Genomic DNA, 142,989 nt, shown 5'->3' on the forward strand with positions numbered 1-142,989 from the left:
CCACCAAAATGCTTGGGTTTTAAGTATCTTCCTATTTTTTCACATCTTGTATGTGTGTGAATACCCTGTATTACTTTTATTCACAGGAATAACAAAGCATATTAAAAAAACTAGTATGAATTTGGTTGAATGCAATGGCCAATGGAAGCGTGCAAACTCTGTAAGAACATGAGCACTCTATTTAGATTTCTATAAACTTTCAGAGGACAAAACTCCAATTGAAAAATAGGAAGTCACAACACATACCCTGAAAGACACCACGGCCACGGCTCGCCTGCCCGAAGCGCGGCACCGCTGCGCACACCCTCCACACGCCGGCCCCGCATCCGGCTCTCCCTGCCCCGCCTGCCCGGATCCGCCTCTTCCTGCACCTGCCGGCCCCGCATCCCTCTGTTCCTGAACTTGCCGGCCCCGCATCCTCCTCTTCCCTCACCTGCCGGCCCCGCATCCCTCCGTTCCGCAGGCTCCGGATGGCGCAGGAGGAGCGGGGCCCGCGTGTGTGCGGTGTCCATGCCGGGCGGCCCCTGGAGCTGTTCTGCGAGGACTGCGGGAGCTGCGTGTGCGCTCTGTGCCCGGCGCTGGGCGCGCACCGCGGGCACCGCGCCGCCCTGCTGCCGCACGCCGTGCGCCGCTCGCAGGTGAGTGCCCGGCGCCGCGGGAAACCAGCCGCCATCTCCCTGACCTGCTGTCTTCCCCGTTATCCCCTCGGTCCTGAAACTTGTGCCGCCGGGTTTCCTTCGGCTAGGGTGTGGTAGTGGCATCTGTGGGTATTAGTGCAGTGCCACAGTGCTAAGCCGATCTCCAGCCTTGCTTTGCTTGCCTTGTAAACGCTTTGTGGAATTCAAGGTTGGTAGGCTGTGTTGAGTAGCAGAACAAAGTTTCTGTTCTTTCTGTACTTCAACAAGTGCTTTGTAGAGCCCATACAGACAGGGTCAGCCTGACGCCACTGCACAAGGATATGGTTTGATTTGCGTATGAAAGGGAAAGAGTTAATCAGTCACACCCAAGCGTTCACAGAACAGGTGCATAAATCAAGGAACAAGGAGGAAATGGTGTTGACTGTGAGGTCATGTGCAGCAGCATTTTATCCTCAGACTTTGTATCAGACCTGGAATCAGAGGAGTGTGGCTGCCCCAGGGAATTTGTTTTCATTGCCAGGCTGAAAAAACCTTTGACCGAAACACAGATGCCCCAGGGGAAGGTGAAAGGTAATTTCTATTTACCCCCTGGCCCCATCATTGCAGCTGGCTAGACCACAGTGACTGCCCATGCACAGTTCTCAGATAACTCCTCTGGGGTGTTGTGGGTTAACCCCAGTAGGCAGCTAAGCACAACACAGCTGCCTGCTTATTCCCCTTCCCAGTGGGACACGGAAAGAGGAACATTAAAACCAAGAAAATTAATGGGTTGAGATAAAAATAAGTTTAATAAAAGAAGAAGTGGAGGAAAGAGAAAAAAAAATCAAAAGTGATGCAAAGGCAGACACTCACCAGACAGCTCAGTTCCTGAGCAGAAGACAGCTAACCTACCTAAATCCCCACTTCCAGTTTGCTGGACAAGATGTTATATGGTACAGATTACCTTCTTGATTAGTAGAGGTCATCTCCTGCTTGCATGCCCTCCTAGTTTTTCGTGCATGCATAGTATAGCCACACCTGAAACCCAGCACCACACAGGCTGCTATGAGGAAAATTAACTCCATCCCAGCCATGGCCAGCCCAGGAGTTCTTCCCTAAGATTTTTTTCTTCATCCCAGTGTAGTTGTCCACCAAATACCCTCAGGAAGCTTTGCAAGCTTGCCAACACTCCTGCCTGTGCTTTGTTTTACTTAGAGAACCTGCCAGGAGGCTTGCTGAGGCCTGCATACTCTGATGCTAAGCTTGGAAGACTTAAAATACTGTAACATAGAGGTTTGATGCCCAGAAGCTTCTTTTCTTTTTTTCTTTGTCTTTTTTTTTTCCCCCTCTACAATTTCAGGTTCTTCCACAGTCCTTGTATGATATTTTGGAGCAGTGTTACTAGGAGGTTTCCTACAGAAAACACTAGGAAGAAACAGTTCCTACGGAACTTCCTACTTGGAAGTTGACACAGATTGTGAGCTGGTACACAAGTAATGATAAACCTTTGGAGCATTTTGTTGCACTTTGTGTTAGAGAGCATTACAAGGGCAGAAGCCCATGCATTTAGGTTGCCACAAACAGCAGCACAGAGGTAAAACCATTTAAGACATCTAAGCAATGCACAGTACTGCACCTGCCTGCTGGTGTGCTTTCATCCCTCTTGCAGGTGGGAACTCACTATTGTGTTTGTGTTCCCTTCCTGGCAGGGCGGCAATGTGTGGATGATGCACGTACTGTGCAGTGTCAGCCTGATCTGAGGCAAAGTGCACAAATCTACAGACTGCTGCTTCCCTGGGGCTCTGATGGACAGAGGGAAGCGCATGTTGTTGATAAAGACTTGTCTCTGTGCCAAATCAGGAAGTGAGCGGGGTAGAAACTTGTACTCCATGTGACCCATCCCTAGGAGGTGTCTGCTGACATCTACTGGCTTAAGGCTGCAGAGATTTTAGGCACAAACCATCAGTAGTTTTAGCCTAAGAGATGGTATTTTGGCCAGTGATTTTGTTTGCTGTGAGCAGTTATTCCGTACAGCCCTTGTGGTGTGGCATCATCCAGGCAGCACATCTTGCACTGAGAATCTTCCACAGCTCTTTCAGCAAATCCTAGCTGTGAATGCTAAGAAGAGATGAGAACCAAGCAGCAAGGTCATCAGCAGCTTCATCCCTGGATCAGAGATTGTTTAAAATAATCAAAAAAGTTGTTCCCTGTGCTCCTGAATGCAGCACATGGGATCAGCATTCTTTGCACTTGATATGTGTCCTGTGAGCCTGACTGGAGCTCAGAGTGTCATCTCAGAAATCATTGCTTTCACAGTGTTTTCACTTGAATGAGTTAAAGCACCCAGGCAATCCCTTAAGGAAGGTTTTTGGAGTTGATTCCTCAGGGTGAGTGACACGGGTTGCTGACATGGTCTTCAATCTGTAGGGAGCAGCTCTTTCATGTACCTCCATAAAGAAAGTAATGCTTAACCAGAAATGCTTAGTATTTGCATATGGTCACTGCTGTGAATACACAAAGTGATGGGTGTTACTAGCAAAGAGGGAAGACTGAGTTTTGCTCAGTGGTTTTTGTCAGTCTCTGAGGAAGGGAATGAGGTCTGGCTGCAAAACAAACTGAGGAAGGCTGGTATCTGGTAGAGGTCATGAATCCTCTAGTGGTGTAGAACTCTTTCAGTTCTTCAGGGACAAGACTGGAAAATTGTGGCTGGAGTAAATAGCATGAGTGTCTTTCCCTACGCAAGAACACTTAGCTGGTTGCTTGAATGTACTTGTGCCAACGGCCTTCCACATGCAGAGTCTCTGGCTTTTGCTGGGAGCCCATTTTCTTCTGACTCTGTCAAAATCAAATGACGAACGCATGTGTTTTCTAAGGAGGCATGTCAGAAATAGAAACCATTGCTCATGAGGCAACACTTCATGCTCTTTTTGTCCATGCTGCAGAGTTTAAATGCTGTGCTGCCCTGGGGCTGTTGCAGTGAGCTGGTACATGTGCATGCAGGTGTTCTCAGCTGCAGAAGAGGATACTGATAGCAGCTACAGCTGGTGCTAGCTTTCCTGGTATTTACTGAGGGCCTGTTTTAGCACCAGTGCACTGAGGACATGGGGCAGCATTAACTGTATCCTGCACTTACTAATGAAAAAATGCATTATCAGGCACACCAAGACTGTTCATCCTGCTGGGCAGAGGGCAGACAATTTCAGAGGGCTGCAGGTGAGAAACTGGAGCAAGACATTACTTATGGACATTGATTATGCTGTGCTGGGCACACCCCAAGTGTCACAGAGACTGCAATTACCAACCATCCTGACACTATTAGCTGTTGCAGACATTCAGACTACAGCATCACTGTGGTGATGGGGGGGTATCTGATTGGTGATTTTTACAACAGCAAGCATCCTGATCATTCACTGGATTTTGATTCTAAATGGAGCCTTCCACTTATCCTCTAAATAATTAAAGTACTTAGCTGCCCTTCAGCTGCTAAATGCATTAGTCTTTAAATATGTAGCGCCAAAGATTTAAAGATGAAAATGATTTTTGCACTGTGGGTTTCCCTGTGCCTTAAGAAGGTGATGCTAATTTGCACAGCTGTCCAAACCTTACGAGTATAACCACTGGGTGAAATGCTGAAATCCTTATGGTTCATCACTATACTGGCCTTAATAAGCCTCATAAAAGGCCATTCATTTAAGAGTTGTACCTTCCAATTCAGAATACTCTATGGTTCTGTAACTGAGTATTTCAGTACCCCCCTATATGGAAATCAAGCTGGATAGTTGTCTCTGGTTTTTACAGATGTTGTTATGAAACAGTGCTTTATTTTGTTTCATTGTTGTATAGGAAGTCATGGAACTGCACTTGAAGAATCTAGAAGAGAGAAAAGAGCAAGAAGCTGGTAACAAAAGAAACATACAGCAGGCTGTAAATGATGTGAAGGTAAAGTGTGGTTTCGTTCTCCACTGGATGGTCATTTTCCAAGGGGAGACAGTTTGTTTTCTCTGTAGCTATTCAAAGACCCCGCCACCTACCGCTTCTCAGGAGAAAAGTGTATTCCCTGTATCCATCACAATATATTACACTATCCAAGAAAGGAAAGAGAAAAGACCTGGTCTTCATTCCTTGATGAGCTGAACATCTCTGGAAGACCAAGGGTGAAATTTTTGTGCAGAGGAATAGTAGGTAGCTGCCTATGTTATTCTTGCTTCACTTATATATCTTGCATTACACTGAACTGCATTATTGAATTTTCTGTATTCAGAGCTGAGTAAACACAAGAACAGTTCTGTTGATTCTGTCTTAAGAATGGGAATGTGTGCTAAGCTGCACTTCAGTTATAGAGTGTGAAATGGCTTCTGCTCTAAGGAGCATCTCTAAGAAGCTCTGTTACAGAAATATCAGTAAGAGCTTGAGGGGGCTTTAGAGACTTGGTCTGATGTCACCTTGTTTTGGAGGCTTTCTCTTCCTACCAGCTACTCATCTCTAGCTTGCTTTAAAAGCAGACTTGCTATTGAAGGACAAGGTCTGCTCCTTATTGTACTTGATACCCTGGTAATTCCAGCTGAAAACAGATTTTTCTACATAAATAGACATCTTGGAATCTTCCCTCAATCTTTTCCATCCAGACATCAGCAGGTAGATCATGTCTGCCTTCCCTTAAGGGGTAGAGACATGTTTGTGAAGAAATGGAGCAAATCAGTAAAATTCAACCAAAACTTAGCACTGGAAGTCTGAAAGAGAAGTGTCTGAAATGTTTATGGTCTGTTGAGCAGGGAGAAGATATTCTTCTGCTTCATCCATAGGCACATGCTGATATGATCAAACGGCAGCTGTCAGAAAAAATGACTGAGCTTCAGTTACTTCTTCGGGAAGAAGAGAGTTTGGCAAAAAACTTTGTTGATGAAAAGACTCAGCAAGCCCTGGGAGCACATGATCAGCATTTGAGGTCCTGCCAAGAACAGCTTGAAGTCCTAGACACCCTCACACATCAAATCAGACAAATACAACATGACAGTGATCCTATTCGTTTGCTGGAGGTGGTATTGTATGGTCTCTTTCTCTCTTACCCTGACAGTCCTTGGTAAATTTCTGTAGTTATGTCTTCTATAGATCCTTCAGTATGTAAGCAACATCCTTCTAACTGCTTTTTAATCTGCTTTGTGTTGGTGTTTTGGTGAATGAATTAGGTTCCTGATTTTTGAGCTATTAGGTATTTTTGCTATGACATTGATTTCAGGTCTGTATGAAATTCATGTTAATTTTAAGCATAGATGGAAAAGACAGATACATCTCTTTTAATCTGAAAAACCAATGCTGTATCAATTCTTTCCTTGTCCAGTGTAATAAGAAGATCTGATAAAAGGCAGCCCTCAGGAAATCTCAGGAGGGAAGTTAAAATGTGTAATTTCCTTAACTGCAAGAAATTCTAATCACCATAAGCAATAGCCATAACTTCACCGGAGGGGGCAATGCTTTTCTTTTTGCCTACAGATAAACATCAGTTTCTCTCTTCTAATGATTTTCACCTTCCTTGGGAAGAGTATGTTGCCATATGCTTATGCCCTGACACAAGCCAAAAGATGCCATTTCTTACAGGATGATGCCTCTGGTGCATTTTTGCATCCTTGCAATGTGTCAGACTTGAGTTTCCACTGCTGTGATATAGTCCTGCATTCTGCTGAGTGTGCTAGCAACACACCTCCACACAGGAGCTGCTCTTTGTGGTTTTGTGGAGATTTTCTTGTGGGGAGGTTGGATTTTATTCTTCAGATTGCTTTTAAAACTTAATGGTTTGATTTTGCCATTGCTGGAATTTCCCACAAAGGATCCTGGCCAGGCTAAACTAATTTCCATTCTGAAGGAATCTCTTTTAACCATGGCTGTTGGGTTCTGGCCTTGCCTGGCCACTGGCTCCACTGGCAGGAGGAGGTAATGGGCAGGCTAATGAGCTAAAAGGCAGGCTGAGCTCAACAAAGCTTGACTGTTATGGCCCATGGGTTTACCCAGGGATGGAGCTGTCCTTGCTCTGTGGTGTGTCGTTTCATGTCAGTGTCTGCTAATTGTAGCATTTGGTTTTCTGCCCTCAGAAGTACACAGAAATTGAGAAGGAAATTAAGGAATCCAGGCACCTGTTAGAAGAGTGGCACCCAATACCTCTCTCTTTTGACCACTTAATTAACCATTACAAACACTTCATCAGAGTTCTTCAGTCCATTCTAGACAAACCATTGGAAGCCCGGCTTAAAGAAGGTAACTGGGAGAGTACTCTGAGTACTGAGAGTACTCTTTTGCTTTCTTCTGCTCTCTTTGCAAATAGACTATACCTTTTAAGTAAGAACAGAACTTTTTACCAAATCATCTGGGGAAAAAACAGTGTTTCAGGCATAGGTACTCTTTTCTGACAGCTTGGGTGTAATGCTGCTGTAGCAGTGGTTGATTTAGGAATGTAAGAAGTTTCTCTTCCAACTCTGAAAATGATCTTTGGTTTGTCTGCTGCTTCCCCTGCCCCCTGCCCTCCCAGTTCTATCAGGTATTTCATGTAGTCCCTCACACCTAAAGAATGTATCTATTCTCTCAGCTACTTCCAATTGTGTATAAGTGCTCAGGTATTGGGGTCCCTCTAAAAATTGAAAGCTTCTAATTGATCTATCTGGTGATCTACCTCAGTCTGAAAAAAAAAAAATTGATGACTTTTGGTACTGTAGATCTGAGCTGACATGCTCAGTTTAGAAATTCTTCTGTCCTTGAGCTTTTATTTCATCCTTGAATGACCTTTGGCATTATTAAGGCAAGGAGTTTTTCCTAATGGGACTCAGAACCACAAAGCCTAAATAACTACGGGAAAATCCTGCTGCTCTTTGAGTGAGCAGGCAACGCTGGCCATCACATTTCACCCAGCTGCCTTTTAATCCATTATCAGAGGATTGCCACAGAAAAGACAGTAGCAGGTTGCTGGGGCACAAGGTCAGACCTGAACTGAAAGGCCACTGCAGTGGCAGGATGTGTGCAGGATTGCTAGAAAGCATCGTAGAGGTGCATTGCAACAAGCACCTGCAGCTATCTTCAGCTGCCTATTTTCTCTGATAAGGGCTACTTTTTAAGGAATCAGGTGTGATTACTTAGTGGTGTGCTCAATAGTGAATTTCCTTGGGAACACTAATCCAGCATCTCCATGCTACCCAAAGAGCATAATGCTGGAAGCATACAGAGTGAGTAGCTCCTCCCCAGAAAAAGTAACATAGTTTGTTCATGAAGTTGGAAAATGATAGTTGAAAAACTGGCAGGCTCCCTAAACTGTCCCTTTTCATCTTTGCCCAGATGTTTTCAGTAGCCTTAATCCCACTGCAAAGAAGGAGCCTGGGACAATGCTGAAAACCATGACTCCTATTGATCGGTTGCTTTTCTTAAAACGTAAGTATGAGTATACTAGAGTCCTAGAATCTCCTGAGCTGGAACGGACCCACAAAAATCACGAGAGTCCAACTCCTGGGCCTGCACAGGACCATGTGTCTGAGAGCGTTGTCCAAGTGCTTCTTGAGCTCTGTCAGGGCTGGTGCTGTGACCACTTCCCTGGGGAGCCTGGGGGCACTGGAAAGTAAACAAAACAAACACCCTCTGGGGAACCTTTTCCTAATATCCAACCTAAACTTTGCATGACAGAAATACAGGCCATTCCCTTGGTCCTGTCACTGTCACCACAGAGAAGAGATAAGCGCCTGCTCTTCCTGCTCCCCTCACAAGGAAATTGTAAACTGCAATGAGGTCTCCCCTCAGTCTCCTCCAGGCAGAACAGACCAAGGGATCGTAACTCTCTGTGCATGGCTTCTCCTTATCCCATCACTATCAGTGATCCAGATTAGAAACAAGCGGAGTCAGTGTTGGTGCCCTGCTGTGATTCCCTCAGCACACCTTTTGCAGTCCCAGTGTCCCCAGAGCTGTAGGCTCTGTGCCTCTGAATCCTGACTTTAACCCAAATGGCAGCTTGGTGCTGCGGCGGAGGTGCCCATCACACTGGTGGCCTAGGTTAGAAAGGTGCGGGAGCAGCAATGTTGGTTCACTGCTTTATGCACTTGGCATACATTTTCCAGCCCCAGTGTCCCTGCATCTGTAGGCTCTGTGGCTAGCTGAACCCCATCCCCACCTAACGCAGAGTCAGTAATGTTGGGGCCTTGCCTTGCTCAGACTGGAATGCCTTTTCCAGGCCCAGTGTCCATGGACCTGTGGGCTTTCTGGCTGAGCCCTAACCCTAAGCATAAAGCAACTCTGGTGCTGTGCCTGAGGTCCCTATCACCATGGTTGGCCCAGATGAAAGGTGTGGAGGCAGCAAATGTTAGTACCCTGCTGTGATCCCCTTGGCATGTCTTTTCCAGCCTGTGTTCCTGGGACTGCAGGCTTGCTGACTGTCCCAAGACACTGACAACTGTGGGCTCCATTGCAGGTATTTTGTAACTTGGACTTCTTCCAAGGGCCAAGAGAAATGTACTAAGTATGTTTATGGCTTTGACTGCAGATGCAAGGTCACCAACCTGGGAATATGACAGCATTCACCCGCGACTGAAATTGTCTGATGACCGTCTTGAAGTAAGCTGCAGCTGGAGGAAAATATTTTACCCCTGTGGTCCCCAGAGATTTGATAAATTATGGCAAGTGCTAAGCAGAGACGCATTCCTTTCTGGGAGCCATTACTGGGAAGTTGATTTACTTCATGCTGGAGCAGGATGGTGGATTGGCGCAGCCTACCCTACCATTGGCAGGAAAGGAGACTCTGAAGCCTGTCGACTGGGCTGGAATAGAGCATCTTGGTGCCTTAAGAAGTTTGACTTGGAATACTGGGCATTTCACAAGGGAGAGAGAATCCCCATTGTGATAGAAGATGATCCTGATTGCATTGGCATTTTTCTAGATTATGAAGCAGGCATCCTTTCATTCTACAACGTTAGCAATGGCATGGCTCATTTGCACACCTTCCGCTGCAAGTTCACAGAACCAGTTTATCCAGCTCTGAGACTCTGGGAAGGGTCCATTAGAACACGCAAACTAACGTAAGAAACAAAGCAAAATAGAGCCTGCTATTTCATGCTTTTTCTATTAATGTCACCTCAGCAATTATCCACATTAATTCATCTCTGTTGTATCAAAGTTGTAATTATGATGCTTTTAGAAGGTAATGTAAGTTCAGGAAAACCAACTGTGATTTTTAATGCTTTTTTTCCTTTTTTTAATGAAGGAAGGTGATCTGGCTTTTATAAATGATGTCGATGGACCATTCAAAGAGCCAATGTACTATTGTTGTATTTTTTTCAACTTGTAACAGTAAATTCAATAAAACCAACTGTATTTTTTAATGTATATATGTTTTTCAATGGTGGAAGATGATTTGACTTATAAATGGTGTTGCTGTACCACCTGAAGTGCTGTATATGGTATTTTTCAACTTGAAAAATGGAAGTCAGGTTGAAAGAAACACATTACAACTCAGACTGGAACCCGGACACTGACTTTTCGAAATTTTTTTAAATGAACTCCCTCCCTTCAGTGCAGCCTGGAGAAGCTGCAGTTATGTATGCCAACAGGTCTGGTTTGGTTCAAGCTTCAAGGTAATATACTGCATATTGTTATCACTGACAAGGTCAGATTTGGATATAAATGCACTAATTGAATTAGCTCATGTTTAAGTGTCATCTTGGAAAAATCAAAGACTGGCATTGACTCTTGGAAAGGTCTCTGTGGAAGTTGGAGCTTCTGTGGACACATTTAATAGTCATTGTCTGGTCTCACACATGACAGAAACTGAGCTGGACTTCTGGGTGGCCCTGTTCTTCCCAGTGAGTGGAAGCATGGGAAAAAGCTGTGTACAGCCCCTAAGAGAGGATGAAATGCCTGCAGGGCTCACATGTGCAATAAAAACACCAGGACAGAGGTGCATTTGTAGCTCATTTATCTTTGTGCCCAATTTGCAAGGTTCACATAAAACTAGGAGACACAGCTTGCAAGTTTCTGTATAAGGACATTTGTGCATACAACAATACATTAATTAAAGTCCTGGGAATTTCTGTAGCCTTTGCTTACAGCAGTTTCCAGGACCAGCCCAGTTAAGAGTGAAAAACCACTGCTACTTGAAACTGGTCAGGTAATGTTACAGTGTTCAAATACTAAAGGCCCTGTATCACCAAAGCTGGCAAAGGCAAGGTCTGACCATAGGCTGAAATGCAGAAACAAGTAATTGTTTTATAAACTAAATTTATTTTTCAAATTTCAAATAAAAGAAAAATCTTTCAACAGTTGAGTAATTTTTAAATGTAAGGCAAGCATATTGCATCAGTCACAGCTCACATATGGTCAAGTATATGACTCAACCCCTGCTTCCCCATTTAAAGATATGAATACAGTTTCCTCAGAATAGCACAAGGGTAAACATTTTGAAAGTAAACAATTTATGGGTAGAAAACCATTCACCAACAAATTCAAGACACTTCACCAACTCATGACCAAAAAGTAGCAAGTTCCAAGTAACCATCAGTAGTACATGATTCCACCACAGAAAAAACGCAGATGAATTATTGCAAATAAGTTCTGTGCTAAGCAAGGTAATTGAAGAATGATGGTTTGCAGCTCCTGCTATATGGCTCCCTTCTGGTCAAATCGAAAAGCAGCAGATGATAGGAGTGGGATTGCATTTCTCACTTGAAAAGTGAGAAGTTGGGATGCAAAAGCAGAGCACACAAAAGGTGTATTGACATTCATGCTGAAGCACAATGGTGTGATGTAGTCAGGCAGTCAGCCTCAGCCATCAAACACCAGTGTTGAGAGAAAAACCCCAATGTGATTTGCTGGTTAGTTCAGGGGAAAAAAAAGCTGGCTCGAGCTTCACCAGCAGCATTTGGCTTCCTATCTGAGAAGTTGCCCCCTAGGTCCAGAGGCATCCAAATGCTCTGCAGAATGGACTTAATATTCCAGACTTCACTCAACTTGCAATCGATGCTTTTCACAATTTCTGAAGCATAGGTTAAGCTTCTTTTCACTGATTCATCTCAGATATGCTTTTCTTCCCTGCTCAATTTCTCTGGCTTGCCTTTTAACCTTTCAGTTCACAAGACTCTCTTGCTCCTTAAATGGAGCTTCCTTTTCTGATACTGTCTCTTGAAAACTCAGCTTTCTCAAGAAGCCCATTTTCCCACAGAATACAGATTCCTGCAACCCACTGCTTTATCATGACACTTTTAAGACCTTCATCTTAAAAAAAAATCCATCCAGGCTGCGTTTGTAGTTTTCTATTCAGTGTATGTAAACTTTCATTTATCTGTATTCAACTCCAACCAGAGTACCACTGTCATAAGGGTAAGGCAAATGGCAGAAAAGAAGAGGAATATCAAAAGATACAGGGCTAGAACAATTCAAAATGCAGACAAAATTCTCATGATTTACTGTATTCTAAACAGAAAAGGGAAGTTGGAAAGCAGCAGACTGTGGTCTTTTATTTGGCAAAACTCCAAATTAATCTAGGTTAGAGTGGAATGGAGAAGAAAGGATTATGGCATTTCCTAGGCATAATGCTATACAGTTTCTAATAAAATCTTCATAATTTATATCCCCTTGTTTCTGAAACTTCCTGCTAATGAGAACCTGAAAATTTTAATATGTTTGCACCCTCATAATTACACCCATTTCTTCTAATCTATCTAGCTGATATTCCCAAATATGTTGTGTGGTAGTACATTGAGAAATACGGAATGGAGTGCTTTGGTTTAGCACTTCACTTTTTTTACATGATTTTCTACTACTTGCTCAGTGATGGTTTCATCTTCTTCAATATTTTTTTTAACCTTCTGGCCCACCAGATCAAAGATGGATTCTGGGGGAAATCCCTTCGGCTCTCCCACCTTCACCGTCAGCATGTCAAGTGTCAATATCGCACCTTCAGGAATTGCCACCTTCGCCACTACTGACTTTCCCAGCTACAGGGGAAGGAGAAAAACACATTTATGTTAAATACATTACTAGCTTAGTATTACAAAAAAAGGATAAAAAATATTCTACAGTTATTTGAGAACAGGTTGTGCAGAACTGCCTTCTCCATTACTTATCCCAAATGAAGACTGATTAACAATGGTTACTTTCACTGTAACCAGGGTGCCAGGAACATCCAGATGTTTTTTGAAACTGGACAGTAACTCACTGGAATTTTTCAAAATCGCTATGGATGGAATCTGATTAGAATGACTGGTATTTTAGCTTAGTGTAAAAGCAGCTCATTTACAATCATAAGAAATATTACTCTTATTACTACTGCCAAGCATCTGGCATTGGTGAGGCCACACCTCAAGTCCTGTGTCCAGTTCTGGGCCCGTGACTACAAGGACACTGAAGTGCTGGAGAAGGGCCGGAGAAGGGCCACAAAGCTGGTGGAGGGCGTGGAGCACAAGTCCTGTGAGGAGTGCTGAGGGAGCTGGGGTTGTTTAGCCTGGAGAAAAGGAGGCTCAGATGTGACCTTATCACCCTCTACAACAGCCTGAAAGGAGTCTCTAGCCAGGTGGGGACCGGTTTCTTCTTCCAGGCAGCAAGTGACAGAATGAGAGGAAATGGCCTCAAGCAGTGCCAGGGAGGGGTTAGACTGGATATCAGGAAGAATTTCTTCTCTAAAAGGGTTATCAAGCACTCAAACAGCCTAGAACATGGAAGCAGTTGAGGCATGATCCCCAGAGTTGTTTAAAATGTGTAGACATGGCACTTAGCAACATACACTGGACTTGGCAATGTTAGGTTGGACTGAATGGCCACATGGGTCTTTTCCAATCTAAATGATTCCATGCTGCTACTCAACTTAGTTAACCACTGGATGATACATGAAGAACTCAATTATAATCAAAACTGCATTATGCAGTGTGAAATTTTTAAAGGACAGAGTAAGAAACACTATTGCAATAAACAATTTGCAAGCTATTTTTCCTGAATACAGAGTTATTAGCTGTAGGTCTAAATTAGCTGCAGTTTTACACAGACCAAAATCAAAACTTACCTTTTCATTGCAAGCCATTTCACAGGGCAAGAGTTGTTTGACTGGAGAACCCATTGCTTTTTCCACAGTACGGATGGCTTTCACTAACTCCGCCAGTTCATTTGGCTCCAGAGATGCTTGGTGGTCGCTTCCTTTCCATGTTTTGTCCAGAGTCACGTGGCGTTCCAGTACTTTAGCACCCATAGCAACAGCTGCCACTGAAATGGCTATGCCAGTTTCATGCCCCGAATAGCCAATGGGGATATCAGGAAAAGCTGACTGATATGCCTTGAATCACAACAGAGTTGGTCTGAATTACCAAGGTAGCAGTTTCAAAGACAAAGCAAATTAAACACTGATAACTGCAGTGGACAAATACTGTGCCATAAAACAAGCAGTTGGTTATGCAGAGAACGAAACTTTTTAAATTCAACAAGTCACACTGCATTACCAATCACCATGTTCCAAATTTCACTAATATTATCAATACTGACAAGAAAAAGGAAGCATGTTCTCTTCCACAACTTATATTTCACCTGTTAATGCATTTCCACTATTTAAGGTCTTCAAAGCAGGTATCAGTGTAACTGTAACTGTATCCAATTTTCATCCAAGAACCTAGTGGACTGGTTAAACTTAATCTGTATCCAAAACAGGTTTCTTCAACATTGTATTTAAAATCTGAAGCAATCTTTTAATCCATGCATAGAGAAGAGTGTCCTTGTTTGGAGGACAGGTGCCTGCCAAGAAAGGCAGGAGCCTCTCTTTGAAATGGAGAATGTAAACTCCCTCCTTCCAAATTATTACAATTTTGAAATCAAGCGGCTCTCAAGGAAAAATATGGGAATTAGGAATAACAGCTCTTTACTAGGGAAAGTAAAATAGAAATACAGTACTACAAAGAAAAAAACCCCAAACCCTGAAGAGTATAATGTGACACCCCACCAGGCAGGGTGTTGGTAGCAGTCCCATTAAATGGTGGCTTCAGTCCTCTTGCAGTGACAGATGTGGTTCAGTTGAAGCAGTGCTCCTGTACAAGGTGCAGTCTCCCTCTAAAGGTCCAGTGGTGATGTGGAGAAATCCGGTTTCCCTCTGGAGTCCAGTGGAGAAAGGGTTACCTTAGCGTCCCAAAACCTCTGTTTTTATCTTGGTAAGAAATGTTAGGCTCTTTTCTCTGGCTGGAGCAACTTCCAATGGGATGAAGTAATTTTATCAGTCCCACAGTGGGACTCAATGGGCCATTAGCAGAAAATAACTCCATGGAGGAAGGACGGGCTGTGAAAAGATAAAGAACAATGCTCCACCTGGTTTTAATGAATGGCCCATTAGCAGAATATCTGCCGTTGAGATAAGGATCACAGTTGGTGGATGGTAAGGGATATGATATATTCATTCAATGCCATGTTCTTTGGCCCAGGTATTGATAAGGCCGCTTTTGAAATGAGTCTCGTTGTCTGACTCAATTTTCTCACGGGTACTATGCCTCCAAAGGACCTGCTTCTCAAGGCCAGGATGGTGTTCCGGGCAGTGGAGTGAGGCACAGGGCAGGCCCCCAGCCATCTGGTGGTGGCTTCCACCACGGTCAGTACGTAGCGCTTGCCTTGGCGGGTTTGAGGCAGTGTGATGTAGTCAACCTGCCAGGTCTCCCCATACTCATATTTAGACCAACGTCCCCCATATCAGAGAGGCTTTACCTTCTTTAGCTTCGCTTGCTTGATGGCAGTGCATGTATCACAGTCATAGATAACTTGAGAGATACTGTCCATGGTTAGATTCACCTCTCGGTCTCCTGCCCACTTATATGTGGCGTCTCTGCTCTGATGACCTGAGGCATCATGGGCCCATCGAGCCAAGAACAACTCTCCCCTGTGTTGCCAATCTAAGTCTATTTGTGACACCTCTATCTTTGAGACCTGATCTACCTGCTTGTTGTGTTGGTGCTCCTCGTTAGCCTGACTGTTTAGAACATGGGCATTTACATGGCGAACTTTCACAGGTAGCTTCTCTACCCGGGTGGCAATGTCTTTCTATTCATCAGCAGCCCAGATTGCTTTTCCCCATGTTGCCAGTTTGTTTTATTTCACCTTTCCAGCCAACCCCACAGAGCATTGGCTACCATCCATTAATTAGTACAAAGGCTGAGCTTTGGCCACTTCTCTCTTTCAACAATGTCCAGGGCCAGCTGAACAGCTTTGAGTTCAGCAAGTTGACTTGATCCACCTTCTCCTTTGGTAGCTTGTGCAACTTGTGTGGGGCTCCATAAAGCTGCTTTCCACTTCCGGTTATCCCCACAATGCAGCAGGAGCCGTCCGTGAAAAGAGCGTAGCATGTTTCATCTGCTGGCAGTTGGTTATATGGTGGGGCTTCCTCAGCCTGGGTCACTTGTTCCTGCTCCTCTTCATCAGTGAGACCAAAATTTTCACATTCTGGCAAGCTCGTAATTATCTCCATAATCCCAGGGCAATTCAGGTTTCCAATATGGGCGCATTGTGTGATGAGGGCAATCCACTTGCTCCATGTGGCATCGGTGGCGTGGTGGATAGAGAGAACCTTTCCTTTTGAACATCTACCCCAGCACTGGTAGTCGGGTGCCAGGAGGAGTTGTGCTTCTGTGTCAATCACTTCTGAGGCAGCTTGGACTCCTTCACAGGCAGCCAAGATCTCCTTTTCTGTGGAAGTGTAATTGGTTTCGGACCCTTTATAGCTTCGCCTCCAAAATCCCAGAGGTCGCCCTTGAGTCTCCCCAGGCACCTTCTGCCCTTGTCCTGACTGGGCCAAGGGCTACTGCACGAGCAATCTCCTGCCTGATCTGGGCAAAGGTTTGCTGCTGCTCAGCACCCCAGTGGAAATCGTTCTTCTTGCGGTTGACTAGGTCGAGAGGGCTCACAATCTGACTGTACTCAGAAATGTGCATTCTCCAAAAGGCTATGGCACCTAGGAAAGCTTGTGTTTCCTTCTTGCTGGTTGGTGGAGACATCGTGGTGATGTTACTGATGACCTCAGTGGGGATTTGGCGCTGTCTATCTTGCCACTTCACTCCCAGGAACTGGATCTCTCGGCCTGGTCCTTTGACTTTGCTCTCTTTAATGGCAAAGCCGGCTCTCAGCAGAATCTGAACGATCTTCTCTCCTTTCTCAAATACCTCCATTATCGGGTTCCCCCACACAATGATGTCATCTATGTATTGTAAGTGTTCTGGAGGTTTACCCTTTTCCAGTGCAGCCTGGATTAGTCCATGGCAGATGGTGGGGCTGTGTTTCCACCCCTGGGGCAGACGATTCCAGGTGTACTGCACGCTCCTCCAGGTGAAAGCAAACTGAGGCCTGCACTCTGCTGCCAGGGGAATGGAGAAAAATGCGTTAGCAATGTCAATGGTGGCATACCACCTTGCTGCCTTGGACTCCAGCTCATACTGGAGTTCCAGCATGTCCGGTACAGCAGCGCTCGGCGGTGGAGTCACTTTGTTCAATGCATGATAGTCCACAGTCAATCCCCATTCTTCATCAGACTTGCGCATGGTCCAGATGGGGCTGTTGAAGGGTAAGTGGGTTTTACTGACACCCCTTGGCTCTCCAGCTAGCGGATCATCTTGTGGATGGGGATCACGGCTTCTCGATTTGTCCGGTACTGCCGGCGGTGAACTGTCGAGGTGGCAACTGGCACTTGTTGCTCTTCCACCTTCAGAAGTCCCACTGTAGATGGGTTTTCTGACAGTCCAGGCAAGGTGTTTAACTGCTTAATGCCCTCTACCACTACAGCAGCTATTCCAAAAGCCCACCTGAGTCTCTTTGTGTCTTTGTAATAGCCGTTCCTGAAAAGTCTATGCCTAAAATGCGTGGTGCCTCTGGACCAGTCACAATCGGATGTTTCTGCCACCCCTTCCCAGTCAGGCTCACCTCAGCCTCCAGCAAAGTCAATTCCTGTGATCCCCTCGTCACCCCAACAATGGAAACACGTTCTTCCCCCACATGTCCTGATGGTATCAGAGTATACTGTGAACCAGTATCAACTAATGCCCTATGGTTTTGTGGCTCTGATGTGCCAGGCCATCAGATCCACATCGTCCAATAGACCCTGTTACCCCATGCCTCTCCCTGGCTAGAGGCAGGGCCCCTCTAGCCCTGGGTATTATTTCTTTGCTGGGTGTACATAGTAGAGGTTCCTTCAAGGGGGTCTGACAGATTAGCCTCCCTTCTGTAATACCTTGCACCGTGATTATGGGAGGTTGAGGCTACCTTCCCTTTAGTAGAACTCCCTTGGTTAGTGTTTCCCTCCCTGAGTTGATGCACCCATGCTGCCAGGACAGAAGTGGCTCTCCCATCCCATTTTCCCATGTCTTCCCCACTGTCACACAAAAAGAACCACAGGTCAGCACGTGGGGTGTACCCTCTCTCCCTAGCTGGCGGGCGTTGGGCTCCAATTTTGGGGCCTGTTACTCGCACTGATCTTCCTCACCTCTTCCCTTATCTCCCTCATCTCCTCCTTAAACTCCTCTTTGAGTTCCTTAACCACAGCAGAGACATGAGCCTGCATTGGGCCATTGATCATGCTCTCAAAATTTCTGAGCTTGTTAGCAACAGAGCTCACTGTTTCTCGGTTGTTATCAGCATTAATCGTTGCAATGAAGGTGGCGTATTGAGATGGCCCCAGGTTTGCCAGATTCCACACAGCATCTGCCCTGTGCACTTGACCTTGTCAGGGTCATTGTCATGCTGTCCATCCCTCCCAAAGAGTACCTCCAGTACTGCCACTTCTCTCAGCTGTTGGATCCCTTCCTCAAGGGTCTTCCAGCGCATTCTGTGGTGGTGCTCCTGTATTCTCTGTCTGTGGACGAACCTCTCTCTCACACTCATTAAAAGCCGCTCCCAGAGGGAAATGGGGCCTGTCTCTCTTACAAATACCTCATCTACACCTGAGCTGGGTCAAAGGTCCCAAATTCCTTGCCTCAGTACCATCCAGTTGCACACCTGTACCCATAAGGTCCCAGACCCAAAGTAGCCAAGTTGTAAAGCCTCACGGCCCCATTGTACAATGCTTTTTTGTAGATTACGGAGACTTTCAAATGACAGGGACTTGGTGACTATCTCAACCTCTGGTTCCCCTGGTGGTTGTGAGGGCCCTCCTTGATTATCCTTACTGTCTAGGTGCTTTGTTTTCGATTTAGACTTTCTAGTTTCCACAACAGCGACTGCCACTAGCTGTGAGTGCATCTGTGGTTTACAGTAATTTCTCGACCATAAGGCGCACTGGACTATAAGGCGCACCCCCCAGGAGTTGGTAAATTTCACAACTTTGTAGATCATATAAGGCGCACCGCACTATAAGGTGCACTTTTTTTTTGCAGCAAAGATCCGCGCCGCACACAACAAAGTAACTAATTAGTAACGGAATTCCGCAATCGTGGAGTTTACTGGCATGTGCTCAAATTGGAAACATTTTAACAGATTGGTGTAGCCTTTAAATGCAGCCCCAACGCCCGCTCTGTGCGTGGGCCCTGGCACTCCCGCCCACCTCCGGCTGGCGAGGTGGGGCTTGGGGCGGCCGTGGCTGCCGCAGTTCAGGGTGGCCACAGTTCACACCTCGGGGTCACTGCAGTTCAGAGTGGCTCGGGGCTGCCCGTGGCTTGGGGCGGTGCAGCGCTGCCTGCTCCCTCTCTCCCTGTGCAGCTCCTGCTGGCCAGGGGCTACCCGCTCCCGCCCACCCTCGCGGCCGTAGCGCCACCCCCACCTCGCGGCTCGGCTCACTGCTCGTACTTCTTTTTTGCAGTGAGGAGCTGCGCCGCGTGCAACAAAGTAACAAATTACTGGCAGGTACACAGTTTACAAACATTTTTCACAGATTGGCATAGCGTTTAACTGCAGCCCCAGGTGCCCGCCCCGTGCTGCAGGCCCCAGCACTCCCGCCCGCCCCCGGCACCAGCTGGCGTGGTTCACAGCTCCTGGCTACCACCGCGCGGCCACGGGTCCCGGCTTCCCCTGCCCAGCAGCCGCAGTTGCCGCAGGCCCAGGCACTTCTGCCTGGCGCTGGCTGGTGCAGCTCGGCTTGCGGCTTGGCTGCCACGGCCGCTGGTAGCTCCTTTCCCCCACCCCCGGGCTGCGGCCGCCGGCGGCTCCTCGTTTTCCCCATGCCCAGGCCAGCGCCGCTGACGCCCGGTGGCTCCTCGTTCTCCCCGGGTCTGGGCCTCTGGGGACCCTCTGGCCACGGACCCTGGGATGGACATTGAGGATCCGCTGTGCTGGAGGTTGGAGAGGAAAAAAGAGACTCTGGGCCTGCCCAGGAACAGTGCCAGTGAATCTCTCAAAAGCAGGTTACTCCCAGTGCTGCTCTCCTCCCCCGCCTGCCCAACTGCTTCCTTCCCCTCACACACAGGCAGGTTGAAGGGACCGGGCACATGCCCGGTGTGCCCACCCCTCCCCTCTCCGAGTCCTCGGTACCACTCCCGGCCAGCCCCGGGCAATGTGCCGCAGTCCTGCCCTCCAGGGACAGGCAGCTCGCACCTCACAGGAGCTCATGGACATGCAGGTTCCTCCCATAGTGGGAGAGGCACCTGGAGAGACACTTTGCCCTCTCAGGAACGGGGTCCGCCCGCCCCGGGTCGTGTCACTTCCCCCGGTTCCTGCAAGGGCGGAGGCTTCTCCACGCAGTCCCTAGGGCCTGTAACCTCGCCGCCCTTGGGAATCCCCACAGACACGCACGGAGCTGGCGGAGGATGTCAGCCAGCATGTACTTACTGGCCACCTGGATCTCTCTAACAGTCCTACAAGTCTCCCCTAAAGCGGGGAGACATTAGGGTGAGATTTAGTGGCACTTGCACCAGAAGAAGAGTGGGAGTGATGTGTAGGGGAGATATATTCTCCCACAGTCACCTCTCCCCCTCCATCCCTGGCTGTCCTGTGTCTCCCCTTTCCCCCGCGCGTCTGGTCTGGCTGGGTTCAGCAGAGCAGGCTGTGGGCAGCCCGTCGGCGGAGGTTGTGTGAATGGAGGATCGGCCTGGTTGACTCCTCCTCCCCTGCAAGCGCCTCTATTTGAGCTTTACAAAGTTGAGGGCGAGCAGGCATCCGAGGTGAAGCGTGCACGTCGGCTGTGCCCCCCCCACCCAGCTCGGACAGGCGGACATTCGTACAGACAGACACACACACACTGCGTCCTGCCCTGTGCTGCGAGCAGGGGCAAGCCCGGAGGCGATCCTGGAGAACAACCTTTCCCTGTCGCTGCTGCCAGCTCCCGCAGGGCTGGATCCGGGGAGCTGCGCTGCGGAGCAAACTTCTCCCAAAGGACTGACCTCACCGGCCTGGTGCCTGCAGCTGGAGCTGGCCTCCGGCTTGGCAGGCAGGGGCCAGGTGTCTTGGAAAAAGTGCAGCCTGGGGGAAGACTGGCTGGACTGGGAGACCGGCCACTGGCCTTGCCCACCCCTGCCGGCTGCAGCCTCGTTGGCCTTGCCGGCCTCGCCTGCCCGTGCCGGCCATGCCCACTTGCTCTGCCTACCCTATCAGCCGTGGTCAGCCAGCCCCACCTGCCCCTATCAGCTATTGCCCCACCGGCCCCGGCACCGCAGCCCCGTGGGACCGCCCTCGGCTTCAGGGCGGTGCAGGGCGGGGCTGCCCTCAGCTCGGGGGCGGTGCGGTGCAGGGCCGCCTTCAGCTCGGGCCGCCCACAGCTCGGGGCAGGGCCGGCCTCGGCTCGTGGCTGCCCGTGGCTCGGGGCCGGCCTCGGCTCGTGGCCGCCTGTAGCTCAAGGCCGCCCTCGGCTCGGGGGTGGCTCAGGGCCACCTGCTCCCTCCCTCCCCACGCGGCTCCTGTTGGCTGGGGGCTGCCCGGTCCCGCTCCCCCTCGCGTCTCGCCTCATGGCTCGCACTTCCGGGTTGGCAAATTTCGCAACTTTGTACATTATATAAGGCGCACCGGACTATAAGGCGCACTTCCGGGCTCGGGGGAAAATTTTAGTCAAAAGGGTGCGCCTCATAGTCGTGAAATTACTGTAGTTGGAACCTGGACAGACGTAAAGTTTGTAGGTACCACTGCAACATCATTGGATTCTCCCTTTTTAGAGCAGAGGGAAGGTTTCTCACCAGCTGGGGAAAGGTACTCCTTCAGCATCTGGCCCATCTCACCTATGTCCTTCACTAGAACTCCTACCCACTCCAGGTGGTTCCTTTCTGAGGTGGGTTGTGGGGCAGGGTCAGGCTCTGGGGCAGCACTCCTATTTTCTGGGGCAGGGTCAATGTCTGCAGAACCATCCCTATTTCCTGGAGCAGGTATCAGGGTTGTTATCCAGCTCAATCCCCCCTTATCTCTAAATGTTACATAGAACACGCATATCAGTAACACCAGCCACTGTATGATATCACTAGCATTTAGAGGACATTCGAATCCTTCAAAACCTGGTGGGGTAAACCAAAAAATCTGGGTGAAGGGTTGGAAGAAAATTTCCCCTGGTGTCATTCCCTCACAGTAGGTACCATTATTAAAGTAACCCCAAAAACATACAGTGAGTGTGTGATAGCCCTGAATCCATGTACCTGCCTTCCAAAGGAAGTTAAAAATCCATGAATTCCTCACCTTATTAACCCATAGAGCAAACTGGGTAACAGCCACAGTAACCTTAGTTATAGGGCCCATGTTTAGATAAGGGCTTGCAAATGGGAGAAATACAACCACAACCATGTGCTACCCAAACCAGGGTAAACTAGACAACATATTGCCACCTAATGAGGTTACTTTATCAGCACACAAAAAATTAGGTTACTCAAGAACTGTTATTCCTTTTGTCTCTTGATGCCCTCGAGCCTCACATTGGGTGCCAAAATCTGTCCTAGTTTGGGGGATAGGTGTCTGCTAAGAAAGACAGGAGCCTTTCTTTGAAATGGAGAATGTAAAGCCCCTCCCTCCGAATTATTATAATTTTGAAATTAGGCAGCTCTCGGGCAAAGATATGGGAATTAGGAATAACAGCTCTTTACTAGGGAAAGTAAAATAGAAATACAGTACTACAAAGAAAATATCCCAAACCCTGACAAAGTCAGAGTACAACCTGACACCCCGTCAGGCAGGGTGTTGGCAGCAGTCCCATTAAATGGTGGCTGCAGTCCTCCTGGAGTGACAGATGTGGTTCAGTTGAAGCAGCGGTCCTGGGGAGGGGTGCAGTTTCCCTCTGGAGGTCCAGTGGAGAAAGGGTTACCTTAGTGTCCCCAAAACCTCTGTTTTTATCTTGGTAAGAAATGTTGGGCTCTTCCCCCTGGCTGGAGCAACTTCCAATGGGATAAAGTACAATAATTTCACGAGAATAAGGTGCACCAGAGTATAACGTGCACCTCCGGGTGTCGGCAATTTCCCGCACTTTGTCAATATATAAGGCGCACCGGTGTATAAGGCGCACTTATTTTTTTCTGCAGCGAGGAACTGCCATCAGCTCCCCCCCCGTGGTTGCTGGCTGTGGTGCCACCGCCCCACTGGCCCCAGCCCCCACCGGCTCCTGCTCCCGCCAGCCCTGGCCCCTGCCGGCCGCGGTCCCCGCTGGGACCGGTCGCCATCCCTGCCGGCTGTGGCCTCACCATCTCCCTCCGCGGTTCTCGCTTCCAGGTTGGCAAACTTCTGAAGTTTGTCCATATATAAGGTGCACCAGCATATAAGGCGCACTTCCAGTTTTGGATCAAAACTTCAGTCAAAAAGGTGCACCTTGTACGCATGAAATTATGGTAATTTTATTGGTCACACAGTGGGACTCAATGGGCCATTAGCAGAAAATAACTCCCTGGAGGAAGGATGGGTTGTGAAAAGATAAAGAACAATGCCCCGCCTCAAAATGCCCTGCAGAACATCTCCCATGGAGATAAGGATCACTGCCCCTACCCTCAAAAGATGGTGATAGAATAGATACCTTTTATCACACCCTGTATTGTAAGCCAAGACAAAGAGTCACCAAATCCTCAAGGCACTTAAATGCAGCCATGTATCATTGTATAAAAAATAATATACTATGTGTGCATAGGTCTGAGGTAGTTCTTGAACACTGGTCAGTTTGGGAAAACTTTCTTACATCAATATTTGGCATATCCAAGTAATATTTTAAATGAAGGAAACTATAGTAGGGTCTAATAAATTTTCTTCATTGCTCTGATAGTCACATGAAGCTTTGTAAACAAAGTTTCTGGTCTAGTTCCCTATTTAGAATTACATTCTCACTTCAAGCACCTTCTTAACGGTAACAGTCTACATGATTTTTCTCAGCACTATAAACCACAGGATTAACCTGTTAACCATGTTTTCCTCTGTTGAACTGAGAATACTCCAGCAATATCTTTTATCATATTCCTCAACGGTGAGTTCTGCTAAAAGAAGATCCCTGGATCCTTTTACTTCAGTGCCTGCATTGTGAATTAGAGGAACATGGCGCATCCTGTAACTTCTCAGAAGCGAATTCCAGCGCACCTTAAGACCTGGAAGTGTATCTCAGTAAAAGGAGACAGACCACCTGTGCTCCCACAGCCACAGCATGCTCTGGGTTACTCACTGACCGATATGACACGGAGATTGACATCCTCTGGCTGAAGTGGGTATGCACTGGTGCACTGCAGGAAGCAGAAGTTTGGATTGATGGGCTTCACAATCTGATATACCTGATGCATTGTGTTCATTGACTGCATCCCGCTGGAAATCACCATTGGGCGACCTAGCCATTAGAAAGCATGCACAAGTTTTGTCCTAGGTCTACAAGACAGCTACACAAGATTAAATTAAATTCTTTACGTAAATTAATTCTGTAAAACTAGAAAAGAATGCTGGGTAAAACTTTTTTTTTCAAAGTCTGAAGGTGAGTTTCTTTTAAGGAAACTTCAGAATTTTTCCCAAAAATCAACTGGAGGAAAAATCTAATAACTGAGCTACTGAGAAACTGCGATGTTCACCAAAATGGCTCAAAGAAAATGCTTACCTTTCTTAGCAGTCTTTTCCAAATATGGAAAATTATTTGTATCTCCTGATCCTACTTTGAAAAATGGAACATCCAGTTCATGTAGAAATTCCACAGCCATCTACAAGGCAAAGAAATGACTGTGTTTTAACACTGCACTTCAGCTGGACCAAGGGATAAAGAACTGTTGTGCTTGGAAATAAACAACCCTTTAACACAGCAAACTCAAAGCTTAACCACTGCTCCTGAAGCAACATTTGCTATCCTGACAATATCAGTTTCTGATTTCCTTTCAGATGGACTATAATTATGATGCCTTCTTTCATACTTCTATTTTATTTTGACTTTGATAGCTGTCTCAAGGCATTCTCTCATCTCCCACTAGTCTCCCTCTGGTCACACCAGCTGTACATTCTGCTGCTCAGTACAAGTGAGCTCCACCTCAGCTTAAAGACAAACTGGTATTCCTGTTTTTTTCTCTCTTTTTTAAAACACTGCCAGAGAGAGCAACTACCTGCAGATGGAAGCCTGCCCGTTGAAGAACAAATGTGCTACAAGCATGCACACAGTTGTCCTGCCACATATGTCTTGCAGGTCAGAAATATTAAGCCAGAGTGTTTAAAACTTGTATGAGCATATTAAATAAGCACCAGGAAAAAAAACCCCCAAGAGTGCCCAAAAAGGGAAATCCAAAATGAGTTTGATTTAGGAGAGATACTAGACAATAAAATATGCCAAAGCATAGACTGCAAAACTATTTATTTAAATGCCAATTATACTCTGTCTAACATTATGAATTAAAGAATTATTAGAGGCTTTCTGAAAATTGGGATTACATCAATAAGTAGCCTTTTAAAAATTAGTACTTTATTGGAAGAAAATTTAAATTCTGAATCTATCACAGGCAACAGGTATTTAAAACCTCCATCCATATCTGGGGAAAATAATGAAATAGTTACCTTTGTCCCCTGTCAACCTCCCACAAACACTTTTAATTTCTTCAGCTCTTTCCTTGCTGCAGTTAAATTTACTCAGTCCCAGAGAAAGAATGCTAATGTCCACAAAGATAATCACATCTTATTTGGTCTCATTTTTCTATCATCAGTATGATGGAGATTCAATTTCTTGTACCTGCAATTATTACATCTCTCTATTCACTATTTAATATAGTTTATTCAGAAGCATTGTGCATAAAGACAATAAGTGTTCTATATTAAAACAGATCTTATCTCAGGAGATGGCAAAAAATTAAATATGATAGGTAGACTCTGTATCTAAGGCCACTCTTCATTAGGTAAGTATCTCTAGAAAATTAGTGGCTCTTCTTTAAGAGATTCAAGAACCAGGAAGCAATTTCAAATAACAGAAATTACACTAAAGGGAGTGGTTCAATGAGATCCTGCTTTGTCTCCAGTACACACAGGAACAGAATAGATAAAGAAGTTATTCATAGCCTTTGTATTTATTTCACACACCATTTCAATAATTTCCTCCTACAGTTAAACACACAGTTTAACCTCTTTGACACAACTGGATTTCTGGAGATTATGTTGAATTTACAGAAGTTAATGTATTCTCAAAGAGTTTTTTCTCAACTGATGCAATATTTTCCTTGAGTTCCAAACCTGTGTCTTGCAGACATGCCGCCAGAAATCTTAGGAGCTGTGTAATGTAATTACTGCTCAAACAGAAGGCACCAACATGTATCAGTTCTGTTAATTAGCTGATAAAGCCACATACAAAAGAGCATAGCAGAGAAAAAGAGGGAACTCAACAGCAGAAAGTGATCTTAGCTGCTGCCTATAAAAGATATTGTGTGTTGCATTACAGCCATTAGAAACCAGAGGTTTTAACATTAAAGAAGGAAGGGGGGTTTCTTCCTCTTCCCAAAGGCACGTGGGTCTTTACGATCCCAGATATAGAAGTCCAAGACTCCATTCTTAAAGGAGCGCATGTTTTTCAGCAGGTCTTCTAGATGTGAAGACAGCAATAGAAGAAACATCACTACACTCCTTTCACAGATCTATTCCTAAACTCTTGGCACTGAGCTATTGCTATATACACAAAATATTTTTGTCTATCATTAGATGAAGAACAAATTTTAACATATAAGAATAATACTGACATATCAGCAATTGTCTCTGCAAGAGTGAGACACTGAATAGATTGCCTTAAAACATTAAGTGAACCACAACCTTTCCTATCCTGGATATGTCTACTTGCAGAAAGCCAAGGACATTGCTCTGCTGGCCATATGCAAGAATGGCTGGCTTACTTCTGGTAGGGTCTCTTTTAGTTTGGTTCTGTTTATTTTCTATGCCACAAGGAAAATCTCAACAGTATAGATCTCTCATCTATACTGAAGTTCAAGTGTTACCTGACCTTTACAGCTTACACATTTCAACTGTATGTTGCATTTGTTAATACTGTCACTACCAACATTCTAAGGCAAGCAACGTGCAACAGCTACACGTATACATGTCTTAAGGGGGAACAGCAGCAGCAGTTTTGTGGAGTTGTGAGGTTGGTGACTGACTGTTGAAGAGCCCACTGGCAAAATCAGTAAATGATTCAGCAGCAACAGGCCAAGGTGCTGAGTCCCTCCATGAGATTAGTAAAAGAAATAGGGGCATAAACACTTCTGCTGCTTAGAAACACCACAGGGGGCTAGTAAACAACAAGGAGGGAGGAAAAAAGAGGGAAATAACAGGGATTAGATCAAGAGAAGAATCTGGTTTAACTACAGAAGAAAGTTTGATATGCTTGAAACCAACACACCAGACAACACCAGAGAGCAGACTGACTGCTATCTTCATCTATACTCTCAAAGCCTCAATTGTTTAGGAAGGTAAAAATGAAGCCTTGTCCCTAATACTACTAACTGTGTATAAGCATCTCAACACATGTGGCGAATCTTCCAAAATATTCCGCCAACCACTGGAAAGACACAGGTGAACTGGCAAATTACTCTAGGGCTCTCCGTTAGAAACTGACTGTCCACATATTCTTTTTATGTAAGAACTGTCACACCTAAGTAATACCCAACAGACACAACAACCAGACTCCCCTTGTTATTCCAGTATGGTTTACATACCTCATCCATGCCAGAAGCTGTGAAGAAAATGCCAATCTCCTCTGCATACTTCTTTAGCTCTCTATATTGGTCATGACTGAACTCCAAGTGGCGCTTGTGTTCCCCGTAGGTCTTTCCCCAGGAGTGTTTAGAAGTGTAGGGTCTTTCTAATGCTTTCTTGTTGAATTTGTACTCCAGTTCACTCTTTTGGAACTTAGCGCAGTCTGCTCCGCAGTCCTGCAAAACACGTTTGTGCACACTGAGTGGAAGTGCAAGTGGAACTGCACTCAACCTAACTCTGAATGCAAGGAGTGAATAACTGATGTGCTCATCTATTGTGGAGTTTTCACATTATCATCACAGCAATCACAGAAATGGTAGCAAACACAGTGACTGTGGACCTACACACAAACAAACCATTCTATTTCAATGTCTTGATACACTTAGAAGAGCAGCAGCTGAGAGAAGTCATATTAAACCTACAAAACGACTTAGCTATGCATGCTGCTTATTCAAAGAGTTGACTTCTGTGGTGTTTTTCCCAGATTAGCTGTCACTGGTAATTTTACATTAAAAAATGACACGGGATTCTGTGTAACAAGAAGTATGAATCTGAAATTCATAGAATCATCAAAGTTGGAAGAAACTTTTAAGATTATGCATCCAACTATCCACCCAGCATCACTGGATATCCCTAGATCACATCACCAACACCAGACACCTCTTGAACACCTCAAGGAATTTGAAGTCACACAGTGAAGACATATCCTCATTAGAGGAGCCTCCACTTACCCCCAAACACAGAACTGAATACACCATGCTCCACGCTGATGTGCCATTTTCTATCCAATGGATATAGCATCAAATTTGAAAGCAGCCTGGCTGTCTTGCTAGATGACACAAGCTCTACGGCAACAAAGCCCTAATGCCAATTAAGTAAAACTGGAGGTTCATTAGAGATGGTTCAGCAGCTGTCTCATAGTTCCTAAATTCCCTGTGAGCTCATGCCTCACCTGCGGGGCTGCAGCCATGACACAAGGTCACAGGAATGAATTAGTTGGAAAAGACCTCTGAGATCACGGAAGGCTTGAGCTGACTGAACATCACCAAGTGCCACGTCCAGTCTTCCCTTGAACACACCTCCAGGGACAGCGACTCCACCACCTCCCTGGGTAGCCCATTCCGATGCGAGGAAATTCTGCCTAAAGTCCAGCCTTACCCACTCCTGGCACAGCCTGAGGCCATGCCCTCTCATCCTGTCACCAGTCGCCTCACAGAACAGGCCGATCCCCACCTGGCTACAAGCTCCTCTCAGGCAGCTGTAGACAGTGGTAAGGTTACTCCTGAGCCTCCTCTTCTCCAGGCTGAACAACCCCAGCTTCCTCAGCTGCTCCTTAAAGGACAAGCGCTCCAGACCCTTCATCAAAGTCAAACGCTACGGTCTCCCTGCAAACAATCTGTGTTTGGAATAAACCTTCCCGCGCGTCCCCCGGCCGCACCCCGGCGCTCTCGCTCCCCGGCCTCCCCCCGCGCGCACCTTGGCCATACGGATCATACGCTTGGCGATGTCCAGGTCGCCCTGGTGATTCTGCCCGATCTCGGCGATGATGAAGCAGGGCTGGTCGCCACCGATGCGCCGCCCGGGACACAGCTCGAACTCGCGAGCCATGGTGAGATGGCGCCACGACCACGACCCGCCCGCGACTGCGCCGCCGCTCCCAGCTCCGCCCGCCCCCTCCCAGCCGAAGCCAATCGGCAGCGCCGCTCCCGGCCCCGCCCCCTCCCAGCCGCAGGGACACCCGCCGGCCGGCAGGGGGCGCTGCGGCATCGAGCTCTCAGGGAGCGGGGCGGTGCGGAGGGACAAGGGCGGTACCGCTACGGCAGCGCCTGCCCGGGAAACACGCGCCAGCTGGGTGCTCCACCCAGGAGACCCTGAAAAATTTCCAGGGATGGTGACTCCACAACCTCCCAGGGAAACGTATTCCAACGCCTAACCACCATGAGAGTGACATTTTTTTTCCCCTGATATCTAATCTGAATCTTCCCCGCTTCAAGGCCATCCCTCTTGGCCTCTCATTGCAGGCACGGCAGGAGACACCGACCCCCACCACACTGCGTTCTCCTTTCAGGATTTGTAGAGACTTGGTTCAGACAAAACTCTCCACGATACATGGAAATAAAGGATAAAATGTGAAACAATTGCTGAGGCCACTTCTGAGATAATTTTACTCCAAAATCCTTCTCTGACTGATGTGCAGATACACTTGGGATATTCTGGGCCTATCTGTGAAGGGTTTAATGGACCTGAAAATCAGTAATTTCAATTGATAGTTGCCTGAGGCTGTTTCACAGACAAAGTTTTCTGATAACAGAACTCACACGAACCATTTCTGGTCAATTACTTTGACTAAAGCCACAGGTGGATACAAATGCAGGCATAGCTTTTTTAGGGGTGCTGAACAAATCTTACAGAAAGAGATATGACTAAAATACAACCCCTATAACAAAGGTTTCATTTATGCAATGGGTAGTATACATAGTTAATGTTTTTACGAAAATTTTCCCAAGAAAAACCAGAAGGTTGAAACCATAGTGCGGGTATTACTGATATACTCCATTTGGGCTGTAACAGTATAATTTCAGGAATTACATAGCATTCAAAGCCATGCTGTAGTCTGTTGAACTTTAGGATACTAAAAATTAACTAACAATGTGTGAAAATGCATGCAATATTGGCTATGCAGAACAATTTGTGAATGTAATCTTAATACTGCATGCATACAAACTCTGAGAATAATTATAATGACGTTTACCCCAAAAGCTCGCTGATTGAAAAAGCAGCTCATTAAGCATTTCTTAATTGTAGTATTTGAAGCAAGCATCTAATGTGCTACATCTCACTGAATTTTAGTTTATATTTCACTATACCACCAACCCCATGAGACATTGCTCCAACTAAACTACATGGCATGAGGCCAAAAACCCAGCTTATTCTTGTAGTTCCTTAGGTGCTCTAGGTACTTCCTGCACAAACATTTACCACCAGCTCCACAGAACAGACACACCCTTCTTTCCTGGTGCAAGTTCCTTGTTCAATCATCAGGTAAAGAAGCAGGAAAAAAATGCCTCCAGAACTCAAGCTATTAACTTCTGGAATAATTTTGCAATGACACTTTGCAAATTATAGCCTAAAAATGACAGAAGATTGAGTCCCCTTGCTTTAATTATTCAGTATTAAAGCAGCAGAATTGAAGGTAAGATGATATGCAGTGATATATATATATATATATATATATATATGCATATATTTCTAATGTAAGCCATGAAAGTAAGAAACAAATAATAATAGTACAGAAACTGTGAACTATTCCAACCCATGCAGTTTTACACTCCCTAACACTTCCTAATGAAGATCTGGCCACAGCAATTCCAACTTTATATTCTGTGAAACTCTGTGTTCCTGTGTGGTATCTAAAACCCCAGTTCTGTTGCAGGTTTGTCTTCTATTTCAGTGGAGAGCCACCTCACACTGGGGATTTAATGGATGTATTTATGGACAATAATGAGAAGCATACATAGAATACAATGGGATGCTTCCAGCTGGAAGGGATCTACCATGATTGTTTAGTGCAATTGCTTGACCATTTCAGGCTGGTTGGTGTGATGGTTGTCACACTGATAGTTACCACACTAGGCAAAACTGAATTTATGTGCAGTAATGCTTTATTCAGGAATTACAGAGCTTGAGACAAACAAGTGCATGTAGTTCTTACACTCAGACACAGACTTCTATATGGCCCTAAAACTTGACTGGCATGATAAAAGACATTTGAAGATTCTTGTTCTTTGAAACAATTTATGTGCTTGCAGGTTTGACATAGTTTTAAGGAAGAAAATTCCATTATGATCCAGTGATGACAACTATTTGTCAGCAGCAATTCTTTTCAAATACCAATATTTAGTACATTTCAAAAATGCTTGAGTTTATCAGTGAATTTTAATTCTCTGGTCTCCTTTCCTGGGTGATATACTCTGTAATTCTGGGGGTGTTAACTTCCCATGGCCACATAATTTATTTGTCTTATTCATAAATAGTGCATAAAGTACATGCACTTGTTGTTTGATTGCTTCCTTGTCCTCTATGCTATGTCTAAAGCAGTGTTCTCATCACTGAAGGTTATAATTCCTCAAGAACCAGGAGCTGACTGCCAGTGAGATGTTTATAGATGTTTTTAGCCTGTGCACATATTTTTAAGGTCTCTGGTATTATCCCACACTTAAACTCTACATCATAACAAAAGACACCTGGTACCCAGCTTCAGTTTGCACTTCAGTAAATTCATTCTAATAACTAATAACAAACCTAACAGCCCACCAGTTCTTGTGGCCTTTCAATGCTAGCATTAGTTTTCTTACTAGAAATGACAGTATAGTTTTTCTGTTGGACCATCCAGACAACAGGGATCAGCAGTACATCTCCTTGTGGTGACAGCAAGAACTTGATTTCTGCAGATTTTCTTTATTTTAGCCCAACATCTGAATTTTGGTTTCCACACAAGTTCTGACAAACTAAGAAGACCAGTATATTTCCCTTTTGCTCAGACAAACTCTCTCATCCAACTTTGAGAGCAAGCCTGTGTGCTGTGAATGAGTCCAGATGTGCTAACAGTTCAGTAAATTACAGTAATGGACTGACTTGTCCTTTCACCACATCTTGTGGAGTTTAAGTAACTGTTTAAACAACTTCCACAGGAAGAAGACAGAGATGGAGATTTCATACAATATTTGGGAGGGGTGGCTGGAGTGATGTGAATGAGACAACTCTTACTGACAAGCACTGAGGGTTGCAGAGGCAGGAAGGGATTCAGAAGGTAAAAGATACAAGAAGCTAGGGAAGACTGACAGAATTAAATGGTACTGGCTGATACTGGCCAGTGGATTGCTGAGAATGCTGTGAAACCCAACAATCTGAGGAGCATAAGAAGCTGGACTGAAAGTTGGGCAACAAGGGAACTTGAAGGATACTGGTTTGATGAGAAATGCTGCTGGAAATAGCAGCTGAGGGGACTGAGTCATGAAACTCAGCCTTTTCCTAGTGCTATGAGTAATATGAGACAAATGGGGCTATAAATAAGGGGTCTGCATGAGAAGAATGCAGATGATGTTAAACATCATCCTTTTTCCTCTAAAAATCACTATTGAAGGACTGTGATCCGTTAGAACACATTCAAAATTGGTAAAGATTTAGAATTTAACTGGAGGCCTCCAATCAGTAAATTTTCTCCCTCCTGCACAAATGTCTTCTCTCTTCTAGTTATTTCCTGAGCTGAAGGAACAGAGATCTCTATGTTCCAACCCTGTGTGTATCACTGGAGTACAATGGCTTGCAATTTTTGACTTGACAACACACATGATTAGGGCTATGACACAAAGCACATGTTTAGGGCTGTACAACCCTCAAATGATAGCAGCTGCTACTTTTAAGATTTCTCAGTCATAATTTTCACCTCTTTCAGCATAGCATCCCCTTCAAGTGCTGTCTTGCTCCAGACTGTACCAGATACAGTGGAGGTGACTGTCCTAGTCTATATATCCTGTGTTTTTCCAGACACCAGGGAGCTTTAGGGAAAAGAAAGCTGGTCCCTAAATCAGCCAGTTCTGATTCACTGTTTTTTGCTGGATGATACTGCTCTAATCACTAAAATAAGCTTTTCACATCTAATTGGCAAACTGAATTCCTATAGCTGGTTTATTCAAGGCCTTATTGTTTAGTTTACAGATCTGTTGAATTCTTGCAGCTACAAATCAGTACGAGAAATGTGCTGAACTAACACAATACCTATATAAAATATCTGGTCTTCAGCATCTTTGAATTGGCATCTGGAATAAGTAGACACCATCCACTCTAATCTGGTTGTACTTCAGTTCTACTCTGTAGGAACAGAGGAGGGAGAAAAATGCACTCTGTAAATTGAGGGCAGATAGGGAGAGGACTAATACTCTCACTTTTCTGAAGGGTGTGTAAATGTAAATTATTACTTTAAGAAGCCTCCACACAATTGTAAAAGGCATGAGGGAAAGCTACAGGACAGAAATAATGCGTCTGTTGTCAGAGGAACAGTTGAAAAGTGTGTGATGCAGAAACCCGTGACACACAAACCAGTGAGAATAAACAGCATGTTTGTTTGTCAGCTTAACTCGGGGTTGTCAGCCCTATTTCAGTGGGGCTGTAGGAGTGCCAGTCTACATCTCAGCCTCCTGGCCTGTCTGGCTGACATTGCTCATCATTGACCTGCTCACCAATACAATCTGTGGGCTGAGGTCATAGCCAAACCCATTCCCAGCTGGTTTGTACATGCCAGTCACAAGTTCCTACTGCAAGAGGCACATCTTTCATCTGGATCAGTTTCCTCCAGCAGATCAGAGTCTAGGTGTGCTCTTGCAAGGAAATAGATCTCTAACACTTGCAAGCATCAGAAAGAAAACTGAACTCTAGAAAAATAAGATTCACATAGATACTACTACTGCCTTGATTACCCAGGAAAAAAAAAGTCAAGGTAATAGATTTTTTGATAAGGCAGCTGAGTACTCTCTATGTGTTCAGAATGTAGATTACTGTGACACTTTTTCCACCTTTGACAGGGGAAAGTGGTCCAATACCTCACCTTCTGGATGGAATTCAGTCATAAACCTGTTGCTGGTTTAGGAGGGAAATGAGAAAATCTTGGCAGATCCAAGAGCTTCAAAAGAGCTTCAAAAGCTCTTGACTACCCAGATTTCCATATAGTCAAAATACCTTTCCAAGTTCTCGTAAAAATGGCAATTAATTAAAAAGGTAAAAAAAAAAAAGCCTGTCAATAAAGAATGGCTTTTCTCTTCTACTAGAGCCTTCTTAAGTCAACTTCCTTACCCTGCAATAGTCTGCAGTAAATTGTGATTTCTGCTCAGTATATGCTTCAATAATCCCTGTGTTTGAAGTGGCTGTCATTTATTTCAGGTTCAATTAAACCTTAAAAAAAATATCGCACTTTGAAAAGCAATTTACAGCAGAAATAGAATTAAAACATTTATTTTTATTTATACTTCCTTGCATGAGTTTTTTCTATGCAGTTGTTTCTCAGCTTTTTGTGATCTGTGTTGGGTTTGTGCACGTTGAAATACTCATTCTGCACCTCATGGAATGCTTTTGTGTCTGTAAATCAAATCCAGAAAAGGGCATTGCTTCATTGTTTCTAAGGAAGCCAACAGGACTGTAATACATTAAAGAAATGGTAGATTATTTGCTAATATTTCAATTAGTTTTACTACCTTAGGAGTTGCAGAAGTTCCACATTCAGAAGTGATATTAAAATACTAAGACAATGTATGTACAATCAAGTAGCCTTGGGAATCAAAACTGTAGAACAAAGATGTAATACAGATGTAATTCCAGAAAACTTGATTGAAAACTAATTTACTGAATACATTTTCAAATATACTACCAAAGAAAAATTTTTCACTGAATACTTCTGATGGTGTTGGGGGAATTTACAATTTCTGCTGCTAATTAAATAGGCCACTTCAATTATGTCTGAGAAGATGAGGGTGAGATTATGAGACAGAAAGATGCTTATTACCTACACAGTTGCAATCACTTTGGTCAGGCAGGCTCATAAGTATTCCTTTGGATGTAAGAATCTCACATTTAGTACATTCTACAACAAGAAACTGTGAAGTCAAGCATACATGTCATTGCTTTGTGGAATCAAAGATTCTGTTTAATCTTTCTCTAGTGAGGAATTCAAAATGTTTTTCTGTGAACTTGTTCTTGAAGATGTGAATGATAATTGCCTCAGGCTTAAGGAACCCTCCCAATTGGCATTTCAAAGATGATTAGGTAGCTCTCAATGACATCATTCATCTTCCTTGTTGGCATGGATGCCAGACAAGAGTAGATTAAGCAAATTTAATAAGGCAGGAATTTGAGGCTTGTTGCAGACTTCAGCAGTTCTACATGGTAATGTTTTTTGTTTTGTTGTTGTTGTTGTTTTTTTGTTTTGTTTTGTTTTGGTTTTGGTTTTTGTTTTTGTAATAAGCCTTTTTCCTGAAAATGGGCTTGCAAATTACCTGGCTTGCAAATATGTTCCAGAAATACCTGAAAATAGGTAACCTTTTCTTCTAGCCCTACATAGGACTTTTTCTTCCTGTTAATGAATGAGTTGTGTACCAAGAACTAAAAGGGACCCTTCAAGCACATTCTCCCATATTATTTCATACACCTCTTAGAACACAAGTATGTTGACTTCACCGTCTTTATGGAAGTGAAACATGCTATAAGAGCTTTCTCTGTGCATTTCCTCTGCTTTCTTTTAGCAAAGCAGATGCTCTTAAGAAAACAAATGGTAAGGCATCAAAAACCTAGTTCTAATTTTTCTTTTGTTTCTGAGGAAGTAATCATCTATGGGGAGCCACATACTACTGTTTCAACTATCAGAAAGACACCTGTCTCTACACTGGATTTGTATGCACTTGAATCAAACTCTCCACCTTGGATTAGGAGTAAATTTGGAGCACCTTATTAGGTCTGTTGCAATAAAACAATCCTAATCCTCGAGAATCTCGAGGCTTTGCAAACAGAGGAATAGGCTGAACCAGGGAAATTGTCTGGAGCTAAGAAACTTTACGTGGGTGGAGAAGGACCAGTTTAAGGAGTACATAAACTAATAGGCTTTACATACTCCACCAATGTCAAAACTGACTGATGTCTTTGGGAGTCCACCCTGACAAAGTATGGGATAAATAAATGGATAGTGAGGTGAATTGAAAATTATATGAACAATCAGGTTCAGAGGTTGTGATATGTGGCACAAAATCAAGCTAGAAGGAAGTTCACTAGCATTATACTTCAGGGAATGACAGTGGGACCAGTACTACTGAAGTTCTTCATTAATGACCTGGATGGTGGAGCAGAGTGCTGCTACAGGAAATTCACATATTACACAAAACCAGAGGAGTGACTGTTACATCAGAGGGTTGTGCTGCCACTGAGAGGGACTTCAGTAGGCTGGAAAATTGGGCAGACGGAAATCTCACAGAGCTCAACAATGGGAAATGCAAAGTCTTACACTGGGATAAGAATAATTCCAGCCATCAGTACATTCTGGGGGCTGGAGAACAGCTTGGCAAGGAAGGGCCTTTGGGGTCTTTGGGAGCAACCAGCAATATGCCCTTATGATGAAAAATGTGAAAGCATGTGAAAGAAAGTGATCCTTCCTCTGCTTTCAGCACATCTGGAATGCTGAATCCAGTTTTGGGCCCAAAGAACAAGAAAGACATGGTCATACTGGAGTGAATCCAGGGCAAGACAACAAAGATTATTACAGGTCTGTGGTACTTTCATGTTAAGGAGAGGCCCACTCTATCCATACAAAATGTTGGCAAGACTTTACCTTCATGGTATTGCTTACTCTATAATTCATAAAATTTCAAGTATTTTCACCCTGTGTTTGTAAACCTGGCTCTTGTCATATTACTTACGATTGTTCTGCTCTGACAGTCTAACCCTCCAGTCTGTCCATCTTTGTGCAGCTCTCTCCTTCCCTTAGGTAGGGAACAATGTCTATTCTCTGCTTACTCAGATTCTGTTTGAATAACATGCACAGCTGTGATGATTAAATACAGCTGTCAGAGCAACAAAAAAGCAGCATAGAACAACATGTTTATTAGTTGTAGGTATGTTCCTTATTTTACTGACTACTGGGTTTTCTTGGAAAGGAGCTGGGCTTCTTATCTTGGGATTTGTGTGTTTAATAATGTGGACATTACCAGCAGTGTCTCTTCATTCTTACATATAATTAAATTCTCATGGCAGCAAATCATCTTGATAAACTGAAAGCAGTGTGTCTTTCTGTGGTGCTGAATGCAGGTCTTGTAGCAGAAGACATGTGTGTCTACATTCATGTGAAGTAAGGATGAGCCACTTAAAACTCTTTCCTAGCAGGTGACTTGATGCACCCAATGAGTTTTTCTCAGGAAAAAAAAGCCTTTCTTCTGAGGATGAGAACTACATATATTTAAAGACTGGCTTCTTTTGCATGTTGTAGTAATAAACATGTTTGATTGTATGAATAGGAGAATTGCTCTTTGGTCTTCTGAGGTAGTCAGAGTGGGCAGAAGGCTTATTTAAGCTGCTACTGTCAATATGAGTTATAGACCTTGGCTTGGCTTTAAATCCATCCCCATTAAAACAAGGTGAACAGCTGCAGTATGAGTCTAGTGCAGATGAGCTTGACCTGAATGGCAGTGACATATACAAATGTTTTCTTTGTGGGCTTTAGTCTTTATAAACTCATTTAGCAGAGCTGTTAATTGTAGCTCTAAGTCCCCAAGTCACTGTATGGGCAGTGACCTTTACAAATCTGCTTTGAGGGAGCTTCCAGATTGATGTGAAGTGATGTGTAGGGTAGCTGTTGTGCAGCAGACTGATGCTGGTAGCTTTATGTGCCTCTCAAACCAGTTCCTTTTGGCTCTTGTACCTTGCAAAGGAGTGGCAATCTGACCCCACGTAGTCTTTCTTTCTTTCTGATCTTTCTGATATGGCTCATAGGTGGAAAGCTGGGAGGTTTTTCTAACTTCTGTCTACAGCTTGAAAGTTGCTAGCCATCAGCAGTTTGAGGGAATCTCTTAATTAATTTCAGTGGAACTAGACCAAGTCCTAGTCATTGTGTGCTCTCACCTTCGACTTGCTGCCAGCTATGGGATCTTGTGCAGGGAGCTTCTAGTTAGAGAGATTTCCTGAGAAGTGATTCATTTCCAGATGTCATCTGTGCAATGTCTTTCTCATTTGCATCCTTACAGAGTGTTGTAAGGACTTACATTTCAATTTTTTTTTCTTTAGAAACATCTGTTCTACTAATTATTTAATTTCTTAAATCAAAACCATTGTGAAAGAGTCAGAGAAATCCCACTACCCTGTTGTAATGACTTTCTTAATGTCGAAAGTGCAGAGTTGTGAATCCATGTTTTCATAAATGCTCAAAACCCTATTTTTAAACTACTTCTAAACCAAATCTCAGTACATACAGAAACTGTAATTAAATGTCATAATCTTTCAAAGAATGGAGAGAAAGAGAACAATCCTGACACTCCTTTGCAGTCTGTTTGCCTTTTCATATTTCCATGAGGGTTTATTCATCTAATGTTTCTGTAATAAACTCTTCTCTCCAGTGGGACATATCAACAAACCACTATGGATGAATAACAAAGGGCATGCTACTCCTTTGTTTTGTATTTTGTACTTCTCTCTAAGGAGTAACACCTGCCTTTAGAAAAGGAGGTATCTTGAATTCTTTTACAGGGTAAGAAAGCAGGAAAGTAATAATAGCTTTGCCAGGGCAAGAACAGTTCATAGTGCATCTGAATTATAGATTACATAACAATTTTGGATTTATCATCATCAAAGAGATCTAATGGCTCACTGCATTTTCGTTTGCATCTAAAGCAGTAACATTCAGTCACTCATTCTGATGGAACACAGAAAATAATTTTCTTGGGTCATTTGAAAATTGCAATTCTGCTTATATTTCATATTCCTTAATCCCTATTCTGCAATTTTTAGACAAGCAAATAACCGGATTTGCTTTTCATTTTAAATCACAATGTCCTACTTGTGCCATCAGAAATCCCCTAGAGTGCTAAGAGACAGTGCTAAAGCAAAAGAGGAAATAGCTAGACAGTCACCCAAAATCCACTAGTCATAGTTAAAGGGAAGCAGTGCAATATTACTTTCATTTACATATAAGGAAGGAAGAGTGATGAAAATGAACATGGAAGTATGTTTTTTAGAACTTGTGGAACAAAGTCAACAAGTTTCTGTGAGAGCATGGCATACACTTCATGATGGTATTTAATTTTTATCGTCTCCTGTTTTGAGTTATGGGCCTGCTTACTGCTGTTGGTTTTAATTCTTTAGCTTTCCCATGGCAGCTGTAGATTATTTAAAATGAATAACCTTACTGTGTTTCTATGAGAGACAAAATTCAGGGGAGTCTATCTTCCACCATACCAGACTGAGTTTTCATAGGAGAAACAAGGCACATGTTTAATGTGATTAAATGAGGTGAAGAAAGCTCTCTGTCATACTACAGGAATTTATTTGTGCTTTTTTTTCTCTAGCAAATGATATTGACAGGGGAAAATGTGTAACAGCATGTGGTTTATCTCACCCATTAATTTCACATGGGAAACAACTGTCTTTCAGAGTTAAATTTTTCTCTGAATTTGGCCTCCTTCTGGAGTATGTCTGAATCCTTGTTCGGGACTATAATAAAAGCCTGGAAGGCATTACCTCTAATATTTCATGAAACATACACACAGATTTATAAGCTACATGTAAGTGGAATTAAACAAGTACCTCTTGCAGCAACTGCATCAACTTGAGGGCTGCCAGCATAATTTTCTCCTTCCTACAGCAATATTTTCCTCTGCCTTCTCTGCTGTGCCAATAAACTACATGCATGGCCAGCATAATTTTCTTCTTTCTACAGCAATATTTTCCTCTGCCCTCTCTGCTGTGCCAATAAACTACATGCATGGCCAGCAGGTCAAAGGAGGTGATTGTCCCCCTCTCTGCTAACGTGAGACCCCTCTTGGAGTACCGCACACAGCTCCAATTCCCTCAGCATAAGAAAGACATGGAACTGTTGGAGCAAGTCCAGAGGACATCATGATGTTGGTAAGAGGACGGGGCACCTCCCTACACAGACAGACTGAGGAAGTTGGGTCTGTTCATTCTGGAGAAGATTGTGCAACCTCCCAGTATCTGAAGGGTACTACAGGGAAACTGGAGAGGGAATCAATGTCAGGAACTGTAGTGACAGGGCAAGGGGTAATGGTACAAACCGAAAGGAGGGAAATCTAGTTAGATATTAGGAAGATATTCTTTAGTCTTCTGGTGGGGAGGCATTGGAACATGTTGCCCAGGGATGTTGTGGATGTCCTAACCCTGTCAGTTGTAGGCGAGGTTGGATAAGACCTGGAACAATCTGCTCTATGGAAGGTGTCCCTGCCCAAGGCAGCAGGGGTTGGGACTAGATGATCTTTTAGTCCATTCTAATTCCTTAACATTCTACAGTTGCATGATTTTATCTGTGTTATGAGCCAGATAAAGGAACTGATCAAAGTAACTGTCAAAAAAATAGTATCAGAAACCACTGCCCTTCCAATGAACATTTTGTGAACACATGGTCATGGAACACATGCTTCCCAAATTCACACTGGTTTGACTGGTTACACATTAATGTGCGTAATTATCAAAAGGCAGAGGTGTCAAGAATATGGAGCCAAGCTCTTCTTGGTGGTGCCAACCACTAGGACATGAGACAACTGGCAAAATATGATGCACAGTAAATTCCACTTGAATACGAGAAAGAACTTAACTGTGTGGGTGACTGAGCATTGGAACAGATTGTCCAGAGATATTCAAGAACCATATAGACACAATCCTGTGCCAAATGATCTGGGATGACCCTGCTTAAGCAGGGAGGTTGAACCAGGTGACCCACTGTGGACCCTACCAACTTGACACTTTCTGTGTTTCTGTGACTTAAGCTTCCCTGTGTCAGACAGAAGACAGACAAAATCACGAGAGAAAGATGTTTTGACAGAACCGATGTTTTGGACGGATTCTGCGGGTTCGAGTTTGTCTCCGAGCTGCGGACGTACTCATGTCTTGTCCCAGCGGAGCACCTGTGCTTTGGCAGCCTGGCAGAGGCGACCCCGATCCCGCCGCAGCCCGACGGAGCGGATTCCCATGGAGCAGATCCCTACGGAGCGCAGCCCGCCGCTGCCGCCCGGCTCCTCCGGGCACCGGGGCCGCGCTCCGCCCCGCCCCGCCCACCCGCTGCTCTCTGGGCGCTGATTGGCTCGCGTTCCGCAGACCCCGCCACGACCGCTCGCTGATTGGGCGGAGCCGGCGGTGCTCGTCGCTCATTGGCGCAGGCGCGGCGCCCCCGCCCCTTCCGCGCTGCTGCCCGGCGTAGGCGCGGTGCGGAGCCGTAGCTGCCTGCCCGTCTTCACCCATGGCCGACATGGAGCTCTTCGGTGCTCAGCAGCCGCAGCAGTCGCCGGCCGGGAACGGGATGGCCGATGGTGGCGAGGAGGATCCCGCTGCCGCTTTCCTGGCGCAGCAGGAGAACGAGATCGCGGGCATCGAGAACGACGAGGGCTACGGCATCCTGGAGAACGGCGAGGTGCCCGAGGCACTGCAGCCTCCCGAGGGCCTGGACGCGGGTACGCCCTGCGGGGGCGGCGGGTGGGGCTGGGGTGTGGGGTCCCGGCTCCCCTTGGCCCTCGGGCGCGCTGCCTCGAGCGGGGCCCCGCTGCACGGGGCTGGTTCCGGCGGTGGCTCGGAGCCGTTCTGGGTGCGCTGTGCCACAGGGCGAGCTACTTCCCTGCTCCCTCGGTTATAGTTTATGTGCCCTGAAAATGCCTAAGACGTGCCCTTATCCTAATGCGAACGGTGCTGATCTCGTCTAATCCAGCAGCCTACCTGAAGGAAGGCTTCTGAAAGCGGGATAAATCCGCCGGTTGAGTTTCTGTCTGCAGCGGGGATGATCTTAGCCTTAAAGTAGAGGGCAGTTAAGCTAATGTTTAATTTTACTAAACCTTTAGCCCTTGTTCCTTGGTAACCTTTGTACTGAACGTAGCAAACCCGACGCTGCAGAATCTGCATTTGGAGAAGGGTGGGAACTGTGTGTTAAGAAGTGTAGGTTAGTGTATTTCCAGTTAGTCTGATGGTAGCTAGGGCAGCCCTAAATAAACGCTTCTTCTTATGAAAGATTTTAACTGAAGCCTGAGTGGAAAGGGATTGATGTTGCAACACTCTCAGAAGACTTTGCTTCTACTTGTCACCAGGGCCACAGGGATGTATTTGCTCTCATATGACATCCCTTTGTCACTGCAGTAGGATACCACTCTCCTTCAGACTAAGTTGAATAACTGCTCCCCAGTTCATTGTCAGAACGTCTTTAGAATTAAGTCTTCATTTTGCAACCTGATACCAGAAATTACTGATGTATCTTATGTATGAGGGGGCAGGTTTGTAGTATCTCTGCTCGTCCAGATAAACTGGGTAATGGAGACCTTCCAGTGATTATTTAGTGGTAGCACTGCCTTTAACATTGCTCATAAGGTCCAAAACATACGGATTACATACTCCTATTTTGCTCCAGCTCAAGACCTTGAGTAGAATTGTTATCAGAACACTATCCGGTTTTGGCATCATACATTTGGCTTCCGTATTCTATGTTTAGTGCACAAACAGACACAATAGACACTTCCCTTCTTACTTTCAGAAACCTTAGGCAAACATCATGCCTTACGTGGGCTTTATGTTCAAAAAGACTCTGGAACATTAAAGTAGCTGCTTGAAAACTAATTTAGTTGAAAAAAATCAAACTATCATTGACCTGTCTCACAATGTACTAGAACAACTAGAGTATCTTTACATTCGTGTAGTGGTGACTGTTGTAAAGTATTTCCTTATCAAAAAGTTGATTTGTTCAATGCTTCTAGATTGGTTTGATATTTAAAAGTAGTTCTTAAACTGCCTTTCAAGTGCTTTTTCTCAAGTCATGGAAGTTGACTTGTCATGAAGTGCAGTGGGGTTATTGGACAACTTTAGAAAGAAGTTCCTAAAATAATAAATGTGATCCAAGATCTGGGAAGTCTAGGCAGGATGTGTGTATCATCTGGTTTTCTTTTATGCCGTGGCCTGTTAAATAGGTGTGGGAGACAATTATTGTGGACTTTGGTGGTCCTGTTTCTTAACAGAACGTTGATCTCTGTTGGCTGTACTCTCTTCCTCCATGTTAAAAGGTACAGACTTCAGCTGTGCAAAATGTACTGGTTCAGTCACGGTGACAAATGATCTAATGACTTCTGTTGCCATTTGTGTTAGATATTTCTTATCATCTGATTGATACCTTAAATATCAGACAGTTGTAGTCTCTGGCATATTAGCTCATTAAACTCTTCTATAATTGAATAGGTGAATGCAAATGTCTTCTTGAAACAATGCAAGCTCTTATGTAAATCCTTAAGCATTGTGACCAGGGATTTGTGGATTTACTTTTTTTAACTGTAATCTTTTTGAACTCCTTATTTACAGGTCTGTTGGATAAGTTCTTTCTAAATACTGGGCCAAAAATACTAACTTGGGCAGATCTCAACTGAAGTTTGAAGATCTTAACTTCAGATATAGTGACAAGCAGTCATCAGCTTCTTGAAATACACTTTTAAGAATCATAGTGTCTCATCAACAAGCAGTCTTTCAGTCTCTTGGTAAATGATTAGAGATACATGGACAGAAGTGAGCTTCGTGAATTGAAAATACCGTTATTGGGAATTCTGTTAATTGTTGTAATGGTGGATACTGGGTGAGTATGGGAGGAATGGTAGAATCTTGCCAAGTTTGTGTGTCTCACACAGCATAACTTCGTATTGCCATGATCAGGGTTGGAATACTGATCCAGGCCTGATCCAATAGGCTATTCATTATGTAAATAGCTATGCCATTCAAGCTGCCTGAGCATGCAAAAACCTAATCTTATTTCCCTTGGAAGGTGAAGCATAATCCCTGCTCCAGGAAGCAGGGAGTACTATGTAAATCAAATAATACAGTGCTGTTGCCTAGGTATTATTAACATGATGTCCTATGAGATTTCTTTCTCAGTGATTCAGTGAATCAATGTCCATGTATTTGCAGTGAGGTTCTGACAGTAGTATGTCTTGAGGGTGTATCAGTTCGCTTGCTGTGTTCTCTGAGCAAGAGAGAGAGAGTTCAAGGGGAAATGTGTGGTTTCTAGACAGCCAGTGCAAAATCCTCATGGTAGTTTGTCAAGTAGCTTCTTATGGAAATTTCATTCACAGGCACGCAGTTATATATGTTAACAATTATGCACATACACAACTTTAATGTAGGCTGACTAATCTCAAACATTGCTTTCACATTTTCACGCTCTGTAAGTTTCATATGAACTTGACTGAATTATCTTTCTCAATCTTTGAAAGTCATTCATGGCCCTCTAGCAATTAAGAAGATTAATTGTGTCTGGTGGTTTGTCCTAGGTATTTAATTTAATAGCCTTTCAGGAACTTAGTATCAATTTGCTTCAAAATTGTTTAGGAAAGAATTGATCCCTGTAGTTAGCAGCAGACAGAAAGAGTTCTTGTCTGTGACTGTTGATTTTTTTCTTAATTGTTTGAACAGCCATTGATCTGAAACCCATTGATCTGGGTTTTGCTATGCAATCAGCATCTGAGGCTTCAGAGCCCCCTAAGACAGCACTGAGAATGGCATCTGTCTAGCTTGTGTTAGCAATGCTGCATTATTATGAAGTTAGAACAGAAAAATCTATTTTTTTTTTGTTTTCAAGAGAATACTAGTAGAAGTTTTCAGAAGGTGGAAATTACAGAAGCTGTTACATTGGAAAGTTAGGGAAGTTGTTATGACACAGTATTACTGCAGTTGTTGTGTTTTAGTTCCAGCCTATTGATTATATTGAAAATGAGGGAACTAATGGGTTTTGATAGGACAGCAGATTAGAACTAAAACACTGAAAAGAAGCACTCTTCCTGGGCTGTTTGCCTTTATTTTGCACACAGGCATAAGAATGAGTTATGGCAAGAAAAAGTATTTCCTCTCCAGGTTCTTGCATAACTATGTAAACAAAAATTTTGTAAAAGATTATATTTTCTTATCATCTTATGTGTGTGAGAGAGAGGTAAAAGGAAAGCATGACTGTGCCTAAAAGAAAAAAGGATGGGAAACTAGGCCTTACTTAACCTTATGTCAGACTATATTAAACTTTATGTTCTTCTATTGCTTTAACTAGAGCTGCTAGCTCTCTGAAAGAAGCAGTACTTAGAGTACAGTAATGTCACGACTATAAGGTGCACTGGATTATAAGGCGCACTTCCAGGAGTTGGCAAATTTCACAACTTTGTACGTTATAAGGCACAACGGACTATAAGGCGCACTTTTTTTTTGCAGCGAGGATCCATGCTGTGTGCAAAAAAGTAATGAAATAGTAATGGAATTGTACAATCGCGGGGTTTACTGGCTTGGCTGGGGGCCGGGCAGACTCAGCACCGCTCGGGGCTGCCCCACGGTGCCGGGTGCCCGTGCCGCCCCGCAGTGCCGGGAGCCCAAGCCATGCTATGGTGCCGGAAGCTCGAGCTGCGTTGGGACACCGGAAGCCCATGCCGCCCCACGTTGCCAGGCAACTCCGCTGCGTGGCGCTGCCAGGAGCCCGAGCCCCGCTGGGATGCCAGAAGCCCATGCTGCCCTGCGGTGCTGGGAGCCCGAACCGCTTGGCGGCGCCACGGGGCCGCTGGCTCCCCCCACAGCTCTCCTGGTCACTCTTCTGGGTTGGCAAATTTCCCAACTTTGTCCATATATAAGGCACACCGGATTATAAGTGCACTTATGGGTTCGGACAAAAAATTTAGTCAAACAAAATTTTCAGACAAAATTTTAGTCAAAGGTGCGCCTCATAGTCGTGAAATTACTGTACTTCTTGTTTAAAAGAGATGCTGAAGGTAACTCATAAAAAATACTTGTATTTTAAAGGAGTATAAGAAAAATGTTTCAATGTACTGCAAAGCCCTGCCTCTGATGTTTTGGACAACAATCCTCTTTTGCTTTTAGGATGAGACTAGAGAGGCTGGTGAACAAGGGCTAAGCTAACTTCCTTTTAGGCCAAGTGGTATTGAGTGGTAATAATACCAGCAGTAACCTTCAGAATAGTTGACCATCATTGTGATAAACCTTTGAGGCCATATATTGACTTCTAGGACTGAAGTGACAAATGGTTTTTGTATTTATCTTCAAACTAACCAGTCTTTTCTTTTGTAAGCTGTAGTAAATGTGGAGGGCATTGTTGCTAGCTTTCTATTTATGGCAAGCTTGGGTGTTGTATCTCCTGTGAATGCAAGGCAACTGAGATGACTTATCCTCTTCAGACTCTTCCACACTCTAAAAAGTATGTGTTGCTGTATGAAAATTCATTATTACCACATTGTCAGCATATGTTGCAGAACTGTAGGTGTTTGGGCATGTTCATTGCAACAGTGCCCTTAAAAATAAGAGTTTACCCCAAGTTGAAAAGCAAACAACAAGGAGTATGGATCATTACTAACAGAGAGCTAACTGGTTCTAAATATGTTGATTTTAACGTCAGGAGATACAATACTCTGATAAAATTGGATGGACTCTGAAGCCAGTGGAGGGATTTCACTGTTCATGGCTGCTGAAAATGTTACGATGGCACCACCAGTATTTAGCTTTTTCTGTGGGAAGCTTATGAAATAGCATGTTTCTGTGAACAGAAAAATCTTATACCCAACTAGCATTAATTACTGATATGAAGGCTGACAGACAGTTTTTCTATACTTCATACTTAATTATGCAAGCACGGAGACTCGAGAGCTAAAATGAAGGAATGTTTGTCTATTGGTCTTGTTCCAGTTAGCACACTTGTATTGGCATATGACAGCATGCTGGTACAGTTCTGTTTCCTCTTCTGCTTGTGATATGCTCAGTCAGCATGCTGACTCTGCAGCTTAATTGCAAGTTCTAGGGAGCTCAGAACAGATGGGAAATTTGTTCTAATATTGCTAATGCTTCTGACCTGGGTGCCCTCTGGAAACACTTAGTTCAGTGTCTGTTAGTGACTGATGCTGTGCAGAACAAAAATGGCACTCAGACAAACCTACGTGTTTCATCTCAGGCACAGCCTTAAGCAATTGATATTGTTCCTTCTAGCTGAGCAGACTACCAGCCTGAGTAGTGAAGACCATCATGAATTTTTTTTGGTGTGACAAGCAAACTTAAACATATTGGCACTGTTCTTGGAAGCATCCTCAAGATTTATGAGCCTTCTTGTCCCGCTGATGACTTTGTCTTTGTAAAGGCCTCCTACACCTTGCAGAGAAGTAGGAATCCCACAAAGTTATGGGAGTCTAGTTGTAAAATATCAGTTTCTCATAATTGAAAAGCTATTTTTTCTTAATTTAAGTCTTCCTCTGCATAGGTTAGTAACTATGTTCTTGGGGACTAGTATCCTCCAACTTAACTGCCATTCTTGAACTAATGAATTTACAGTCCTCTACATAACACAGCTAATGATTGCTCTTCAGGGTTCAGAGATAAAACACTTGCCTAGTTCCTCGATGAAGGAGTATGAAGAACTTCCTGTGTACCATTCACTAGTACTATGAAACTGGTGCGTACTAGCCACAAACAAGATGTTACAGCAGCATAACTTGCTTAGTTTTAGGTCAATCAGCTATATATTTTTAAGAAGGTGACGCAAAATAACTTGATTTTTCTGCTTACTGTTTGGTACAATCACTTCTTTCACTGATGGGTATATTGTGGTGGAAACAATCTTGTGTGATAGATTTATCCATGGTGGCATGAGTAACATGACTGCTAGGTATAACACACAGGCAGATGTTATGTGGCGCTGCTTCAGAGAGATGCCCTGCTGAGATTTAGCAGTTCTTGAAAATCTTGGTGTATTTTGTGCAGTCCAGAGATTTAAATAGTTTCAAAAACTTTTAAAGTTTGACTTACAACTGGCACGTGTTCCCTACGGCTGTGTTTTAAAATATGAAATTTTAGGGTTGAGTGGCAAAGATTTGTACCTGAGCCTGTTCCTGAGGCTCTCTTGCCACTGTCATTTCGGAGATAATGATGCTGCAGCTGAAGCAGGAATCTATCAAGCATGTCATCACAGATAGTAACAGAAAGGTGACTTTGCTAGGAATGTTAGCTGTATCTTTTGAGCTAATTAGAAGGTAACAATACTAGGCTAAGAATTACCAGTTGTTGACTGCAGAATTGTTAATGTTCCAGACACTAAAAAAGTGGTATTCATCCTTCTTATCTTCAGAACAGTTGTATAGTAGTCGGCTTCTAAGAGAGGGAGGACAAAGTGGGAGTAGCTTTAGAATGCAGTCTGTAGCAGCCTCTTAGCAGTATCAGCTCTGCTGTTTATGTTCTTAGAAGCAAGAGCTCATGATGCAGAAATAACCTTGTATTTCTGGTTCTGCAGAATGGTGGCTCATTTGGTTTTTCATGCCTGTCGAGAAAAGTGCCGGGAGAAGGAAGTGTCCCTGCAGAGTATCAAGTAACATTCACAACTCCCACATTACATACTCTAGTAAAGCTTTCCATACAAGTTACAGAAATCAGTAAATCTGTTTGTTCTGTCTCTTCTCAAATGACTAAACAAGTCACCTCTTTACAGATGGCGTTGATGGAGTGGTTAACGGGGATGTCTATCAGGTAAGACAGAAGTATTCTGTACTTAGAATGTGCTGTTCTATTCTGAGAACTTTACCCTAATGTAGACTAATACTTCCTATTTTTTGTGTTTAAAGTGATTTTGTCTCATGTCTGAGGAGGGTCTTCTGTTCTGGTAGCTTATCTCATAAAGTTGACAGTGTTCTTGATTATGCCCATCCTCTGAACTTAGAGGCAACTTAAAGCAACAGTACATTTTGAAATGTGGCTTAGCAGTACATAAGTGCTGTAAAGCAGACTGATAGGCTTTGTGATATGACTTTACATGTACTTTCTCTGGCCGCTAAACTGAAAGTGTGCTCTGATTACGTAGTTTAAAGCAGGGTTTTCAGATTTGCTTGCTCTTTTAGGATAATTCATGTGTCCTGGTTGTTTTATCAAGATGGTCTTACGAGGAAAAGACTGAAAACACTATACATTTCTTAGTGACATGAAGTTGCATGACATTAAACTCTTGGCTAAAAAGCTGAATTGCAGTATGAATGCATGTTAGACAGCCATGGTAATGACAAAAGGAGGAGATACCTGCTTTATTGGTGTCAGGGAGGAATGAGGAATGCCTAAGGCAATCACTTTGTTGTAAGTGAATTTCACACCAGTGTGTCCAAGGCATGGTCATTGCCTGGTGTCACAGTTGGCTCGTTAGCCCTGATTAAATGGGAAGGAAGCAACATACAAGCCATTTACTTCTCTTCAGAGTTTTAAGTGAATGCTGAGCTTTGTGGAGAAACAAACAGCTTTGTCTGCTGCTGACATTCTTATATCCTTAGCATTACTGTGAGATTGATGGGACAATTTGTATTTTACAGGCCCTTTGCACTTCCTTGTACAACAGAAGGTAGATTGCCCTCTTTAGATACCTTGATTTTGAGTTTGGAATTCTAAGAGACCAGTTGCTTTGGTTGACAGAGCTTCCTCTTGGTGAGAAAGAAGAGACTGAATGGGCTATGCATAGCTTCTGTTTCAGCTGCCTGTAACTAGCTGGCCCTGCAGCTGGCCAGTTTATTTTGCTTAAGATTAAATGTGAAGCCTGGTGGTGTTGCACCAGCCTACGGTTTTCTCTTTGCAGTATTCATTCATTGAGGGCTACAGGAGGTCCAGAGAGGGACAAGGCACAGCCAAATGTATGGTCAGCTGCAGTCGACCTGGTACTCTTAGGAGTGGTATTTCTTTACTCTGTTAGGGGTAGGATGAAGCAATAAAAGTTACTAAGCTTAGAGTATCTTCCATAGCAAGTACCACAATATTCATTAGCTGTGTAAATCTGGGGTATTAATTAATTTCAAGTTTTTTTATATGTTACACTGTGAAAAGGATGCTAGTACTCTCACTGTTCTGATGGTTAAATATTGAAATGCCTCATGTTATAAAGCTGCATGCGGCAATCCAAATTTTGTAATGTGGTACGCAAATGTCTCTTGAAGTAGACAGATAAACTGCAAAGAATGTTTTATATTCCTGTGCACAAATCCATAAAGAACATGACTTTCACAGCAAGTATTTAAGGTGGGATGAACTCACAGAATATCTGGCCTACAACTGTGTAGTGAGGTGCTTGGCATTGTCTGTTGCATTCTGCAGCCTTAGTCCTCTGGCACTAAGTGTTTCTGGCACTTGTATTTCCAGTTGTCTTGAATTTTTGTTTGATCGCTGATTTCTGGAGAAAGTCCTGTATTAATTTCCATCAGTTCCACTGCAGTTTGTAGCAAGATGTTTTTAATGGTGGAAATATGTTATAACACCAAATGAATGTGTTATTGGTTCAGTTAAAATAGTGTCTAATTTTATATAGCTGTCAAGCAGTTATCTGAAATATTCTCTTGTTATGCACAAATGACTTTACTATTTCTTTCCTCCAAGGAGAGTAATGGTCCCACACATTGCTATGCTGCCATCTCCCAAGTAGACAGACTTCAATCAGAACCAGAAAGTATTCGTAAGTGGAGAGAGGAGCAAAAGGAGCGCCTGGAGCAACTTGGTAAGCATGGTATTTCTTGAGCAACTTAATGTCAGCCTCTCTCAGGCTGAGAGAGTTGGGGTTGTTCTACCTGCAGAACAGAAGGCTCTAGAGTAACCTTAGAGCAACCTTCCAGTACCTACAGGGGACCTACAGAAGAACTGGAGAGGGAATTTTTACAAGGGTGTGTAGTTTACAAGGGGTAGTGGCTTTAAATGGAAGGAGGGTAGGTTTGGATTAGCCATTAGGAAAAATTCTTTATGCTTAGGGTGGTGAGGCACTGGTGCAGCATGCCCAGAGATGATGTGGATGCTCCACCCCAGGCTGAATGGGGCTTTGAGCAGTCTGGTCTAATGAAAGGTGTCCCTGCCCATGGCAGAGGAGGTGGAACTAAGTGATGTTTAAGTCCTCTTCCAACTCAAGCCATTCTATGATTCTTAAGCAGTAGAATTCTGAACCATGGCACTGCCTCTCTGGAGCCTTGACATGCTTCCTGAGTTCAAGGAGCAAGCCTGGATGAGTCTTCTAGTAAGTAGACTTAATACTGGTGTGAGAGTCAGCAAGCAACTGGCTCTCTGAACCTTTACTTACAGATGAGCTGGCAGAAAATGAACAGCTTTTGTAATCTTAAAAGATGATAATAAATAAAAGATGATGATAAATACTGCAGGCATTAGTAGTTTATTTCAGAGGATAAAGATTACTCATTTTGTAATTGCTGAGGCCATCTGTTGTCACATGGATCTTAATCTAATAACTAAATTAAGAAAGTAATGGATTGTTAACTAAACTAAATACAGCTATCAAATGCAGTGGTACTTATCCATGGACAGTGTCTAAGAGACTACAAACTGGTGTGCGTCCCACTTACAGGGTGGAGGAGCCTTTGCTTGAAATTGTTAGGAGAGAACCTTCTGTAAAATGTAATTCTGGATAAAGCTGACCCTTTTGCTCCCTTTTGGGCTAGTTACAGCAGATGAGGTTGACCTGAACTGTAGGCTGTGTGTAAAAGTATGTGGAGTGCCAGATTCCTTTACTTTGTCTTCGCATAGAGGCTTTACTAAACTTTGTTCCAGCATTGGCATAGCAAGGTGACTGTTTCTGGTTTGAGCAGTTTGCAGACCAACATATTTACTGAATCTGAACTACTCTGCAAAATGCCTATCCTAAACTGGACTGCCCCAGTTATGCAGCACAGGAATTCTGTTTAGCTAATCCTTTGAATGTTTGTATTATTTAGAGTTCTTGTAGCCTAAATCAGGAAATCTCCTAATGCTTACCTGAGAAGCAACTATCTGCACTAGAGTGCACCCTGAACTATCAGTTGAAATGTTTGCAAGATGCATTTGGATACAAACATGACAAAGCAATTCTTAAATCTTCAGATGCAAACTCACGGAAGCAGGAAGCAGAATGGAAAGAGAAAGCAATAAAGGAGCTGGAAGAGTGGTATGCAAGGCAAGATGAAAAGCTTGAGAAAACAAAAGCCAGTAACAGGTAAAATTTCTCCAGCCATCAGAAGAATTATGGTTCTAATTATGAAAATAATTGGGGAGGGAGGTTAGAATACTTCTTGTATGTCTTAAGGCAATAGTCCCTCAGATCATTAAAGTAAATGCTCCTAACTACCTGTCCTTTTAAGTTTTCTTAAATAATATAGATTTAAGATCCAGAAAGCATTAAGATGATGATCAAGTTTTCCTAAAGGTTCCTTAGGACATAAAGTTTGAACATGGCCAGAAAATATTTTACTCTACCCATTTGCAGTCATGCTCCCAGCTGCACAGGTCTTCAGTGTCTGCAACTGCCTACCCTGAGATTAGCATTCTTACTTGCTTACTTTAGATCATATCGAAGTGGCATTCTAGTTAATCTTTCTACAGGTCATTGCATTAAATATCTTAAAACATTTTGCTGCTCTTTTTGGAAGCAGTTCAGAAATAACATGACTCAGTTCTACTAGTGAAAAACTAAAGACTGACTGTGTCTGTAGTGGTTCGAATTGTCTAATTATGGGTCCTGTGGCAGAAAGTGACTACTTGGTTGGTGGAATAGTAAGCTCTTACACTTTCTTAGAAGTTCCCTGTGGAATTGTGACTTCAAGCTGCATGAAGGTAAACGTGATAGAACTGATTTAATGCCTCTTAAATCTCTACATCATTCTGTCCAGGTAATCATCAAGACTGCTTTATATTTTGGAAACTCACAGGGTTCAAGATGAACTGCTGTTTTCTTAATTTTGTTCGGTTTTTAAAAATTATTTTATATTGTTTTGAAATACCACTTTTCTTACCAAAATGGCCATCAGATTTGTCTTTATTAAGTAAAGTCCTAGGCAGACTACTCTTCTTTGTAAAGGAAGAAAGGAGGCCTGCACTGCCTTCAAAATTATGGATTAGCCATTCACTGAGCAATTCACTACCTTTTGTTGTGCCAAGGGAAACTGGATTAGTACTGTTCTAGTTGGTGGCCAGAGCTCATGATACCTTGGACCTTTATTATGGCCAGTGTTACAGTGCAGGATGTAGAGTCTGGAGCAGGGCTCGTCAAACAAGTGTTGCACAGAAGTGTTTGGCATTCTCATCACCCTGGTGAGATCTCTTGCCTGATGGTAGTTTCTATCCTCTGGGAGTGGTCTAATACTAACACTGAGGCTCCTCTAGTCCTCAACTAGCTGGTCTGAACTTCTATGATGTGGCAGGATTTCTGTGTTGCCTCTCTGACCAATGGCTTAATTGATACATTCCATGTGGTAATTGCTTTCCTGTTATAGTAAGTCTAGGTGATGCAAGGTTAACGTGCTTTTAAAAACTGCTTCCAGCTGTGTTCCGTACTACTCATCCTTATCTCTTTTCTCCTGCCTGCTTGCCTGCCTGTTGGACTACTTGCTACCTAGGGTGGCAGATGAAGCTTTCTACAAACAACCCTTCGCTGACGTGATTGGTTATGTGTATGTTGCTTAACTACTAATTCTGTTTGCTAGTCAACATGGTAATAAGCAGGATCAGAAACAGTGCTGAATGTTTGAGGGCACCTTCTGAATATTTACTTATTGGACTGCTTCTGGTCTGCAATATGAAGTGCAGTTCTCCTGTGTGCACTGCACAAAGCCTAACACTTTCAGATTAAGTCATGTAGTGTATATACCACTGGAATTTTGGTAAAGACTCCAGTAGTCTTTAGACCTAAGGGTTTATAGTTGTTTCCAGGCCAGTGAACATTGCTTAGCAAGATGCTTTGCTGGGGGTGTGGGCTAGTGCTGTATTTAGTCCTTCCAGAGAGAAGCAATGTTTAACTCTACAATAGGCAGTGACCACCTGCTTTGCCTACATATCAGAAACATTTTCAAGCAATGCTTGTACGTAGAGGGTCACAAGCCAAGGAAGCCTGACATAAATCAGTGTAGAAAGTGTGTGTGCATACAGAAATAGAAGGCTGTTAGAGAGCAGATGGAAATTACAAGAAGGTGGTATTAGAAAATCAGTGTAAACTGCTGGGAAGACATTTAGGAGCAGCGTAGATGTTTTGCCAGCCTAATAGGTTAGTGAAATCAGAGCTGTGACTTTCATGCTGCAGTGAGGCTAGTTTCTGAGGGGTTGCAATGTTCATTGGCTTGTTCATGTATTTTAATTTCTTCCCTTAATTTGTAGACTTGAATTCAAAGATGGACATGTCACAGATTCTAAGGTGACACCTTTAGAAGGTGTACTGATGAGCCGTGTTGTGGCTTTGAGTGCATTAATATTGAAGGTTTGGTGTGAAATTCACAGCTAACTATAGGTGGATGTAAACCAAGACTTGTGAAATGATGGATTTACAGGTGGTGTTTAACTTTTCTTAAATCTCCTGGAGTTGGTTTTGTTAATTTTTTTTCAATAAAATCCTTATTTTCATATGTCCAATGCAAATACGCAGTTTAAGAGCTGCAAAATAAAACTGGCTGCCTGTTTCCGAATGTAGGCTAAGCTACTAGTGCATGTTCAGCCAGCTAATCATCTGCATTAAACTCATTCTCATTTTCTATATCTGACTTAAACTTTCTCTCCTTGTTTCTCTTCTTCTCTTCACCTTTAAGCACAAACATAAATCATCCTTGCTACAGCCTAGAACAGTTAAGTAAAAAAATCTTCACTGCCCCCTAAAAGTGTCATGTCACATAAAGTAGCAGTGTTGTAGTGATCCTTGTCTTCAGTGGTGTCTGTAACCTTATCATCCCCGTGAATAGTGCTGAACCCTCATGGGAGAGTCATTTTCACTGCTTTCTCTGTACTGCTTGTTGGAGTAGATGGATTTGGTTTGATCTCTTGATGCTTACTGCTTCTGCACTTAGGCAGCTACCAGGGCCCCACAGTTCATGTAAACTAGATGCTGGAGTGTTGTCCCTGCATTGAAGCAATGCTATTGGCAGCATAGAAAAAGGCCAAAATAATACAGCTGTGAAGCCACTGGCACTATCCAGTACATAATGTACAAAGCCTCCTTAGAGTCTCCTTAGGGTGAGAGCAGGGAAAAGACATTTGTTCTGTGATGTAACCTCAAACAAGTCATCTCCTCTGCCAAGATATGCTGTAGTCTATTGCACTCACAAGCATGGGATTCATGACTTAAATTCCTTATGATTCATGCTGCTTCACTACAGCATTGGGAATCATCAGCAGATAGTTTTATGATGGCCTGTAGGCCTTGGGGCTGATTTAAATCCTCAAATGGAATTTGTTTAAGACATGTTTGCAGGCAGCTGTAAATTTCCAGTTGGCAAATGTCCAGTGTAAGCCATCAAGTGGCAGAGGCTTAATTAGTTAAGACCTGGGCATTTCTCCATAAATAAAACGCTTACATAGAAGTACCTTACTTCTTGAAGCTTATGTGGTGACTTCTTAGGCCAAGACTCAATAACTATTCTTAAAACCAAACACCTGTATTCCAACATTTTACACAATCCTCTGCAATCCTCTGCACTGCTTGTGCATAGCATACTACTGCAATCTACTTTCATCTCTGGGATTGGGGCAGTGGGAGCTTATGTGCCCATAATGTCCACAAGCAGCTGTCAGGTCACATTTCTTATGAAACATGCTGAAAGAAACTGCATCCTGTCAGAGGGAAGGAGTGCAGTATATGCTGGGCATTAACACAAGGTGCATTGCATTGCTTTTAGGGCAGCTGAAGAAGCCTTTGTGAACGAAGCAGAAGAAGTTTTTCCAGGCACTGAGTGGGAACGTGTGGCTCAGCTCTGTGACTTTAATCCCAAGTCTAGTAAGCAGGCAAAAGATGTGTCCCGCATGCGTTCAGTCCTCATTTCGCTCAAGCAGGCTCCGCTGGTTCGCTGAAGCAAAGCTTGATGGAAACACTACAAATGCAATATCTTAACCTTACTCAGAGAAGTTATGTTTGATTAATTGTTTCAATGTGTTTTTTTGGACCACATCATGATGTATCTAGAACTGATCATTGTTTGATTGCATGTTCTTCCTGATGTTTCCTTTCTGTGTCTGAAATGGGAGAACCTCCAAATCTGTAGTCTCCGTGCTGCTGTGCACTGAGGTGTCACTTCCCACATTACTTATAATAAAGATTTATTAAACAGCAAAATATGTTGACTTTGGATGAATTGAGAAGGTCTCCTGCTTCCTTTTGACAGAGGGTGTTTCAATTAAGTGTGAGTAAACATTTTTCTTGATTGCTAATGATTTCACCTTTGTGGTGAATGTCCAACCAGCAGTGCTTCTGGTCTCTGCAAGTCTGTCCTGCTTGTTTTTTTAAGCTTTCTTAAAACTCCTGAGTGCTTTAGTTTTAAAAACTTCTCCCCTATCCAATTTGTCACACTGACAACAGCTCAAGAAAACTAAAACAGCAGGCTGGTTAAGGGGCTTATCTTGCTTCCAGTGGGACTGAGGACTACCTTCTGCATGTAGGTAGTTCTGTATAGTTTTCTGCTGTCACAGGCTGTGTCTGAGGCTGAACACACAGGAGAGGGCACTGAGCAGCTAAGACCTTTGGTATTCTGCTACTTGTCCTGTTCCACTAGGTTTTCAATGCTGTCTTCATATGCAAAGATCTGTGGTGTAGAGGCTGTTAGGATGTTTTTGAACTGTGTCCTTGTCCTCACTAACCTTTTCAGACACTTCCTCCCACTAGGGTGGTGAACTGGAGCGGTGGAGAGCAAGAGAAAAGAAGACTTGCTTTTACTGATGCTTGTCTCTGTTGGGAAGGATAAGGAATTGACAGGAAGGTCTCACAGATATATATGTATAACAGAAAAATCTTTGAATATAGAATCTGAAGAAGGAATAGAAATGAAAGCAAGTTTTGCTGCTCGTCTCAAGGTTGAAGCTCTGACCACCAAGGTGGTTGAATCTGAAACAAACTGATCTAGGAAAAATCTCTATTCTGCTTCCTTGGGTCACCCAGCAGTCACAGGAGCTGTATTCTAGCCTTGGTCTGTTAAACCTTATCTTGGTTGTCTATCCTCTAATCTGTTCATTCTCCTACATTATTTCACCATGTTTATCAAAGACACAGTATCTTAACTTCTGTGTAGCATAATTACTTCAATACCTTTTATGTACAAACTGGAAGGTTGGCCCAGGCAGCTTGAAAAAGGTTGCAGATGCAGACTACAGTGTACCAAGGCTCAGACTGTTATTGTACAGCAGCTGTCTCACTGGCAGCTGTGTCCCTTCGGTGGGTAAGGTAGTAAATAAATGGTTTCCAGGTGGGCTGCAGTAGTTAAACTGTACCTTACTGTTGTCTCTAATGACTGGAGCTACTCTCATGTTTGCAAGTGTATGCATACACTACTGATTGGTGGTGATGAGAATGATGGATTACAGGTCTGAAAGCTTGGTTCCATGGAAGATTAAGGCAAGAAGATATCTTCTGAACTGCACAAAGGTATGGCAAATGACTCCAACAAGACTGAAGCACCTGGAGCAAGTCCACAGAATACTGATACTCATTGCTAGCCTTGACTAGTTATGCATTCAGCTTGACTGAAAATATCCTTTTTGCTGTACACTCAAAAGCTCTGAAAAGAAAGGTGTTCAAAATGAGCTGATAATTTAATAAAGAAAGGTCCACTGCATTATATAGTCTTTAAAGTATTAAGATGAATTTAGGAGAATTTGAAAGATAAATTCTAGACTAGGGGGGTTCCTGCTCACTGAATTATGGTATTTATTGATCACCACATTTTCCTACCTTACAGAATATTTTATTTGGCTACGGATGTGGCTTAGAGCTGCAATCCAAGAAAATAGGCAAAGGCTTGAATTCAAGGCCAAAGAAATGTTACAGAAGTTAAAGCAGTATTTTATATGCTGGGTTTGCAGAGTGTAAGAATGTGTTTGCATATTTTCTACATATTTCATCCTGCTGGAACACTTAAAATGCAGCACTGTGGGTTCTGATTACCTCCACTAACTCTTCTGCAGAGATTTTGCAGATTACCTCTTCTGCCTTAATTTTACATTTAAGTATACTTAGCTCACTGTCTCATTTATCAGTGCTGTCACAAAAATCATGGACTGGCTGTGGTTGGAAAGGACTTCTAGAGTGGTTCAACTCCTGCTCAAGCAGAACCACATCAAGCCTGTCGCCCATGACCATATCCAGACAGCTTCTGAAGATCTACAAGAAGTGAAATTCCACTACCTCTCTGGGCAACCTCTGCCAATGCTTGGATACCTGTACAGTAAAGAAGTGTTTCCTGATGTTCAGATGGAGCCTCCTGTTTTGCAGTCTGTGCTCAGTGTCTCCTGTCATGGCATGAATGAAAAGAGCCTGGCTCCCATCTTCTTTGCACTCTCACTTCAGATATTTATATACACTGATAAGATTCCCCTAAGCCGTCTTGTTTCCTGGTTGAATACTTCCAGCTCTCACCTCTTCCTCACAGGAGAAACGCTGTAGTTCGTTTGTAGTCTTTGTGGCTTTGTTGAGCTCTCTCTGGTATGCTTATATCTCTTGTGTACTGGGGAGCTCAGAACCAAATGCAGCACTCCTGGAGTCAGATTTTCTGTGTCTAAGAATTACTTCAGATACTCAGACCTTGTGATAGAGCAAAACAATTCTCAGGTTTATTTGGGCAAATAATTTCTCATCTGTGTTTCTAAACATTGACTTGTTTTCTTCAGAGGTCAGTATCAGTCACTTTGTTTTGTAACTTCATGTGACAGTGTTGTACTACCTCTGGCTTGCTGTGTGTGCTCAATCCTGTTTACTGGCTTTAACTTCCCGCTGTTGCTTCTTATCTCCATAGCATTAGTCAGTAGAATCTGGAAAAAACCCATGACACTCCTATCCTTCAAACATAATCCCAGCTGCATGTGTGTGAAGATCTCATGCAGTATTGAGAGAGAAGCTGTGGATCCTTGCCGAATACATCCTGGTATAAAACTTGCTTTGTTTAGCTTCTGATCAGGTGGCAGCCAGCAGCCAGGCAGTCTGAAATTACAATGAGCATTTGTAAAGAAGAAGGGGGATGGAGAGGTCATGGGTTCATGAAAGCAGGGAGCCTGGAAACAACAGCACTGTGCATTCATCCTCTTAGCCTGTGGAACATGGTTAAGTTTTAGGCAGCCATAAAACAACATGGTGTAGCTTATCTGTTTCTTTCTGATGTTATTCTTTCCTGAGCAACCAGTAAAGAGGGAAATATATAGATTACTGGTTTGTATTTCGGAAGGGACAACATGGGTGTCTGTAGTCTTTGCCAACAGGATTCCTCCAGCAGTACTTCTCAGGCAGGCAAGCATGTTCCTCTGCAGAACCGTGTGCTGTGGCAGTAGTTCTAATCAAAATATAATTATCTGTAATGGTCCAAGGGGTGCACAACCCAGGTGTTTTATACTTGCTAATGCCTGTGATGTCTCTATGGCATTTGACATGGACATGGTGATCAGATTTCACTGAATCCAGGTATAAATTCTGTCTGGCCTTACTCTGTGTTGTGTTTTTTCTAATATAAAATTGCCATTGCCTCCATTGGTAATATGTGCAAGTTTTTGACAAATTTGTTACAATTAACTGGAGGAAGGATAGCTTCAAGACTACAGCTTCAAGACCACCAGAAAACCAATGAATTTGTTATTTTCAAGTGTCTGGGTTGCAGATCAAAGATTCAAAATACTGAATAAGGAAATTTGATGGTCAGGAGACCAAAAAGAAATTCAAAACCTTGATTTGGTATGGATTAGCTATGTGGTTTGCAAAGCACCAGCAATGATCTGTAAAAAGAGAGCTATCAAAACTCAGCTGGTCTCCTTGTGATCCCAAGTCCTGACTCTTTGGGATTCTGTGGTAACAGAGAACTGTTGTAGACAAAGCAGTCTTTTTCCACCAGCTATATGAAGCAATAAGGTATAGGAACTTGTAGAGGTCTTGTATTGGTTAGATGAATTACATTACAGAACTAAGAATTCCAGTTTTAGTTTGCTTTCCAACCTTTTGGCACTCTGCTGCTGCCGTTTGCTTATGTAATGCTGATTATAGACATCCAAGTTCATGAGGGGACTTGTGCCCAAGCTGTTTATGTCCCATGCAGTTGTGCTGGAGGGCTGGAGGGTGGCATTCCTGCCAAGGCTTCCGCAGTCAGGATACCACATTGCACTTACCAGGATGCCGCAAAACCAACCAACACTCAACAGGCAATATGAGCAGTGCTGCCAGTGCAGGTAATGAGAATGCCCTGCTGCTTTAGGCTCTGAAATACTGGTAACAGCTGGGGAAAGGGATTTTGTTTCTGCATGTTTTTCCCAATATTGGTTATAAAGGTTGGTTTGCCTTCACTGAGTCCGTGATCTTCATAGTATGGGCTACTCTAAAGGATACTGGGCCAGCATCTGTTTGCTCCTTCTGGGATACAACTGGGGGCTAATGTCCATAAAATCTCTGATCCAAAGTAACTTCATGTTTAAAGTACCTGAAGTTCAAAGGATGCTTCTGAACAGGGAGAGACAAACAAAACCACTATTGCGCTGTTAAATATGATTTTTTATTCTTTCTGATTTTATAAATCACTTGTACATAAGCAGCAAGTTCTTGGCCAATTGATGGAAAAAAGCATTTTCAAAATCATTTGAAGAATAATTTTCTTAACATGACTCGATGTTAAAGCTGTAGTGTTAGTCTGTCGTGTTTTTTCTGTGCCTGCACCCTCCCTTGAGCTACTGGAGAAACATTTTGAGTCTGAGATACCAGAATTTCAGAGCTTCAGAGAGTCTGGAAAGCAAAAGCCTGGTCCCACTTCTAGCCAGGCATTCCAGCCAGGCATTCTTTGTGATGGTAGAGGATGGAAAGATCAAAGGGCACGCCTGCTCACTGTTAGAACCTCGGTACTCCTGATCTAAGCTACTGTCACTGCAGAGAAATGCCCGTTTCTCCTTGACCTGCTCAGAGAGCTCAATCTCTGGTATTGAAGGTAATGGGAATCATCAAGTAAATCAAGAGGTGTAGGAAAAGGAACTAAAACTTCTTGGTTACATAAAGCCTAGTATAACTTGGCAAACAGTCAAGAACCAGTTATTTGTCAAGTCTGAGAAAACTGTGGTATAGAGGCTGTGTGGTTGTTCCTGGAGACATCAGGAGGGAGATCTGGTGGTGTTCCTGGAATCTGCTCTGAAGATGTGAGTTCCCAGTAAGCATTCCTTGTGGAAGAGAGGGTGAAGTAAAGACAGTCTGTATAGATTATATCACAGAGTTAGCGAGTGTACTAGGAGCTATTCAGTCCAAGTTCACTGTATATCAGAGAGCAATGGTTGCAGAAGATGGTTTCAAATTGGAGAAGTTGTTCAAGTGTGGAAATAGCCCTTGTACTAACACATTACTGGACTTCTACGAATATCAGTGGTTGAGTCAGATGTCAAAATAGGTCATTAAATTCAGGACAAGATAGTCTTGTGATTGTTCCTGCAGAGCTATCTTTCTGAATTAGTTGATAGATGGGTTGGTTTTTTGATTTCTCCAGCATCTTGAAAAGATGCTAAAAAAGCAGCTGGATAAAGACAGCACTATATATCAAGGACTCATTAAAGAAATAGAAACCACAGCTTACTTAGGCAAGCCTTCACTGGTATTTGACATACTTTTCTCCTAGGCTATGAATGCTCTGAGGGCGAGGGTAAGGATCAGATTTGACTTTCCATCCTAAAAGCTGATGGTGAAAGCAGGACAAGAACAGTGCACCTGCAGCCACCCAAATGGCTGAGGGGATGCACCATGTCACTCTGCAGTGAAAGGCAGATTCTTTATGATCAGCTGTGCCATGTGGCTGAATTCCAGCTAATTGGCTACCAAAGAATAAGCAACCTCCCTCCCTGAAAGTAGTAGATTAAGTCTCTTGAGAAATCCCCCAAGACTAAAACTCAAACAATTTGCTATTGGCCATAACCAGAAGACAAAGATGTTCACTGCTATACTTATCAGTTTTTTGGACTCCTCTTCAGGCTGTAAACTCAGTAACTGTAGGTTTTTTTCTTTCATATGCAAAGCTTCTAAAATGGGACTCTGCCCTTTAGAGATGATGTAATAAATAAACTTGGTTGCCTCTACCAAATCCTTAATAAAAATGAAATTCTAGGTGTAGCCTTTTTTTATTGTAGAGGCCCTCATTTCCACCCACTAAAATTACTACTTGCTACTGGTGATTACATCATCTTTACTTTGTGGGTAGAATCCTGGAAACTGAAAAGCTGGTAAACTTCTCATTTCACATAAGTGGGAAATGAGACAGGGATCCCCAAGAGTTATAATAATTTTACATACCATACACATTATCCCCATACAGCAAGAGATGCTCATAAATAATTCAGCCACACTCAAGAGTAATGTATAGGCTTACCAACATAAGTGCTTAAAAAACCAGAATTGTACATTACTTCCAATGAAGTCAGCTGAAATTTAGGAAAAATACAAAAAGATAATATGTCAATTAGGAAATGCTAAAGTAGTCACTAACTGCTTGGTGCTACTCTGATTCATTAGCTGCTCTCATCAAAGAAAAATCTGGGAGAAAGTATTCCCTCCACCCATTAGGAATTTGAATAGTCCAATTCTGTAATTTTTCTGTAATTCTTCTAGTATATTCTACGTGTAGTATAATCCAGTACCAGGCTAGCAGCTCCAAGAAGAGCAGGATCTGCTAGATTTGAGACCACTACATCCACTGTTTTAACAGAGGACAGCGCCTGTCGATTTATCACATCTTTGACAGCATTAACATAATGGTTAGCTAGAACTCCAGAAAGGATCACAAGAGATGGGTTCACGGTGTGTAGAATATTCACAACGCCAAGGCCCAGGGCAGTCCCAGCTGAAAAGATCAAGTAAAAAGAAACTGAGTAGAATACTCACAGCAGTTCTGGCATCAGTAATTAAAACAGTTCTATTTGCAGCAAGTAACACTGGAAAGTCAGTAAAGTGTTTTGTTCCACAGAGTGTTGTGTTATCAGGAAATACATGTCTGTTAACTTTTCTTTCGAAAGTAAAACAGAAAAGGCAATTTTTTTTGCACAATAATGTGTTATTCAACATTATGGATGTGAACAGACAAAACAAGGCATTAAGCATGCATGTCAACAAACCACCTTCGTGTTAACCACTATGTGTGAAGGAGGACTATGCTAAAACTAGTAAACCAGTAAAATACCCCATGTAAAGTAACACATAATATAAATTGCCTTTGCTGCTTCAGACCAGCCATTCACTTGCCTACAGTGAAATGTCCCAGAATTTTCCAATATAACAATGCTGAGACTTCACTTTTTTTTTTAAATTGGAACTGATACTTTTAACACTTCTGCTGACATTTCCTCCAACATTTATATTTAAAATCTCATTACCATTAGTAATTTCTATATTGAGAGGGTCTCAATGTGTACAGGCTGATTGTAGTGTTACAGTGCACTACTATTTCTGTACCCCCTAAAATACAATAATGGAAGTGATTCACCCTCTGGGCTATGTTCTCTCACCTGTTCTGAGAATGCTCTCTGCTTTTGCATTTCCAAGTTTAGCTGCTTGAATAAGATGTGCAGCGCTAACAATCTCGTCCTCCTTCATTGACATTCCTTCTACTAAAAGCAGATCATCTGAAAATGAGAGAAAGCTAATGTGGCAAGTCAGAGAGTGAAAAAATAGGCAATTAATATATTTTCATCTCTTTTACTTGTATACTGAATCCCAAACAATCTGTCAACCCTGAGTTTAGCTGAAGTAATCATATCCATATTATTCAGGAAACTACTTGCAGAAGCAGGGAATCAAACTCAAACAGTTGGAGTGCGGTAATTCACTAGTCTTGTTGGACCCAAAAATAAACAAATTATAAATATTCTAAAATTTATTTAGACTGATAAGATTTTGATGAAAGACAATCACTGTGAATGAAACCAAATGTCACAGAATGCCTGTCAGAGTAGTTTACACCAAGCTTAAAAAGAAAAGACCAGCTGTACTCTGTGCTTCTGGGAATTCTGAGATAAGTGGTTTCAAATGCTCCTTGCCAGTGGAAAAGATCTGAATATGCAGGCTGCCTGTACACCTGTTCTTGTCTCCTACTACTTAAAGAAGGCAGATTTATTTTTTCTTAATACCTTCTTTGAAAATTTCTTCCAATACTGAAGTTTAGTAAATGTGTGTCTTAATTTGGAGGACAGGTGTCTGCCAGGAAAGGCAGGAGCCTCTCTTTGAAATGGAGAATGTAAACCCCTTCCCTCCAAATTATTATAAATTTGAAATTTAGGGGCTCTCAGGCAAAGATATGGGAATTGGGAATAATAGTTCTGTACTAGGGAAGTGAAAATAGAAATACAATACTACAAAGAAACAAACCCCAAACCCTGACAAAGTCAGAGTACAACCTGACACCCCGTCAGGCAGGGTGTTGGTAGCAGTCCCATTAAATGGTGGCTGCATCCTCCTGCAGTGACAGATGTGGTTCAGTTGAAGCAGTGGTCTTGTAGAAGGTGCAGTTTCCCTCTGGGGGTTCAGGGGTGATGTAGAGAAATCTGGTTTTCCTCTGGAGTCCAGTGGAGAAAGGGGCTACCTTAGTGTCCCAAAACCTCTGTTTTTATCTTGGTAAGAAATATTGGGCTCTTTTCTCTGGCTGGAGCAACTTCCAATGGCATGAAGTAATTTTATCAGTCACACAGTGGGACTCAGTGGGACATTAGCAGAAGATAACTCCCTGGAGGAAGGATGGGTTGTGAAAAGATAAAGAACAATGCCCCACCTGGTTTAAAGGGATGGCTTATTAGCAGAATATCTCCCATGGAGATAAGGATCACTGCTTCCACTCTCAACAGATGGTGACAGAAGAGATAGTTTTTATCACATCCTGTATTGTAACCCAAGACATTATCCTCCCCTTATTATATTACTATCTGCATAATGATACCTTACACACAGTTTTCACTTAAGATTAGGTTTCCCTGCGGTACACAATGGGTTTCTCCATCTTTCTGCATTACCCACCAAGTGTAACCAGGTGCTTGAGCAAAGACAATTCCACAGATGGGTTTGTCTTTGCCTGAGGTGGGACTAATCCAAACAGTCTTTCCTAAAATACTTTTCATGCGTACTGCATGGACTTCATCTCCATCCACGGTGTGCAAGGGTTCAGACGGGGTAGGACCAGCTTGAATGATGGATCCTAGATGTTGACCATCTAGGTGGCGTTTGCTAAATTAATTTTCCAGTTTTTGAAGGTTCTTCCGCCAAGTGCTTTCAGCGTGGTTTTAAGTAGCCTGTTGCACCATTCAACTTTCCTGGCAGCTGGTGGATGGTAAGGGATATGATATATTCATTCAATGCCATGTTCTTTGGCCCAGGTATTGATAAGGCCGTTTTTGAAATGTGTGTTGTTGTCTGACTCAATTCTCTCAGAGGTACCATGCCTCTAAAGGACTTGTTTCTCAGGGCTCAGGATGGTGTTCCGGGCCATGGCGTGAGGCACAGGGTAGGTCTCCAACCATCCAGTGGTGGCTTCCACCATGGTCAGCATGTAGCGCTTGCTTTGGCGGGTTTGAGGCAGTGTGATGTAGTCAATCTGCCAGGCCTCCCCATACTTATAATTAGTCCAACGCCCACTATACTAGAGAGGGTTTACCCGCTTGGCTTGCTTGATGGCAGAGCATGCCTCACCGTCATGGATAAACTGAGAAATACTGCCCATGGTTAGATCCACTTTCTGGTCTCGTGCCCACTAATATGTGGCGTCTCTGCCCTGATAACCTGAGGCATCATGGGCCTATTGAGCCAGGAACAATTTTCCCTTGTGTTGCCAATCTAAGTCTATCCAGGACACCTTTATCTTTGAGGCCTGATCTACCTGCTTGTTGTATCAGTGCTCCATATTAGCCTGACTCTTTGGAACATGGGCATTTACATGACGAACTTTCACAGGTAGCTTCTTTACCCGTTTGTTTTATTTCACCTTTTCACCTAACTCCACAGAGCATTGGCTACTATCTACGAGTCAGTATAAAGGTAGAGGTTTGACCACCTCTCTATTTCAGCAATGTCCAGAGCCAGCTGAACAGCTTAAAGTTCAGCAAGTTGACTTGATCCACTTTCTTCTTCGGGAGCTTGTGCAGCTTGTCGTGTGGGGCTCCATACAGCTGTTTTCCACTTCCGGTTATCCCCACAATGCGGCAGGAACTGTCAGTGAAAAGAGCATAGCGTGTTTCATCTGCTGGCAGTTGGTTATACAGTGGAGCTTCCTCAGCCCGGGTCACCTCTTCTGCTCCTCTTCATCAGTGAGACCAAAATTTTCATCTGGCCAGTTACTTCTAAAATTCTAGGGCGATTCGGGTTACCAATACAGGCGTGTTGTGTGATGAGGGCAATCCACTTGCTCCATGTGATGTCAGTGGTGTGGTGGATAGGGGGAACCTTTCCTTTGACCATCCACCTCAGCACTCATAGTTGGGGTGCCAGGAGGAGTTGTGCTTCCATGCCGATCACTTCTGATGCAGCTTGGACTCTTTCATAGGCAACTAAGATCTCTTTTTCTCTCTTTCTCAGAGGTTTCAGACCCTCTGTCGCTTTGGCTCCAGAATCCCAGAGGTCGGCCTTGAGTCTCCGCAGGCACCTTCTGCCAAAGGCTCCAGGACAGGCCATGGTTCCCAGCTGCAGAATAAAGCACATTCTTCACCTCTGGTCCTGTCCTGACTGGGCCAAGGGCTACTGCATGAGCGATTTCCTGCTTGATCTGGGCAAAGGCTTGCTGCTGCTCAGCACCCCAGTGGAAATCGTTCTTCTTGCTGGTGACCAGATCGAGAGGGCTCACAATCTGACTGTACTCAGGAATGTGCATTCTCCAAAAGGCTATGGCACCTAGGAAAGCTTGTGTTTCCTTCTTGTTAGTTAGTGGAGACATCGCGGTGATTTTATTGATGACCTCACTGGGGATTTGGCGCCGTCCATCTTGCCACTTTACTCCCAGGAACTGGATCTTTCAGGCAGGTCCTTTGACTTTGCTCTTTTTAATGGCAAATCTGGCTCCCAGCAGAAGCTGGATGATCATGTCTCCTTTCTCAAATACCTCCACTGTCATGTTGCCCCACACAATGATGTCATCAATGTATTGCAGGTGTTCTGGAGCTTCACTCTTTTCCAGTGCAGCCTGGATTAGTCCATGGCAGATGGTGGGGCTGTGTTTCCACCCCTGGGGCAGACAATTCCAGGTGTACTGCACACCCCTCCAGGTGAAAGCAAACTGAGGCCTGCACTCTGCTGCTAGGGGAATGGAGAAAAATGCATTAGCAATGTCAATGGTGGCATACCACCTTGCTGCCTTGGACTCCAACTCATACTGGAGTTCCAGCATGTCCGGCACGGCAGTGCTCAGCGTTGGAGTCACTTCATTCACTTCACTCAGTTCACAGTCAATCTCCATTCTCTGTCAGAGTTGTGCACGGTCCAGATGGGGCTGTTGAAGGGTGAGTGGGCTTTGCTGACCACCCCTTGGCTCTCCAGCTAGCGGATCATCTTGTGGATGGGCATCACGGCATCTCGATTCATCCGGTACTGCCGGCGGCGAACTGTTGAGGTGGCAATTGGCTGTTGTTGCTCTTCCACCTTCAGGAGTCTCACTGTAGATGGGTTTTCTGACAGTCCAGGCAAGGTGTTTAACTGCTTAATGGCCTCTAGCACTACAGCAGCTATTCCAAAAGCCCACCTGAATCCCTTTGGGTCTTTGTAATAGCTGCTCCAGAGGAAGTCTATGCCTAGAATAGATGGAACCTCTGGGCCAGTCACAATCGAATGTTTCTGCCACTCTTTCCCAGTCAGGCTCACCTCAGCCTTTAGCAAAGTAGATTCCTGTGATCCCCCCGTCACCCCAACAATGGAAACACGTTCTTCCCCAACATGTCCTGATGGTATCAGGGTACACTGTGAGCCAGTATCAACTAATGCGCTATGTTTTTTGTGGCTCTGATGTGCCAGGCCATCAGATCCACATCATCCAATAGACCCTGTTATCCCATGCCTCTCCCTGGCTAGAGGCAGGGCCCCTCTAGCCCTGGGTATTATTTCTTTGCTGGGTGTACATAGTTGAGGTTCCTTCAAGGGGGTCTGACAGATTAGCCTCCCTTCTGTAATGCCCAGCACCTTGATTATGGGAGGTTGAGGCTACCTTCCCTTTAGTAGAACTCCCTTGGTTAGTGTTTCCCTCCCTGAATTGACGCACCTGTGCTGCCAGGACAGAAGTGGGTTTCCCATCCCATTTTCCCATGTCTTCCCTATGGTCACGCAAAAAGCACCACAGATCAGGTCGTGGAGTGTATCCTTTCTCTCTAGCTGCGGGGTGTTGGTCTCTGACTTTGGGGCCTGTGACTCACACTGGTGCTGCCCTGATTTTCCTCATCTCCTCTCTCATCCTTCTCATTTCCTCTTTAAACTCCTCTTTGAGTTCCTTCACAACAGCAGAGACATGAGCCTGCATTGGGCCATTTCATGCTCTCAAAATTTCTGAGTTTGTTAGCAACAGAAGCCACTGTCTTTTGGTTGTTTTCGGCATTAATTGTTGCAATGAAAGTGGTATATTGAGATGGCCCCAGGTTTGCCAGATTCCACAGCATCTGCCCTGTGCACCTGACCTTGTTGGGGTTATTACCATGCTGTCCACCTCTCCCAAAAAGTACCTCCAGTACGGCCACTTCCCTCAGCTGTTGGATCCCTTCCTCAAAGGTCTTCCAGCGCATTTTATGGTGATTCTCCTGCATTCTCTCTCTGTGGACGAACCTCTCTCTCACACTCATTAAAAGCCGCTCCCAGAGGGAAAGGGGGCCTGTCTCTCTTACAAATACCTCATCCACACCTGAGTCCTGGGTCAAAGGTCCCAAATTCCTTGCCTCAGTACCATCCAGTTGCACACCTGTACCCATAAGGTTCCAGACCCAAAGTAACGAAGTTGTAAAACCACAGTGTTTTCAAAAACAGAGTGAATACATACCATCATGCAGTTTCTTAGCTTCTCTCTGTAATGCTATTCCTGAGGCATATGCTTCTATGCATCCTTGGCTGCCACACAGGCACTCTGGTCCATCTAAGGATACGACAATATGCCCAAGCTCAGCAGCACAGAAAGAACTGCCATGGATCAATTCATGCTGATGAACGATTCCACCTCCAATTCCTGCAAATATATTAAGATTTCTATTTTTAAAAAAGACAAAAACACCCCTTGCTCCCCAACAGTTTTTAAAGACTTCATTTCTGCATGGCACTGGTATTTGCTTATTCTGATATAGACAAGATAAAATAATTTGCATCAGTGATCATCTACAATAGAACCCAAGAATTACTAGTTGTTAAAGAACTCTTGTCTATTTGACACACCTAATACACAAGCTTATAGTTCTCTCCTATTAATAAATAGATCAAAATGGTATATAATTCTTGGGGTTTTTTTTAAGCCTGTGGATGGTACTGAACTATGACAGATCTTTTAAGGTTGTGAGTCATGCTCCTTATGCAGAAAATTATCCAAGTGGCCTTAAAATATTTTACTTTAGAGAAGTTCTAATGCAGTACTTAGACAGTCAAACCCCTATGTTAAAGGCCCAGGACATGTAAATATGCAGGCCTCTGCTGCCTCTTCCCATACTGGGTGTAGATTCATCAGCTAGTTCTTACTGCCACCACCTAAAAGACTATATATTTAACACATGAGAAAAGTTACTCCACATTTGCATTTGAGATTTAAGTATACTTTCTTATATTCAGTTGCTTATCTTCTAGATACATATTTTGATCTGACTTGTATTTCTGAAGTTGAAAGAAAATTAAGTTATGAAACTAAAAAAATGCAAAATTAATCCAGTTGAAGTTGCTCAGATTTTCCTTACTTGCCTGCGTAGCAAGGTGAACTTCTTTCATCAAGAAATTTAAACTATGGAAGTGGTTTTATTTGCCTGAGTAAATTAAAAATCACCCTAAACCAAACAAATAGTGTAGCAAAATAATTTTTGGTTTTCCAAGGATAGTGGCAATGTTTATGCTTATAGAACAGCTAAGCCTCTAAGTGATGGTGCTGGACTTTGGGTCTCACTGAACTACGACATACTCACCTGTACCAGTAATCAGTGTTACAAAATTTTCTACTCCTTTTCCATGACCAAATTTCCTCTCTGCTAGAGCAGCACAGTTTCCATCATTGTCCACCCAGACTGGCAGGTGCAAAACATCAGATATAGGAGTTCTGAGATCCACAGAGCTCCACTCCTGAATCAGTTTTGTAGAATGAAGCACAATTCCTTCTCTAGGGTTTACCCGTCCACCTGTGGAAATACCTAAGTCCCAAAAATACAGGAGAGAAAAATAAAAACTAAGTCTGTGTAACAGACTTTTAGTAAAAATCTATTTTTCTTTTTCTAATGACATGATTTTTCCCCCTAATACTAGGCTTTGAAGCAGAGTGTGAAAGTGAAAATTTTTGAAGTATTACTGATAGTTCAACTTTTGACATGTAAAGATCACAAAATCATGGAATAGCTTGGGTTAAAAGGGACCTCTGGAGGTCATCTAGTCCAGCTTCTCTGCTAAAGCAGGTTCACCTACAGCAAGTGGCACAGGATTCTGTCCATGTGGGTTTTGAGTATCTCCAGAGAGGATGACTCCATAACCTCTCCAGGCAGTGTGTTTCAGTGTTCAGTCACCCTCAAAGTAAAGAAGACAATTCATAGAATGCCATGCCTCTAATCACAATGCACCAAGTGTCTTGAGGCTAACTAGATCGATAGTGGTTAATGTTAGTCAGAGAGTTAATATTCTTACTTCAGGCAAGATTACAGCAAATCACTTAATAACTGTGTTTCTTGTTAGTGATGTACAAAAGACATAACAGCAAAAATAAATTATTCAAGCCCCGGAACACTATTAGTGTCTGGAACTCTGCTATAACTCCCAAGATTTAGAATGACTAAATATAATTACTAGACCTAGAGTAGTGATTTTTATCTAAAAATATACTATTTTTTTGTGAAAGATCAAAACTGTGCTCAGAGATTTGTCTACTGAACAGAGCAGGCCAGTAATAGGCTCTATTAGCCAACCTAGTTTTCCCTAGTTTGAGAGGGTTCCTGAGTTGGTGGAGTCTCTTAGGACCACTGAAAAGTAGGTGTCTATTCTGGAGGTGTTCAGCTCTAGACAGTAAAGTTTGAACATTTTATTGTGCAGAACTTACTTAACTGAGTCATGGTTCCAGGGTTAACACTGTAATGCAAAGTAGCCATAAAAGCTCTAAAACAAGCAGCTGAATTGAACATCAAAGGTGTAAGAAAGGTCTGATTTGAATGGTTAACATTTCTCCTTATGGCTTTGTGTACTTACTGCTGTTTTTAAAGAATACATGTTCAAGTTAACTTTTCTTTGTAGTGTGTGATTCAGGCAAGTCTTCATCCCAGACAAACGACTTTTTTTTAGGAACATTTCTCAGCTAAAATGAAGATTCTATGTACTTCTTAAAAATCCAGAAGACATTAATCAACATGTTTATAAATAACTAATATCTAAGGCCAAATCTCCTAGTCACCATTAAACTGAATTATCCTGTCTGATATAAGCACAGTTTAACACAGAAGTGTATTGCAAGTGAACTGAAGTCAGCAGAAGGGCTTCTTTTGTCTCTGTTAGCTACAAATTTACTAACATTCTAGCCTTTTTAGTCTGCCTTGGTGTATCTGAAAATTCTGCTGCACAATTGATCCTAGTCCTAAAGAAAGGCTAACAGACAACAGAGAAAAACATCACTCAGCTGCAGTTGTTTCAAGAGCTGTTTTGAGCATCTGATTCACAAGGCCAAGATAGAGAGCTTCAAAATCCAGAGAAATACATAAACACTTTTTAGATATAGTTTACTATAACTTAACAGATTGTTTAATGGTTGTTACAAACTGGAGAAACTTCAGTCTTTATAGTCAGCTTCTCATTTTCAGCCATTCAAAAACGTTTGTTAAGAATGTGCAAGAAAGTACACGAGATCCATTTTACAAAGGTGTTTTAAATCAATAAGTAGTGATTTAATTTCATGTTGAAAAAAATAGATATGAAAAGTATTTATTAACTTACCTACTCCCAGAATCCTGCAGTTTACATTTACTGCCTCTGATGCAGCCTCTATGCACATCTTTAGAATTAATGCCAGTCTATCTTCATAGGTTTTAGGGTTGAGCTGGGTATACTTCTTAACTATTTCACCCTAGAAATTAAAAACAAAAAAACATGCCCCAGAGAAATGTACGTCATGATGAAATTTCCCTTCCACATAAATTGCAGGCCAATTTGAAAATAGCCAGCCATAACTTATCTCTTTAAAAAATATACAGATGTTATGCTTTAGATCTTGGGCCTGCAGACAAGGTTCTTGACAGCTCTGGGGGACAAGTTTGTAAGATTAGGCATTACATTCTGCTTCTGTAATCAACCTCCCATCTGAAATTAAATACAGTAATTTCACGACTATAAGGCGCACCCTTTTGACTAAAATTTTCCCTCGAACCCGGAAGTGCGCCTTATAGTCCGGTGCGCCTTATCTGATGGACAGAGTTGTGACGTTTGCCACCCCGGAAGTGCGAGCTGCGAGCCAAGCCGGGACCCGCGGGAGGCGCGGCCGCCGCGCGGGGAGACAGCCGGGACCCGCTGGACCCGCAGGAGGCGCGGCTGCCGCACAGGAGCCGAGACCCGCCGGGAACTGCAGCTGAGGTGGGGAGCCGGGACACAGCCGGGACCAGCAGCCGCGGGGAGGGACCCGGACTGCCCGTGGTTCGGGATTGCCTTGTTTCAGGGCTGCTCGCTCTCAGCTGGGCATCTGGTGTGGTCGCCCTTCTCAACATGTCCTCTGGTATTGGTCTCTGTAGTCTCCTGGGAACTGCTTTTCGTTTACTCAACAGAAGACGTGCTAACGAGTATTGCACTCAGCATCTCTAAGCACCTAATTAGCAGGATTAGATAACAAAGGACGTTTCACTACACAGACCCGGTTGTTCCCCCTCAGGCATTGAAGCTGCTGGAGCAACGAAGCCAGATAGCACCGCCAGGGCTGTCGTCCCAGGTTAGAAAGAGTGAAGGGAAAAAAACTTCCCTCAGTGCTTGTACCCTGGGTGTCAGCGTTGATCTCAGAACCAGGATGCTTCTTCACCAGTGTCGCAGTGCAGGGCAGATCCCTCCGCAGAGAAGAAACCTCTCTCCTCCGCTTTCAGGTCGGCAAAAGAGTCCCCCGGAATGACAAAACAACCCACACCCATCCTCCCCCCACCACTTCCTTTTGTCTTGAGCAATTAAAAGGGTAATGAAGTCGTCCGTCCAGGACAATGTGAAAAAAACCACCAAGGGAAAGAGTAAAAAAAAATCCCCTAACCCCCAACACGCGGGTTTACAGGAAAGGTGCTGATTTTGCAGACCTTTGCAACATGTCGGAATAGCCTTTAAACGCAGCCTAAAGGAATCAAAGCACTAACAAAATACAGAGAAAAATCACTCACTTCTATGAAACTTTCAAACAGCTTTATTTTTAAACAAATTAATCTTTAAACAGGGTCGTCTTTGAACAGTGTCGTCTTTAAACAGGGTCACTTTTTAGTCGCCTCTATTCATCTTCAGCCAAACCTTCGAAACCTTCGAAGTCTTCATCCTCCGTATCAGAAACCATCAATTGGGCGGTGGTGGCATCCAGCAAACTCGAAGCTGTATCGCCTGTATCTTCATCCTCAGAGTCGTCAGGTTTGGCACCCTCGGTGCCGTCGCTGGTATTAAATTCTGGAATGATGTCAGCCCTCACGAACCCTTGGATGATAGTATCGCGTGTTACTTTACTCCAGGCATCCAGTATCCACTTGCACACAGTGGAATAACTTGCCCTGCGCAGCCTGCCAGTGGTCGTGTAGGAATGCTCACCTTCTACCATCCAGTTTTCCCACAGAACTCGCAGTTTAGCCTTAAAAGAACGAATAACGCTTATGTCCAGTGGTTGCAGTTCTTTAGTTAAACCACCCGGTATTACAGCCAGCTCCGAGTTCATCTGTTCCACTAGGGCTTTCACGCTATCCATTTTATGGGCACACATGGAATTGAGAACCAGCAATCCCAGCACTCTAAGATTAAAGAATCTCTGCAGTGCACAAGCATAAACTTCCTTTAGCCAAGTCTTCATCACGTCTTCATGCATCCACCCTTTTGTGTTCACGGCAACAACTATTTCATTTGGAAATTTTTCTTTAGGGAACGTTTTTCTTTTAAAAATTACCATTGGGGATAATTTCTGCCCATCTGACGAAACTCTGAGAACTACAGTAAACGATGTCTTTTCTTTCCCTGTGGTGCGAACTGGTACCGTGGGTGTTCCAGTTTTCTCGACAGTTCGGGTGAGCGGCACATCAAAGGTGAGGGGGACTTCGTCCATATTGATGATGTGTTTGGCTTCTATATTGTTTTCAGCGATCTTGCTTTTGCAATAACTCCTGAAAGACGCTACCTTTTCCTCGTAATCCGCTGGCAGCCTCTGACAAACCATTGTTCTGGTACGGATGGAAAGCTGCCGTCTCTTCATGAAACGAAAGCACCAAGATGGCCCTGCTTTAAAGTCCTCTATACCCATTTCGTTCGCAATCGCTTTTGCTTGTATCCGAACGGCAACAGTAGAGAAACTTCTGCCAGCTGCTTTTTGTTCGGAAATCCATCGCTCCAGTCTGTCCTCTAGTCACGGCCATCTTGCTTTATGCCCGCGAAAACTTTTCTTTGTCTTCTTTGCAAGTCATAAGTCATCCTCTTGCTGTCGCCACTTGCTCACCATGGATTCATTGATATTGAATTCCCTAGCTGCCTCTCTATTTCCATGCTGTTTTGCATGGTTGATCGCTTTTAATTTAAAATCTGCGTTGTAAGCTAGTCTCCTCTGTGGAGCCATGCTGAACTCACGCTCGCCGTTCACGCGCACCCTCAGTAACACCTTCACCGCTGCGTAGGCAAGAAGATTTTCTCTGATTGGTTTATCGTGGTCAGAAACGCGGGAATTCTCTAAATCTCCACGCCCAAACAATCCCGGGGGGAAGCCGGGACCCGCGTTTCTGACCACAATAAACCAATCAGAGAAAAGCTTCTTGCCTACCCGTGGGTGAAGGTGTTACTGAGGGTGGTTGTTAACGGCGAGAGTGAGTTCGACGTGGACCACACCAGATCCCAGCCGCCAGCAAGCAGTCCCTCCCCATGGGCAGTCCGGCTCCCTCCCCCCGGCTAGAGCTCCCGGCTGGTCCCGGCTGTGTCCCCACTGTCTGTGGGCGTCTGCCTCTGCTTTCTGCCCGCTCTGTCCCAGCTGTATCCCCGCTGTCTGACTCTGCTTTCTGACCGCTCTGTCCCAACTGTATCCCCGCTGTCTGACTCTGCTTTCTGACTGCTCTGTCCCAGCTGTGTCCCCGCTGTCTGACTCTGCTTTCTGCCCGCTCTCTCCCGGCTGTGTCCCCGCTGTCTGACTCTGCTTTCTGACCACTCTGTCCCAGCTGTGTCCCCGCTGTCTGACTCTGCTTTCTGCCCACTCTGTCCTGGCTGTGTCCCCGCTGTCTGCCGGCTGCCTGCCTCTGCTTTCTGTCTCTTTCCCGGCTCTGTCCCTGCTGTCTGCCGGCTGCCTGCCTCCACTCTCTCCCCGCTCTGTCCCGGCTGTGTCCCCGCTCTCTGTCAGCTCTCTCCCAGCTCTTTCCCGGCTCCCGCCCAGAGGCCATGGGCAGTCCCCAGCCGCCCCGAACCACGGGCAGTCCCGAGCCACGCCAGCCGGCGTCAGCGGCGTGCAGGAGTGCTGGGGCCTGCCCGCGCACGGGGAGGGAGCCTGGGGCTGCATTTAAAGGCTACACCAATCTGTTAAAATGTTTCCAATTTGAGCACCCGCGATGGCGCGATTCTGTTACTAATTCATTACTTTGTTGCGCGTGGATCCTCGCAAAAAAACGTACGCCTTATACGCTGGTGCGGCATATATATGGACAAAGTTCAAAAATTTGCCAACACCCGGAAGTGTGCCTTATATGCCAGTGTGCCTTATACTCATGAAATTACTGTACTTTGGACAGGGTAGAGAGGGCCATGAAGATTACAGTACTTTCACAAGTATAAGGCACAGGTTTTTTTTCAGCGAGCATCCGTGCACGACAAAGTAACAAGTTAGAAACAATCGCACCAGCTGTGCTGTCTTGGGTTACAATAAAGGATGTGATCAAAGTATCTATTCTATCACCATCTCTTGTGACCAGGTGGGGCAGTGATCTTTATCTTTGTGGGAGATACTCTGCTAATGGGCTGTCCATTGAAACCAGTAGGGCATTGTTCTTTATCTTTGCACCCCCCATCCTTCCTTCAGGGAGTTATATTCTGCTAATGGACCATTGAGTCCCACTGTGTGACTGATAAATCTACATTAATTTCACGATTACAAGCTGCACAGACTATAAGCCGCATCTCCGGGCGTTGGCAACATTTCATTCTTTGTCCATAAATAAGCCGCATCTGATTATAAGCCGCTCTGTCATTCACAGCGAGGACCTGCATGCAACAAAGTTGCCAAATAGTAACAGAATCACGGGATCACGGGGTTTACTGGCTCGGCTCGGGCTGTGCAGGCTCAGCCTGCTCAGGGCTGCCGACAGGGCTGGGTGGCCCAGCTCGGTGGGGCCGCTCGGCGGGGCCGCTTGGGGCCGGCCGCCACTGCCGCCGGGCTTGCTCACCCTGGTCCAGTGCTGCCCTGCAGTGGCAGGTGGGGACGGAGCCTGCTGGCACCCGCGGCGGCAGCGGCAGGAGGGGAAGGAGCCTGCCTGCTCCTGCAGTGGTGGCGGCAGGAGGGGAAGGAGCCCCCGTGCTCCCGTGGCAGCAGGAGGGGAAGGAGCACCCCCATGCTCCCGCGGCGGCAGGCGGGCGCGGAGCCGGCCTGCTCCTGCAGTGGCAGGCGGGGGTGGAAGCCCCCCACTTCCCCCATGGGCTGTGGGGATGGCAGCACAGAGCCCTCGCCTCCCTCTCCCCCCCGCACTGCCGGCACGGAGCCCCCTGCCTCTCTCCCGGGCTGCGCTGCCTGAAGGAGGGAGCCCCCGCCTCCCCCCCGAGCTGTGGGGATGTCAGCATGGAGGCCTTGCCTCCCTCCCCCCCCCGCACTGCTGGCACGGAGCCCCCTGCCTCTCCCCCGGGCTGCGCTGCCCAAAGGAGGGAGCTCCCCGCCTCCCTCCCCCCGCACCCTGCTGGCATTGAGCCAGCCCCACCCGCCATGCAACACAGTAACCAATTTGTAACAATCGCGAAATCCTGGGTTTTACTGGCAGGTGCTGGGCTCGGCACCCTGGCTGGCACTTCCAGGGTTGGAAATTTCAGACAATTTTTCACATATTAGCCGCTCCTGAGTGTAAGCCACATTTCCGGGATGGGAGCAAAATTTTAGTCAAAATGGTGTAGCTTATAATCGTGAAATTACTGTACTTCATCCCATTGGTAGTTGCTCCAGTTGGGGGGAGAGCCCAGCCTTTCCTACCTAGATAAAAACTATCCTTCAAAGTCTGTAGTCAACCCACAAAGAAACCCACAACCTTGAACCAGAAAATGGGCATTGCTAGTTTAACATCAGTCTTGGAAGAGCAAACCAGTAGGGCAAACTGTATTCCGACTGTATAAGAGGCAGCAAAGAACTATTCTTTATCCCTCAACAAAAGTCAATAGACTGCTTTGTTTTGGAGCTCTTTTGCATGACAAGTCCATATCCACAAAGACCAACGGAGTTTGCACAATATCTAGAAGCACAACAGAATATTTACCTTCATACTGACAATTGCTACTCGGAGATTTGTTCCACCGAGATCCACTGCCAGAGCACTCTGTGTCTCTAGAATATGGTCAATATCTTGAGAGATATTATCTTTAACAGGAGGAAAACAAAATTTCTTTTGCAATGGTTCTTTGAGGTCAATAGATTTAAGGAACTTCAAAATCCTTGGAACAGCATTACCATCTCCATATATTTTTGAGCTGTAATGCAAAAAAGAATACATATAATTGGAAATAACGCCACAATCTATAAAGTTTTTTTTGTGACAGAAGAGTGTAACAGTGTCATTGCAATATTATAATCTGGTTACTCTGCCAATACTACAGCTCACACTATGAAAGTTTGTCAAGAGATACGATACATAATGACAGCAGTTAAAAGAAGAGACACAGATCTTTCAAGTCTGGCACCAGCTCCATTTTGGAATATGAAACTGGAATCCAGAAAACTGGAAACTAATTATGCCAAAACCCCTGTAAAATTAAGTTTGATGAAAGGACCCACATCAAAAGGCAGAAATAAAAATATGGGCATTTTATATATGAGCTGAAAATCAAGTAAGATGTACTTATCACACAGATGCCAACTACGTAATAATAAACTGTACATTCATGTCAGTTTTCAACATGTCTGTTTCTAAAATATCATACATGGCGTCAGATATTTGTTATTAAAGAATTCAGTTTTATTGCTCTCTTTAGATTCTTAAGAAATAATCTTTTTATCCTTGTCCTTAGTTGAAAAAATATTATCTATCAAAGTTTATAAGAACTTACGTGTTAGAGAAATGAGGGCCAATACTCATTAGTTGAGGAAAAGCACCTTGCCAGAATTTCGTGCTTCCCTGGAAGCTTGCACTCAGGACTCAACGTATCATGAGGTCAAATCAGCTATTCAGTATTTTGTCAATGAAGCACAGAAGAGCTTGAGTTGAAAGGGACCTCTGGAGATCATCTAGGCCAACTTCCTCCCCAAGGTAGGGTCACGTTGAGCAGGTGAAAAAGGAACTCATCCAGGTGGGACTTTAATGTCTCCAGGGAGGGAGACTCCACAACATACCTGGGCAGTCTGTGTCTGTGGTCTGCCACCCTCAATGTAAAGCTCTTCTTCATGTTGAGGTGTAACTTGTGTTTTGGTTTATGGCCATTAACCCTTGCCCTGTTGCTGGACACTACTGAGAAGAGTCTGGCATCATCATCTGTCACCCACCTTTGGAGATATTGTTATGTATTGAAGAGATCCTCCCTTTCAGTTGTGTCTTGTCTAGACAGGGCCAGCTTCCACACACACACTCTCTCTCTCCTCGTAAGAGAGATGCTCAAGATCCCAAATAACAGAATCACAGAATAAACTACAGTAAATTCACGAATACAAGCCGCACTGAGTATAAGCCGCATCTCTGGGTGTTGGCAAATATTTTGTTCTTTGTCCATAAATAAGCCGCACCTGAATATAAGCCGCTCTGTCGTTCGCAGCGAGGACCCGTGTGCAACAAAGTTGCCAAATACTAACAGAACCGCGGCATGGCGGGGGGTTTACTGGCTCAACTAAGGCTGTGCAGGCTTGGCCCGCTAGGGGCTGCTGACGGGGCCAGGTGGCGCAGCTCGGTGGTGCCACTCGGGGCTGGCTGCCGCCTCTGGGTTCACTCGCCCCAGCCCCGCTCCCGCTGCAGCGCTGGCCAGGCACGGAGAGCGCGCCCCGCTCACGCTGCGGCGCCAGCCGGGCACGGAGCACCCCCTGCTCCCGTCACGGTGGCGGAGGGCGGAGGCAGAGCCCCCCCCCCCCTCCCCGAGCTGCGGCAATGGCAGTGCGGGCTCCCCCCCTCCTCCCCGAGCCGCGGCAATGGCGGCGCGGGCTCCCCCCCTCCTCCCCGAGCCGCGGCAATGGCGGCATGGGGTCCCCCTGTCTCTCCCCCGGGCTGCGGCAGAGGAGGGAAGAAGAGAGCTCTCCCGCCTCTCTCCCTGCCCCCCGTGCTGCCTGCAGGGAGCCAGGGCAACAGAGTAACACTTTGTAATAATCGCGAAATGCCGGCTTTTACTGGCAGGTGCTTGGCTCGGCACTCTGGCTGGCACGTCTGGGGTTGTAAATGTCAGAAAATTATTCACATATTAGCCGCCCCCGAGTATTAGCCGCACTTCCGGGTTTCCACCAAATTTTTGGTCAAATTGCTGCGGCTTGTATTCGTGAAATTACTGTAAGCTAGAAAAGACCTTTGACATGATCTAGTCCAACCTGTAGCATAACATCATCAGCTAAACTGTGACACTGAGTGCCTCATCAAGTCTTTTTTCAAACACCTCCACGGACAGCAACTCAACCAGCTCCCTGGGTAGCCCATTCCAATGTCAAACCACTCTTTCTGTGAAGAATTTTTAAAAATATCTAGCCTAAACTTCCCCTAGCATAGCTTGAGACTGTGTCCCTTCATCCTGTCACTGGTCACCTGGGAGAAGAGGCCAACCCCTACGTGGCTATAGCCTCCTTTCATGGAGTTGTACAGAGTGATAAGGTCCCCACATACTTCCTTTTTTTCAGGTTAAACAACCCCAGCTCCCCCAGCCATTCCTCATAGGACCTGTATTCCAGGCCCTTCACCAGCTTTGTTGCCCTTCTCTGCATGAATTCAAGCATCTCAACGTTCTCCCTAAACTGAGGAGCCCAGAACTGGACACAGCACTCAAAATGAGGCCTCATCAGTGCTGAGTACAGGGGAAGAATCACTGCCCTGGTCCTGCTGGCCACACTATTCCGGATCCAGACCAGGGGCCATTGGCCTTCTTGGCCCCCCTTGGCACACTGCTGGCTCATGTTCAATCACCCATGGACCAGTTATGCCCAGGTCCCTTTCTGCTGGGCACTGTCCACTCTGTCCCAGCCTGCAGTGCTGCAGGGGTTGTTGTGACTCAAGTCTAGGACTTGGCACTTGGACTTGTTAAACCTCCTATTTTTGGACTTGGCCCATCTATCCAGCCTGTCCAAGTACCTTTGCAGAGCCCTCCTACCCTCCAAGAGATTGACACTCGCTCCCAGCTCGGTGTTATCTGCAGATCTACTGATGGTGGACTTGATCCCCTCGTCCAGATCATCAGTGAAGATATTAAACAGGACTGGTCCCAGTACAGATCCTTGGGAGACACCACTGATGACTGATCCCCAGCTGGATGCAGCACTGTTCACCTCCACTCTCTGGGCCTGGCCATTCAGCCAGTTCCTAACCCAGAACAGAGTGCACCTGTCCAAGCCATGGGCTACCAGCTTTTCCAGGAGTGTGCTGTGGGAGACAGTGCCAAAGGCCTTGTTGAAGTCCAGGTACACAACATCCACAGTCCCTGCATCCACCAGGCGGGTCACCTGGTCATAAAAGGAGATAAGGTTGGTCAGGCAGGACCTGCCCCTCTTAAATCCATGCTGGCTGGTCCTGATCCCAGGCCATCCTGTAGGTGCCAAGTGACCACGCTCAAGATGATCTGTGCCATAATCTGGCCAGGCACTGAGGTCAGGCTGTCAGGCCTGTAATGTCCTGGATCTTCCTTCCTGCCCTTCTTGTGGATGAGTGTCACATTGGCCAGCTCCCAGTCATCTGGGACTTCCCCAGTGAGCCAGCACTGTTGGTAAATGATGGAGAACCACTTTAGAAGCTCATCTGCCAGCTACCTCATCATCCTGGTATGGATTCCATTCAGTCCCACAGACCTGTGAACATCTAAGTGGCTCAGCAGGTCTCCGACTGCCTCCTCCTGAATTATATGGGGGCTACTTTGCAACCTGTGCCCATCCACCAGCTCAGGCCAGTTGCCCTGAGGACCATCTTACCAATGAAAATCGAGGCAAAGGTGTTAAGTATCTCTGCCTTCTCCTCATCTTCAGTTACTAAATTCCCTTCCCCATCTAATAATGAATGGAGATTATCCTTGACCCTCCTTTTGTCATTAATGTATGTATAAAAATATTTTTTATTATTCTTCACAGAAGTGGCTAGATTAAGTTTTAATTGGGCTTTTGCATCCCTATTTTTCTTCCTATATGACCTAGCCACATCCTTAAACATTTCCTGAGTTATCTTCCCCTCTTTCCAAAGGTGATACATCCTCTTTTTTTCCCTTAGTTCCTTCAGAACTTCTTTTTTCATCTAGGCCAGTCATCTTCCCCAACGGCTTGTCTTTTGGAATATAGGGACAGCCTGTGGGCCTTCAAACTTACAGTAATTTCACGATTATAAGCTGCACCATTTTGACAAAAATTTTGGTCCGAACCCGGAAGTGTGTCTTATAATCAGGTGTGGCCAATATATGGATGAAGTTCAGAAATTTGCCAACCCAGAAGTGCGAGCCCGCAGCAGCCCTGAGCCGAGCCAGAGCCCGCCTAGCCCCGGCAGCGGGGCAGCGGCAACCCGAGCCCACCCGGCCCCAAGCCGAGCCAGTAAACCCCGCGGTCCTGTGATTCTGTTACTAATTGGCAACTTTGTGAAAGTTGCACACAGGTCCTCGCTGCGAACAACAGAGCAGCTTATAATCAGGTGTGGCTTATATATGGACAAAGAACGAAAAGTTGCCGACACCTGGCTTATCAGGTGCGGCTTAAAATCGTGAAATTACTGTTCTCGAAGTACATCTATCCTTCCCGGACCCCTTTGTTTTTAAGGGCTGCTTTCCAAGGATCCTTCCTAATCAGCTTCTTGATAATAGGCCAAAGTCTGCCCTATGGAAGTCCAGTGTGGAAGTTTTGGTGGTGTCCCTCCTTGTTTCACCAATTATTGAGAATTCTATTATTTCATGATCACTGCATCCCACATGGCCTCCAATCACCACATCTCCCACCAGCCCTTCTCTGTTGCCCTTTTTGAAGCCCCTTTATCATTGGCTTGGCATCTCTCCCATTCTGTGATTTTTTCAAAGATAATGGAGACTGGCTTAGCAACATTTGCCATCTCCCTCAGCACACATGGGTGCATCCCATCAGGTCTGTAGACCTTATGGGTGCTTAATCTGCCTAGCTTATCTCTAACCCAGCCCTTAAAAATGAGTCTTCCATTCTCCATCCTTCTTCTCTTACCTCTGAGGTCTGGGGTTCCTGTGGGCTGTTCTCAGCAGTAAAGACTGAGGCAGAGAAGAACAGATAGAATAATTCTACCCTCTCTGTGTCTTTCATCACTAGGACACCCATATGGTCCAGCAGACTGAATTCCAAGTGGGCTTTGGCCTTTCTTCCCACATCCCTGCATATTCTGACAATGTTCCTATAGTCCTCCCATGAGGTCTGGCCCTTTTTTCACATCCCATAAATTTCTTTCTATATGAATTTTACTAGAATCTTCTCTGTTTAAGTTTCTAGCCCTCTTTGCCTGATTTCTGGATCATAGAGATGCACGGGTTTTGAGGTCAGAGGAAGTGATGCTTGAATACTGACCAGTATTCTCTGGACACTCTCCTCATCTGGAGTCCTAACTCATCAGATTCCTCCAAATATGTCCTTGAAGAGGCAAAGTTAATTCTTTGCAAGTTTAGGGTTCTAATCCTGCTTGCTGTTTCGCTTCCCCAGTGCTGAATTCTGAGTTTCTAATGGTCACTGCAGCCAATGCTGTCCTCACACTTTACATCTTCAACCACTGTTCAATAGTACAAGGTCCAGAACACACCTTTCCTCACTGGCTCTTCCACCATTGCATCAAATTTATCTTCACTGATCTGCAGGAACTTCCTGAACTGTGTACAAGACTCCCAGAGAACCAGCTACTTCAATTGCCCACACAAAGCCTCATCAATTTCCTCCTCCTCATCAGATTGCCTCTGGTAAATACCCACAACAGTGTCATCCATATTAGCCTGTTCCTTAATTCTCAGCCATAAACTCTCAACTTGTTCATGTGTCCCTGAGTAAAACTTGATACATTTGAATTGCTCTCTCATACAAGAACAACTCCACCGCCTTGCTTCTCTGACCTGTCCTCTCTGAAAAATACATAGCCAACCACGACAACATTCCAGGTATGTTGCCATAATTCCTATGAGATCATGGCTCTGCAACCTCACACAGATTTCTAGTTTTAGATTATCTATTTCATACCACTTGTGTTGTGCATTGGTATATAGGCGATTCACAGAAGATCAAGCAACAAGGTTGCTTGAAGGGGAGTAAGAGTCATAAACACCATAGTCATAAAAATCCTTGATGTGTTTTGTCCTATGATACTGTCCTAGAGTGATCTATAATGTTATTGTATTCCATATCTGTGCCCAAAAATCGTTACTGTCTCTTCAAGACCCTGCAGCTGGGGACCCTGTGTGTGTGTGATGGATGGGGAGATGACAGCAGGCATTTTTAAAATTGCCTTGCCTTGGCAGTTTCCTGACTTTTGCTGTGTGGTGTTTGCTTTGTGGGCTGTTTCATCTTTGTTTTGGCAGAGGGTTTTCTCCCTTCCCTTATTGAGTTCTCTTTTCATTTTTTTGACCACTTGTCTCAGAGGGACTCCAGCTGGCATTTCTGGCGAAGTCCATAAGCCTGCCAGAGGGAGGGGCAGGCCCTGCCCCAGTCTGAGCTGTGGCAGGAGAGAAGACTATAGGAGTAGAGCCTCTCCCTTTTGTGGCAGCCTTGGGTTTGCCACTCTAAAAACTGCATTTTGCAGTTAGAAACTGTTTCAAAGTGAATTTTGCAAGGTCTGCTGGCAGCAAAAAAGCCATCGAGTTCCTGGGGTCAGGCCCCCTGATCCAGCGCTGTGGACTGGTCCTTCCCCACCACCCCACCCTGCAGCCACGGGACAGCAGGAGAAAGCAGCAGCAGCAGCAACATGGACCCCACATGAACCAGCAAGTTTCCATCTGCCTCCAGAACTGCTCTGCAGTTCTCCTGCCTCCCCTGTGCAGGTTGTCACCATCTTGCCTCTTTGTTCCTGCAAACATGTGGTCACCTGGAAGCACCATCCTTCAAGGGAAAGGTATTATGCCACCTTCCCTTAGTCCTTCAGCCAGGCAGCTGCCTCTGGCAGGCACCACTTCGGGAACAGTTATTGCTGGCATTTCAGGTCTCTGCTCCTGTGGGGTTGTGAGATTTAGTAGTTTGGTATCTAGCAGTTACTTAATCCCACCCCGCCACCCTGTGCCTGTTGGCATCCTTTTTGTTAATAAACTTATCTTTTCACTTACATTTTGTGTCTTGTTCCTTATTGGTGGAAAGTGATAGGTTGGAATCAAGGGGGAGGTTACTCATTTCAGAGTTCCCACCTTTTTAAATTGCCTCAGAAAAGACAGATCTTCAATTTGAAGCTGCAGCCAAGGAACATCTGTCTCTGCACTGGTTGCTATGACCTGCTCCCCAGGAAGAAGCAGTGGCACAGTCGCTGCCCTTTGGACCCCACTCCTCAAGTCCTTCAGTTTAAAGCCCATCTCACCAAACTGGTCAGTGTGCTGCCAAAGACTCTCTGCCCTTTTTAGCGAGAAGGATCCCATTCCCCTGTAACAGGCTAAAAACCATAAAAACACAACCCACTGTTATAAAAGTTAAAACCTTCTTAATAGCATCAGGCACAAACCCAGACATTGATTTGCATGGTGTGTCTGCCTTTGGCTGTCCCGATTTCTCCAACAGGGAGGACAGATGAAGAGGTGACGTGGGCAGTGATGTTTTTCATATGCTTCACCACAGCTTTATAGTCTTCCTTGATCCTGGCTTTTTTTGGCTCTCAGTGTCATTTATACCCACACAAAAAAGTGTCCTTCAGGCACAAGTCAGAGTAGGAAGACAGGATGTTCTCCTCCATGCTGCTTCTATAGAACAAGCTCTCTTAATCATACTGATCTAAGTTAATATGAATTTTGTCCTCTTCACTTTCTGTTGGATTTTAAATGACTACTTGTATTGAAACATTACATTTTGCTCTACAAATACTACTGCATACCAGACATTGCATTATGGTTCTGAAACGAAAAATCATTTGTAACCTCAGATCAGTGCATTAAAAGCACTCCAATCAAATATGATGAAACACCTTAGGACTAAATGGCTTTTACTCTAGTACTTTAATATCCACTCCAATGAATTAAGATGAATGTACTCACCATGGATATTGCTTCCCAAACTGCAGCTGTAGAGCGTGAAGAATCTTATCCTGTGTATCAGCATCACGAACATGAAGAACGTTTTCACCTAGATGACAAAAATTAACATAATAGGACAGATCAGATCCTCAAATTGTGTTGGAGTATGAGCTGCTTCAGAAATGAAAAAAAAAATAAAATTATTTTTATTTCCTCTGTGAGGGAAAGATGCCCATCAGATTGGTATCACTGTTCATCAGTTATATGCCTCCTCTTGCTTCCACTAAAGCAACAGTGACACCTCTGATACACTGTCCTGCATTACAAAACACTAGAGTTAAGCAAACACGTACCCGTTTCTCTTCCTGTTTGGCGGGTCCCCAGGTTGATGACAGGTGTACCAAACGCGCCCACCTCTCTAACACCACAGCTGCTGTTACCAATCATACAACCAGCATGAGCGACTAGCTGAATGAACTGGTCAAATGGCACATGCTTTACTGCCCGAAAATTGGGATGGTGTTCAATGCCCTTCTTCCTCATCACACGAACCATCTCTTTGCTTCCTACAGAAAACCAAAGTAGAATAAATTATGTAAGTTCTACTTTTAAAATCAAAGTTCAGACACACAAAGAATCTAGTAGCCAGCCATTCACTGAGTTGCCAGCTCTGAATAGGTTTTGTTCTCTCTTTATCCTTACAGTGTAAATCCCATAGCTCAGCACATAGGCCAAAGTTTGACATAAGAAATCACTGCAAACATATCTTTGTACTTTTAAGTTAATTTAAGAAGCACTAATATTGCTCCTACATGTCACGTGGTTTCTCCTCATTTTCCTTTCCCACACTGAAATGCTGAAATGTTGAAATCTCTTCCAGCAATGTGAACATGGAGCTGCAGCAGATGCACCCATGAGGCTGCCACCATCCAGCTATTTCCATCTGGCTGGAGCACCTGAGACAAAAGCACTCTTTTGAAGATAATCTGTTATGTGTCACTCTGTCATGAGGGTATTCTACTCACCTGCATCCACATTAGGGAATAGGACAAGTGTTCTCTTGTTGAAGGAGATGAGTGCATCTAGTGTCAGCTCAAACATCTTTATGGAATGTTTAATATCTGTGGTTACAGGATGTTGCAGAGCAACTATATAATCTCTGGTTTTGACATCTTCACCTGTCCAAATGGAGGGCAAGAAAAGTTTTTTTATTGGTGTGAATAGCAAGAGGAAGGAAGGACATACTTTTGGAACGACAGATGTGAAGGCTTGAAAAGTCAAGGCAGTGAATGGGATATATCTAACACATAGGGATCAATGCTGGAATGAAAATCAAGGGAGTTACAGGGTAACCTAATTTGTTACTTGCCTCTCTAAGCATGTCTCATAACTTTAGAGACCATTACCTAAATATCAACAAACTGTTAATTTGCAAATCTCTTCTGAAGCTTTCCAAGACTACACCAGGATTGAGAGACTGTTCTCACACCACTATAAATCCACTATAAATCCAAAAGAACTCCTTGGAATGCTATGACTTGGAATAACAAGTCATACTTGTCTTAGCACATTTGATAAAACATTTATCTGCAAAACATACTGATTGAAAAAGGTTTCAGCTTCCAGCTACACACGGTAGCCATACAGGAGACTGCTTTGTCAAAGATAAAAAGCAAACATAAAACCCCACTGTTTACGGGAATTATTTGTAAGTCAATGAGTATGAAACACCAAAAGCCTTTGGCACATTTTGTCCTGCTGCAGAGTGTTCCTCAAAAAAAGGTTCATAATATTAATTCTGTTTGATTTTTTCCTGAGCAGCTGTTACTCTACTTAACCAAAACTCTACTATACCAAAGTAACGGCCCATGTAAGACTGTTCTGCTTTTAAATTGTTCAGCTCAGAGAAATTACCCATTCAAAGAGTTATTTGTTGACTCGGCAGAAGGTACAGAAGTGTTCAGTAAATTAGGTTTGTAGCTTTTCAGCTCTATGTGGCAGAATGCAGAATGCAAGCAAATGTTAAAAAAATTACCAGCTACTATTAAAAAATATATTACTTTTTGACCGATAACCTACTCACTGAGTTTGTCTAATGTTGAAAAGTATATGAGAAAAACATAAAAAGTGGCCTGCTTACCTAGCCATGTGCTAATAATACTCATGTAGTCCTTGTTTTTGGCAGAGAGAAGCTTGTCATATGAGGGGCAGCCTGCTAAAAGGATGCGGTCGTGGTCTTCACACATGGCTATCAAGTGCTGCTCTGCACTCCTCGTGCAGCACACGTGGTAGTGGGCCAGTTTGGTGATGGCATGTCTGATGGAGTCATCAATGGTCCCACTGACTTCCCCACCCTCAATGTGAAGAATGCGAATGTTCATCAGGGCTGCAGACGTGGCCAGGGCCAAAGCATCGAATCTGTCCCCATGAACTATCATTATGTCAGGCTTCAGGCGGTTGAGCACATCGGGTAACTTGACTAATGCAAGGCCCACTGACTCCACCATAGCTGCCTCATCCTCCCCTCTCACAATGGTGTGCAATCTTGTATGAATATCAAAGTCATCTTGCTCAATCATACGATAGGTATTACTGAAGGTCAGAGAAAAAGGGTTAGTAGAGTAAATACAACTTGATTTTACAGCAATACTGCTTCACAAAATAAACATGAATTACAACAGCTGTACTGGGGTTTGAAAAAAGATCTGCTTTTCACATCTTCACTGAGGAAAGTAGCTTTTAAGATTTTAATAGAATATTCTCATCCATGTGAAGATCTAATGTTCCACACATCCAATTTCTCTAGACACCTTTAAGAAGGAACTGTGCTAAACATATTCTGGAAGTCCTCAGAAATCAAGCTCTTTGTTCATGTGTCTGCAGAGCCTTTCAGAGAATAGACATGGCATGGTTTCATGTCTGAAAGTTACTAACTTTTCTGTGGACAATTGTATAAATACAACAGATGTGATGAAAAGCTGAGGCCTGTATGTTTAAAGACAACATCCCACAGGTAGCATATATTATTTCAGATTCTGTATGTTTTTTTAAAGGCAAATCCTTTTTGTTTTACTGAGTCAAGGGGTTCATGTTTATATAGCATAAACTTCATTACGTTTCCAACTCCATTTACAAATATCCTTCACAGACCTGCCATTTTCCTGATTATGTACATTTATCTCAAAACATTTTTCTTTTTGTTTCTGTATTCTTTGCCTTTTGAAAGGTGAAAATCAAGGAGACAAATCAGACTGTGCATTTCTGGTGGTTTTGTTTCTTTTATGATCCTCCAAGTGTTTCAATAACAGACATTTCACAGAATCACTGTCATCTGACTTTTGCTACTGTTGATTACTCCAGTCACATCACTAGAATACGTATGCTCTGAGGACCCAGATTAAGGGGTGCAGGGCTACGCCCTCAAAAAATCCCAAGGAGTACCTGGCTTTAGAATACTTACCACAAAGTAACTAACCACAAAAACATTTGCCAGATCCAAATCTCGACTGTTTGCTTTATGCAAATCATCCACAATACAGAGACAAGTGTTAAACACCTTGGAACTGGAAAGCAGTATTTTGTATTACAGTAATTTCACGATTATAAGCTGCACCTGATTATAAACTGCACGTCCAGGTGTCGGCAATATTTTCTTTGTCCATATATAAACTGCACCGGATTATAAACTGCATTTTCGTTCGCAGTGAGGATCTGCGTGCAACAAAGTAACAAATTAGTAACAACTGCGTGATCACAGGGTTTACTGGCAGGTGCTCAATTTGCAAACATTTTTCATGGATCAGCGTAGCCTTTAAACACAGCCTAAAAACTAAAAAAAAAAAAAAATACAGAGAAAAATCACTCACTTTTATTAAACCTGCTGGCTCCGCTCTCGCCCAGGTGAGGGGATGATGTGGCCCAGGGGGACAAGGGCAGCGGGGCCGGGCGGGCTGGGAACCTGCTGCCCTGGGGCTGTCAGAGGTGGCGGGGGCCGCCAGCGGGAAAGTTTCCTGGCGAGCAGCGGAGCCCCCCCAAGTGCCGCGCCAGCCCGCCCGGGTGCCAGGGTGGCCCCAGCGATGAGCGGGTTCCGCTGCTTGCCGGCTGGGCTGGTGCCCTGCCCCAGGTGCTGCGTGGCAGTGGGCAGGAGAGCGGCGGAGAGCCTGCTGGTGTCGGGGGTTACAAGCCCGGCAGAGCTGCTCAGAGGGGCCCAGCAAGCAGGGGCCGGGCAGTGCCACTGTTGCACCACCACCCGTGGCCGGGGAGCACTGCTGCTGCCCCGCTGCCTAGGGCCGGGGAGTGCTGCCTCTGCCCCGCCGCCCGGCGCTGGGGAGCGCTGCCGCTGTGCTGCTGTTGCCCTGCCACCCAGGGCTAGGGAGCGCCATCGCTGCCCCACCACCCAGGGCCGGGGAGGAGTGCTGCTGTGCTGCCGCTGCCCCACCGCCCGAGGATGGGCAGTGCTGCCATTGTGCTGCTGCCTGGGGCCGAGGAGCGCTGTGGCTGCGCTGGCGCTGCCCCTCCGCCTGGGGCCGGGGAGTGCTGCCACTGCCCCGTCACCCGGGGCCGGGGAGCGCTGCCGCTGTGCTGCTGCTGCCCTGCCACCCAGGGCTAGGGAGCGCCATCGCTGCCCCACCACCCAGGGCCGGGGAGGAGTGCTGCTGTGCTGCTGCTGCCCCACCGCCCGAGGATGGGCAGTGCTGCCATTGTGCTGCTGCCTGGGGCTGAGGAGCGCTGTGGCTGCGCTGGCGCTGCCCCTCCGCCTGGGGCCGGGGAGTGCTGCCACTGCCCCGTCACCCGGGGCCGGGGAGCGCTGCCACTGCGCTGCTGCTGCGCTGCCTGGGGCCTGGCAGGCTCCGGCTCAGCTCGGGGCTGCTGTGGGATCGCACTTCTGGGTGGGGAAATTTCCGAACTTTGTTCATATATTGGCCGCTCCTGAGTGTAACCCGCACTTCCGGGTTGCGATCATAATCTTAGTCAAAATGGTGCGGCTTATTATTGTGAAATTACTGTACTTTGCCTAGTCTCGCAGACAGCAAAGGGTTATGTGATATAGAGATATGGGCCATGTTTGTCCTTTTTAGCAAATGAAATGGGATTACTTTACTTCTCTAATCAGACAGGGTACAATTCAACTAACCTGTCAAGAAGTTCAACTGCTTGGTTTTTTGGTCTGGTTTTGTTTTGAATCAGGTTAGTTTTGTGATGTTGAATTCACCTTGCCATGTCACTGGATGGAAACAATGTCAAGTGCAAAACAAGAAACACAGCACTATAATGTGCAGAAAGAGAACAGTCACCAGTGGAACATCCTGTCTTATTAGTTTGAGGTAATATAACTTCTTCCTGCCCTAGCTTATAAATTGCCAACATCTCTCATTGGAAAGTCCAAAAAGTATCTCTACTTGAAGATACACTTTTACATTTCTAAAAGTTCAACAATACTGAAACACAGCAGACCTGAGCTGAAGACTGATTTCGTTTTCCAGAAAATGGGTTTTCATATCTATTTCACTTACTGGGTCCAATCTAGTAAATGCAGCCCAAGGAAAATCAACTACAATCCCAGAAAAGCTATCCATGCTGTTCCTTCTACCTTTTCCCCAGCAGCCAGAAGAATATCCACCTGGTATGTGGGAAGTCCTTCCAAGGGAAGGGATTTGGACCAAGACATCTCATCCTTCTGGGCAGGTTACAGTAGTTTCATGAATACAAGCCACACGGAGTATAAGCCGCACTTCTGGAGCATCGACAATGTTGATGTCTTTGTCAATAAATAAGCCGCACCCCGAATATTAGCCGCACTTTCGTTCGTAGCGAGAATCCATGTGCAACTTTCACAAATTTGCCAAATAATAATAGGATCGCGGCATAGAGGGGTTTACTGGCTCGGGGCAGGGTCAGGCAGGCTCGGCCCGCTCATGGTTGCCGACGGGGCCGGGTGGCCCAGCTCGGCGCTACGGCTCGGCGGGGCTGCTCGGGGCCGGCCGGGCGGTGCTGCCGCTGCCACCAGGCTTGCTGGGCCCCCCCTCCCGTCTGCACCGCCGCCGCCGCGTTTCCTCGCCCTGGCAGGCACTGCAGGCCCCCGCACTGCCAGGCTCCCCCACGCTGCTGGCCCCGGTTCTGCTGGGTTCCCCTGCACTGCTAGCCCCGGTTCTGCTGGGCTTCTCCCAGCCGCCAGGCAGCCCTGCCCGCTGGGCTTCCTGCTTCTGCCATCCTCCCCTGCGCAGCCGGGGCTCCCATGCACTGCTAGCCCCTGTTCTGCTGGGCTCCCCTGCGCTGCTAGCCCCGGTTCTGCTGGGCTCCCCTGCACTGCTAGCCCCGGTTCTGCTGGGCTCCCCCACCCTGCTGGCCTGGGCTCTGCCGCCCCCGCTGCCCCACCCTGCTGGCCCGGGTTCTGCCACCTGCCCCCCGCACTGCTGACCCCGCCTCTGCCAGGCTTTCCCACCTCTGCCGGGGCCGGCCGGGCTCCAGCTTGGCTTGGGGCTGCCGCGGGCTCTCACTTCCGTGTTGGTAGCTTTTAGAATATTGTTCATATATTAGCCGCCCCTGAGTATTAGCTGCACTTCCGGGTTTCCACCAAAATTTTGGTCAAATTGCTGCGGCTTGTATTTGTGAAATTACTGTACTTGACTGCTTACTTACGGAGAGTTATGGACAGGGACTCTATTCTCTCCCACGTACTCATATACCATAGAAAACCATGTATCTAGCATTTTGTTATTTATTTTGTCAGAAACATATGACCACACTTTCCTGCCTCCACAACACTGCAAGTAAGAACTAACACGTTCCCCTGGGATATGCAATATGTAAGTACTTTCTCCAATAACTGTAAAGCAGGAGACCTGCAATTTAAAATGACCAAGGAGGCTCTTTGCTCCATGAAAATTAAAAAACTGTAGCACATTTCCATTTGACAATCACCAGTTTCAGGGAAAAATGCAGGACATGAGTTTCTCACTTCATACAGTCTGTGGTCCTGTTTAGAGTCTCAATTACAGCATTTGCATAAAACTTTCTAGAATTCCACAACTGGCTGAAAAAAAAATCCCATAAATATGCAATCTTACAAGGAGCTGCAAAAGAAAATTCTGGGGAAAAAAAGTTAAACTTTGTTGTATATGCTTATGATGCCAATGTTTGTATTATTAGTCCTAACACCTCAGAAAAATATTGGCAGATAAAAATTCACCTTACCCATAATCATCAATCAGATGGGAACCAAGCACTACGACATCAAGCTCAAAAAACTGTGGTTCTGCCTTAATACCAAACATAATGGGAGCTAATTTTGAATAATCAGCACGGTTGCAAGTAGCAACACAAACACGAAGTTTGTGGTTGTTTCCATTCTTCTCCATGACTTCCCTCTGTTTCTGTTTCGAAAGATTCTTGAAGTACACCTCCTGACATAACAGAGAAAAAAAAAGTGTGTCATTAATGATAGTAATACAGTTAATGAACAGTACACACAAGTGCAGGCCAAACTGTGGGTACACAGAACTACTCCACTGATAATGGACATCTAGTACCTAACAGAATGAACAAAGCTCTGTTTCCAAAATTTAGAATAGAAAATTTTTTTTTTGTTAAAATTTGATTTTAATACTTCTATTTTTACAAATGGAATACAAAAATTCTGTATAAGCAACATTTAAGTATTATGAAGGTTAGCTGCAATTAAACAGTAAAATGAGTTCTCCCTGTTCTGATGGAAATCTTTCCATAAGTAGAAAAATTATTCTGCCTTAATAAATGAAAGAAAGAAAATATCATATTCCAAATTACAGAATGGAACAATCCACTGACAGACTCTGAAACAAAAAGAGGAAGTTCTTGAGTAAAACAGTTTATGTATCTCCATTAAACACATTTTGGCAAGGTAAAGCAAGTTAAACATTTACTCCTAAAGCCTTACATATCCTATTGTAGGCTAAAGTACATTAAAAAAATCAATACTACAGCATTAGCTTCAAACAAACCAATTAAAAAAGAATACAGCAATAATAACCCCAAAATAACCCATATTTCCTCTCCTCCCAAATAGAAATTACTAATGTGTTAGCAAGAGTTTAAGTACCATCCTTTTGATATGTTATGCCAGATTTTTGCTCCACTGTGCAGACTGAACTTTTTCTGGCTTAATGCACAAGGCTTGCTTATCCTTGACTCAAAGCAGTATCAACCACTCTACTAATTTTGCCAGCTAGAAAAGTATGACAGTACATGATAAAATTAACAGTAGAAATTCCATGCTCCTTTTAGTTTGCATTCAGATTTTTCAGTAAAGTTCTAAAAGAAAGGCTACCTTGACATCACACTCTTATGAAACTTACAAAATTCAGCAACTTTCCAAGATTTCTCTATTTTTAAGATATTAGTTTAGGTTTCATCACACATGACAAAACAATGCTTTGGTGTAATAGCAATATTAGGGTGATCAGGAATCTATGCCAAGTTGTCAAAGGTAAAGTGGTATCTCTAGTCCATCTGTAATTCATTTGGTTCTGCCAAACTATGACTGGACAGACATTAGCCAGACTCAGATCTAACAGACCCACTGCCTTTCCTCATTTCTAAAACAACCTCTCCTTGGAGGTGGTTCTAAACAGGATGTCCTGTCGCTATTTATGTAAAATACCACTAATTCAAATAAAATGGTGATCAAGATGTGAATGCCACTTCTGATACACCTATAAGCTTGTCTTTGAAACTGCATGAACAATATTAATAAAACTAGAGGCAAACCTCTCACAAAACTCTTCAAGTTGGCCACTGCTGCATACATATTCTATATTCTATTCAAAACAAGAAGCCAAAGTAATAAACTGCAAAATAAGGAAGTGACAAAGCAAACTTATCTGAAGCCAGTTATTTCCAAGCTACTTGTCTGAGCTAGGACAACCACAACCCCTCTGACAAAGCAGTTTCTTTTCATTTATGTACAGTAGGCTTTTAATAAGCAGAGTAGTTTTTTGACCTCCTTTTTTCTTCAAGCATTGTCTGAAATTCTAAAAACCTTCCATCCAGACACAGAACATACCATCTCCTAAAACAGCAGGTCTGTAAGTTGATAAAAAATAAAATCTTATTTTTCACCATAACTACAGATCCAACAGAACTGAATAACTAGCCCACACATCTTTCCAGCCATGAAGATCACATTTAATTACACTTGGTATTTGGCTGCAATAATTGTCTCTTGAAATAATTTCAGAGGTAGATGTAGAGACACACCAAATCTGTCTGAATTGACTACAATCAAAAGCAATTCCTTGTATCTGTCCATTTCAACTTTTGCTAACATTATATTTCCAAGCAGAATTATTTCCAGTACTGCCTTAAAACTCTCTAACACAGTAGTTTCAAAAAGCTTCCAAGGGAGCCATGCACAGGCCTTGGTGCAGACATGTTTTCTATTGCTGTCAATTTTAAACATCTGCTTATCTGAAGAACCAAAATATTTACCCAATCATAAGGCAGATAACAATGCAATGAGTATCAACTGCATGTGGAAATTTGCCACTAATTAAAGTGGCATACTGTTTTCTAGGATAACTTGGATGTTTCCTAAAGAAACATGTGATGTATTGCTACATCACAGTTTAATAACAAACATTATTCTAGCTGGACCCTGACCTTTTTTGAGCCTAAATGCAAAAATAATTCTGTATTTTCAGACAGTATTCACAAGTAATGGCCAAGTCCCTCCTTGGGAAGAATTCCTTCAAGAATTCCTTCCAGTAATGCTCTAGCTATAAAATTTAGTTACCACTGCAGTTTTAGAATTCATTTAGCTTTTGTAGGCAAGTCATCTCTTTCAGAACTGTTCACCAAAATTATTTAAAATAACAAATCACTAACATTTGCCTCTTAGTTTCTAGATGTTTGATGATATACTGAGTTTGATCTACATAGACCTCTCTAGTTGGGGGATCCTCCTGTTCCAAGGTCTACCTCTTCCACCCTGCAGGGATGAGCAATCTTTAGCAGAAAGGACAAGAAATAAAACAGTCTTCCATGAAGGACTACTTGAAATAATTAATCTGCATGTGCTCTGGTCTACTGCTCTCCTACATCCCACCCTAAATCTTTTAGATTATTACAGATTCAAGGACTTTTTAAAACTGGGAAATTCTGGGCCAGACTTTACATCAGAGCCAAGTAGCTACTATTTCTGTTAGTCCCCAGAAGATGAGACACCCCTTAATCACTGTTTCACAAACAAATGACACCAACTGTATATTCTATACTCTGCATTCACACCTCTGCAACATTGGGTTATAAAATCTCTAAGACGTTGGAACACTCCCAGTCTCTACACTTTGTGTATGCCCATGTGTTGAGGGCAATTTCACCTTCCCACTTGCTTTGCTGTGCCATACAGGATATTCTGCCCTGAACTCTTCCCACACCCCACACCACTATGTGCGCTCGCACCACCCTTCTCCACCCATGGGTGAGACATCAGCTCTACATTACCTGGGTGCACACACCTGGGGCCTCTTCCAAGGGCCCAGTGTAGGGGACCAAACACCAAAACAAGTCATTCACACACCCTCAAACACCTCTGTGAGGGTGGAAAAGCATCCATCGCCCTGAACATGTTAGGGCAAAAAATGCTCCCCACCAATCCCCATCAAGAATGTGGTTGATGTCTCCACCAGGCCCCTTCCTGGTGCAAGGAATCACTCTCTCTGCTTCACCAGAATACGGATACACCAAGAATCACAGAATAAGATGATTCCAATGCTGAATTGAAAGGGACACACATGGATCATCGAGTACAACTCTTACTCCTGCACAAGACATCCCAAGCATCCATCTGCCCGAGAGCATTGTCCAAACGCTTCCTGAACCCTGTCAGGCTGGTGCTGTGACCACCTCCCTAGGGAGCCCATTCCAGCCACCCTCTGGATGAAGTGCCTTTTTCTAACATGCAGCCTAAACCCGCTCTGACACTTCCGGCCATTCACTTGTTACACAAGGGGAGGTTCTGCCCTGGTACTATCCCAATTCCTCACCCCCCACACGCCGGGAAAAGCCACGCCTGCGGCCCGCAGTTCTCTCTGTTCTTCCGGACAGTGCCCGGCGCACCATTCCCCTGGGGGGCTCTGGATCCCCGCTTTTCCCGGGGAAAAGCCCGCGCCCACATCTCTGGGGCTGTGGGGGACTTTCCGTGGGGACGCGCCCCAGCCCAGCGCTGCCCCTTCCCCGGTCCCGGCGGCGGCCCCGCCGCGCTCCCGCCCCGCCGGCCCTGCCCCGCCGCCTCCCCGCACATCTCCGGCGGCCCGGCCGGCCCGGCCCGGGCTCTGCGCGGCCGCTTCGCAGTCACCTTGCCGTACGCCAGGACTGGACCGCCCGCATCCGCCGGCAGCAGCCCCGCCCGCACGGGAAGTGAGCTCACAGGACCACAGAAAAGACCTGTGAGGGCATCGTATACAGTTAGGACCCAACACCACCTTGTCAACCAGACCACAGCACTGAGTGCTACATCCAGTCGTTCCTTAAACACCTCCAGGGATGGTGGCTCCATTGCAACGGCAGCCCATTCCAATATCTGATCACCCTTCCTGTGAAGAAATTCTTCCTAAAGAGGAACCACATCGTTGGGGTGGGACAGTCTCTTCTTCTCGGTTTGTATATGGAATACTCCATAGATACACATCTCAGCAATCTAGTTGAAACTGCTGGATATCTCACAGCTTCAGTGGCGGCTGCCATCGTGCTAAGAGCTTTTAAAGTGAGGGCTGTCAGGGGACTTCGTGGGGCTGCTGTAGAGATGCATTGTTAGGACAAACACAGCCTACAGGGGTGTATGGAAGAATAAGGCAGTTGCCTGATCCTGCAGGCTGTGAGGAACTGCAGCCCTCCAGTCACGGCACCTGCCAGTAGCTCATGAAGAGTGCCTGGGTGGGATGCAGAATTTTATAAGTTTGGCATTAATTCAGCCCAGAGTGTCGCCAAATGACAGCTTCATTGAGGTACAGCACAATCAAAAAAGCTGTTAAACCAACTACTAGGTGTTGCTGTCATCTGTGTTCCAGTGGACTTTAAAAGAGATGTAGTTCATTTTCTCAGGCTGGAAGTGTTTTGAGGTCAAGTCTCACATAAGTGAAGTGACTATGACTTGGATTCTATTTCAATACCTGAGGCACCATGAGTAACAACAGCAACCTGTGCCCACGATATTGTGCTATGAAAACAACTACCTAAAACATTTCAGTAGCTGGTGACAATTCTTCACTCATTTTTATCTCTCTGATCTCACATTTGTGTGGCATGAGTCTAGTGTGGTAGAGCCATATATCTGAACAAGCCTGTACAACATTCAGCTATTTGGTACCTGAACTTTGCCACAGTTTTTCAGTCCTGATTGTATCTCTGTTCACCTATATAATACCTGAGGGGTGTCAAATCCCTTCTAGTTTTGCCCTTTAATTCTTAGAAAAATTAGCCATAAGAGTGACTCCTGTGTCTTACATACCTAGAAGAAGGTAGATGCAAGGAACAAGGTAGTTGCATTTCTGGCCTTTACCAGGGAGAAAAAAAGTTGACTTTCCTAGCAGTTACAAATATTTGTTTAAAAAGACTTTGAGAAACAACTACTGAAGTCTTCTGCTAAAAGAAAAAATATATTCAATAACAATTATTAAAGTAAAAACCATTTAAGACTTGCCCTTGGGAATTTGAAGGGATGATGTGACTATTACCCAAGAGAGCTAGAAAGGATCTTATGGTGACGTTCAGAAAGTCCTCAGACAGCTGTGCTTCAATGAGTCATAGCTCTTTAAAGACTCAGTGTTTTGAGAATATTGTAGCACACCCACTTCTGAAATTACCAGTCATCTTTGCTTGCAATACCAACCACATGTAGTAATAGTGACTTGAAGGCACCTTAGGTTCAATTCATGTCCAATTCAAATTATTTTCATTGTTCTCTGCATCACTAGACTTCCTCTATGCACATTGTTTAAAAACCCATCTACATTCTGGAAATGTCATATTAAATAAATTTGAATTGTGTCCTGTAAATGCTTCCAGGTTAAGGTTAACAGCATATCTACGGTTGGTTTCACTGAAACAAAATGCTGAAGAGCCTGAATTATATTTGAGCATGAGTGTATGGAAGTATGAACATATGGACAGACTCTGGTTTATACTGGTACTAACAGAGCTAGAAGCAACTACCTTGAGAGTTAATTACTCTTACAACAGCATCAGTGTATCACTTAATACAATTTTTCTGTAAATGTTCTAATGGTGTTTCAGTGTGTTGTGGTAAAAGATGCAGAAGAAACAAAAGTTTATGCTCCTTTTGGTATTTCTCTCTCACATACCTCACATATTACATAAACAAGATTAGATTTTTCTTGTTACTGAGCCCTGCCTCAAGGCCCTTCAGCAGAGAGACAAATGCTATGCAGAGAGATGAGATGGGAGGAGGAGCCTCAGCCCATTGCTCTAGTTGGTTTTATGCTTTGCTGCTCAAAGCCTCCAATGACACTGTGAAGCCTTGACAAGGCCGTTGCTGTGAAGGGGTTCATTAGAAGAGTAGGGTCTCAGTATCCAGCTAATTCATTGGCACTTCCCTCATGAGAAAGTTTTGCAGGAATAGTAAAGGCTCTGCAGAGACCATTAAATGGACGTTAGCGTCAAAGTGTTGGGAAATGTCGGAGATAGGAGCTTACTAATTTCGGGAGAGGTCATGTTGCTTAAGATCTGAACAGAAGAATCAAGATCCGTGGGTTTGGTTTGCAGCTGGTTTGGATTTGTTGGAAACCCATCCTGAAACAGGTGAACTGGGATGGTCTGTGCATGACAGGGCCCAGGAGATGGATAAAGTGGACAGACAGAATCAGTAGCAGTCTGATCTGCACTGGTGATAAAGCACTGTGTTGCTTATTCCCGTCTCAAAGCAGAGCATTATGACTTTTCAACGTCTATATGATGTGAATCTTTTATTACTTTCCCTTAATTTTTCATTTATGTCAATTTTTTTATGTCAAAGGCACTTCCACTAAGATTTTCAAAAGCAGCTGTCCATACCAATTCTGTACTGTCCAGCCTAAAACACTTGAACGCAACTTGAGTTTTAAAAATCAGGGCTTTCAGAAAAGCAGGTCCTTCTGACACAGCCAAACTGATAAACTGAAGATTCTGCCACAGTAGTGTTCAGCTGCTGTGAATGCAGTCCTTTACAAACATCCCTTGTAGGAAGAGACCAAGTACCATGTACTACGTGATATAAGGAGAATATAAACAGTTACACACAGTAGGGCAAGCCTAACAAGTTTTACCTTCCTGCATGTTCCTGTTTGTTCTTCCCAATTAAAACTACCTGGTGAGCTGAGCAGTTAATAGCAATTGTGGGCAACGACTTCACAGTTCATATCTGATGTTCCAGAGAAGGGGAAGAGATCAGGGATAAGACAATGACATAGATGATGTGAAGAGAGAAGTTTTGGGATTTATTCTCTTCTCATCACAATACAGATCTCTTACATCTTTGCTCAGTGTCTTATGCTAACACAAAATGGGCATCTACATGTAGCTAAGATGGTAAGACACAGAATTCCCAGCTAAGAGAGATGAAATCAGTAACTATATGAAATTTTTTTCTTTGTCTCTGGAAAGATACTGTCCAAAGAAATCAGTGGAGCTAGTGGAGGGAACGATCTTAACTGAGGGACCTTATCACTATCTAGAGCTACCTGAAGGGAGACTGTAGCAAGGTGGGGATCAATTTCTTCTCCCAGGTAACAAGTGATAGACAAGAGGAAATGGCCTCAAGGTGTACAAGTGGAGGTTTATTCCTAGATATTCAGAAATATTTATTCACAGAAAGGGTTATCAAGCATTATTAGCAGTTGCCCAAGGAAGTACTGGAGTCACCACTCCTAGAATTATTTAAAAGGCATATAGATGTGGTACTTATGATTTAATGTTGGACTTGGCAGTGCTGTATTAATGGTTGGACTTGATGACCTTAAGATTCTTGTCCAATCTAAATATTCCATTAGTTTGTGTTAAAATCAAGTGCTTCAAAAACCCAGGTAACAAGCAGAGTTGTGAATCTCATTGACATAATTAGGAAAAAATATCCCATACTTTTTTCAGAGTTTCCAATGTTCTATAAAACATTGCAGTCCCTTTTTGCCTTATTGGAAAGATGGCATATTCTGGTGTCTGGCGTATTACAAAATAATGGCATTTGCATGTATCCTATAAAATGTAAGTAAAGTTTATTGTAGCTAGCTAGACTTGTAGAATGCGGTAAATGCATGACATAAAAAGCAACCTCTGTTCTAGAGAATTCCTTGATCCGGAGTGTGTGTGTGGGCTAAGATAATATCCATCTGAAACCCATGCAAAGCACTGGGAAGAGTACTGGAAATCTCAATAGTTTGTTTTTTATTTTTTTCCCCAGTTCATTCAATGTCTTGAGCCTTTATCTTAATTTCAGCTAAAAAGAACACCAAGCCACTAAAAATAGTGGAACTGACCCACTTTTTGCTGTCATCATGTGACTAACTCTGCCTGTGTGATCAGTTTAATTCTGTTTTCTTCACTTGTAATCAGTGCTGTTAAGGTTACAGCTTGTCAGTTTGTTCTAAAGCTACACTCCTTGTTCAGTCCTGCTGGATTGATTGCTGCTGATGATTTTTTGACACACATCAGACATCCACTGGGAAATCTGACACAGTACAACATATCCAAGCTGGATGCAAACCAGTTGGTCTTGACCAATGATGGCAGCCTAGGCTGGGGTGATTCTTGTGGTGTAATTCTTCCTCTTACTGTGTTGCACATTTACACCCCTTGATCAGTAGACAATGTGGTTCACTTAAAACAGCTTGGGGTATGTACAAAATGGAATGAGTAGAGTTGCTGTACATACTCACAGTATTTGAACACGAGCCAGTGCAGACACAACTTGATTGGAAGCTGTCATCACTAGGTAAGAGAGTGGGTAACTTTACCAAATACAAGATCCCAATTTCCACCTCAGGTACAGGTGGGATAATTATTTGTTATATATGAATATATATATATTATATATATAATACATATATATTATATATATATAATAATCATATATGTATATATGAATACCTGGTTGAGGAAACCATGCAGAAGAAACAGCCAAGTTTGCAACAGCCAAAGATGCAAATGTCTCTCATTTGGGAAAGGTTGGAAAGATAATTCTCTTAAGCTTTCCCAGTTCTGATGTTAATACTGCCTAATTTTTTCACTTCAAATTTACATGAAGTACTGAAAAGAAAGTTAGAAGTCTGGCAGGAAGAAGGAATCAAACTCTAGCCACTATTAACAAATACCTCCTGTGTTGCATACAAGTCTAGAGATTCCTTATTGCTCTTCTTGTCCAATTGGTTTGGTTTTGTGTTTGGTTTTTTTGTTTTTTTTGGTTTTTTTTTTGTTTTTTGTTTTTTGTTTTACCTCCCCTAATCCTTCTGAGGCTCTGTGGCAGCCTACTTGAATGCAACTGTGTTTTTCAATGTGACTGCCTGATGATTAGTCAATATTTGACTAATTTCTAATTTTAAGAAATACTAATTCTGTTACATAATTACAAAAAATCCATCAAGAAGTGATCCAATATCAGTACTAAAGATAATAGTAAATATGTAAATAATAGTAAACATGTACTTTCACCCTTTATGTCATATTAAAATAATTTCTTTCATATGTAGTTTGTGGATTTTGGCTATTAACTGTACTAAGACAAAAAATGTGATGAAAGAAGAAAATGAGATTGTAAAATTACAGCACAAAGCAGATGAGACAGAGAATATAAAATGGACAAAGAAGTGTAGCAGTAGCTACCCTTCACTAAGTCTGTATTCTCCTGACTTTTAACACGTGAGTTATTCAAATGTCTCCTTTAATTATGTGACTCTCAGAGGAACCTTAAATCCCAACCTATTACATGGCTATGATAATTCTGTGAAACAAATTCAGATTTTCTATTTGAAGAAGCTTGTAGAAATGCAACAGAAGACTTAAGTGCCGTCAAAAGCACAGTGGTATCAGGTATTCCTCAAAAGTACATCTGTGCTTTTAATTCTGGGTCAAGAATAAAATCTTGTTTTTTGAATTGTCTGTAGCCCTTATTTTCATTACCAGAAATGTCCAGAAAAAATGTGCTTTTTCCAAACAACAAAAAAAAGCCAAGGAATAGTAAAAACAAGCACACAATTTTAGAAAGAGGTTCTGTTTCTAAAGCCTTCAACCAACAAACCTTCTGTAAATGTGCTTTGATTGGACAGTAAATCAAGTTCTTGATGATGAAGAGCAAATCTTTGGAATTCAGCATGACATTTAGGGAAAAAAAACCCAAAAAACCTCACATACTAAATTGCCATTTATTTCTTTCCTTCCAGCTCTTTGATACTGGAAAAAAAGTCACATGAAGAGCATCTGAGTCAGATGTTATTCTAGAATAGTCTCATTTTCTCAGCTGGATTTGCTGTTCTTTTATTAAAGCTTTGATTTAGTAGCAGATGTTTTAATGAAAAATTGTCCAGAATTACAGAGACATATAAGTAACTGCTAAAATATTCCCTGATTTTTGTAGGAAGAGCAACTCTTCAATAGACGTTCCAACAAACACCCATGTCCTTAGGTTGTGTCGAGTCCCTTCAGGAAAGACCATACACTATTAAGAGAATAGCAGCCTATTTTGCCCAGGCCTTCTGTGTGCCAGGGTGTAAGACGTTACTCAGAATCATCTGGACACAGACCATTTTCTGAGAGGCTTGTCTGAGTACTGCCTATCTAAGGCAGTATTTATAAACTCAGCCTGAATGTCCCTGACAAGGAGACTCCAGATTGTGAGAGGCTCTCCCTCTTGCTTTTCCTGTGCTTTTTGAAACCCTTTTGCATGTCTCTGAAAGGCAGTTATGAAATACTGGCACTGTGTGGAATGCTCTCATGCCTCTGTTTTCTCACACAAAAGATCCAACGATCCAGCTCAATCTTTTAATTAAAATTAGAATGTAATTACAATTGTAAGGAAAAGCATACAATTTGAACATGATTTTGAAAAGGACATTCCTGTATTTTCAGAGCTAAATACTTAATGGAAAAATCACTATGATTGGCTTCTACCACATGAAACTGTGCTTATTTACAGAATATATTATGGCTGTCCTTGATTCTGCCCTAGTGTCAATTTTACATAGCCCATAAAAATCTTCCTTCTCCAGGCAGCACAGTGTTGGTCGGAATCATGTCTCTGAGTGTGGGCCACTGACCTTCTTACTCGTTAAAATTCTCCAGGCTGCAGGTTGACTTGTTAAGTGTGATATGTTTAAGGAGCAATGCAACTGAAGTGAGAAATCTTCTGGTAGAAGAGTGCTCCCAAGTCAGACAGTCCACATAGTTCCTGTGTACTGACATTCTCATTTAAAACCTTGGGAGATATGCAAACATTGTATAATTACCATCAGCAACCTTGATTTCCTTATATGAATGAACTTTTGTCCCTGAGTTGGTTTACTCTTTAGTATCTGATACGCAGACATGGTGGTTTCAGATTTGGACTCAGAGCACCGTAGGAAAAAACTTCTACAAGAGGGCAAAAAATGTCAATTAATTTCTTACTTAAAAATAAATAAAAAAGATATATTTTCAGTGCTTTTTTGAAATCTGTTTCTTAAAAGCCTAAATCTGAGTCCTAGATGGATGCCTTCACTGGTGAATATCCAAGGTGATATTTCTCAACACTTCCAGATCTCAGGGAGACCTGGTGCCAAATCTGAAATCAAAGCTGGCTGGAACACAAGAGGAAAGGGAGGATATGTAAAGAAAAGCTTCAGAGAAAGAACTGACATGTAGGACATTCAGATTGAAATGGAACAGCCTTCTTTGCGTGATGGGCACACACTTTTTGTTTTGTATTTTGTCAGACATCACCTCTCATATCTGCTCCACACCCTTCAGGCGTACAGAGAGCTGTAGCTCCTGGTAGTTAAAACCAGCTGGCAGTCAGCCACAAAACCTGCTCTGCAGGTGGCAAAGTGAATGACCTGGGGCAACAGCATCAGCAGGACTACTTCCTGCAGTGGCACTTCTGGCGAAAGAGCAAAGAATCTGGACCCATCCCACGGGCCTTGGCCCCCTCTCCAGTTCCGTCTTCCCTGCCTTCCTGCACCTGCTATCCTCCCTGCTGTACAGCTCTCCTCTGCCTTCCCTTCAGTGTTGTGTTGTCTTCACCTGTTAGCTGAAAGATTTCTGAGAAAACCTGAAAAAATTACCCCACAGAGCTCAAGTCCCCGTGTTATCCCACCTGTACTCATGCCTCTTCTCCGAAACCCTGTCCACATCCTGCTTGAGTGAATCCTTTGAGCGTTTATGCTTTTCTTCCTAAAGTGCTTGTATAGCACCTGGCAGGTGGGGGCCATTGATCATTTCCACAGGTACATAAACAAAAAAAACCTGAAAATTATTGTCCTTGCCAAGACCACCTTCCAGGGTAGGTTAACCTAATGTGGGTGAATGTAATTTCTCATCTCCCAAATAACAGAAAGGTAGTCACAGTTAAAAGAAACAGTGTGCTTGCTTTGGGAAGGTCACCGGCTCCCCACAGCTTGCTGTGGACGGGGTAATGAAAAGAGATTACAGAGAAAGGGCACAAATGGGCAACCATTCAGCACAGGTCTCACAAGAACTTCTAAACGCCCGGAACATCAGCCGGCGCGGCCCCAAAGCCCGTGTGCCCGGCGGAGACACGGCGATACAGAGGCGGGTCCCGCGATGGCCCTGGAGACGGCGCCGCCGTGACATCCTCGCCGATCGGGCAGAGCAGCTCCCTCCCGGCTTCATCCCCCGTGCCAGGAGCCAGCTGGGCGGAGGGCTCGGCGAGCGCTGCCCCGCTCCCTTCCTCCCTCCCTCAGCCGCGGCTCGGCCCCGCAGCGCCCCCGGGCCGCCCGCGGCCCCCGCGCCCTGCCCCGACTTACGTGCGGGCCGCGGGCCAGCGGGTCCCGCCGCAGCGGCGCGCTCGTCCCCATGGCGGCCGCCGCTCCCCTCTGCTTTGCCGGGCCGGCTCCGCCGCTGCCTAGCCGAGAGGGAGCCGAGAGGGACCCGGGGCCAGGGCCACGCGGGAGAGGCGCCCGGGGCCCAGGCCAATCCTGGACCGCCGCCGTAAGCAAGCGCCGCCCTCCGCTCGCGGCCGTCAGGCGCCGGTTTGATGAGCGGCGAGGGGCTGAGACCTCTCGGTGTTCTTGGTAATGCAGGCGTGCTGGGGCCCACGGCTTTGGGACCCACTGCGTGTGCTAAGGCCGTCCGGTATTCCTGCACGGCAGCGTGGGAAGCGGGGTCCTACTCCGGTTGTTCCCCGGTATCGCCTCCTAGTGCTGCCCCGGGCCTCGGGGAGCCATCCCCGGCTCGGTACCTTCAGAGCACTCACAGCGGTGAGGAGATGCAGGCAGCCTTACTGCTGCCAAGCATCTCTGTGGATATTACCCGCTAATATCCATGACACCTAGTGCGTTTAACATCTCCAAGACTACTCAGATCCGGTCAGAACAACAGGAATCTGCAGCTGTTTCAAGGCAGGGAACCTGTCAAGTGAGTTTTCCAAACACAGGTCTAGAAGACAGCAGCAGCCAGAGCTTCACAAGTCTGATTCCAGTTTCTTCCTGTCTCGAGACAGTGTTTCAAGGCAGTGACATGCTGTGTCTTGCAGCTATACCTCTGGCCCCTCGGAAGTCCTGCATGTGTGCACCCTGTCCCAAGGCAGCCCTGAAGTTACCCTTCTCATGCAGAGCCCCAAACTGCTCTAGACACCTGTATGACCGCCAATTTCCGTGTCATCTTGGGGTACTTGCAGTTCTTTAGTGAATGTCTTTTGATTTTTGAGATGTGTGCCTTAGTATTTGCAGAGAAATTCCTTGTCTCTAGCTGTTCTTTCCTGCTTGTTTTTCCTGGAACACAGAGTGACACATAAATTTATAGCACTTTAGTCCAGTAAGTAGGTCAGCACACAGCACCTGTAAATTTTACTGACTGGCTTTTTCTCTGTGACCAGTTTTACACCTGTACACAAACAATTCAACAGTAGTGGGTGGCCATAACTATTGCTGTGATATTCTTTTAATTTGCATCAGTGTGTTATACTGGTATCTGTTTTGATTTCTCCCCTATAGACTTGGCAGTTTATAATTTTTTTTGCATTCTGTTACTACAGTGTTCTCCTCGTTGCTCATATTATCCTGTTAAATATCTAACAGGTAAATTACTAAACAAAACATCAGAACAAAAGGAAGGATGATAAAGCAGCACAAAAAACTCTATAAAGGTGGTCATTTGTAGAACTGGAAAAGAAGGAGACATTTTCTTAGTTTGATGTGAACTGTATATTGCATTTCCCCCCATTTTACACAGCTTGAGATCTGTGTAATTATCTTTTCCATATATTTTCCTGCTGAGTGCTTTGCTGTCCTTTCTTTATCTCAGAAACATACATTATTTCTTCTCTCTAGTCTAATCTGAAACCCAACAGTGTTATACTCTGTTCTACTGAAGTCTCGTCCTGCACATATGCATTTTCAGCTCTTATTTCTCTTCAGCACTGAAACATCCAAATAACAGATTTTCTTCTCCAAGGGCTGCATTACACAGGTGTATATGTGTAGGCATACACATAAATATATATGTAGGTATATAGGTTTTAAACATATTTGCCAGCTGTGGGAGAAAACAAACTGTATTCAAAGTTCCCTTCGTGGCATACTTGGTTTCTGATTTTTTTCTGTTGTTGATAAAAAGAGGACCTTAGCTTTAGAACTCTAGGCTCTATATTTTTTCCTCTGAGACAGCACTACTAAAAATAAAAATCCAAATTCCCTTGGGCTTCTCTGAACAGCATTCCTTTCTTGCTGTACTATTCCACTTTTGCAAACATTTGTCATCCTGCTTCTTCAAATGTCACTGATCATTTGTTTGGCATGGGACTTTTACTTCCTACTCCACTGATGACTAGTACCCTTACAAATAGGCCTTTGTTTTGAATTAATACAAATGCAAGTTTATCTATTTAACTTTTTTTTTTTTCCCTTTAGTATTGTATTCTGTAGCACTGTGGAAAATTCACGTCTTCCAGGAACTGTGTCCATTGTGCTACTGGACTGTCTTTTACTCTTGTGAAACTTAGCAAAAGCAGGAGCCCAGGAGTCTGGGACTCAGCCTGAGACCTTGTTGAGTCTGCTCTAAAAACCCACCAACACCATCAGACAAATGAGCACACCAGAGTTCTTGTAGGGACAGTCAAGTGTTCCTGTCCTGGTCCCTTGTGCCACGTGAGTTGTACTGGTTTTTTACCCAACCTACAGGAAATCATGGCTTCAGTGGTACAGTAAAGGATCCTCAAGGTGTCTGAGGTTTTCAGTATTATGTGCCTTTGTCCTGGCCTCCCTATCTGAAAAATGATTGTTATTGTCAAGCAGCCTCTACTGGCATACCTGTGTAGGTGCGGTAATTCATAAGTGTAAGACTTTGTGCAGGAGGGATGGCAGGTGCATAAAGCGACCCTTTAACAAGGTTTCTCCTCACTATCTCTTGATTTAGAACAGCAACCGGTAATTTCTGTGATACGTCCATTTCCTGGTTTTAGGAAGGATCAGTTAACTTCTATCCTAGTAGGTGGTATAGCATTGTGTTCTGGATTTAGTATAAGAATAATGTTGATAGCAGACTTACATTTCAGTTGTTACTAAGTTTATGGTAGTGTTTATACACTAAGTCAGAGAATTTTCAGTTTCTTATACCCTGCCAACAAGAGACTGGCAGGACAGAGGAAGCTGGGAGAGGACACAACCAGGACAACTGATCCCAACTGGCCAAAGGGATATTCCATGCCATATCATGCTTAGTATATGACCTGGAGGGTAAAGCTGTCTGGGGCTTGTTGCTTGGGAAGTGGTAGAATAAGTGAGCAAGCAGTGAGTAATTGCTTTGTGCGTAACTTTTTAATATATTCTATTATTATTATTATTGTTGTTGTTGTTGTTATTCATCATCAACACCATCATTATTAATATGTTCCCTCTGTCCCCGTTAAACTGTCCTTATGTAAAGCCAGAAGTCTGAGTCTGCTGATTCTGTGTCCTTTCCTGATGAGAGGGTGGGCTGAATTTGCAGCTATGTAGTGTTTCATTTCCAGCTGGGGTTAGAACCACAACAGTCCATCACTCCTTCTCTGCACACAAGACAAATGGAGAGGGTCCTGTTCTCCTTAATCTTTAGTAGGCTTGTGAACTGCCTGTCTGGGCTTACAATACAGGATGTAATAAATGGTATCTATTCTGTCACGATCTGTTGAGGGTGGGGCAGTGATCCTTATCTCAACGGCAGATATTCTGCTAATGGGCCATCCATTGAAACCAGTAGGGCATTGTTTTTTATCTTTTCACAACCCATCCTTCCTCCAGTGAGTCATTTTCTGCTAATGGCCATTGAGTCCCACTGTGAGACTGATAAAATTACTGCATCCCATTGGAAGCTGCTCCAGGCAGGGGGAAGGACCCAAAATTTCTTAACAATATAAAACAGAGGTTTTGGGACACTAAGGGAGCCCCTTTCTCCACTGGACTCCAGAGGGAAACCGGATTTCTCCACATCACCATTGGACCCCCGGAGGGAAACTGCACCTTCTGCAGGACCACTGCTTCAACTGAATCACATCTGTCACTACAAAAGGACTACAGCCACCACTGAATGGGACTGCTACCAACACCCTGCCTGAAAGGGTGTCAGGTTGTACTCTGACTTTGTCAGGATTTGGGGTTTGTTTCTTTGTAGTATTGTATTTCTATTTTAATTTCCCTAGTAAAGAACGTTATTAGGTTATTCCTAATTGCCATATCGTTGCCTGGGAGCTGCTTGATTTCAAAATTATAATAATTTGGAGGGAGGGGGTTTACATTCTCCATTTCAAAGAGAGGCTCCTGCCTTTCTCAGCAGACACCTGTCCTCCAAACTAGGACACCACCTGCGGTTGTACAGCTACTTGGACCTGAGCGCTTGCCTTCTCACACAAAACCAGACCTTCAAGTGTCTTGTCTTGTCTTCTGGCCTCTCCTTTAAGGAACAAGTCTTTTTAAAATGCTGTTACCCCATGTCAACTCAGTTTTCAGCCTAAAAAATTATTGCATTTTAAATAACATATTGGTCAATTTTTATCAGTTTGTCAGAAGTTTTAATTTCTTCCCCTCTTCCCCTGCTTTAATGAGACCAGTGACTTGCAATTAGCAATAATCCCATTGAACGGGGTGTTCTGATAGAGGGAACTGCACGGGGAGCTCAAACTGAGCTGCTTGCACTGCCTGCTGCTTGCCAGCTGTGGCAGCTGAAACGTTGCTGACAGCAGCCTGGCTGCTTGCTAAGGAAAGGGAATAAAAAAGACTTTACCTTTGTGAAGTTGTATGTGATATTAAAATGAGTATAGGGATATGTAAGATACACACTGATGATTTCACACAGCCATGTCTGTTTTCCACACATCTTCACTGGCCTTTCTTGTTGAACGGGAGATAGCATCACCCTTTTCCTGCTAGTGTTGCCTGGGCTTTCAACAACATCTTACGGGTTCACTTGATCTCCTCTTGGCAGTATATAGTCTGGAGACTTATGCCCTGTCCAAGTGATGAGGTATTAAGTGTGGAGAAACTCGAAATGTGGACATAGGTGATTTGCAGAAGTTTTTTCTGCTCCTTTGTGGGTATTCAGAGCACTGAACCGGTGCTGCCGGAAGCTGAGAATAAATGTTAAGTCCTCTGACCCCTTCTAGGATATACTTACTTCTCTCTCTTTTAGGGCAAGGAGGGCCAGAAGGAACTTTTCAAGTAATCTCAGATTAAACAATTAACCTTGCTTAACTAGATTTTCTTGCTCTATCCTCCTTTATTTGCCTCCAGGTTTTCCTGTAAAAAAACACGTGAAGAACATCTGCTAAGTACAGAGCAGACTGCTGTTACGTAGTTCATTCAGGCTCAGCAGAAAATGTCACCACAAGCACTAGAGGAATTCAGTACAACAATTAGTGCAGTAAAGTTGCTGAAGAAGAAAGAAAGGTCTGAACTTCCAGAATGACGGAAATAAAGGTGATTTCTACCAGCCACTGTCACAAGGGCATGTGCATGAGGCAGATGACCTGGGCCTTTCCCTTGGCCTTTTCATCCTCTACATGAGTGCCTGATGAGACTGTCTGAAAGAAGTAGAATGTGGATCCACAAGAGGAGAGACTCTGGGTCAAGAGGGAGGTGAACGGGAAAGCTCTGTGTAGAAAATCCCCAGTTTGCAGACTTATTAAGACCCAGTACTTTGCACTGATTCAAACTGATACTGATACTTAGAAAAAGACCAGTGTTTCATCTAAAAGTCCAAGTGTGGTCATGTGGTAAAAGCCCTATAGTGTTTTTATAGCTAGTAGCATACAGGATGGTAAGTGATTAATATATTTAGGTAAACACAACGCATTAGAAAGAAAACCGGTGGCCTCTGCTGTATGTATAATAACATCTTTCTGCTAGCAGGAGCAACATCACATTTGTAACATGTTCAGAGCCTACTACAACACTCAGTGAATTCAGATGTTACTCCTTAGCCGGTTTTTGGCTTAGTCCTCTGCTGCATCCCAGTAATGTGGCTGTATGTAACAAGGTTCTCAGAGTAAAGGTTTAGTACACAAGTTATGTGGTGTTTGTGGAAAACATTTACATCTGCTTTTCTAAGGCTTCAAGCTCTGAAGGATCCTGCACAGATGGAGTGCAGTGAAGTATTTATATGGTGATCATCTTCAGGAAGAAATGAATTGCAATCCTTGCTACATTTTATTGGAGCAGATGTCTGGAAGCAGTGGACTTATATAGCTAAATATGTATGGAAGCAGGCTGAAAGTAGGATTAATTGGTATGGAATGTTTATCTAGAAAACAAGAAAGGCCCACTGATGTCCTGTATTTAAAGAAGGTTGCATTTTACTTACGAGTTTTTACCTGTGAAGACTTCAGATCCTCTAGTGACTTAGATTGATGCTTGTTTTGGTGCTCTAGAAGGGGAATGGGAGCAATAAATATTTTGAGGAAGGTGAATGATTAGCTCCAGGAAAGTCATGTGGGTCCTAGAATTTTCTAAGGAGGCCTGTGACCATTATGCAGGAGCCATGAAATCTGATTAAGAAAACAGGTCCATGTGACTGCAAGGCCAGCTCAGATTTGACTTTTAACAGAAAAGAGTACTTGGTTATTTTGGGCAGAACATCCCTGTTAGAGGATGGTCCTTAGACAGCCTCTGCCCTAACCAGATCTTGGGAAAATACCTTTACCTGCCTTCTACCTCAATGCTGTGATGAGGTGTACCAGGGGGACCAGTCAAGATTCAACCCTTTCCAATAAACCCTGTTGCTTCACAGAGCTGGCTGTTTATGAAAGATGCATCATTGTCAGGTGTTGGAGCATGAGAGAGCTCTGGCTGGTGTTCTCAGAGCTGCCTGTCATGTCTTCCCTGACAGAGCAGTGAGAGGCACTGAGTGCTTCTGCTCTCACTCTGAGATGTGTGATCATATGTCTAGGCTTGAAAGTTGCCCTGGGAAGATTTATCCAGCTGTTCTGTTAAAACCCTGACAGCTGCTCACTCTCTGTCTTTGGTCAGAACAGAGTAAACATGAGATTTTCTCCCACAGCTTAAATTATCTGAGCAGGAGAGGACAGCTAAGGATCAAAATATAGAGGTTTCTGGTTAATAGCAGATAGATGAGAAAAAACACATTCCCATCAGAAAACAACAGTGATCCATGTCCATACATGGATCTCTTCTCTAAAGAATAGTCATCACAGTTAGCAATAAGCCTTGTCCCAGCCCTATCTGGAAAATGCCATACTGAGTAAACGCAGACATACACAAGAAACAACCCTTTGTATTCTCCTATTCTTGCTGTTTAATTGACTTATTGATGCTAGTGGATTTGTTCAGTTCCTAGCACTTGGGAACAATCAAAGCTATCTCACTTGGGTGCCAAATAACAAACCAAGGAGTTCCAAATTTGACACAGGAGACTGAAGATGCCATTCATGCACTGCCAACACTTAGAAGACACCTCTGTACCTTGTCTGTCTTGGTTTGTATCAATAAACAATGGCTTTCTCGTGGTTTACAAGGAGTGGTTTGGCCACTTGACTTGCTTGCTTTTCAGGCACCAAGGAATTAATTTGTTTAAATGTTGGTGAGACTGGGGGGAAGTCTAAAAGGAGGAGAATTTAGTACTCTTTTTGGAAGAGATTCAGATTAGGGAATACTTAAATAAATTATGGGCCGTGATGGTGTGTACCCATGGGTGCTGAGGGAGCCAGCAGATATAATTGTCAGGCCATTCTCAATGATCTTAGAGTGATCTTAGTGACTGGGAGAGGTCCAGAGACCTGAAGGAAGGAGAATGTCACTCCTGTCTTTCTTGTCTCTTTCTTGTCTTTAAGGAGGACAAGAAAGAATGCTTTTTAGTGGAACTTTGCCATCATACAGTTCTGCCAAGGGAAATGCAAAATTCTGCATCTGGGGAGCAACAGCCAGATGCACTGGTACTTGTTGCAGGACAATTGGCCAAAACAACTTTGTGGTAAAGGACCTAAAGTCCTGGTGGGCGACAAGTTGAACAAGAGCCATCAATGTGCCCTTGTGTCCATGTAGTTGAACAGTAACTTGAGCTACATTATGGGGAGTGTTACCAGCAGGCTGAGAATACAGTAATTTCATTACTTCAAGCTGCACCGATTATAAGCCGGACTTCTGGGGTGTCAGCAATATTTCATTTTTCCTCCATATATAAGCCGCACCGGATTGTAAGCCGCACTTTTGTTCGCAGTGAGAATCTGCGTGCAACTTTCACAAAGTTGCCAAATAGTAACAGAATTGCCAGATCGCGGGGTTTACTGGCTTGGCTTGAGGCCATGCAGGCTCGGCTCAGCCCCACTTTTCCCCTGCCAGGGCCATGCAGGCTCAGATTGGCCCCACTTTTCCCCTGCTGGGGCCGTGCAGGCTCGGATCGGTCCTACTTTTCCCCCACCGGGGCCATGTGGGCTCAGATCAGCTCAGGGCCGTGCGGGCTCCTACTTCCAGGTTAGTAAATTTCTGAACCCCATCAATATATTGGCCGCACCTGATTATAAGCCACTCTTTGGGTTTGGACCAAAATTTTAGTCAAAATGGTGCGGCTAATAATCGTGAAATTACTGGTAATACTTCTCCTCTATTCAGTACTGGTAAGGTCACACCTGGAGTGCTGTGGTGAGCTCTGGGCTCCCCAGTACAGCAGAGATGCAGAGCTGCTGGGAGGGTCCAGAAAGGCTCCAAATATGATAAAGGACCTGAAGCATCTTTCCTATGAAGAAAGTCCAAGAAAGCTGGTATATTTTCTCGGAGAAGGCTCAGGGTGAAATCTCATCAATGTGTACCAAAATCTGAAAGGAGAACAAAAAGAAGGAAGGAGCTAGACTCTTTTTGGTGATGCCAGTGACAAGGGCACAAACTGAAATGCTTTAATTTTCCTCTGAACATCAGGTAATACTTTTTTACTATGAGAGTGTTCAAAGTGGTGGATTCTCCTGCCTTGGGGGTCTTCAGAGGTCATCTGGGCATAGTCCTGGCCACCAGGATGAAGCGACCTTGTTTCAGTAGGGTGGTTAGGCCAGATGACCTCCAGAAATTGCTTACAGTATCAGGTATTCTATGATAGATATCATAAAGTATTGAAAACGTAAAAGTTCCTACAGGTCATGTACCAACAATTGAAGGCCATGAGGATTGCTTAAAGATCTCTAAAACGATATCACAGATTCCGTGTTTAAATGCCTGTTTTATTCTTTAGTGTCTTGGCAGTAACTTCTACACAGAACAAACATGTTCTATTCGATGTTGTCTCTGTGGATGGGCAGGAACAGGATATGGATCCTGCTGAAGAGGAAGAGCATATTTGTCTTAAAGGTGTTGGCTTGTTTGGTGTGTGAAATAATGCATTACAGAAATTCCGGTATTTTTTTCCTCAGGAATGGACTTTTCACAGTGGGTTTTTTCCTTTTTTTCTTTTTTTAAATTTTTTTTTGTTTTCTTTTTTTTTTCTTTTTTCTTTTTTCTATTTTCTTTTTTCTTTTTACTTTTTTTTTTTTTTTTTTTTCTTTTTTTTTCTTTTTTTTTTTTTTTTGAGTCAGGTTTTGATTCTGTTATTTTGCAGTTTGTATCCTCATAGGACACAGATATGTGCTTGGATTTGAGGCGGCAATGGACACTTTCAAATATATGACCTCAAATGTCAAGGTAAGAAGGGTCTGGGAGCCTGAGTACCCCTACAGATCTGAACCTTGCTGTGTGATACTTCAAAGGTAGAGATTACAGTCTGGGTGGCCCCAAGCCAAGTGCTTGGGACTTCATGTTTTTTGAGAGGTCTGCATCGGGAGACTTTGTCAGAAGAGCTGAAATCAGGGTTGGTCACTGCTGTCTTTCAGCTGAGAATCTAGGCTTAGAGTACAGTTGGGATTTGGGGTAGCAAGAAAAAACCTCTTTACTGATGAGAGAAAATTTTCAGGATTGTTCTGCTGCTGGCAGTATGCTTTCAATTTTTACATCCCAGATCACCTGTAATCTCATCATCGTGATTCTGACTGTGAGATAAATTATAAAAGCTACTGCAGTTATCATTTTACTGGGTTCTTCTCTTGAAGAAAGGTAGATTGCTGTTTGATTTGCCTTTTTACCCTGGTCCTGTCAATATGATTGATGAGACATCCTTGCTTGGATGACCACTTTTTACTGTCTTGAAACCAAAAGGCTGAATTCTGATATGAAAGTTTAAGTGAGGATCTGAAATATGTTGGGTATGAAATGTGCTGGATTTACAGCTGCAACAGATTCTTGAAAATCCAGGGTAGGAAAAGATATAAATTATTATAAATTATTATAAATTATTATATTATAAGGAGATATAAATTATGCAGATTTCCTATATAAAAAGGATAAAGTAGAAATATTTGTGGCTATCACACAGAAGGGAATATGTGGAGCCAAACTCAAAGTATTTATTAAGCAGGTTTTCCTTGGAAGGCAAAAAGAGAGAACCATCTTCTTGCAGGTCACTGTTCTTGCTAAATGTGAGGGGAGCAACACAGATTGTGTGAGAGCAACCCTGAAGGTGAGTTCATACTTTGAGATGTACAAGGGGCAGGGCGGGAGATTTTGTTCTTGGCAAATGTGTTTGTAATGACCTGTGTAGCTGGCAGTCTTCTGCAAAGAAAATACAAACCCAGCTTACATACTGAGGCTAGTCTGTTTTAGTATACCTGATGAATAAGTGAGATCCCTACTTCAGCACTTTGCTCATCCAAATTATGAGATGCTCTACTAGTCCAAAGTGCTTTGGCATCAGTGCAGTTCTGTGAGTCAATGTGCCATACATTTCTATTGTTTCCAAGGGCAAAAGAGAGACAGGAAGGCTCTGGAGGAAGTTCTAGTGTATATTCTGTTTTTGTTGGGTTTTTACCCAAAATGAGGACCCTAGCAGATTCCTTTGTTTGGGTGAGGCCAACAACCTATTATAGAGAGAGAGTTTAGGAAGCAAAGATGTAGTATACAAGTGGTGTCTCTTTTACAAATTCTGCAGTGACGTACACTGCTGTACAGACCCTCTGCACAGAGAATCTTAAGGTAAATTCCCCTCTAAGCCTTCAAAGCAGAATCTTTTCTCAGTGCTTCAGGTTGTCCATCTTCATAAACGTCAAACATGCTTCTAGAAAGCACAAGAAAGCATGTGTAGAGTACTGTAATTTCACAACTATAAAGCGCACCAGACTATAAGGCACACCTCTGGGAGTTGGCAAATTTCACAACTTTGTACATTATATAAGGCGCACTGGACTATAAGGCACACTTTTTTTTTGCTGTGAAGATCCGTGCTTCGTGCAACAAAGTAACTAATTAATAACAGAATCCTGGGATCGTGGAGTTTACTGGCAGGTGCTCAATTTGCAAACATTTTTCACAGATTGGTGTAGCCTTTAAACACAGCCCCAAGCACCCTCCCCATGTGCCAGGCCCGGCACTCCTGCCCGCCCCCGGCGCTGGCTGGTGAGGGGGGAATCGGGGCTGCCACAGCTCGTGGCTTTTGCGGCAGCCCACTCCCTCCTTCCCCATGCCACCCCGGCGCTCTGGCAGCCCTGTGCAGCTCTGGGAGCCCCATGCTCCTCCGGCACTCCAGGAACCGTGTGCCGCTCTGGGAGGCCCGCGCCCCCCTGGGCTTTTCCCCTGCGCCACCGCTGCCCCGATGCCGGCGGCTTTCCCCTGCCGCCGGGGCTGTACCGCCGCACTTTCCCCCAGTCGCCCGGGCAGTGCCACCACCGCCACCATGCTTTCCCCCAGCCACCTCGGCTGCGCCACTGTGGTGCTTTCCCCCAGCTGCCTGGGTTGTGCTGCTGCTGTCCTGATGCTGGCGGGCTCGCGCCGTGTCACCGCTGCCCCGATGCTGCCGCCGGGCAAGCTCAGCTTGGCTCAGGACTGTTACGGGCTTGCACTTCTCATTCCCCCCGCGCCCAGGCCGGGACCAGCGCCGCCTGGTTTCTCGTTTCTCCTGCGCCCGGGCTGGGGCTGGCACCGCCTGGCTTCTCGTTCTCCCCGCCCCCGCACCCAGGGCAGCGCTGCCCAGCTTCTTGTTCCACCCGCACCCAGGTCGGGGCTGGCGGCAGCTCCCTCCCTCCCCGCACAGCTCCTGCTGGCCGTGGCCGCCCACTCCTGCCCCCCCCCCCCCCCCCCCCCACGACTCAGCACTCCCGCGGCACTGCCCCCCCATTGCGGCTCTCACTTCCGGTTTGGCAAATTTCTCAACTTTGTCCATTATATAAGGCTCACCGGACTATAAGGCGCACTTCTGGGTTCGGGGGAAAATTTTAGTCAAAAGGGTGCGCCTTATAGTCGTGAAATTACTGTACACAAGTTTAAAAAATTCCTAACATTAGACCTATTAAAGAGTTTTAGTGCTTCATATGTGTTGCAATTATCCATATATTGGCTTGCTGATATCTGAAAGGTTTTTGAAAATGTTCTGTTTTTAATGTTCTATGTCAATTACCCCTCAAAAGCCAAACTGAAATGTTTCATAAGTCAGGAAAATACATTGCCTCTGAGAGAGTAAACTGCAATATTATAGACCAAAAGACATTTTGTTTGAGGAAGTTATGTACAGTAAGGAAAGTCAGAGGTGCTGAAAATTGTAAAAGGCCTAGCTGGATTCTTTTCAGCCTAGTTTGAAAACCACTTTTGACAGGGAGGGCTTTTTGGATTTTAGCTGAGGAAGGCCAAATTTTCAAAGGTACTTAGACACTTTAAATGTCTGAAGACACCACTGGGAGTATTGTATACGCATTGGAAGGGAATAAGATTCAGAACTCCCTTTCCTTCCAGTATCTGCCCAACTGGGATCTAACTCAACCAAGACCTTTCTCCGCTCATAGGGACCACAATGTGTTTGAGAAGCTGATGGTGTGATGTCCAGCTTTTTCCTGGAACAGACAGCTCTGAAGCTGTAAAGAAACTAAGAGTGCAATCATCCTCGACTTCATCCCTGGCTGAAGGTAGGGAAAGTATTAGCAAACCTACTGGATGCCTGGCCAGACTTTGTGACTTGGCACCACCCATGTGGGCTCTTGCCTCTTTTGTGTCAGAGGACTTTCAGGGGTGCCACATCATGGCACAGCAGGAGGCAAAGTGTGGTGAACAGCACGTCTTCTGCTTCCTTGCTCCCTTTGGTCACATATTTGTTTTAACAAAGAGGTACAGTTCACAGTCCAAACCACAACTCCACCCTTTGGAGCACATAATCCCACAGGAGTACTCTGCTTAGCAAACTGTTGCAGTGTGTTCTGCAGCCAGTCTGATGGCTTGGAATAAAAATGTGTATTTGTGCTTTTGCTTCTGGTGTGTGACTGGCTTTTCCTAGGTCTCTGTTTAAGCCACAGAGCTTAAGTGCACACAGTTCTCTCAGTGAAGGAGCAGCAAAGAATTAGCTGTATGGTAAAAGTCTTCTGTCAGGGAAAGAAAGCTGGAATACATATGTGAGAATGTCATACCTAGAAATAAACAACTCAAGAGCACAAGTAGTTAGCTATAATCTGTGATATATAACACTTGGCATAGATCAATCTTTCCCTTCTTGAAAATACAGGTAAGAATAGCTTACAGAGCATGCCTCAAATATTCAGGAGGGAGAAGATCAAAGCAAGAAAATCTAAAATATATGGCATCAAAATCTTCCATTGTCTTTTTAGTGAATAAGACAATAAAAGTATCTATGTCTTTCTCCTCTCTCTTCACTTTCCACTGGTCTCTTTTAGTTTGTTTGTGCTTTGTTCTTTTTTGGAAAGCAAATTTTCTGAGGACACTATGACCTAAGCAGACTGTCAAAACCTATGCTGTGTCTTGGGAGTCCGCATTTGCAAGAGCAAGAGAGTCCTTCAGTGACTTCTTAATCAGCTAAGCTCAGGAACAGTGAAGAAGGCCATGAGCAGTCCACTATGGCCTTTTGTGGAAAAGATTGCTCTGAGAAATGCTGCGTGGTAACTTAAGGTGGCTTCTGTCAGAATGAAGTATTCTGAACTAGTCAAAACAACTGATTTAATGGACTACAACTGGTGCAAATCAGCACGGGAGGTATTTGTGTGGGTTATTTGGGGTGTATCTGAAGCTTCATGGTGTGTTTTATTCAGGTTTTGCCAAGTGAACTGTGCTAGGATGTAAGAAGTCAAGACAAAACTAAGTGTTGAGGACCAAGGAGAGCTGTATACAAATGTCCAGAATTCATCTACAGCAGCAGTGAAGGAAAGAAATTACAGTAATTTCACGAATACAAGCCGCACCAATTTGACTAAGATTTTGCTCCTAAACCGGAAATGCGGCTAATAATCAAGAGCGGCTAATACAACCTCAGAAGTGCCTGCCAGAGTGCTGAGCCGAGCAGCTGCAAAGTCGGCATTTTGCGATTGTTACAAATCGCTACTTTGTTGCACCGCGGGTGGAGCCTGGCTCCCTGTAGGCAGCACGGGGGGCGGGGAGAGAGGCGGGAGAGCTCTCTTTCCTCCTCTGCCACAGCCCAGGGGAGGGACGGGGGGGGGCCCGGCGCCGCCATTGCCGCAGCCCGGGGAGGAGAGGGGGGACCCGGGCCGCCCCTACCGCGGCCCGGGGAGGTGGGGGGAAGCCCGCGCCGCCATTGCTGCGGCCCGGGGAGGAGGGGGGAAGCCTGCGCCGCCATTGCTGCGGCTCGGGGAGCCGACGGGAGCCCCGCGCTGCCATTGCTGCGGCCCAGGGAGGGGGGGGGAAGCCCGCGCCGCCATTGCTGCGGCCCGGGGAGGGGGGGGGGAGCGCGCGCCGCCATTGCTGTGGCCCAGGGAGCCGACGGGAGCCCCGCGCAGCCATTGCCGTGGCCCGGGGAGCCGACGGGAGCCCCGCGCAGCCATTGCCGCGGCTCGGGGAGCCGACGGGGTGCTTTGTTCCCGCCCGCCGCCGCCGCGGCAGGAGCGGGGAAACTCCGTCCCTGCCCGCCGCCGGCGCCACGGGCGCGGGAAAGCTCCGTCCCCGCCCGCAGCCGCTGCCGTAGGAGCAGGGGAAGCTCCGTCCCTGCCTGCCACCGCGAGGCAGCGCTGACCCGGGGTGACCGAGCCCAGGGGCAGCGGCGGCCAGCCCCGAGCTGCAGCACCGGGCTGGGCCACCTGGCCCCGTCAGCGGCCCCTAGCGGGCCGAGCCTGCACAGCCTTAGCTCAGCCAGTAAACCCCGCCCTCCCGCGGTTCTGTTACTAATTGCACGCGGGTCCTCGCTGCGAACGACAAAGCGGCTTATATTTGGGTGCGGCTTATCTATGGACAAAAACCGAAATATTTGCCAACACCCAGAGATGCGGCTTATAGTCAGTGCGGCTTGTATTCGTGAATTTACTGTACTTGAAGTAGAGAAAGCCAAGACCCCTTCTAATTGGGTACCTCTCTCTCAACATGGCTGAACACAGATTAGTGCAGACCAATGTGATTTTCCTGGGAGAGTTTACCACAGCTGTTGGGTCTCCCTGCTATGACAACAGCATTTGAAACCAACATGGGTAGCATGACACAGCAAGGTAAGCATGGCATCCTCAGAAGATCTGAGGACTGGTTATGGACAGAAAGCCAGGTATCAAGGGAAGCTGTAGGTAGCTTCACCAGAATCAAGCTGAGTGTTTGACATTTGAGAAATTTGGGTTGGGTTAGGTGAGTTGTCTTCTAAGGAGAGTTGCCAAGAAGCAACAATGGTATTGTCAGTACTAGAGGTCTAAATGTCAGTTCCATGGTACTTGATATCTGAATTTGGACTTTAAGAAAGTGTGAAAATGCATTTGTAGCTCTTGGACCTGGGATTTGAGAAATCTTTTCTGAAGGTAAGGGGAATGGTAAGACCTAAAAAGACTCAAAATAATTTAAAAAGCCAAAAATCAATCTGACAGGGATTAGGATTTCTATTATCCTATTCTGTTTGCTTCCCTAGGTGACTAATCCTCATTTCCTGCCCATATGTTGCAGTCCTGACTGAAGCAAATGCTAACCTTCAAGATAAAATTTGAATCCATGTGCTGGACCTTTGGATCTCTGTTGTATATCCCTCTGATATGGCAGAGACCTCAGGCACTCCAGGTGTACAATGGCTCTGTTCACTGATAGAATGGTGAGACTCACAGCCTAGTATGGTGAGAGGAGTAGCTTGTTAAGGGGCTTGCATACTGAGAGGACTAACACTTTGCCACTGCACCTTTCATCTGCCAGTCCAAGATTTTTTCCAACTCCAGCTGCGAGCACCGCATGACAGGAAAACTTCAGTGACACTTGAACTAGTGTGGGCTTGGAGGGCACTTCGGTGTGAAATAATGCGTGCTTGGATCTTATGGGCTAGGTGTTCTTTCTTCAGGACCTTTCTTCTGTTTCCAGGAGAGTTAATGACCAAAGCAGTGGTGGAACTGTATATGTAGATGATAAATTCAGCACTCATAAGTAACTTAGATTTGTGAACAGGAACTGCCACTCCACCTTCTAACAAAACAGAGTGCTTCATGCAAAAATCTGCATCTAAGCCCATAGAGATGAGGGCCCAGCTCCTACTTCAGACAGAAATCATGCTGGGTATTAGTGTTACTGTCGTGGGGATAGGCCAGATGTGAGGTGAAGAGAATGAAATAATGTATGGATGATTGCAGGAGACCATGCAGTTGTTTAGAATGAGTGTGAAAGAGCTCCAAAATGCTAAGTTTTGCACATTGATTCCTGCCTCTGAGCAGTGTTCAGCTACTGGGGCTACTGTGTCTGCAGGAATCTTTCCACACTGCTATCCACCATCTTAGAGCAGTCAATTATCGAACTCCTTGAGTTAAAAATAAACTTGCTACAGTAGTTCTGGGAACACCATCTGTTTTAAACAAAGTGACTAAAAGGTGTTTCTCAAGCTGATGGCAATCAAGCATGAAAATTTTCTATGCACGACAGCCTTATCTAATATCTACAGGTCTTTATTTCTGTGCAAGTGTTTGTGTAAGAGTTTAATCGTAATTTCTGGATTTGAATCTGGCTCATTGTCATCTCCTTCTTGGCTGTACATGGAGATGAGGCAGTGCCAGGCCAGTGTCACGCAGATCAGAACCACAGCTGTGCCAGCCTGCAGGCAGCCAGTTTCCTCCCACATCCTGTACCTGTGCTGGGGCTAGGAGGGCAGGAGCTCCTCTCTCATGCCAAGCAGAGCAGAGATAAGGGTCATATGCACCATCTGGCTGGCTGTGCTTGGGGAACAGCATTCAGGTTGGCATGTGTAAAGTCAGAAATGCTGAATGTTTCTTGTTTGCTGTGTTGGCTGGATCACATCTTGGTAAGGTATTCAGAGCTGGCTGAGGCTACATCATTAAACCTCCAGGTCACGTATTTTCTCTTTTCATCTATTTCCTCTATTCCTGTACAGTTGGTTTGCCATTTCTGGGGGATCCCCCATGATTATTTTATTCAGACTGTCTTTTCAAACTTGTATTCTCACTGTAGCCATTACAAGTCCTTTGAGGTCCCCATAGTATTTCTGGGAATTAGCAGGTTGGAGTCCTGATTCCAGAGCAAGAAATTTATTTTTAGCTTGCAGACAGGAATACAACCCACCACAGTTGACCTGGGATTGGTGAATTTTACTAGAAAGGGAGTATCTAATAGTGAAATTACTACTCATCCTCAAATCTCAACAGAGATTTTTGTTTTGCTATACCAGCCAAGCTGAAAAATGTTTCCATTTTTTGTTGACTGACACCTCATGAACCAAATAAAAATTTCTGTCTTGCTGATCAGCTAATGCCCATTAGGAGTTTTCTTCAGGAACAAAGCACAATCAAAAGCACAGCAGTCTCTCATTTTTTGTTAATTAAAGATTCATCTGAACTAAAGCAATGACTCCAGAAAACAGATTTTTTTTTTCTTTTGTAGCATTTTGGGAGAAAAACTAAAACATCTTTCTTGCAGACCACATAGATTTGCATTTGAACAAACAGTTGGATATTTTTGTTTCAGTCCACTTTTCAGTTGGGGCTTAAGGAAAACATTCACAAGGTCCTTCTGGGAACAGCTGCTAAAATCTGGCTTGACATGGTAAATCTAAGTGTGCCTTGTTGCACTATATTCTAGTCTCAGTATATTCAGGGATGGTGATGTGATATAAAAAGCTGTCTCTCTACAATGAAAATAATAATATGTAATTAACCGAACCAGACTTATGCTGTAATTTCATAAGATTTGCTGTTCAGGAGACTAAACTACCAAGTGAGACAGTGGGAGGTCAGAGAAAATTCCAGTGGTTGAGACTGGAAAAATGATACATTATTACAGGAGAAGGATACCCCCAAGGACTTTCTTTCTGGGTCCTATAGTCAAATCCTGGCCAAACATTGTTAAAATTTCACATCTAGCAACCAAGAATTGCTGAGGAGAAACAGACGCATGCAACACTGGGCTTTTTTAGTTGTTTGTTTGTTTTACTGGTGAACCAGGTTGGCTTGGCTCATTGTGATTGCTCCGGAGGGAGAATGGTCTGGAGGATTGAAGGGATGAGTAGCATGAAGGAGGCAGTGCCAAAGGACACATAGAATCTCCACGGTTATTACCAGATCTGTGAAAAAGTGCAGCAAGCACTTTGGTATTCCTTCAAAAAGTGGTCCTTACTCCTGCAGTGGAAATTCTGCAGGAGGTGCACAGGGTTGTGACAATCTCAGGAGCCAGTCCTGCAAGTGCTGGCTGAACAGCACATCTTTGTAACCTGAAGCACTGAATTCCCATTTCTTCAAGTCTAATAGGAAGCTTATCTTAAGAGTTTTTTTACCTTCTGACGGGCCTGGTGTATTTCAACTCAGGAGTTTCAGTGTAGTTTATGATCCTTTAGTGTTAAGATGGGTTTGTGTGTCAGATGCTCCAAGAACATTCACTTATCAGTATTAACCCAGAGAGCATGTGGCACAAAATAGTGTATTGCTCAAAGTTTGTGAATGAGTCTGTTGTGGTCTGTCGTTCAGAGGAGGGAAAAATTTTCAAGCACTCTGAAAAGGGCATTTAAACTCTGCTTTATTCTCATGTTCTGTTCTACGGGTATCACAAAAATTGGCCTAGAAGCCTGTATCAATAAACTGAGCCAGCTTACAGAGTTTCCTGGTGGAAGTTTGCTTTCAGTTCCAACTAAAGAAATTGGGCAAAACTGTGTATCTTTAATCTTCAAGAGTTCAGAAAACATCAGGGTTTTTTTTGTGAAGCAGTACTAAATTCTTTGCTTTGAGAAGTGTTTTAGGTTTTTTTACGTTGAAAAGCTAAAGACCTTTACTTAAAATCATAACTCAATGCCTTCTTACTGTCTGATTTTGTGTTTGAGTCTTTTGTGTGCCCCTAGTTTTCAAGATTTTCTCAGCCACTCTGAAGAACAGAATCTTAATTTTTTTTTTATTAATAAGGAGGAAGACAGATAATGTGACTGCCCTAGCTAGGACTTAAGGCAAAACCAGAGTACTTGCCGGTATAATTACAGTAATTTCACAATTATAAGCCACACCATTTTGACTAAAATTTTGGTCCAAACCCAAAGTGCAGCTTATAATCAGGTGCGGCTTATATACGGACAAAGAGTAAAAAGTTGCTGTTTTAGTTTGGAGGACAGGTGTCTGCTGAGATAGGCAGGAACTTCTCTTTGAAATGGAGAATGTAAACCCCCTCCCTCCAAATTATTATAATTTTGAAATCAAGCAGCTCTCAGGCAAAGATATGGCAATTAGGTATAGCAGTTCTTTTCTAGGGAAATTAAAATAGAAATACAGTACTACAAAGAAACAAACTCCAAACCCTGACAAAGTCAGGGTACAACCTGACACCCCGTCAGGCAGGGTGTTGGTAGCAGTCCCATTAAATGGTGGCTGTATCCTCCTGCAGTGACAGATGTGATTCAGTTGAAGCAGGGTCCTGTAGAAGGTGCAGTTTCCCTCCGGAGGTCCAGTGGTGATGTGGAGAAATCCAGTTTTCCTCTGGAGTCCAGTGGAGAAAGGGCTCCCTCAGTGTCCCAAAACCTCTGTTTTTATCTCGGTAAGAAATATTGGGCTCTTCCCCCTGGCTGGAGCAACTTCCAATGGGATGCAGTAATTTTATCAGTCACACAGTGGGACTCAGTGGGCCATTAGCAGAAGATAACTCCCTGGAGGAAGGATTGGTTGTGAAAAGATAAAGAACAATGCCCCGCCTGGTTTCAATGGATGGCCCATTAGCAGAATATCTGCCGTTGAGATAAGGATCACTGCCCCCACCCTCAACAGATGGTGATAGAATAGATACCTTTTATCACACTCTGTATTGTAATGTGTGGCTTATAATCTGGTGCGGCTTATGTATGGACAAAGAACGAAAAGTTGCTGGCACCCGGAAGTGCGGCTTATACTCAATGCGGCTTATAATCGTGACATTACTGTCCTCTGTCTTCCAACTGTAACAACTGTGTATTTGAGGCTCCACATCAGTCTCCTGGATTGGCCTGAGTTATTTGCTCAGGAGGCAATGTGCCTCAAAGGTTGGTTGTATAAATCACAAATCAAGCAACTCTGCATGGAGCACTCCTTTTTGCATATGAGGCAGACATTTCCTTTTTGATTGTGGTAAAAACCAACCAAACCTTGACACACTTCCCAGCATTGAAGAGAAAGCTGAACTGACCTTGTTATTAGTCTGTAGGCCAATTGAAGAATAGTGTCAGCTTTCTCTTATTCATTTTCACCCCAGGTGAGGGAGGAATCCATTCCTCTAATTTGAGTCTCATTCCTATAATTCCTCTGTTATCATCCCCTGGATACTATGTTGTTGCAGGCGTAAGTAGGGATGGTAGGCAGAGACTTATGGTGTTATAGAAGGATTAGGCTCTTTGATATTTACTTTAGTCTTCCATTCCTACTACATTCTTCAGTGACAAACTCATTATTCCAAACTCAGTTTAGAAAGAGTGGGAATGGGCTGTTCCCAGGAAGATAAGTGTGATTCCCTCTAAAATGTTCTGCAATGTGTGTGTGAGAAATTTGCAGACAAATCCAGTGAAACATAAATGAGATTTTTTGTTGTCTCCAGTGGTGCTCCAGTATATTTTTTCTAAGCATGTAACAGAAGTCTGTTATGGTTCTACTGAATGCTGTAACAATGAATAACAGAGATTGGGTCTAAAGCCATTTTAGAGATATGCGCTTTAAGAAATCAGTTATGTTCTTAAATCAAACTGGTATGTTTGATAGCCTAGGTTTCCAGCAAAATGTCACCATATTGACTAGGTAGGAAATCAGCTACCTTTGTTTGTGGCCTTTTTTTCTACAGATAGACCACAAAGCAGAACTTCGTACTCCATTTCCATTGGAGTAATACCCTTTGGGAAATAAAATTTTAAGGCAGGTAAAATGATCCACTAATTTAGAATCGTTTCAATAACAGTTAGTTGAAAAAAAATCCAAAGACAAATATAAGTAAAAAGTGATGCTAATAGCTGTGTTCTTTTCGTGTGACTCAGCTTTATTTAACCAAATTCAGTTGAAGAAATAAGTACAAGTGGGTAAGTGTTGTAGAAAAGTGCTTAGAATCCATAGAAACGAAAGACATAAATTGGGTTCCTAAAAGATGTCTTTTATCTCAATTTGAGATGAATATATGAATATGAAATATGCAATGTCAAGCATTTCCCAAAGTTTTCTTTCTGTGGTAGCTCTGAGTCAACATAGCAATGTACCCTGAAAATCCATCTGCTTTCTTAGAAATGAAGATCCAGTGGAACGCTTCATCATACCACACTTAGAATAACAGCAAAGTTCCAAGAACTGTCTCATGTTGTGAGATACAGAATTAGTTTTTAAGTCCTGAAAGGCTAAGCCCTTTGAGTAAGGAAAGAAGCACGCAAGCAAGGCTTGATTTTTCTTTCTTGCCCACTTTCTATGCTGTGTCAACAGCATAGAATATTTCTTTTTTTTGCCAAAATACATTCACAATATTGTGCAGTAACACACATCATGATATTTCCAACTACTCTTGTAGAAAATGAGACTGTCACTGGCTCTTTTTCAGCTGAAAGCAGGCTAGACAGTGATGGCAATGATGCAAACATAATGAATGTGTTGTGCTGGAAGAACCTGGGTAGTACTTCTCAAGTGACACTGGGATCATCTTTTGAGGATGATCCTGACAACCATGAGTCCAGGATGGTCACACTTGACCAAAGCAGAGCTTTTTCTGATGTTTGATCCTTGCATGTTGAAGCTAGAGCTTGCAGGCTTCTTCAAGTGATTACACAAGTCCAAAGATGTAAGATCAAATTAAAATAGAGATAACATCACAGCATGGACAGCAGACTTCAGGCAGTGCAAGGTGTTTGGTTGAGAACCTGCTGTTGGTGTTTGGTGAATAGCAGGGACTGGTGGCTGATAGCCCACACCTTCTTATGCATAAACAATTTTCAGATACACAAACTAATTGGTTGTGTATGGGCCAAAAAGTATTTATTTTCCTCTTTTTTTTTTTTTTTCCAGTTAAAACATCATATTTCTCATTTATCTAATCAAGGCAGAAGTTGCAAGGGAAAATACAGTAATTTCACAAATACAAGCCGCACCAATTTGACTAAGATTTTGCTCCTAAACCGGAAATGCGGCTAATACTCAGGAGCGGCTAATATGTGAATAATTTTCTGGCATTTACAACCTCAGAAGTGCCAGCCAGAGTGCTGAGCCGAGCAGCTGCAAAGTCGGCATTTTGCGATTGTTACAAATTGTTACTCTGTTGCACCGCGGGTGGAGCCTGGCTGCCTGCAGGCAGCACGAGGGGCGGGGAGAGAGGAGGGAGAGCTCTCTCCTTCCCTCCTCTGCCGCAGCCCGGAGGAGAGACGGGGGGGGCCCCCGCACCGCCATTGCCGCGGCTCGGGGAGGAGGGGGGGGACCCAGGCCGCCACTGCCGTGGCTCTGGGAGGCGGCGGGGGGCTCCGTCCCTGCCCGCTGCTGTGGGAGCGTGGGGGGCTCCGTCCCTGTCTGCCACCACAGGGCAGTGCCGGGCCATGGTGACCGAGCCCAGTGGCAGCGGCGGCTGGCCCCCAGCGGCCCCGCCGAGCGGCAGTGCCTGACTGGGCTACCTGGCCCCGTCGGCAGCCCCGGGCGGGCTGAGCCTGCACAACCTTAGCTGAGCCAGTAAACCCTGCCCTGCCACCGTTCTGTTACTATTTGGCAACTTTGTTGCACGCAGGTCCTTGCTGCGAGACAGAGTGGCTTATACTCAGGTGCGGCTTATTTATGGACAAAGAACGAAATATTTGCCAACACCCAGAGATGCGGCTTATACTCAGTGCGGCTTGTATTCGTGAATTTACTGTATTTCATTATCTGGCTCAGAGAAAAGCTAACTCTTGTAGGCAGGACACCAGCTTTTATCCAGATATCCAAATCCAAAAGCATTAGATCATTTCACCTTTTCATGGACAGTTATCTTGTCACATGACAATCTCAACCTACTCAGTAGGTACCACCTGATGTCTTTTGAGGGGTTCTGAGGGAATGAAAACCCTAAATTTTCATTGGATTTTACCTCATTCCTTTTTTTACACAGAGTAGTGGGGTTCTTTCCAAAACATCTCTTCTCCTTTGTCACCTAAACATTTTTTATAAACTGGTTTCTGCCGTGAAATACTGATATTTAAAAAAGAAAATATGTTCAAAATTAGGTAATGAGTTTATTTTTCTTTGTCTTATTTTCAGTGATACGTTATTCCTTCTTTGCTTCCTGCAGTTTATTTCTCCTACTCAGTCAGCAGACAACTCTGTTTGCTATTATAAATTTGCTTGAGAAATGTGACTGAAATTTGGGGGTGGTTTTTTTTAGGCCAGAGATGTCATGCAATTGTGCTCAATATTGCAGAAAATGCCTCAAGTAATTTGAGCATGCCCCAACAAAGATAAATGCCTGAGGTGTGTGCAGAGAGTACGACAGTACCACATGCACTGCGCTGTCATTGTGATTATACTGGCTCAACTGGTCTGCGATAGCCTAGTGTAATTATTGGGTGTTACTGATACCATCAATATGATGGTATCCTAATCTAATGGAATCCTAATCGAATGAAAGTAAGAGAGTGACCATAGGGAAGCAGACCTGTGGAAGCCTGCATGCTATCTGAATGTTCCAACAGAAGGAGGAAGGAAGAAACAGTGCTTCCAAAAAGAGTTTCTTACTGTACCACTCTCTGAATCCAGTGTCAGTCTTTTTTAACCCTGCTGGTACCACCAGGAATGGTGGTTACTACCCACATGGCCACACAAATGTTTCTCTAGGGGTGAAAGGCACTGGGGGTGTGTTGTTCAGAGGGAATCTAAGCCTACTTCAGTTTAGCAAGCATGGAGAAATTGTGTAAGTGCCTGAATGCTACTTTGATTTTCTGATGTTGGGGTGTGGTTTGGAGGGAGAGGTGCTCATTTGAGCTACATTATCATCATGGCACATAAACAAACCTATGCCATGGGGACAGGTGGGTGATAGAAAGAGATTTTTCAGTGCGAAAGACCTCAAAAGATGAGGGGATTCATCAGTTCACTGTGGTTTTGATCTGAGAAATCCTAGACTTCTGGGAAGTTGCTGTCAGCAAACCTCTGTATTGTAAACAAGAGGAAGAGGGAGCATTTTCACAGATTTCTTTGCTCCTTGCTTTGAGAAAGTTGTTTAAATCTGTATAGACTGAATTTAAAATAAATTTAAAGAGTAATTCTAGCAAAATGGGACAGTTTGATTGCAAAGTTGCTTTGGTCCGTTTCAGTTTTTTCTGCTAGTCAAAACATTTTCTCGTTTTGATAAAGTTGAAACTTTTAATTTGTTTTGAGAAAACTGACTTCCTGCCCAGCTGGCAACTTGTAGTTCCTCCCATCTCAGCCTTTCAAAAAGTCGTGAGGAGTGCTCAAAAAAGGCATTCAGCCCACTTAATTCTGATGTCTCAGAAACTGGCTCTCCACTGCCAGCTGTGACAAATATTGTCTGTTTTTTTTTCCCCTTGGTTTGTTTTGTTTTTGAGAAAGCAGAGTTATTCTCCAAACTGGACTTGAGATTTTCTTAAAAATGTACATTATTTGTGAAACCAGTTGCAGACAGATGAATGTTGTTGTTTTAGGGGACTGTGTGTGTGTCTTAGTTCTCTGCTTGGGAAAGGTGGTTCTGTTCTCTTTGAGTGTTAGCTATTCTTTGAGAACATTAAACAACACCAGGATTAGGGAGCTGGGGTGGGGAGCCACAGGAAATGTCTGTAGATGAACTTTTAAATTGTAGAGAAGAGACTCCTGGGTGTGACAGAGCAGTTTATGGGACACTGGGAGAGGTGTAAGGCACTTCAGACAGTGAAGGAAAAGTAAGACTCACTCAGTTCTGTGAATTAGAATCCTCCCTTGACATACCAAATCTGAGGGTGTCTCATTTGGCTTGCAGGCAGAAGGAACAAACAAGTAATCCTCATTTCTGCAGCTAAGAGAAACAGGCAGGTTCTGCTTTCACCAACTCTGGGGAAGTGCAACAAAGCTGTGTGCGAAGACGAAGTGGGTACAGAAACCAGACAGCTCAGGCCAGTGCAGAACCCTTCCCTTTCTTGGGTTTCCTGCAGTTGTAGAAGAGGTGGAGGAAAGAGAGAATCTGGACAGCAGACCTTCATCCACCCATCATCCTGAAGACTACTTGGACCACAGCCTTTAATAAACCACGTAATGGCTAGACTGGGCTTCAAGGCAGTTCTGGTCACCACCCTCTTCTGACAGCCACACTCCCTGATTGAGTCAGAAACTGGAACAGGAGTGTCATCCACCCTAGACAGGGGCACATTTTGACCTACAGCCGAGGCAGTTTCTGGGAAAGGCAGAACTATGCATAGCATCCTGGCTTGGGAGATGTGTAGGGGAGGAGGTGAAGCAAGAAGAAGCAGAGAGATATGGTTTATGAACTAGCTGATGTGAGTGATTTTGGTTAACACTCCCATTTCTTATGTTGTGGTCTAGGATAGGTATTTGTGTCTTCTTTGGAAATTGAGTTACCTTAACCCCACACCCCTTCTATTTCTAATAGAAGTATTTATCAAAGCTCTAGGTTTTAGCAAGGTACTTCAGTTATACAGATCCCCCATGGGGATCCCCCATGGCCTTTGGCCTCCAAAATGAGGTTTACAGCTTGTGGAACTAAACTGTTGTCTGGAAAAGAGAATCTACTCTACATGCCAGTGTAAGCCACCTTTAGCTACTCACATGAAAGAATCCAGAAATAGCACTCAGGTTTGTGTTCATTCATCACAAAGGCAAATTCTACCATCTCACTCTAACTGAATGCCATTTTGAGATCTACTCGGTACAAATAAAAATTATGATTGCAAGGATGCTGTCCTGCATACCACTATGCTTAATTTGTCAGTGTCACTCTCACCTGAGTAATGGGCATTTCTAGACTGATGCAACCCGTTAATTCCCAAGAATATGGAAGGGTCCTGGGAACCCTTATTGTCATACTTGACATAAGAAGGGGATGTTTTACGGTTAAAGAAGGATATATTGAAAAAGATGGTGGTAATAAGCAAGGAATGCTGGATTGACAGTGTCAGATGCATCTTGTGAGGCCTTCACCAAGAGTCACTTGAAATGGCAGGGCTCTGGGGAGCAAGTTGGGCCTCTGGCTCCATGACCCAGATAAACTGGTACAGTGGTTAGATCTGGGCTTAAGAAGACGCAACCTGTGTCCCTGTGAGGAAGAGGCCAGTCTGAGTAATAGCATGGCTGTAGCCTGTCTGGGTGAGAGACAGCACAGCCTGTGCTGTGATGGGAGGTGCAGGCACACAGATGACACTGCACAATGCTGGTAGCAAGGCTGCAGTCTCATAAACTGTCTTTTCAGCTTATCTACTGATCACCTGCTTGAAACCTCCATTCTCCAAACTGAAGTTAATATTTACCCCACCTTGAAATCCAGCTCTCTCAGGGAATCTGTCTAGACCATTCCTATTTCATAAGCAACTCTCTTTCCTTGGAAAGCATTATTCCTTTCCAATTCGCCTTCACTTCTCATCAATCTGTCACAGTCCTTTAAAAAAAGGTACCTTGTCGGGCAAGAAAACAAAGGAGGCTTAGTAAAAGAAGAACAAAGACTGCTTGGTTAAATGAAAAAAGCCTGGGGGAAGATATAGCAAAGTTTCTAAAATGTAACAGATAGGACACAGTAATTTGCAATAAGGTACTACAAAATACTTATTCTGAAAGAAATTATCTGATGCTGGAATCATTTATTCTATTGGCTGTCTAGAAGCACGTTATTTTAATCTGACAGTAAAAATATTATACAAAGTGTATGCTTTTCCAATAAATGTTTCTGGCCTTATCACTGTCTGGGGACCATGTTTTGCACACTGATGCACTGCAAAATGGCATCCACTTAATAGGGACATGAAACTCTGAGAAGAGTCTGGACCTGAGGTATATTCCCAACCGAACTGAAGGGTGGATTTCAAGAATTGTTGAGGACATCTTTATCATCGTGGGCTAAGGAATGATTACAGGTCAGCCTCCGAGCAGTTGGGGAAAAAATTAAATTTTATAGATAAAAAACAAACAAACAAACAAAACTACAAACTATATATATATAGTTTGTATACATATGTAGATATATATTATATATATGTATATATATGTATATATATATGATGGGGAATAATATAAGTAAATTAGATACCCTTAATAGAAACTGTTTATTGCATATCACAAGGGAGCAAGGTTATAGAATTCAAAAAGAAAGCTCATGCAACTCCTTGTATGAGTGAAGGCTAACTGTCTGAGGTATGAAATAAAGTAGTTGTATCAGTAGTTATTTCAAAACTGGAAGCAAGTGGGTGATTCTTTAAAGACTCATAAATCAGAGAATTATGAGGTTAATCCTGATGAATTTATTACATGGCATATTGTTTATTCTGCACCGTGATCTTTTAATGATTTGGATGAAGTTTATCAGCCCGCAGTAGATCTGTCAGCAGATATTTCCTCCGAATCAGCATCACCACTTACGTGGCATGATCTGGTAGTTTTGCAAATGAAGGAGGAAATTAATGAAGAGGAACTGGATGGTGATCCCATAAATTTAAAGAACTGTAATTTACATCCTATTGTAAAACCACAGCCAATGAAAGCTATGGGTGCACCACCATCTAGTGACACAAAGCTGCTAAAACAGCAATTAAATCTTCCACCCTATGTGACTAAAAATGAAACTTTAAGTTTAATGAAACTTTAAGTTTAAATGAAACTCTAAGCCAAATACTTTTTAGATACTTGCCAAAAACAAGCGATTGATCAAGGGGATTTTGAAATGCTTGATGCTATGCCTGTAATTTATCACAACAAGTATCCTCATCATCAACAAATTTCTTATGATATGGTTAAGGAGTTGAAAAACTCTATGGATGAAAAAGGTCTGCAATCTTCCTATACAATGGGACTTAGAGAGTCTATTGCAGAAACCTATATAATGCTACTTGCTGATTGGAAAGCTTTATTTAAATTGATTATGACATCACTCTGTTTGGTGGTCTGAATACCAAGACATATGTCAAAAACAGGCATTGGCAAATATGAACACTTTAATGCTGAAATAACAAGGGATCATCTGGTAAGGATGGGAGGTCAGGTATATATAATTAAGAATGCCTCCAGAAACTCTTATCCAAGTGAGGGAGATGGTTCTGAAAGCTCTGAGAAGAGTGCCTGATTTTTCCCCCATAAGGGAAGGATCCCAAGAGCCTTACATCACTTTTACTGATCATTTGCAAACAGCTGTGAATAGGCAAGTTGAATTACCAGCTACAGCAGAAGCTTTACTGAAATCCTTAGCCTATTGATATCCTCTCCTTTACTCCATCATTCCTTTGACAAGGTGAATGGAACAAGTTTTACAATCAAACAGTTACACGTGATTGTACAACTCCAGGTATCATAGGTTATTGTGGTGTCTGGGATCACAGCTGTCCAATGCTGGCCAGTCTGTGGGAATGGTACATGGACAATACTGATGGAGTCATAATAAAAAGAAGTAACTTCCCTGCTCTCTCACTGCAGCCTCAAGAGCTGGATGTACCAGGCTCTATAAAAGCTCCTGTGTGTTTTTATCTCAATTATGCTAACAGTTGAAACACAGACAACACAGAAGTCAATAGAAGTGGCACTGGCATTTGCCATATGCCTCCACCTGGTGTAGTCTTACTGTTCTCTCACAAATCAATGCAATAAATCTGCCTGATAACCTGTTTCTAATGCATGGTGACAGAGCATGGAAAGGTATTCCAGGAAAAGCAGTGGGAGGTCCATGCACTTTCGGTTATTTAACCATGTTTCACCCCAGTCTCAAAACTAGTTAATTGGACACTCTGACATAAGTGAAACAAATGTAGTGCTAAATATTTAGCCCTGACTGTGTCTCTGAGGCCAAATTGTGAAATCGTACAAAAAAATGTTTTACTTCTTTAGTTGCCTCTGTTGGTACTTGTGGCATGCCTTGAACACAATTAATAAATTAGGTTGTTGACTTGTGAAGGAGAGTAACACTACTAGTAATGCTGTAACAGGGTTGTTAACAGATGTTGACTCGGTACATCGTGCAACACTGCAAAACAGAGCAGCAATAGACTTTTTGCTGTTAACCCAGGGATATGGAAGTGAATCCATTTGAGGGAAAGTGTAGTATGAACCCAAGTGAGCATTCTGAATCCATTCACAAAAGCATCCAGGAATTGAAGGACTTGTCTGGAGAATTGCAGCAAAACCAGAGATTGGATACTTTCAGCTTGTTTTCGTGGCTGGAAGTTTCAATTTTGGACCTTAGGCTAAATATGTAATTACCATAGCAATAATGGGACTTGTAATGCTTTTGATGGTCGTGCTGTGTTAGCCATGTATCTTTTCTTATATTCAGCAGCTTATCAATCAAAGTGTAAACCAAGGAATGCTAATGCATACACACACTGTAATGGCTTTAGGGCAGTTAATAAATAAAGAAGGGGGATACATAGGACGGGAAGACAAAGGAGGTTTAGTAAAAGAAGAACAAAAACTGCTTGGTTGAATAAAAGAAGCTTATTCCTCTGAGCCGGGGAAAAGATGTAAAAAAGTTCCAAAAATATAACAGACAGTACTGCAGTAGTTTGCAATAAACTGTAACAAAATGCTTGTTTCAAATAAAATGGTCTGATGCTCGAATAATTTGTTCTATTGGCTGTCTAGGGGCATGTTATTTTAATCTGATGGTAAAAATATTATAAAATCTGTATGCTTTTCTAGTAAATGTTTCTGGCATTATGACTGTCTGGGGACTGTGCTTTGCATGCCGATATGCCACAGTGTCTGCTTTCAGCAGGTGCAGAAGTTCCTGGACTGCCTGTTTCCTGTTCTCTTTGACGGTGACAACGCAAGCACAGCTCAATTTCCAGACTGGAATTACCGATCCTGGTTACTCCGCAGGCGATCACCTCTGGCGGTGTAGCAGTGACACCCGGTGGCCATTAAATAAATTAGGAAAACACTTCCCAGGTGAATTCCTCCTTCATCCGCCTGTCTTCCTGCCCTTGGTGCATTTGCAGGTACCTTAAATACGGGATGTGGTAACATGACACTTGCAAGCGGCACAGACAAGCTCCTTCAGCTCGTTGTCACCTCTCCCAGCTATTGACGACAAACAGTGAGTAACAAATTTCTTTGGTCACCCCCAGAGGAACTGTGGAATCAAGTGCTTGCCATAGGCTATATGAGAAATAAACACCTCTGGAAGATGAAAGGTCAGATCTGAGAAACAGGGTGTATGCAAAGGAAGTGACTCCCCTAAACTAGCTGTACACAGTGAGATTTTGAAGAGCTTCAGGGCCTGAGATTACAAACTTTTCTGGACAACCCGTCTCAGTGGCTGAGCCATCTCACAGCTAAAAATTATGCTCTTGTGTAGTATAATGTAATGTGGTTTAAATTGTGTCCATTCCCTTTTTTCCCTATCAGCATCACTGAATAGAGCTTTGCTCTATCGTATCTAGTGCCCTGATGAGGACTGATAAGTTCCTCAAACCTTCTCTTCTCCAGGCTGAACAGTTCCAGCTTGTTCAGACTTCCCTCACATGACACATGACACAGTTCCAAAATTGTCTTAATGAACGTTTTTTGGACTCTTTTCAGTATGTCCATGTCTGTCTTGTACTGTGTAGTCCAGAGGAGTATATAGTACACCAGGTGTGGCATCACCAGTGCTAAGTAGGGGTGGAAGAATCACCGCTTTCCACATTCTCAGGTGCCCTTCCACATGCTCAGGGTTACTCTATGTCAGATGCAGAACCTCATGTTTCCCTCTGTTAAGCTTAATAGGGTTTTTTCTGTCTTATTTCTCCAGTCTATGTCCTTCTGTATGGCAGCAAAGGCATCTGATGTATTAGCTACAGTAATTTCACGACTATAAGGTGCACCCTTTTGACTAAAATTTTCCCCCAAACCCAGAAATGCACCTTATAGTCCAGTGCGCCTTATATAATGTACAAAGTTGCGAAATTTGCCAACCCAGAAGTGCAAGTCATGAGGGGGGGCGGGACCAGGCAGCCCCCAGCCAGCAGGAGTCGCGTGGGGAGGGAGGGAGCGGGCGGCCCCGCGCCCCCTGAGCTGAGGGCAGCCCCGCCCCATGCTGCCCCCGAGCCGAGGGCAGCCCCGCAGGGCAGCAGTGCCGCGACCAGCGGGGGCCACAGCCGATAGGGGCAGGCGGGGCCGTGGTGCTTGGGCTGGCGGGGCCGTGGCCATCAGCCGTGTGGGGGGAGCTTGTGGTGGATCCTTGCTGCAAAAGAAAGCGCGCCTTATAGTCCAGTGTGCCTTATATGATGTGCAAAGTTGCAAAATTTGCCGACTCCCGGAGGTGCGCCTTATAGTCCAGTGCTCCTTATTGTCGTGAAATTACTGTACTTGTCACACCTTTGTCTGTTCTGCAAACTTCATGCAGGAACAGTATTGGGACAGCAATTTTACCCCCACTAGGGGATACATGACTTGGTGATCAGCATCCAGATAGACTTTGTCCACACCCCTTTGGGCCAGCTCTTTGCCCAGATTTTAATCTTCTTTAGTACCCACTTACTTAACCTGGTTGTTTTTTTGCTAGTTTCTCTTTTAGAATGTTGTGGGGTCAAAAGCCAGCCTAAGACAAGATAAACCATGTTTACTGCTCTCCCCTCACCCACCAAGCTATTCAACTTGTTGGAGAAGCCTATCAAATTACTTAAATCAAATGACTTCCACTTTTTTAGTCAGTGCTGACTACTCCTGATCACCTTTTCATCCTTCATGTATCTTGAGATGGTTTCCAGAGACTGAGGAGGACTGGTCTGGCCTGGATGTCTCTGATTCATTTTTCTCTCCCTTCTTGAAAACAATTTCTCTCCACCAGTCCTCAGAAACTGTCCCATCTGCCATCCAAAGTCAACCAAGAGTGGTCTTTCAATATCTCCATGTTCCCTCACCACTTGTGAGTGCAAGCTGTCAGGCCTCACAGACTGCTGCATGTCCAATTTGTCTGTTTCCTAAAATCTTCCCTGCTCAAATTTTCTTCCTGGTCTCAGAAATCTAGGATTCCTGAATGCTGGTTTTACCAGTAACAGCTGAGGCAAGAGAAGCTTTGTGTACTTTGACCTTTTGACCTTTTCCTTGGTCTCTGCTCCATCTAGTGACAAGCCCACATTTTCTTTTTGTTTCTTTCATTTATTTACTTGCATAATCCCATCTTGTTGTCCCTCACATTCTTGATCAAATTAAAGTCCAGAGAGCCTTTGGCTTTTCTATTCCCACCCCTGCATGATCATGTGGCATATGTATCTTCATTGGTCACAATTCCACTGATTCCTAGTCCTCCTCAGAGAGGATTTTCTCACTGCTTGGGAGGAAGCTGAAATGAATACTTTTAACACTGATGAAGCTGGTGGTATACTGTGACCACAGCTGTTGAAACTCACTATCTAAAAATACTTAGTTGCTGACCCCCAGGCTGTTTCCTGCCTCAGGCTTAAATGATCTTCAGGACCAATATCACATTTTCTTCTGTTTTTATATTACAAGGAACAATAAATAGTTTTTCACTTATTGCTCTAGAGGAGCAATAGGCAAACTTGTTTCTTTGTTCTTGTTTTTACTTGGATCATAAGGAAAATTATATTTGTTCATCTGTGTTTCTACACAGAGCCATAGAGTCATCAGACAGATCTTAAGCACAATGAATCTTCAGTCTGTGTCCAGTTTGGGCTCCTCAGTACAAGAGAGACATGGAGTTCCTGCAATGGGTCCAGTGGAGGGCAACAAAATAATTAGAGGACTGACATGTCTCTTTAACCAGGAAAGGCTGAAGGAGCTGGGCCTGTTCAGCCTCAAGAAAAGATGACTCTGAGAGGATATCATCAATGTCTATCAGTATCTGAAGAGAGGGTGCCACAAGGGTGGAGCCAGGCTCTTCGGAGAGGTGCCAAGCAATGGGGTAATAGGCAACAAGCAGAAACTGATGTACAGGAAGTTCCACTTCAACATGGAAGAAGTTGCTTATTGTGCAGGTAACCATGCACTAGCCCAGGCTTTCCAGAGGAGTTGTGGAGCCTATTTACTGGAAATATTCAAGAACTGCCTGTATGAAATCCTGTGCAATATCCTCTAGGATGACCCTACTTGAACCTTGAGCAGGGAGGTTGGACCAGATAACCCACTGTAATCTCTTCCATCCTTACCCCTTCTGTGTGAACACCAGGAAGAGAAAGGCCTGAGATGCTGGGGTGTGCTTTTAGCCAAAGGCATTCCTGGGAAAAATTCTCAATCTGTTCTCCCAGACTACTTTAACCTCCAGGGCAACTTCCTTTGGGATTCTTCCAAACAGATCCCTGAACAGTTTCAATTCTGTTTTTATGATGTCCAGGATTGTGATTCTGCTCTTTGTCTTGTTCATTCCTCTTAGGACCTTGTATGCTGCAGCCTAAGAATGCCCTCAAAGTCCTTGCCTGTAACTGGTTTAACCTTGTTTGGAAGTTGCAGGTTGAACAGGGTATTTTTTACATCAGGTCGTTGGTCACATGCATCAGAAGTTGCCTTTAGCACATTTTGCATATATTGCAGATTTTTACCACCAACTGTATTGCTGTTTAAGCACATGTTGAGAAGATTAAAGTCATCCATTGGTATCTTTCTTGGTGAAGCTTTCTCAAACTGCCTAAATAAGGTTTCATGTATTTCCCTTTCCTGATCAAGTGATAGCAGACACCTACCACTACATGCTACTCTTGCTGACTTCACAGAATCGTAGTATATTCCCGGCTGGAAGGGACCCACAAGAATCATCAAGTCCAACTCTTTATTGAAAGGGCCATGTAGGGATCAAACCCATGACCCTGACATTATTAGCACCGTACTATGTTCACAGACCTCTGATTCCCCCTGCTTCATGCTTTTGTGTACAAGCATTTGTGATAGGCTGCAACTCATACTGCTTTTACAGTGGAAATGCCAGAGAGCTTCCCCTGTCATGCTGTCCCCCCATTTGTCAGCTTCTTGTTCCCCCTCTTTCCTTCAGGCTAACCCTCCTAGGCCCAGCTGGTTTAAAGCACCCCTCACTAGGCTGGCAAGTCTGCTTACAAAGACAGTTCTTGACCCTTGCCTCAAAGGTCTGTAGTCACTCCTGACATGCTTCAGGTTAGTTACCCAGACAGATTAAAATATTTCTCAAACCTATGATTTTACAGCCTAAAATAGTTAAAAAAATATAATAACATTTTGTTTTGAAAAAAAAAAACCCAGACTACAACTAAATTCCTCAATATCTCTGTATACAGAAGAAGAAGAAAAATCTCAGTATTACTAGGTTAGATGGACAGAACATATCTTTGACTGTAATTACCTATAAGCTGTTCAAAGTAATTTGCAAACAGAAGAAGAAAATAAATGTCATCCTCTATATTATTTACTCTGAATTATTGGCTATGCTCCATAGAGGGAGCTGATATTCTTTCTAACACTCTTTAATGTCTGCCTGTCATTTCTCCCTGCCAGAACTGTGTTTTCGAGATATGAGTACCTATTTATAGTGTAGAATCCATATAATAAACTCATTCCCCACCCCCCAATCTAGTTTATGAATTGTCTGTGAAGTGATAATGAAAACCTCATTATTTTGGCATGTGCTTCTGAGTTTTCTGTACCTAATCTTGATTCATTGTGGATATTCACAGCCCTTTTTGATCAGTCCTAAAGGCCCAATAGGAATATATGAGTTTTTTCTCGGGTGACTGAAATAGTGAATAGAGTTTATGAGAATTTCAGATGATATGCATGCTTGATCTCTGAAAAAAAAGAGATCATTACATATAGGAGTGAAAATTAATCTCCATAAATAGTGTTTGAAGTCTGATTCAGGAGTATTTATGGAAAAATAAGTTGAACTTTAATAGCTTTAGATAAAATGTGTTGTAGAAAATTGCTGAAATATGGAGAAATAATTAGAATAACAAATAAATTCTCAGGCATTTGTGAAGGAATGTGGGCAAATTACAGAGATGATATTACTTAATAAAAAATGAACACCAAAGGTTTCCTGTGTTGTATTTATTTTCTGTCTCACCTTCTCTCCCAGCCTGGATCTCTCTGTCTGCTGTCTGCCTTTCTCTTCCTTCACAGCCTTTCTCCCTTTTTCACTCTTTCTAATCTGTATGTTTGTCTTCCTCTGTCAGCCTGTCACAGACTCTTTGGCCCCTCATCTTTCCCTTTTCTTTCTTCTCTTATCAACACCCCTTGCCCCTCTCTGTCTCTCCCTTTCTTGTCTCTGTTGTGTTCTGTCTCTTGAAACAATGGTCATAATGTGAAGGACTTGTCCTAAAACCTTCCCTTTCCTGCGGTATTGTGGTCTTATTACAGATATTTTAGTATTCTGCCTGCCTAAATGCATTGTAGTGAAATCACTAGTCCCAGTTATTTTAAACCTACAGGAAAATCAGAAACAACCATTTCACTCAAATGACCTGCATTAAAGAGGAAATTCACAGCAAGCAAGGGATATCCAGGAGCACAATGCTACAGCTGAATTAAATTGCTTCACAAAAACAGCCATGATAAAACTTTGAGATGAAATTGGTATCTTTCTTTAGTACAGACCATCTGATAAAGCTAAAAAACAGTGTCCTGAAAAGTAATTTCATAACTTGCTTATGAGCTAGGGTAAACTTACCTGTAGAGGTTAATGGTGCATGGTTAGAACCGCTGCATGACTGAAGAGTTGTAGAAGGAATTACGGCAGAAAAAAAAAATCAGTAAACAACAAATAGCGTGTGGACTGTGCTTAATAGCCAATTGTATGCTTGCTAGATTCATGTGAACACAATAAGAACCCATAAATATGTATGCTTTGAGGCAATAAACGAAGTTCACTCATACCTCCATGAGGACTCTGTGAATATTTGGCTAAGATCTCCTGCTGTCTGGACAAGATTTCTCCTAACATTTGACGCCTGAACAGGAACACTTTGGCAAAAGAATGGGAGAAGGAAGACTCGGACAAACTCACTCTGTGGGCTGACACGGAAGATGAGCACAGTACGGGAGGACTGGGGACGGAGGAGGCCTGAAGCGAGACTGAGGGCCACGTGACATCGGCATCAGGTGGGAAGGATCACTACCTTCTCCTGTCACAATGCAGAACAATATGGATATAGAATGTATCCATGGATATAGAATTTGCGGCGGCTCAAAAGTTGATCCTCAGCATACTCACTAAGCGAGGAGTGGAGATCAAAGAAAAAGACTTGGGAAAACTCACTATATGGGCAAGAGAAAATGGATTTTTTAAATTACCCCCTCTGTTGTTTATGGTGGATGAGTGGCGTGAAGTAGGGGACTGTTTGTGGGACAAAACAATTACTACCAGGGCAAAGAGACACTTTGTTTTGGGAATACATGGCAAACTATTATAAACCCCTTAAGAGAAATGAAAGCCGAATCTAAGGTTGCCGCTGCTGCTGCCGCTGCTGCTGTCACAACAAGATACATATTTATCATCTCGGCAGTCCCAATCAAGCCACCTCGGGACATGTTTTGGGATAGGGTATGTGCAACCAGTAAAAGGGATAAAGGGAGAACAATGCAGCTCTGTC

At 44.0% G+C, this 142,989-nt stretch overlaps 4 protein-coding genes across 9 annotated transcripts; 2 read left to right on the forward strand and 2 right to left on the reverse strand.

The window, feature by feature from the left end:
• The first annotated feature begins 318 nt into the window (after positions 1-318).
• Positions 319-9,965, forward strand: TRIM14 (tripartite motif containing 14). Of its 2 annotated transcripts, XM_033084705.2 has the most exons (6): positions 319-638; positions 4,461-4,556; positions 5,420-5,653; positions 6,704-6,866; positions 7,935-8,027; positions 9,127-9,965. In XM_033084705.2, exons 1-6 carry the CDS (start codon positions 471-473, stop codon positions 9,660-9,662), a joined length of 1,290 nt encoding a protein of 429 aa, XP_032940596.1. In that variant the 5' UTR covers positions 319-470; the 3' UTR covers positions 9,663-9,965. The 2 variants fall into 2 exon arrangements, with proteins under 2 accessions (XP_032940596.1, XP_032940597.1); XM_033084706.2 differs by lacking the exon at positions 7,935-8,027.
• Positions 9,966-10,537: 572 nt separating this feature from the next.
• Positions 10,538-29,308, reverse strand: NANS (N-acetylneuraminate synthase). The gene is made up of 6 exons (XM_033084707.2): positions 29,130-29,308; positions 27,614-27,829; positions 24,541-24,640; positions 24,125-24,279; positions 13,633-13,899; positions 10,538-12,571 (listed from the first exon to the last, which is right to left on the reverse strand). The coding sequence occupies exons 1-6, from the start codon at positions 29,259-29,261 to the stop codon at positions 12,362-12,364; spliced, it is 1,080 nt and encodes a 359-aa protein (XP_032940598.1). The 5' UTR covers positions 29,262-29,308; the 3' UTR covers positions 10,538-12,361.
• A 12,270-nt stretch (positions 29,309-41,578) lies between these two features.
• CLTA (clathrin light chain A) lies at positions 41,579-56,490 on the forward strand. Of its 3 annotated transcripts, XM_033084782.1 has the most exons (7): positions 41,579-41,860; positions 48,886-48,923; positions 50,802-50,919; positions 52,284-52,395; positions 53,795-53,848; positions 54,974-55,009; positions 56,057-56,490. In XM_033084782.1, exons 1-7 carry the CDS (start codon positions 41,650-41,652, stop codon positions 56,226-56,228), a joined length of 741 nt encoding a protein of 246 aa, XP_032940673.1. In that variant the 5' UTR covers positions 41,579-41,649; the 3' UTR covers positions 56,229-56,490. The 3 variants fall into 3 exon arrangements, with proteins under 3 accessions (XP_032940673.1, XP_032940675.1, XP_032940676.1); XM_033084784.1 differs by lacking the exon at positions 54,974-55,009; XM_033084785.1 differs by lacking the exons at positions 53,795-53,848; positions 54,974-55,009 and having other exon boundaries at positions 41,580-41,860.
• A 4,380-nt stretch (positions 56,491-60,870) lies between these two features.
• Positions 60,871-106,329, reverse strand: GNE (glucosamine (UDP-N-acetyl)-2-epimerase/N-acetylmannosamine kinase). Of its 3 annotated transcripts, none has more exons than XM_033084779.2 (12): positions 106,200-106,321; positions 93,415-93,623; positions 88,361-88,812; positions 87,246-87,398; positions 86,574-86,786; positions 86,242-86,329; positions 78,180-78,390; positions 72,472-72,601; positions 70,473-70,694; positions 69,356-69,538; positions 63,870-63,986; positions 60,871-63,208 (listed from the first exon to the last, which is right to left on the reverse strand). In XM_033084779.2, exons 1-12 carry the CDS (start codon positions 106,248-106,250, stop codon positions 62,973-62,975), a joined length of 2,265 nt encoding a protein of 754 aa, XP_032940670.1. In that variant the 5' UTR covers positions 106,251-106,321; the 3' UTR covers positions 60,871-62,972. The 3 variants fall into 3 exon arrangements, with proteins under 3 accessions (XP_032940670.1, XP_032940672.1, XP_032940671.1); XM_033084781.2 differs by lacking the exon at positions 106,200-106,321 and adding an exon at positions 97,553-97,625; XM_033084780.2 differs by lacking the exon at positions 60,871-63,208 and having other exon boundaries at positions 63,892-64,003; positions 106,200-106,329.
• Between the last annotated feature and the right edge of the window lie 36,660 nt (positions 106,330-142,989).

This window comes from Catharus ustulatus, chromosome Z, assembly GCF_009819885.2.
Source record: "Catharus ustulatus isolate bCatUst1 chromosome Z, bCatUst1.pri.v2, whole genome shotgun sequence".
Classification (NCBI taxonomy): domain Eukaryota; kingdom Metazoa; phylum Chordata; class Aves; order Passeriformes; family Turdidae; genus Catharus; species Catharus ustulatus.

What these genes read in the sequence shown, in the direction of transcription:
- CLTA (XM_033084782.1), top strand. Translation starts at nt 41,650, where the DNA reads ATGGCCGACATGGAGCTCTTCGGTGCTCAGCAGCCGCAGCAGTCGCCG. An exon ending in TCCCGAGGGCCTGGACGCGG is followed by an intron (nt 41,861 to 48,885) that starts GTACGCCCTGCG and finishes ACCTCTTTACAG; the next exon opens with ATGGCGTTGATGGAGTGGTT. An exon ending in TTAACGGGGATGTCTATCAG is followed by an intron (nt 48,924 to 50,801) that starts GTAAGACAGAAG and finishes CTTTCCTCCAAG; the next exon opens with GAGAGTAATGGTCCCACACA.
- TRIM14 (XM_033084705.2), top strand. Translation starts at nt 471, where the DNA reads ATGGCGCAGGAGGAGCGGGGCCCGCGTGTGTGCGGTGTCCATGCCGGG. An exon ending in ACGCCGTGCGCCGCTCGCAG is followed by an intron (nt 639 to 4,460) that starts GTGAGTGCCCGG and finishes ATTGTTGTATAG; the next exon opens with GAAGTCATGGAACTGCACTT. An exon ending in TCGGTTGCTTTTCTTAAAAC is followed by an intron (nt 8,028 to 9,126) that starts GTAAGTATGAGT and finishes CTTTGACTGCAG; the next exon opens with ATGCAAGGTCACCAACCTGG.
- NANS (XM_033084707.2), bottom strand. Translation starts at nt 29,261, where the DNA reads ATGGCTCGCGAGTTCGAGCTGTGTCCCGGGCGGCGCATCGGTGGCGAC. An exon ending in GGAAAAGACTGCTAAGAAAG is followed by an intron (nt 24,280 to 24,540) that starts GTAAGCATTTTC and finishes TCTAATGGCTAG; the next exon opens with GTCGCCCAATGGTGATTTCC. An exon ending in AAATGGCTTGCAATGAAAAG is followed by an intron (nt 12,572 to 13,632) that starts GTAAGTTTTGAT and finishes CTTCCCCTGTAG; the next exon opens with CTGGGAAAGTCAGTAGTGGC.
- GNE (XM_033084779.2), bottom strand. Translation starts at nt 106,250, where the DNA reads ATGGGGACGAGCGCGCCGCTGCGGCGGGACCCGCTGGCCCGCGGCCCG. An exon ending in AGCTAAGAAACTGCATGATG is followed by an intron (nt 63,987 to 69,355) that starts GTATGTATTCAC and finishes TCTCATTTTCAG; the next exon opens with ATGATCTGCTTTTAGTAGAA. An exon ending in AGAGAGCATTCTCAGAACAG is followed by an intron (nt 63,209 to 63,869) that starts GTGAGAGAACAT and finishes TGATCTTTTCAG; the next exon opens with CTGGGACTGCCCTGGGCCTT.